Raw genomic sequence first — 133,420 nt, 5'->3', positions numbered from 1 at the left:
GGTCCCGCCGCCCGGCCGGCCCGCAGGGAGCGGCCGCGCCCCCCCGCCAGCGCCCCGCCCCGCCTCGCGCGCTTCCGGTTTCCTCGCGTCTCCACTGGCGACCGCGAGACTTCCGCCCCGCTCCGCTCCGGCGGGGGTCACAGGTCCACAGAACCTTAGGGGAAATCTTAGGGGTTGGAAGGGACCTCTGTGGGTCATCTAGTCCAACCCCCCTGCCGAAGCAGGGTCACCTACAGCAGGCTGCACAGGGCCTTGTCCAGGCGGGTCTTGAATATCTCCAGAGAAGGAGACTCCACAGCCTCCCTGGGCAGCCTGTTCCAGTGCTCCGTCACCCTCAGAGGGAAGAAGTTCTTCCTCATGTTCAGACAGAACTCCCTATGCTTCAGTTTGTGCCCGTTGCCCCTTGTCCTGTCAGTGGGCACCACTAAAAAGAGTCTGGCCCCATCCTCCTGACACCCACCCTTCAGATATTTATAGGCATTTCTAAGATTCCCTCTCAGCCTTCTCTTCTTCAGGCTGAACAAGCCCAGCTCCCTCAGATTCTCATCATAGGACAGATGCTCCAGTCCCCTCATCAGCTTGGTAGCCCTCCAGTCCTAGAAGCGCTGCTCCAGCGTGGGGTCTCCGCAGGCCGCAAGTTCCTGCAGAAGACCCCCACCTGCTCCGCTGCAAGGTCTTCCATGGGCTGCAGGGTGGGTGTCTGCTCCACTGTGGTCCTCTCCACGGGCCGCAGGGAAACCCTTGCTCCAGCACCCGCAGCACCTCCGTCCCCTCTGTCTTCTCCAGCCTTAGTGTTCACACTGCTGCTTCTCTCCTTTCCCCATTGCTCCTCTCTCTCGCGCTGCTACACAGTGGGTTTGCCCTTCCTTAACCCCGTTTTTGCAGATGTGCCACTGGTGTGGCAGAGGGGCTTGGCCATGCTCTGCGGTGGGTCTGCTGGAGCTGCCCAGCGTGGCCAGAGCCCCTGGCCTCTCCTCGCAGAGGCTGTCCCTGCAGCCCCGCTGCCAGCACCCAGCCACCTACACCCAGTGTGTACCCGCTCACAGAACCTTAGAGGCATTTTGGGTAGAACAAAGGATGGCGTTCAAGGAGGAAGCAGAGAGGAGAAGCCCCGGGATGGCAGCAGAGAGGTGCTCTGCCAGCGGCACAGGCTGAAGGGCTGGCCCGGCTCAGGGCCCCGGGGACAGCAGGAAGGAGGAACCAGTTGGCCAGAAATGGTTGCTAAGGAAGGGGGTGACTGACACCCTTTTTTTGGCATCAGCTGTGCTGCGAAACCTTACGCCTTGGCAAGCGTGAAGCCTGCTCTGAACTTATGATGCTACAGTTCAGCTCAACAGCTCTGCCAGCGCTACCAACGACAACACCAAGTACGGCTTTACACCTCAGCTACAACGTGGAGTTACTCTACGAGCCGCTCTGCTGGGTCTCTTGGGCACTGGCTGGCTGGATCCCAGTCTTTGGCCAAGTCCCCTGTGCAGCAGCCACTTCTGCGGTGCATCCAGCTAGGCCAGCGGCAGGCAGTTTGCGACTGCAGGAAGTCCAATAAACCCTCGCCTCTTCCAGCTCGCTCTCCTGCAGTCTAACTGTCCTCCCAGACCACTGTGTGAGTTACACAGATCTGCGAAGTTCTACTGTCTTTTGGCAACCAGGCTCCTCCTTCTGTACATCCATTAAAAAAAAATTCACTTTTGATAGAAGGAATAAAAATAACATTTGATACGTTTTTGTTAAAAGCTAAAACACCATTTAATTAATCTGTGCAAAACCTAAAACTACCTTACCAAAACGTTGTTATCTCACATTAATGGATTATCTGTCCTAACAGAGGACTTCATAGTCCCTGCATGTGAAGAGACTTCTTCCCCTACTGAGATGCAGCCGGCTCTGCAGTGGAAACACCTCATCACGGATGTCAGTGATGCTTCGCAAAGGTACTTAAACGCAAGAGAAGAAAGTAAATTTTACGTTTCTAATGAGCAGCTGAAAGGCAAATGCAAGTTTCTGAGCTGGGATTTTTCCATGCTGCCACAACCAATATCAATGTCTTGCAAATTTATCAGTCCCATAAAAACACAAGATTTTTATATGGCTACAGCTGATCAGGACAGGCTGTAGGTTTTATCTCTCTCTCACAACACAGCCTCTCAACCTCTCAAGCTCTGGGGCGTTTCCCAACACCAAAGCACCAGAATATTTATTCCAGACCAAATGAATATGACTTGTGATTTACGAGCACATGACTTCTTAAGAAACTGCAAATGCCTAGTTCAGTTCTACATTCTCTAGTCATACGCCAGCCAGACCCAGCCCTCTTGGCTTCTGAGATTTGATACAATCATAGCCCGAAGTGTAGTAATACATGATTGCAATAATATCATAGTCAGTACCAACCATTATTATACTTACTTTAATTTCAACAAACTGCTGTAATTAGTGATTTCCCTCCTGGGGATGTTGTGAAATGTATCTAATTACAGTCTAATACAGAGCTTTGTGATCCCCAGACAGTAGTTCCTAGGTAACTGAAAAATAAAACAATTTCATTGTAAAAGTTGTATTCTGAAGGATTTGGTGAAAGACGCTGGCCATATCCACACCTTCTGGGCACACGCCGCTGACAAGGAGCCTCTCAGACTTTTGCTGCCCTTCCCGGGAGGGCGATGATTCTGTTTCGGGAAGAGAGGAGCCCCACTCGGCACGTGCCTGGGCTGTGTCTCTGCATGGGCCGGCTTTTGTCCCCGCATGGCTTTGTAGTGTCTGCTCGCCCGCAGGCGAGAAGACCCCAGCTCCCTGTCCTCCTGCTCTTGTTCGACAGTCCTGCACGTCACCCCAAAGGTGCAGGGAGGGAGAGCTTCTCCGTAAGCATCGGGACCTGGGAGGCTACTGCAGGTAGCGTGAGGAGGTGAGAGCTCGCCCTGTGCCCATCTGCGCTTCTCCCAACGCCAGGCAGAGTCAGGTTCGCTCGGTGCTGTTGGGAGCTTGCCAAAATGCACAAAGCCAAGCTTTCACAATCCTGTTTTCAATGAGATTCATTGTATTCTGCCTGTGCGTCTGTTAAAGCTCTTGAAATCCTATCTTTGTGACAAAGTCTGAAGGGTGTCTTTTTTAAAGCAGGTTTTTAATCCTGTTGGTTATGTAGAAAACCTTGAAGATATCAACTGTAAGACAAGAAAACTGAGAAGAGAAAACAAAGAACTTAAATACTCCTACTTCATAAAAGCTCATTTCACGTTTTCTATGAGGAAAGGTTATAAATCTTGTACTTGAGATCCTGGCAGCTTACCTAGAATTGGTATAAACCTTTGAAAAGGATTACGAGTTAAGATTAGATTCACCTATACCCATAAGAAATTGTGAATTACAGATAAGACATATTGTGCCTGACAGTGGCAATTCCTTATGCAGTATTCAAAGGAAGGGAAAGACACTTTACTGTCGGGTTCAATCTCTGAGGCTTTGTTCTGATACACGTTTAGGACAGGACAGTTACAGAAAGCCCCTTGCCTCCAGCTGCCTGCTTAAATCCCCAAACACCTATGCAGTGGGACAGCACAAATGTTTGTACAGAAGCATGATAAACTGCGTTGAGGAACAGATGAATGTGAAAACCAACCCTTTCAATTAGGCATCTATGCATTTGAGTCTCATACAGACACTTTTTATACAGAAGCAGAGGACAGATACACTGGAAAGTATTATCACACAGCAGTCATCACATACTCTGAGATCACGTTGGCCTCTTTTTGGTCTCTCTAGCAGATTTCCTGCTGCTGGAGACTCTTTCCAACGTGAACACCTTCAGAGCTAGTCTGGAACTTGAGACCAGGTGGAGAAAATGATAAGGCTAATTTTGTGATAAAATGTACGAGAAGCTATTTTGCATTGCTGTTGTTGGTTTTGGACTCGTGCCCTCCTGCTTTTCAAGCAGTATATGGCTCTCCGGCATCTCCTTGCATGCAGAACTTAGCCCGGGTCACCAGTAACTCTGCCAAACCGCACTACTGCTGGTCAACAAGGGAATGCGTCTTTTAGTAGCTGTCCCCAGCACAGAGTCTGTTAACAGCGATCTACAGCTTTAATGCCAGGGTTGTTGAAGTGGGAGCAATGGACAGGCGTGCCCGTGTCCCAGGTTGCTGTGAACTGACGTGCTATGACAAGGAAAGGCACAAACAGCAAAACTGAATGGTTCACTTCTGCCAACTCATTTGTTCACAAATGACCTTCCACATACTCACAACATAAATTACCTTCCCTGTGAGAAATTACATCGTGTCCCTACATCTTTCTCTGTCGCTGCTGTTTGGGACAAAGATGAGCAGAGCTCTATGCAGTACATGAGACACAGAGAGCATGCTATTTAAAATCTTTCTTAAAAGGCACTATACAGAACTACAAGTCATTTACGAAGTTTTTTACTGCAGATCTAAATAGTCAATAATTTAAAAAAGGCATAAATTAAGTATTGTTGACCAACTGAATGAAAGAATAATTTGAAAGTAGACCATAATATATTTTTTCCTAGACAGTTGAAGTATATATCCTAATATTAGCATAATAGACAGCATAATATATGATACAAACCCCACATTAATTCTGAACTTTGCCCCCAGCCACCTCTGTGGTAGAAATTCTGTAGCTGAGAGGGTCATAATCTGCTTAAGGGCTGCTGATGTAGTGAGTGCACTTACTCAAACAGAGCACAATTAAGTTTTCGGCTATAAAGCATATTCTTGTTTAGCGCTTACAGGTCCATAGATCTTACACAAGAGTCTAGATCCCAGATTCTTTTTCGTGATATGAAGAGAGCTGCCATAACAGGGGTGTTGCCTAGCATTCAGTTTGCCGAAAGAGCTTGTGTTCCACCTGAGCCTCCAGCTGAGGCAGACAGACTCTTCAGTTTAATGTTAAATGAAAATGCATTGTAATGACAATAAAGTTTATGGAGTGTATATTTTGCAGTTTGTGTTTAATAGGGCAGCAATTCAGATAACAAGCTACAGTGCTGATTCAGCAAGGCACGTCTACACACGTGCTAAACCCTGCAGATTTCAGAGGGATTTAAGCAAGAGCAAAGAGTTAGGCAGATAGTTAAAATCAAGATGAGCCCTAATGGCTTGCTGCGTCACAGCCCAGCAGCCCTTACTTTCTTCCCTAAGCTTACAGGACTTTTTTTTGTTCTAAAGAGGCACTCCAGTTCCCTTTGTATCCCAGTTAAAGTGGACGAGATCATCTGCCAACACCTGCCTCCAGTTACTTCTCTTTGTCCTTTATCCAGGTCTCTAGCACCTAACGTTGGTGTGCGCAGCAGAGCACCGTTCCAAAGGTGAGCTCTTCCAAAGTTTCACTGTGTCACAGTCCTAGTGTGGAAAAGGAAAGCCAAGAAGGCACTGAGTAAAGGTTGATTGCTCTTATCACTTAATATCTTGCCATTTTTAGAGCCTAGATAACTTTTCAACTGTAGAAGGATAAAGGTTCTCTTTGGTTTTTTTCTTGCTTAGTGTCTGACATAGTACCAGCCCTCTCTCACTGTTGGTTTGAGCTGCTGCTGTGGCACAGGAGAAGGACCACTGAGGCCTGGGGTAGACACTGTCCTCCTAATTCTCGTGCAGCAGACCATCGAAGATGGGTAGTTGGAGGTGGTAACATGTTAATTTGCTATTGCATAATTAATCAGAATTTGTCTATCTGAAGTCTTATTTTACATGGTTGCACAGTGCATTGATAGTGCCCCAGTTTCAAGCTCTTCATGTTAATTTTGTGGGGTGGTTTTATCTATGGTGCCAACCTGCCACGCACTTTGTGCTTGTGGGTGAGAACAGTGGCTGCCTGATGCTCCCAGGGAGACCGGCAAAAAGTGACAAAAGTGGGATCTCTGACAAAAAAATCCACTTATCTGGACTTTGGTGGAATCCTGGTAAAATACACTCCAGGGCTGCAGCAGTGCTGGACTCTGTTTGCATTAACTTTTGGGAATTACAGAGGAATCTGTAACCCTGAACAATCCTCACACAGGTCAAGAATTTTATCAAAATTCATCAGCATCCTAATGAGCCAGTGAACCAGATCTAAGCTACACATTGAAATATTCTGTTAACTGTAAAAAAGTCCTGCCGTTAAAGCAAACAAACACAGGATTCCATTTGCTTTGCCTTTTCTTCCCTTTCTGTCTTTCAGCAGAATGTGCAATAAACATTCTAGACACTGTTTTTGGAAATACTGCTATGTCACTGTAAGACTCTGGGGAATAAATTAGTTAAACTGTTGATAACACAAAATAGCAAGGGATGCTGCGGAGACAGCAGATGGAAAGAAAGATGAAAATAATGATTACTGAAGTAATCATTATTTGGAAGAGTTTAAATTCTAAAGCTTGCTTGCATGTTAGGAAGACTCATTGCACCAAGACTGGCTTTCAAATAATGTAATTTGCACTGAAGGAGCAAAAATGTTCAGTACAGAAACCAATAAATTAAATTGGTTAGATGGAGAGGAACTGGGGTGGAATGAAAGATCTGTTCTCTTGCAAAATAGACCCATTTACCAGAGGGAGCTACAAATTAGACGAATCTGACACGTGGAAAGATCTGTCCAGACAGATAGAAATACAGATTTTAATACTGTAAGGCGAAATCCCAAATGAATTCTGCGATCATATACAGGGGTAACCTATATGCAGTTTAGGCAAATTGATCTTGACTGCAAGGTCAAAAGAAGGGAAGCACAGCTGTGTCATGAGAGTCTGGTGCAGAGCTGGCTGATGAGCAATGGGAAACTGGGAAAAGTCTTTGGGTTAAGGCAAATGAAGTCGCTTCTCATTCAACCCTGTGCTGTTTTGATGAATTTCTTCATCTCTTTCCAGGAGCTCAGGAGTTATTCAAATTGCAGTAACCTCTCTAAATATTTTTCAGCGAGAGAGCCATCAGGACAAGGCCAAATGAAAAAAAGAAGAACCAAAGTCCAATAACAGTGGCTCATTTTGGGACTCATACTTTACTCTCTTTAAGACCTATTCAGCAGAATCTACGTCCCCAGCAAAATGGTCCATGAATTTTCTGTGGTTTTAATCAGGTAAGGAAAAATCTGTCAGATAAAGAAAAATCTGTCTCTCCCCTACTTCTGTAAGTGACTGTGCATCTTCACTACAGGTGAACTATAAAAAGTGCATTTTTTGAGTTCGCAGTGCTCACAGGGATCCACTGCTGCCAAACAGATTTGTGGGTAGGTTTCCTTAGCCCTAGCACAGGAGGTCTATTAGTTAAAGGTGTAACTCTGAGCTTGTCACCCAGAGCAATCTCTTTGTAGGCAGTGGGAAAAACTTTGGGATGGCAATTCATCTCAGATAAGAACTTTTGGAAGGTAGCTTACCCGACCTATCTCAACTGTCCATTTTTCTTTGTTAAATATATAGTCGACGAAGGGTGACAAACACAGACTTAGACATCAAAACTTCAGCTGTCTAAAGGCGACCTTCCAAAGCTGTTTTGGGTAAATCACACTTTTTATGTGTAACTGTTGAACATCGATTATTTCCAGCAGTTCTCTTTAAGTTATAGGTGCTAAACATAAACGAAACCACAGTACATGCCAGACAGCGCTTACAGCTGGAAAGCAGCTAAGCCAAATCGGCTCACACACACATTAAAGAGGTGCCTGCCATAACAACTCAGCTTCAAACAAAAGGCAAAATTATACTTACTTCTTAATTATGACAGTTATGTATCTGTTTCAATAAATATACTGAGTAAATAACCCTGGATCATACCCTGAAACAAATCCATTAAAAATCTTCTTGAGGCATACGAAAAGAGGTTCTGATTTAAATACTTTTGCAAGATAAGGCAAACACAATGTTAATTTTCTGGATTAAACTGGTTTGTGATCAATTTTTTACACTGCCTATTTAAAATGATTTCCTTTTAAAATAATTTGCTTTGAAGTTCCTCTCTCTATTTCGCAGCTATTTACACACCAAAGGACTACAGAGCAAATAATAGAAAACAACAGACCCAAATAATTAGAAAACATCAAAAATACGGCCAGGTGCCATGAATGTAAAAGAAGTACACTAGAGAAAGGCCAGAATGTGAGTGACATCGAACTTATGTGCAAATAAAACAAAACAAGTCTTCCGTAACAAGCAATTGCACTTTGTCAAAATGCCTATGCGTCTTTCTCAGTTGTGGCAGAGCGCTGAAATATTTTCCACTGGTGGGCTGTTGGGGGCTGACTCATTGCACACTCAGCCTGCCTCAGAGGCTGCAGAATACGATGGATGAGAAGGGACACCGTGGGAACAAGCCCCGTAACTCTAAAGAACGTAACTTCTCTGTCTCAGGGTGTCCTGCAACCTGCTGGCTGTCCGGCCGAGCAGCTGCGCCAGCAGCTCGCTGTGAGAATGCTGGTCTCCTCCTGCCAGTCCTGTGGGAAAGCCTGGTTTCCCAGTCACACAGTCACCTGCAGTGTTTTCTGTTCCCACGTTTGTTGCCATTTCCACTTTGTCTCTGTGCCAGTAGCTTCTTTCTGGCACCCCCGATCCCACCTCTTCCTGCTGCCAAAGTCAGTATCCCAGGCAGAGGGTCATTCCCAGCCTCCTTCTCTTGCTATGCCGACCCCAGACCCTCTAAGGGGATGTTGGCGATGACGGCTTCACCTCTTCAAGGGAACAGGACCCACAAAACCGGGGAAACAGAACATTATTCTTCTGCTGATGTTGAAAGAAAATGTTACCCCTCTTCTAGTTTCTGAGTCACTGCAGAGAAGACATCACCGAATTTACCTCCCGGTTCTCACTGCCATTCCTTCTTGCGCTGGTGTTGCTGGCTTCCTTATTTCTCTACATGAAGACAGCAGCAGGAAAGATTAATGGCCGTGTGTGGTTAGTTGACAATGGAAGCATTGCTACAAGATACTTGTTCTGCTGAGTGTTTGGAATTTCTGCTGAATTAAAAACTTTTCTCAATCTTATCCTGGCAGTGGGACAAAATTTGGGCGGGCAAAAAGCTAGCAGTAAGGTGGGGTACAGCAGCGTAGAACTAGCATGTATGTGATAGTTCCTCTGTAATCTTGGCTTCCCCCAACCATATCAGACTGCTATGAACGACTTTGACAGTGCCTTGGGCTTAATACCACTAGAGGTCACGCAATGTACTTATTATCTAAGCTGCTCTTGAAAAATGTTCTGATACTCCACACGTAGCAGATGTATTTGTACTGACTGTATTTGCAGACACTGCTTTGGGCTCTAGATGTCCCTGCTCTGTACACGCGTAATAACCACGCCACAATAAATCACCCCATCTATTCTATTGCCCAAACTTGGAATTTATGCCGAATAGCACACAACTGGGGAAGGATGAGGAACTGGGAATATGCAAACAATCTTAGCATGAAAAGCCTTCTTTATAGAATTAAATATCCTATCCACTAAAATAAGGAATAAACAGGAAAAGACAGTGCAATATAACATCAAATCCTTGATTACAACATTACAAGTGGTGGCTTGCGTCTTACCTGACTACTGTGATGCTGATTCCACTGATGTGTCTGCCTTGGACCTTTCCTATCTTGGGGGCACAGCTTGAGATAATACTGATAGATTCTTGAAGCAGCTGACAGCTGCTCTCTGTCTTTTGATTTCCAACCTTTTGGTATCTTTCTCCTCTTTGCCTTTGGTCAGCAGCCTAGTAGGCAACCAAGTAACAAACACCCCTATCCATATCATCCAAGTCCAGCTCCACCTCGAACAGGCATGCTTTTAGGGAGCTGTCAGACTTCACATTCTGTCACAATGTGGCCCAGGTTTACTACCGTAATTTTTCCCATAGATGCAGATCCATTGTGAGAGAGCTCAGCTGTTGGAGCCAGCATGTTTTCCCTTAGAGCTTGCCATTGGTATTAGCCAGGGTCCATCAGGTGCTAAAAGTTGCCCAATGGCACTGTCCTCGCCAGCCCGAGTTTGCTTATTCTTGGAAAATCACAACCAGCTCCCAGTACTGGCATTGCCTGATCTTGTTCTGCACTTACGTCTGACCCTCAGCTTTCAGCTGGCCAGCCCTTCTGCCTCGCTGACTCAGGCTTCTCCCAGGCTGTGGGGAACTGGCTGCCTGTGTAGCCGTTTGAAAGACATGGCTCCAAATTTCCTACACGATTTGGCAGACCCGGTAAAATGAGATCAGCAATAGTCAATCAGTTGTTTAGTTTCCACAGTAATAAAAATGTGCAGTTAAGTTGTTCTCATCCTTTTAAAGCACCATTCTCTTAGAATTTTCCAGTCTGGAAAACTCTGGAAATTAGTATTGTTACTAAACTATTACATTCATAATCTCGTAATTAATAATCTAATCTCGTTTTATCATATGTTGATAATCTCATCAATGTATATAAATACCTGAAGGGAGGGTCTAAAGAGGATGGAGCCAGGCTCTTTTTAGTGGTGCTCAGTGACAGGACCAGAGGCAAAGGGCACGAACTGAAACACAGGAGCTTCCCTCTGTGTATCAGAAAACACATTTTCACTGTGAGGGTGACCGAGCACTGGCACAGGTTGCCCAGAGTGGCTGTGGAGTCTCCATCCTTGGAGATGTTTAAAAGCCATGCAGACACTGTCCTGGGCAACTAGCTGTAGGTGGCCCTGATTGAGCAGGGAGGGTTGGACCAGGTAACCTCCAGAGGCGCCTTCCACCCTCAGCCATCCTGTGGTTATTGGCCAATTAACTGACATTCGGTCATTCTCTTACCAAGTTATTTATTATCTGTGTAGGAGATGGTTTAGATTATACAAATCAACTGTATCAGTATATTGTTAATAATTCAGCCCTTGCAGCAGGAAAGGAGCCCATGGAAATAAGGCAGGCAAGTTACACCGTCTCACCAACCCCCTAGGCTTCTTTCAAAACCGCAGAGCACAGTGTCCAGTGTGATGGGAGCCATTTATCACCCAAGCCCGCTTCTCAGTGGATGTTTTAGGATCTAATATTTGTAGCAGAGCTTGTTTTCCTGTAGAAGAAACTAGAAGTTCCCTGATTTTTCTCCAGAACAAGAGCAAAAATAAGTACGTTCAGACATAGCTTCTCAAGATAGATCTAACCTTTATCTTTCATACATCTAGCCATGCCTCTGGGCTGCCTGATTCAGATGAAGCCAAGATACTTAGCGTAAGCTTACTTACAAAGATTCACTTTCTAGCCCATGCAATGCCTACGGGCATATCATATTGAGTGTAATGAAGATTTAATCAAATGTAAGTTTGACTTAGTGTTTCTCTATCAAGAACAGAACAGTGGGCTTTTCCAGGAGAGCTTTGTCGAAAAATTTGGTACAGTTGTTCAAATATAGACTGGAAATATTTCGTAACGAATTTGAATGCCACAACACTGTACCCACATTTTTCCCAGTCTTTCCTCCTTTGCACTTTAGAACTGCATTCAAGGAAACCTTCTGTGGGCACTGTTTCTGGTAGTGGCCAACTGACAGCCAACAGTAACAGAGCATCCATGTGCATGCTTGCAGTCTCAAATGATGTTCACATAACGCCTCATAGGGCTAGACAAGACTAATTTTGTGCAGGAGGTCAAATCATAATTCATGTGCCTCCACCGAGGTTCACTTGCACTTGTCCAGAACTTTTTCAGATTCTTCTGGCACAAGTTGAGCCACGGCAATAGGGTATTCATTTGTTTAAATATTTATGGGGAATGTGGTGGGGAGTGATGAGAACAGTGATCACTTAGCTGCTTCTTCAAGCAATTATAACATTGAAAGTCATAACTATGATTTGCTCGTGCAAAGGGTAATGAGCTGCCTTCTTCTGAAGAATAAGAGAAAACCTGCTTTGTCCCTGGTAAAATGACACTTGCTGAGTTCAGGCACATCTAGAAGAGGAGACCAGTCTGCTCGGGTGTGAGGGAGATGGCAGAGCACCCTTCCATAGATAAAATTGCTAGTCACATCCCTCTCAGACACTGAAAATTTACCATGACGTGAAAGCTGTGAGATGTGCCTGCACAGGGCGTGACTTTTGCGCCTTGCAAATAGCAGAGAACAGCTTTTACTCTAGCTAGACTTATGTCTACTGGGAAGCCTAATGTTGATTTCTGCATTTGCACTGATGGAAGATGGCAGTCCTGACTTTTTCTCGGATATATGACACCTCTACAGAACTGGTACTAGCAGAGAAATGTGTCACAGTTGTTAGCACTTCCAACAAACTGGAGATCTGAACAAACTTGTTTTTCAGTAAAAACATGGCAGGTTCATCAGAATTTAATTGCAGAACACTTAGTTGTCTTTATACTCACATCTGCGATGGGGCATGTTTTATGGGGTCCCGGGGTGCGGGGATGCGGACACAGGAGGGTAGCCCTCAAGATGATCCTGCTATCGCCAGAAGGGAGGTTTTGGCTTAAAGGGGAAGCAAAGAGAAAGAAAGGGAAGCAGTAAGAAGAGTGGCTGACATGCTACCTGCTCTGCAGGGTTGACCTGCTGCTGCATTCTGGATTAATGTGCTAGAATATTTGATTAATGTGCTAGAAAATTTGAGCGTGCAAAGGAAGTTGCGTAAACACACCAGATATTAAGATAAAGATTTGTTTGATCTTCCATTTTGTTATAAGCATAAGCAACTCTGAGGCTTTTCTGTACCAGAACCAGTCCTACAACAGCTTGTTGTATAGTGGAAATCTCAAAACTGCTGCTTTCATCAGCACAAAGGGCCAGCCTCAACAGGCTTGCATAATACAGAAAAGGTCTCGACAGAGTGCGAGCCCTTCAGCGCTATGGACAAGGAGCAAAGAGTGTTACCGCCAATAGCTTGGAGAGAGAGCAGGGCTTGAAAGTAGGACCTCGTGTTTGCCTCACATGACATTGTTCAACTCTGGGAATAAGAATAAACCTGAAGTGTATATCAGTTCATGTGATAACAGTGACTTTCCTAACAAAGGAAATTATAAAAATGCTGAATGGACTATTTCATGGTGCTTCTGGCAGGATGAACTTTTTAGTAAGAGAAGACTGGCAGGCAAAAGGAACGGGCTGGACCAATCCATATCTATCTCTATGATGTTTTGGTCAGACTTGTGAATCAACCCCGTGAATCAACTCTGAACTGCCTGCAAATGCACGTACTTACTGGCATTTAAGACCAAAATCCTACTGCATCCCTCCAGGTATGGCTGAACTCTGCTGGTTAGATTTGGTCCTTTGCTCTATTTCAATGCCATCATATAGCTTTAGTTTTAAGCCTTTGATAGGTCTGTTGTGATCCCACTTGGTCATTGCCTTCCATCTCCCTAAGCACACATCATTAATGGCCTCAAGTTGCATCAGGGGAGGTTTAGGTTGGATATTGGGAAAAATTTCTTTACTGAAAGAGTGGTCAGGCATTGGAACAGGCTGCCCAGGGAGGTGGTGGAGTCACCATTCCTGGAGGTGTTCAAAAAATGTGTAGATGTGGCACTTTGGGATATGGTTTAGCAGGCATGGTGGTGTTGGGTGGATGGTTGGACTTGATGATCTTAGAGCTCTTTTCCAACCTATGATTCTATGATTCTGTGATTGTTTCTGCCTCAAGTGTGGCCTCTCAAACAGCAAGCAGATCAAAGACCTGTGCCTGGGACCAGATGAAAAATTACAAATGGGAAGACAGCAGGAACAGAAAAAAATGACAGTTTTGCTAAGCAGGCAGGCTGACTTCTGCAACATACATGGTGGCCGCTCGACAGAGGTACCATGCAGGTCCCACCTGTGGAGAACACGCAGTAGGTTTAGTGCAGAACAACTTGGGAAGGCAGGTGGAGGCCTGCCAGTAAAAGGCTGGAGCGTGAACTGTAACCGCAGGCTTATTACAGTGACAGAGCTGCCCCTTAGTGTAAAATTACTGATGTTCCTGATGGCCTGAGAACAGCACAGTGATCTGCTAGCTACACCGCTGTAAGAAGTTGAGCTGTGTGAGCACAGCTCTCTTACAAGCATGCAGCCTGGTTTACGGTGATGTACAGACAAGCTTGACTTGATATCTTTTTTCTTATTTGATATCGTACGCTCCAGATGATCCTGTTTAAATCAGTTAAATTATTCATGCACTGTGATACCAATCCATGAGTGCAAAGAGACAGCAAGCTTTGGCCTCTACGAACCAAATATACTGTGCATATCAAATTCCCTGGCAACAATATAGACAGAACACTGAGATGTGGAGAACTTAGTTACATCACTATTAAACTTTGATGCCCGAAAAGGACAGAAACAATCATAGCCCCAACAACATTTTGCGTATGGGATTTGATTACATCCACCTAGTCCAGAGTAAGGATGATTAGTGCCCAATTTTGTGCACAACAGCGGCGAATATAATTTTTTTTAATTCAATAAAAATATTTCAGGACAGTACCTACTGACGTATCGATTTCAGTGGAGGCGTTCCTAGGATAAGGTGATACCTGTGCAGGGGCTACAGGAGCAAGGCAGCAGCGAAAACATCCATAAATGTGAATGTGGAGGTTTAAAGCTTGTGCTGGTGGCAGCACAGACACGACAAACTATGGACGACTGCTTTCCTCCACAAGCAACATAGTTCAGGCTGGGGAAAAAAGAAAAAGTAAAACTGGGCCATTACGCTTAACTATTAAAAGAATTGCCTGGAGATTTCTCATTGGTGCCTGGACAGCAGGAGGCATAGCGCATAGTGAACTGCACGAATGTTGAACGATCAAACACAGGTTACTGGTTACTGGTGGAAGACTTTGCAGAAAGCAGCTGAAGACCCTGACTGCAGCTCAGCTGAGAGGTACAAGAAATTAGAAAATACATGGAAATTGTCTGCTTAAAAAGAGCCACCGTAAAGTTAGAGACAGACTTTACCCAGTGCTATGCAGCACACACAAAAAAAACACCAGCAGAAGAGAGCCTGTTACTGCCATTCAGCTTTTTATTTTACAACTGTATCAGCATTACACATACTTAGAGCTGTGTTGCATACCTGTAGTCTGCTGTGAGGCCTACAGGTTGTTATATCCTAAAGCTATACATTCTGTTGTACGTAGGTGGTATATCCTAAAGATATACAATAAAGATTTAGGGGTATAATGCACTCACTATACCAGAAATGTTAGCTTTGAATGTGAGATTTAATTTAAGGCAGTGTTGAGGCAGTAATTTTTAATGGTTCACGTAGGTTTGAGAGCTAGGTCTTCAGGGCAAATTACTGCTTTTCATCTCTAAGAGGTTTACAAATGACGGCACTATCCATGTAAACTTTCAACCCTGCACAATCAAAGAGTTAAACCTAATGGCACATAATTATACCAGATTTTGAAGGTTGTTGAGAAGTTTGCATAAATACCATATTTAAAGGGATTACATATAAATAATAATGTGGATTTACATAGCTGTCATCTTGAAATGTTCCTAATAAGGCACCTCCTAAACAAAAGCTTAGGTGACAAAGAGACAATTCCAGATCCACTAGCAGGAGGAGAGCAAGTTTGGAAGCGAGACGCTTGTGACTAGAGTACGTCAATAAAAACCCTCAGAAACGGCCAGGCAGCAACGGTAAGAAAGAGACAGCACTGAAGCTGACAGGATCTGCCGTATAGCGAATTAAACCCGTGGCCAAAGGTATTCTGCTTTCTTTTTGTCCAAAATAACGGCTAAAATACATTGTAGGCATTGTGATTGAAAGTAAAAGTTCTGGGAGAAATGTCACAGGAGCAGAAATGTCAGCACTGCTCAAACCGCCGCTGGAAACTGGGAAACAGAGAATTCCGCTGGCAGCCAAAGGCAAAGCACGCTCCTGCTGAAGCTGATCAAAACCCCCCAAATATCCACCCCAAGAACGGGAGTTTTGCAGTGTTTCGTATTTCTTTAAAACCAAATGGTTTTCATTACTCAGAATTCCCTGTTTTTAGGGAAAGAAAATTAAAGGGAAATAAAGGGGAACTGAAAGGGAACGAAAAAGGGATATGAATAAGGATTAAAGGGAAATAAAAAGCAAAGGAAGTAAAGGGGGGAAGTAAAGGGGGGAAGTAAAGGGGGGAAGTAAAGGGGGGAAGTAAAGGGGGGAAGTAAAGGGGGGAAGTAAAGGGGGGAAGTAAAGGGGGGAAGTAAAGGGGGGAAGGGGGGAAGTATGTGGAGATGAAAGGCATGACTCTGGCGGGGTGCTAGCCAAAGACCTTTATTGTTTACAAAGTCGCCCTTATATACTACTTGCTATTGTTCACGCGCTATCAGAAGCATTCCAACGGGGTACTGCCTTAGTTGCATGCGGCTTTGTTCATAACTTGATTGGTGAATTCCGCTGTTCACATGTACTGCACGAGCCAGATACCTTCATTTTTTGGGTCGATGGATGTCCCCTTAGTTGTTACTTTCTCAATCAGGGGAACAGGGCCAGATCATCAAGGTCGAACTCACTGAGGCCCTGCTCCACAGAAATAAAGGGAAATAGAGGGAAGTGAAAGGGAAGTGAAAGGGAAGTGAAAGGGAAGTGAAAGGGAAGTGAAAGGGGAAATAAAAAAAGGACCCCCCCCGACGTGGGACACTCACTCCGGTGAGTATATTCTCACTCTTCGGGAGCACTTTTGCGAATTCACGGAGGCCCGGCGCGGCCACCACCTGGGTTCGTTCTCTTCCAAGGCTCCCGGCGACCACCGGCTCCCGGCGCCGCGCGGGGAGAGCGGGACCGGGACCGCGGCGCTGCCCGAGGCGGCACCTGGGGTCCCCGAAGCGAGCGGCCCCGCCGCGGGCTCTCACGCCCCCCACCCCCCCTCGGCGGGCCGGGCGCGGGGCAGGGAGGACGCTGCCTCCTCACGGCGGACGAGCCCGCCAGCGGCGGGGCTGCGCCTTTAAGGGGCCGGGGGAGGCGGCGGCGGCGGCGGGCGGGCTCCTGCGCGGCGGGGCCTCTCCCTCCCTCCCTCCCTCCCCCGGCGGGCGGGCGGTGGGCAGCGCCCGCGGGGGCGGGACGGGGAGCCGCGGGAGCCCGCAGCCATGGCTCTGCGCCGCCGGCTGCCGGCGCTCCCGCTGCTTCTCCTGCTGGCAGCCGGCGGGCTGCGGGCGGCGGAGCAGAGCGGCGGCAGCAGCAGCAGCAGCGCCATGGAGGAGCTGGCCACGGAGAAGGAGGCGGAGGAGAGCCACCGGCAGGACAGCGTCAGCCTGCTCACCTTCATCCTGCTGCTCACCCTCACCATCCTCACCATCTGGCTCTTCAAGCACCGCCGCGTCCGCTTCCTCCACGAGACCGGCCTGGCCATGATCTACGGTGAGTCCCGCCGGGGCCCCGGCTCCTCCCCGGGCAGGCGGCTCTCCGAGGGCCGGCGTCGCCCCCGGCAGGTGCCGGGAGGGGCGGCCCGGAGGCGGCGGGCCCCGGCGCTCGGCCGCGCCCCGCCGTGCCGCTGCCCGAGGCGAGGCGAGGTGCGGGCGTACGGCGGGCGGCCGCGCAGGGGTAGGCCGCGCCCCGCGGGGAGGGGGACCCCCGGCCGCGCCGGTGCCCCCGGGTCCCTGCCCGCCTCCACGCCGCTACTCGGGCCGGGGGTGCGCGGAGCGGCCGGGCACAGCCCTCCGGCCGCCCTCCCGCGCCTGCGGGCATCCCCAGGGGGACCGCAGGTGGGAAACTCGGCCCTCGAGGGAGGGGGGGAAGCGAACCGCTTCCTCCCCGCGGGGTGCTGCTGCTCCCGGGCGCTGCGCGGCGGCTCGCCGAGCAGTGGAATTTTCCTCTCCTGATGCTTCTCTTAAACCACCCCGATCTGCTCTTAGTCACTGGTCTCTTCGCTGCGTTGCTGTGTATTTCACATAGGCTTGTTACTTACATGCCCGACTGTTAATTTGTCAGTTTTCAGCGAGTTCCACACTAGCATGGTGATGCTTGGCGGCGGAGCAGCGCTCGGGAGATGGTAGATTAACTGTGTGCGTGCTGACTGGAAGGGACAGCGTAAGGTTGTACTGAAGACGTTGAGGTATTACCCTGGCGATGTCACCTTCAGAAAGTTCATTTGTGTTTTACGACCGTTTCGGTGATTTAGATAGTTTAGTTGATGGGGGAAATCTTGTAGACGTGGGAGTGCTAACATATGCAATACAAGTACCAGGGCACCAAGGGCATTTGGGTATGCATTTTGATGAGCTGTGTGGGAACTACAAAATTGTTCAACTGGAGAACTTCTGCCTCTCATTAAACTCAGATTAGTTTATTCTGACATCCAGTTCCTGACCTGTGAAACAGATGCTAGATTCCCGATTTGATGAAAGAGTGCTGAAATTGTGTATTAGGAAAGGCACTGCAGTACAGCCCTCTCAGCCCCACAGGCAGCACTGCCTCAAGAATGATTGCCTCAAACCGTTGCATGTTCTTGGTGTGCCCTCGCTTAAAGCATTTTGTTTGCATAGATCATTCCTCGATACGCTCACCTTCTTAATGAACCCTTTTGATATATATACTACAATACATGCTCTCCTCCCTCCTAAACAAACTGACTTGCCATGTCGTGGCAAACATCCGAGGAAACATGTTTATCGAGTTCAGTTCCTTCGTGCCAGTAAAGCTCTTCTGAGGCCTGGCTTCACTTAAGCATTTTGCAGACTTCCTTTAGAGCAAAGAAAACAAGACAGCAAGTGTCACAGTAACTGTCTGTTGTACTTCTGATAACCAGGCCTTATTCTTCAAATATGAGTTTTCCGCTTCCTTCTTTGTCACTTAAAGGATAGCGGCTAAACTGAGAGATGGGTTTCTGTTTTGCTGATAACTTGGTATCTGAGAAGTGCACGTTTTTTCCAAGCTATGTATGTATTTAAAATGCATATGTTTGATCAGTCTGACTTAAACACAAAATCGTAAGGCAGTATTTCAACCAAAGAGTCCTGAAAATACAAGTGTCCAGCATGACACAGGTCTGGGTTTCTAGGTGCTCTCATCAGAATGTATTTCATAGCATGGTGTTAGCGCAGGCTCCAAAGTCTGCACACTGGGTAACCTTCACACCGTTTGATCATTGAGTCTACAGTACTTGTACCATTTGTGTCCAAGCTTTCTAAAAGAAAAAATCAACGTGTTTCTATCACAGCAGTTTTCAGTGCTACCTGAGTAAGTGGCTTTCATTTACGGGAGAATTAATCTAGCACCGCAGTACTGATTAATTTTTATCACGAAGACAACGACCTGGGGAAAAACCAGCTTGTTTCACCTAAACCCCTTCCAAAACTGTTGGTTTCAAAGTGATGAATCTTCAGGGGATTGTACTGGATCAAATACGCATTTGACCTGAGCTAGTTAGGACCACAGGTCATGATGGTTGCTTGCTTTTTTTGCTCTTTAAGAAGAGGTGAAGGAGCTGAACTTCTATTTTTCTTGTCTAGTCATGTTACTTCACAGTGGTGTGCCACCGAGACCTCTTTCCTTGAGCGCAGTAGGCATCAGGTGGCATGATGCTAGCGTGATACGGTGAGCAGAGAAGCTGCCTCCAGCCAGAGCTGTAACCAGCACTTCTCAGTTATCTTTTCTGAGAATCCAGATACGAGCACATCCTGTTCCACTTTCATGATGTTCCTGCTGTTGATTTGATCATGTTTCTGTTCAAGACAGCCTGTGTTTTACCCAGCTAGAAAGACCCGTGGCCCAAATACTGCTGGTGCTGCCAAAGTTTACGTTTCTTCCAGACTTTGAGTAGCGTGTTCTCTGCTCCGCATTGCACGGGAGGCATCTGTTATGCCAGACAGTTTCAGTGTGGTGGTCTTATTACCCAGTCCTCAACAGAACAAAGGCTACTGCCGCGTCCAGATTTGCTGTGTTTTATATTACTTCATCACGCTACCTGCTTTGATTGAAGATTAAAAAGTCCGTAAAATCATTACGTAGTCTTTCTGTGTTTCTTATTTCCTGTGTTGTCACTGTCTCTTCAACAGGCAGTTGCTGCCTGTCTGTCTGTATTATTCTGATGTGTTAAATATCTTTCTCTGGAAATGTCTGTTAAGATGTGAAATAACATGGAGTTTACACAAGTGTTTAATGACTTGTAGTGCTGCTTTTTTTTGGTGGTGTGGAACCGAGACTCTTGTTTTTGATGAAGCAATATGAAGGTCACAGACCTCAGCTGCACTGTGTACGTAAAAGTGGAAGGGTACTAACTTTTTTGAATGTTGTAAAATACCTTATTTTTCAGGTGCAATGCTGATTTGAATTGGTTGTGCACCATGCCATTGCGCTGTGATTATCCACAGGTCATTTTACAAGGTGCATTTGGCTTAGAAAATGCTAAATACAACTAAATTAAAATCATAGAATAGTTTCGATTGGAAGTGACCATACAGATCATCTAGTCCCAACCCCCCTGCCATGGGCAGGGACACCTTCCACTGGACCAGGTTGCTCAAAGCCCCACCCAATGTGGCCTGGAATTCTGGTCTTCAAACTGTAACAAGGGTGCTGCTATGTGAAAGTTAAATGCTTGCAAATGTTCTGCAGCTGCTCCAGCAACAGTATTACTAATGCAAATTATTATGGAGCAATTAAAAAAAAAAAAACAAACCCAAACAAACAACAACCCACAACAGAGCAATTAAGCAATTGAGACTTTGCTGATACATGTATTCCAACTTGTGATCGTGATCATGATGCTCACTTTTCTTTGTGCTGGTCTGAGTCTCAAGGCTAAGGGGTTCTGAGCTGTGTTTTTCCTGAAGAGGTTCAACTGTGTACAGCAACTCTGTGTTTGGCAGGTTTCTTCGCTCTCTGCTGGGGAGCATTCGCATGTGGCGGGGAGCCACAGGACATGGACCGTGCACCTTGAGACCTCAGGGAAGAGCTGAAGGGTGGGAAGTGACAGTGGCTTCTCAGCCCTCTGCTCTTTAGGAAGTTGCTATCTGGATAGGTAGATGTGTCCCAATGGGTCCAGTGGCATCACTCCCATCAGGCAATTGGTTTGCCTGTTTTTGTAAGTCATAATTTGGGTAACTGGCCACCCACACATCAGCACAGGTGTCAGTCCTGTCAGGTACCTTCTCGACTGTGGGCATGTTCTGGAACTGCCTGGGGCCCACATGTGCTAGTGCTGCAGGTAAAAGTAAAAGCAAAACTGGACTTGGGTACAGAGAAAGAAAAACTGTAATATATAAAGAGGCATATAAAAATTCTATTACCTGTGGTGGATCAGAAGTGAGAGGTAAGAGGTGTATGTTCAGGATAAAAACATCAGACTTGTTCTGAAATACTCTGTATCAGACTAGGTTTCTGTATCCACAGAGTAGATACAGAAAAGGCCTATTTTTAGCTCATCTGGCTGCAGTGCTCTCTGTTAAAATTCTAGTCTCTACACGTGCTAGAGATGACCCAGCGCATCTCCATGGCCATCAAAATGACAGTGTTGGCGTTTATCAAGCCACTTTCACATAAGCCTTCTAATACTGGATATAGGAGCATAGCTCTGAGCACCCAGTTTTGAGAACCTTATCCTTTCTCTGGTAACCTGCTTGTTCTTCCTGGATATTCTTTTAAATCACTTAGTTACAGGCTTTCAAAGTGAGTCTTGCTCAATTTGTTGGCTGCTCAGGACATTTTAATTGCATTGCAAATTTTGTCTGTAAGCTTGCTCTGTGGTCTGTGACGGGATGGAACTTACCATTTTATCATGTGAGAGATTTTGGAAGAAATACTGTGTCTCTGTTATTAACCTGCCTGTACTTCAGATTTGCTCTTCAGGTGAGGTAGGTGGATAGATTATAAATTGCTAATGCTTCTGAAATGTCTTTAGAGTGCAATTCAGCTGTAGTCTTCAGAGCAGTGATTTTGCATGGGGTTTTTCTGTGTTGTTTTTTTTTTGTGGTTGGTTGGGGTTTTTTGAGGGAGGGCAGTGGTTTTAGTAGCAATTAAGATAAATTAGTTCTTTTTTATGTTTGTTAACTTCAGCTTCATGAGCTGTTCTATCAAATCAGCACAGAATACCTTTCTGATCACTGGCATGAACCAAAGAAGAGAGAAATGGCAACCCTGGATTTCCTGTATGTGAAGAAGGCGTGGTGACTACACAACACCACACGGTTGTAGGAACCAGCCGGAGACTGAAGGGGAAGGTGTTCCTTTGCATATACTTCGATTCTCATCTGAATTAGAAAGTTATCACAAGCAGATGCAATATTGCAGAGCTCACGCACGTGCCTGCCTTCTGCCTTGTACATGTGTGCTCAGTGACTGGTTGTGTTGGTTGGAGCGTGCTGAACTGACAGTAGGTGACCTGATGTCCGGTGCACAAGCTTGCTGTCAGACAGCGAGGTGTTTCTGCAGCACGTTACAAGTCAGCATTGCTCTTGTCTAGGCCCTGTAGGAGCCTGAGGTTTTCCTTAATCCCCTTCAGAAGTTTGTTTTTTTTTTTTTTGCAATCATTTCCAATTTTTCTCTGCTACCTTACAACAGAAATACAACTCTAAACAGGTCCTCCTATGAATCTTCCTAAAAAAACACAAGGACTGAGCTCCTCTGTAGATGCAGAGTTTCTGCAGCTATTCCAGTAGCTTCTGCTCTCGGTGCAGGTGAGAAAACTGGAAAGGGGATGGTCCAGTTTTCTGGAATTAATGGGAACAGGCGTAAGCCTTGCCTCTGACTTGGTGGGCCCCAAACTCTCCCTCCTCGGGGAACTGGCCTTGCCTCCGAGCTGGGGTAGTTTCCTGCAACACACACACAGACAGCTCTGGAAGCAGTGATGGGAAGGCTCGATTCCCTGTGACAGAAAAGTGCCATGGTGCAGCTAGTTATGATCCTCTTGTGTCCTCTGTCCCCACAAACCTTTCTTTGTGGGTGCATAGTGGCCTTTTTTCCACATCCTTCCTTCTGAAAGTTGGCCTCTCCTTACCACCCAGAGTAGTTCCAGACAACATCTTAAAGACTTGGGTGAAACCTTTCTGTCGCTTCTGTCGTCCCGGTAGGGACGGATTTCTACCCCCATCCACTGCTATCAGAACAACCATTCTCTCCATTAGGTAGAGCTGGCAGTATCCAACCCCCTACTGATCTAGAAACCAGAAAGCTGCAACAGGAACCATAGTTCAGTCCTCACTTTAAAAAAAAAACAAAAAACAACGCAAGCCTCAGAGCTATGGTGTGTTACAGGACACCTCCTGCAGCCCAGAACCTTTCAGGTGCTGCGCAGCATGGATGCTCTTTCCTTGCTCGCCTGCCGACTGCTGTGAGCGTGGCGCTGAGCTGCTGAACGGTCCCTGTGTGTTCAGGAGACAGCCTCGATGTTTAATGCCAGGCTGTTGTTTCCACTCTGACAGCCAGAAATACCAGCTTATAGATTTATTTTTTTTAACAGGGTCCCTATTTGTGACTCAGAATTAATGCTTTATCCCCATTTAATACTGAATATAGCCTTTCTTCCCCTGCTTTACACTAAACGTGTCTATATTGAAAGGATGTGATACAAGCAATTATTTTTTTAGAAGAGCGTTTATCTTGAAGGGGTTTTTACTAGCATTGTAAAAAATACACATTTGATCTCAGCAGATCAGCTCTTTTCTGTGTCTACCAGAGATGGGTAATTTAGCTCAAACACGCTGCTTTATTTTCCCCCGCTATTAAAAAGCACTTCAGCCTGCAATTAACTGAGTGTGAAGGGAGAAAAGAGAAATGGTATAAAACTGCTTTTTTCTTTTTTTCCAATGCCCTGAAATCAGACAATCCACTTGACTTCAGAAGTTCCTAAAGGACCTTGAAAGCTATGGTGGAAGAAACTGGGGTTTTTTTTATCAGGGAGAAATAGTTGAAAGCTCCCCCTCAATTAGAGTACGGGAGCTGGACTGTGCTCTCAGCCCGGGGAGCAGTGTGCTTTCTGTGCTTTCTTCCTGGCTGCGGTATTTCATGTTCATTTTCAAAGGCTGGGTTTAAGCTCTGCATTTCTCTTGCTACAGCTGTGCGTGTGAGCGGTATGTGGACAAAGATCCCACCCCTGGCTGGTAGGTCTGTCCTGGCAAAGCTCTTGCCGGTGCGAGAGCCCCGGTGGCCCAGCTGCCGCCGGAGGGTCCTGCCCCAAAAGCCACGCTGGTGGGGCTTGCAGCTCTGCTGAGGTCCGGGCTGCTTCTCCATAGCTGTCATTTGCTCTGCTTGTAGGTGTTCTCAAAATGCCTCTGCTTCGTTGAAATAAGTCTGTAGCAAATGGTGTTAAAGGCAGCTGGAGGCCACGGAAATACCTGGTGCAAATTTTAAGAGCACGTAATGAGTGTAGTACTAGTTCCTCCTCAGTTACCTTGTAAGCTTCTTGGAGGGGGCAGTTTGAACAGCAGAGCTGTGGGTCTGATGGGCCCCTGGGCTTGCTGGCTTTGTGGAAATGTTTAAATAAAGTGGTACACTTATTCTGAATGCCATGCTTCTCCATGGTTGCCTTCACTTCTCACTTATGCTTAAAAAAAAAATTAGTACTGAGGAGTTTTTTTTTTTTAAGCAGGTGCTCTTTGTCTTGTTCTCCTGCTCTTTTGCTAGGAAGTTGGGGGAATATTCTTAACAAAAAACGGGTGGAATCAAAGGAGCACAGTGTAAATGTATTCTGAAATGCAATTAAATTGTCGTGTGCATAACATGACAATCTTGAACGTGCTGGCTGTGTGTGGATGTGCGGTGTATGCACCAGTAACTCTTACCATCAGTAGCCAGCTGAAGAGCAAGCTGCTTGCATGGCTTGGTGTCCCCGGAGTGCAGGATGCTTCCCTGTGTCGGCTCTGCAGCAGGGCACGCTGCGGCCATGCTCAGTGCCAGCACACTGGGAGTGTAGTCGTTGCTTCTGAGGCTTGGATGCTAGCCCATTAATTCAAGAATTGGATTAAATATGAAAACTGCTGTTAACCTTTGCCATTGCTTTGAATATGAGATACTAATAGAAAGATGTTACAAGTGATGATAGTTTAAAAATATCAAGTGTCCCATAAGGATACGACTAGCTTTTGATTTGTATTCTTGGAATCCATTAGAATAGATACTATCTGTTTCCACACTAATTCTGAGAAATTATTATTTTTTTCCCCCACTTCTTAGCACTTGGTATCAAGTCCTTCAGTCACAAAAGGAGACATGCATTTAGAGAGTCATATACCTCCCTGCTGTTGTTTTACTGCTGTGGCACAGCATGAAAGGTACTGTTTTGTCATGCCTACCTGCAGTACTAGTGTCTTGCAGGGACCATATTCCCACCAGACACTGTTTACACCGAATCATTCTAGGAAGGAGGTGAATGTTTTGAAGACGTAATGATGTGAGTGGAGTAGCCTTAATGCTGGAATAGACTTTGGTATGGGCAGCTGAGTGCCAGCACAAGATTTCAGCCTAACCATTATTGCTTTTCATCTCTGCCCAGCGGTATCTCACTTGGCAAAGATTTTATGAAGTTGATTTTTATCTCTAGAAACTTTTAACCTGTTTTCAACCACATTCACATGTGTTAGAGCAGTGTGTTTACCTGCTCAGCCCCAGATGCATTCTTCAGACTTCAGGAGCTTGAAGGGAAAGATTGTGTTTCTGTACCAGGTTTCATTTTTCTCTGAAATTCTGACTTACCAAGTTCTCAGGGAGCTTGCTACTTCCAAATCTCTGTGTTGGAGAGAAGGAACCTCCTTAGAACGCACACAGACTTCTTGGGCTTCCAAAAAATCCAGCAGGTGACCATGCTCCTAATGATCTTTTACAGGCATTCAGGGACATAATATTTTCCTCAGCACTGCATGACTAAAGAACTAGTGAGTGATTTCCTAATGGTGACCTGCTTGTTAAGCTGCAGTAACTAACTATAATTGCAGCGTACTCAGTTTTTACATGTGCCTGCATGAAACAAAGAAATGTCAACATAGATGTCTTGGTGATACCTGGTAGTTGATTATGTCCCCTTCCTCATTTGTTAGCCTCAGGGATCTATAGAAAAAAATTATTGCTCTTACTGGGAAATGTTTGAGTGTATTTATTTCAACATATTCAGTTTTCGACCCTAATAGTTTTGGGATCTCTTCCAAAATGTAAAACAGAGGACAGTTGCATTTCTTGAAGTTCTCTGTACTTCAGATGCAGATACCTAATCTCATTATCATAGAATGGTAAGGGTTGGAAGGGACCTTAAAGATCATCTGGTTCCAGCCCCCCTGCCATGAGCAGGGACATCTTCCGCTACACCAGGTTGCTCAGAGCTCCATCCAAGCTGGCCTTCAAGACTTCCAGGGAGGGGGCATCCACAACTTCTCGGGCAACCTGTTCCAGTGCCTCACCACCCTCATGGTGAAGAATTTATGCCTAATATCTGATCTAAATCTGCCCTCTTTTAGTTTAGGGCCATTCCCCCTTGTCCTATCACTACGCACCCTTGCACATCAGGTGCTTGTGATGTCAGATACAAAAGTGTTTTGTCAACCCCAGCTAGGGATAGGGGAAACTTGCATTACATGCTGTGTGTACGTATGACAGAGTCTGTCTCCTAAAGACTGGAAGGTTGAGGCAGGAGGTGTAAGCACAATCTGCTTCATGTTTCTGAACAATTTCTGCTTAGCCTATTGAAACTAAGGCCTCCCCATCAGGGCCTTAATCTGTTAGGTACTGCTTAAACTTGTAGTTATGTTCTTAAAAAAAAAAACAAAACAGACAAAACAAAAAACCACCTCTGAAGCATTTGGTTTACTCTGCTTGCTGGCCAAAGTCGTAGCTTGTCTTGTCTTCTCCGTTACAAGACCACAAGCTGGTTTTTTTGCTTTAGGTGCTAGCTCTACCACAGCTCTAAGAGAAACTAGAGAAGCTAGAGACTGGCGAAAACTTGGAGAATGACGTCTGTATGGATTTGGGTAGCCTCCTTTCCCTCTTCTTTCTTCGTACACAAGGTGCTGAAACAGATACAGATAAATCTTGCCCTTCAATGGTTCCTGTAGGTTTGACTATTCTTTTCTGGTCTTGCCTTTTAGCTCTCCTGAAAGAAGTCTGTCCACTTTTTTTTTTGGGAATCACCTAAAACTCTTTCCTTGTCACTTCCCCACTTCTCCCAAAGGTGCACCCAATAGCTTATCTTAATGCTGACAGCCTGCATTCCTCTCCATGGATCAGACCTACTTGTTTTTTTCCAGACTAAACTAAAAATCTTTACACACTTCTCTGCTTCTTGGGAACATGTGGGAATTGGCTCGAGCTCATAACAGCTGAAATAGCTTGTCATTTTCATCTTCCTTCTACTACCAGTGTCTTCTCCATTGCTCAGGCCAGTTCCCTGAGCACTGCTGAAACAATCTGTACCTTGTCTTCACTTGCGGGCTGTCCAAGCTGTGCAGGTTCTTTCTAAGTAACCTGTAAGTAAGATGTGAATTTGTATCTCTCTCTCTCTATACACAGCCGCAGTCCAGGCTTTCATTGCAACACTGACTCCTTCGACATTCTGCTCCTCAAGGCATGGGAGAAGAATTGTGTTCAGATTAAACTTTTGCTCTTGGTGTTACAAGTAACTTTCTCCCCCCAACGTTCTATTGCTTTGTTGCTGTGTTCTCAGCTGTCCTCCTGGTTCTGTAGCTACTGGTTTAGATTTTTTAATTAATGTTCTATGAATCAGTGTTTTGGCAAAGTGAAAGGTAAAGATACCACTGTCTCTAGGAATAGCTAATTATAACAAGAATTAAACTGATGCTGTTTAACTTGCTAATAGGCTGCGTCTAAAGCAAGACCTGCTTTTCAGTATATGGACTTCGAAAGAAGTCTTAAAGTTTGAGTTGTGGGCAAAGTACAGATTGCTCAGCTATAAGAAGAAAACTTGGAGCATTGATGACTGTTTACTACCAGGGTTATGTTATAGAATTTTCTTGGAATGGCGAGTGAGGGAATTAACTCAATTTGTAACACTAGATTATAATAAATTTGTAAAAAAAAAATAGGGTTTTAGTGAATCTAATCTTCTGAGATTTCAGAAACCTTAATTGCAGAAAAGGGCACTGCTTAAGAACAAAAGTTGGCAGCTTTTGCAATGATGGCAAAGTGTCAGAATCCAAATGATGCAATATCTGCATGGTGTTTTCTGGACACTGAGATCCTTGAACTGGTCACATTTCTGACCCACGTGTGTGCACCCACATACAACACGTGTGCCTCAGAGTTGAATTGCTCACTTTCCGGAATAGCCTGTTCTTGTGTAATACTCTCTATCTGAACATGGAGACACTTTTCCAGTGCTCCATTTGATTGGAAACAGCGTTTCTTTGCATTTGATTTAGTATAGAAAATATACAGGTTTATGTATGGAGATGGTATTTTTTCTAATGACTCCAGAAAAACTTGTCAACTGAAGGAACTTAGGTGCCCTCTTCCTATTGTCCTAAAACATGAACTGAGTGTATATTGTATGGAGAACATAAAAGGTCCAGGAATCATGTACTGAAATAAATATGTGATCAATGGCAATCTGATGCACCTTAAGTAATCACTACGTATACTCCTAAATTCGACAATTCTTACTATAGGTGATGTACCTGTTATACTGTATTTGCCTCACAGGTTGAGGAACTTGAAACAGCAGCCTGTTGTTGAATACAGATTTATTTTTCCTGAGCAGGCGGGGTTTTACATGGTTCGGAAGTAGTCAGCTGCTGTGACCAGAAGGATGTTCTGGGGCTGTTAAAAAGTATTGGGAAGACCTTACTGACTCCTGTTAGCAGCTGTTTGCCAGAGGTCCATTACATAACACTGGGCTTCAAAGTTTAGGAAAATTAAATTGAAAGTAATATCCTATTTTTAAAATGTCTGGAAAAAAGCTCACTTTGGTACTGTAACTTGGACTGACCAAGTTCCATGGACTCAGGATTACTGCTGTGATGTCAGGACACATTCCGCTAGACAAGGGGCTGTGCTGACCAGGAAAATTTATCTGACTCAGGGTTTGATGTGCTTGAGGATCGAGCAGTTTTGTTGTAAGCTCCAGTGAGCCAGTACTGAAGAAGTTGCCTACTGTGTCAGAAAGAAGTTTCAGAAGAAATTGCTGGGGCAGCAGGTACTTCAACAAGAAATACTTGGCTGAACTTTGTCTGCAGAGGGAGACTTAGCCAAGGAGAAGGTGTTGGATTCAGTTAGGCTTACTGAAATGGGCTGAGAGACTGACTACGAAATAGAAATACAGAAATATTCAAAGAGGTTATGAATTTTTTTTAGGGGTGACAAATAAATGGCTGGAAAAAGTAGAAGCTTTTCTGCAAGGTAGAAAAATATCCTGATTTCTGGTCTAGGCTTATCATTGCTATGTTCCTGTGCTATTGTCAGGCCTTTCTAGGTAGTCTGTGGGTCACAGTCCAGTAACCTTAAGTCTCTGAGGTGATGCGTAGGATATGCTGAAAAAGAACACTTTTCCTCAGGAACTTAACTGGGGAGGGAGCTTCTGGCTGTGGCAGAGGTTAGGCTGTTGAGCTATGTGGGATGCACTCTCAGAAGTCAATGTCTGTTGCACCATCTCTGAATCACCATAACTATATTTCTTAGCCCATAAAAATGTTTTTGGTCACCTGTTTATGCTGCTGCTTTTTTCTTCATACTCCTGCTTGCTTGGCACACTTAGCACACCTGAAGGGATAGTATGATAGAAGGGAGCAGGGAAATGGTTGGGCCACTGCTGCTCATCAGCCTATAGTTAGGACCCAGTTCTTCTCACTACCTGTTTATGTGAGATGGAAAAAAAAAGTGTGTGTATGTATTTACAGCTCCATGAATACCATACTAGCATCCAAGCATTGTAAAGCCTTAATAATTTTTGCCTCTTAAAGATGGAAAATAGTACTGGATCTGAAGTACGCAACAGAAGTTTGCTCAAGGCTGCTCGGGAAACTCGCTGCTGAATTGGGATCACGAGCTGTGGTTCTGTCCTTACTCAGTGATTTCCACCAGTGTCATCTCTTCTGTTCAGGGAAAAGCAGAACCCTCCACTCTGATGCAGTTGGTGCTGTGCATGTGCTTTGCTGCTGTAATGATCATACAGGGCCCCAGTTAAGCACGGTCTGACTTTGCTGCATACCTTAACTGTGCCTGTAACATGTCCGTGATCTTTGCTTGCTAGCATCCGTGCAAAGCGGGCAGGCTGCCGGGTCCCTTACAGGAGAAGTGGGGGGACTGGAGTGCCCCTTCCCCATTGCTGAGTCTTAACCTGGCACGGAGGCATGTGAGTGACTTCTGGTGCCTTTTTTCTAGCCAACAGTTATAAGGAGAGATGATTTTTTTTTTTTTTTCCTTCTTGATGGGTGTCTGAGTATTGGTAAAATAGTTAATAGGGGGTTTCTGGGCTTTTTGTGGGGTTCTTGGTCTTTGCTATGAGTGTCTTGGTATGGGGCATTGTGTGCATTACTCATCTGGTAAGATCTGCTCAGTCCTTTACTTCTGTTTGATTCACTGCAAGATTTTTAGGTAGTTTTGTGACAGGAAAATTGAGGCACACCTTGTTAACTTTCTGTTGAATTTAATGACACATCTTCCACTTAGACTGCTGGAAAATATGATCTTTTTGCTCAGAGAGTAACCAGAGCTGAACCCAGTGCTCAAACCAAATCTTTTAGCAATGCCCATTCATTATGCTAGTGCCTGAATATGTAGATTTTATACATTTAATGATGAATTCTGCCAGGTTTTTTTATTGTTACATTTGTGGTCTGAAACTTGGCTGACTGCAGTCTGAGTGCTTCCCCGATGACCTGGCAGTTCAGCCTGTCAGCATGTAGCGTGAGTAACCGGGCACACCTTTTGTCTCTGTTTTGCTATTGTAACAATGCAGAAGGCAACACTTTCTTCTCCACCCATCCGGATCTGGTAACCTGAAATGTTATGATAACAATGATAATGCTGTACTTCTCCTCAAAATTCTGCTGTCCCTTCTGAAATATTACAGTTATTTATACCAGAAGAAAATGATAGGCTACATACACTGCTTGCTTCCTTATGATAATTAGCTCAGATCCCAAAACTAATCCTGTAGACCTGTGGGTGTAATAGCTGGGTAACACTTTACTGTAAAGACCAGCTATCCAATCTGACTTTCCATTTATTGGTGCTTAACCTGCTCATGTTTCATAACAAGTCCTCTTGCTTAAATTAATACAGCTTGTTGAAAGATTTGCAAAAAAAAAAAAACACGAATGTGTATTTACTGGGTGGCATTATCTATTGTGTAGTCTATTTTTAGAATTTGGGAGGCAATTTTTTATTCACTTTGGGTTATAGCAAAAGCACTGTGCAGCTGGTTTGCCTGCTACTGAGGAAAGGCTCGTTGAAGCAATAATTCTCTTGAAGTCCTTGGCATGAATAGGCATCGCAGCAGTAATTTTTCTTTTCTCAAGAACAACTTTAATTGCTACAGCTTCAGAATGTATCATTGTCAAGAGCTGACGTGAACATACTTTTTGTTCTGAAGCAGTGGAATGCTCCACAGTGCCCGTAACAGCGTTTCAGCATATCCGTAACCTCGTTTTATTCTTGTCATTTCTTCTTTGTGTGAGTTATTGATCCCTAGACACAAAGGAGTGGGGAAAGGTAGTATTTCTGTGTATTTGGAAGGGAGGGTGCTGCAAAATAACTTTGTTTACACAGAAACACTTTGCAGCTTTTGAAATGCAGCATCTGAGTGATGCAGTGCTTCATAAACCCTTTTTGATTCAATTTCCACCATTTTCCTGTTTTGTTTTGGAGACTGTGTACGTTTTCTAGCTGACCGTTGTGCAGATCTGCAAATCTTCCGTGTCTGCTCTGAAAGCCTGGGTTTTCTTTGGATGAATTTTCATTATGGCCCTATTGCCGTTCTTTACAATCTAAAGAAAGCCTGCATTCACAAGGATTGCTGCATCTGCAAAGGATGAAGAATAAGTAGGAATGATGAACTCCAGTAGTCGTGAATGGACGGATTGTCCTGGGCATCTGTTCAGTTGTCAGTATATTGTGAAGTATCTGGGCTGGCAAAAAATGTTAGCTTTGGGTAACATACTCGTTTTATTACAAGCACAGCAGAGTACTCGGAGAGAGGGTGTTCCAAGACAGCATGTGGTGTACTAGTGTATCTCTCTTCTTAAGTGTGATTGATTTGTTTATTTCTCACTAAAACCTCGTAACTTTAGATTTTAATTCTACTTTCCATCATTAGCTGCGCTTGTCTTATCTGATAAGTCTTATCAAAAAACTACTCGCGCTTTGCCAAGTGGGGATGGTACATTGTGTTATGGCAGGAGCACTGAAGAAAGAAGACCTTGCTGTACTGGCTGAAGATCAGAGTAGATTCTGGAGCCTGAAATGTTCCCTGTGTTTGCAAATACAAATAGTACTGTGACCAAGAGTTGTGTGCCTTCAGATTCCTCTTTGCCCCTGGTACGGTGGGTGGTAGTAAATGGAATTTTTTTCAGCGGTATTCTGATAAAACACTGTAGCAGTTCAGTCCTCAGTGAGGCTAGTCTCCTCTAAATACAGCGTTAATCGGGGGTAAACGGTCACTGGGCAGCTGCTGTACTCTTGCATAGCATGCAGCACTTTGCAATGCTCCAGTACCAGAGCAACTAAATAACATCTCATTTTACCAGTTTGCATTTGATAGAACAATCTGGTTCAACTATGACCAATGCTCTGAATAGATGAAACATTAGAAAGCTAGTACAATGTCATTCAAAATAAAGAATTAGAAAGAAATTGTTTTGGTGAAGTGTTTTGCAGGGTATGGGTCCCTAGTGTGCCTGGCACTGACTGTGCAGATCGGAACAGGCCACTTGTGACTGGCTGGGGCTTCTGATTCCCTTGGTACTAACTGGTTTAGCAACTGCACAACCCAAATATAACACCTGTGAGTATTGTATAAAAACATAACACTCACGTGAGTGTTATTTATTGCACACAGTATTAATATTCTAATCTGAAGAAGGTTTTCTTACCTTGGAGTTTTCGGAATCTGTCTTGGTTGAGTCAATAAGTAAACCTGGGGACTTTCATACAGCTGCAGAAGTGGCAAATGTTAGTGGTGCTTTTTAAAGACATGTATAGTTAAAGAGTTAACCTTTCCTGAACAGTATTTTGCTAGTGACAGTTCGTTACTAATGACAAGTCTTGCATAAAGAGCCTTTGAATAGCAAACTAAGAGCTTGAAAATAGTAGCTATTTGAGATAAATGTATTTAGAGGGAGGTAAGCAAGGTGGAAGAGATTTCCCCTTGAGAAGACATAGCGCTATATAAGCCACCTAGGCGCATATTTTGAATATTATTTTCTTCATATTTTCAATGAAATTATTTTGTATGCAGTTGCCATCTTTAGGATCTTTGCTAGTAGTAGACTTGAGTAACAAAGCAACATGCTTTTTTGTAAGTCTTTGCTAATGTATGTGTTCCATGGTTTAATGGGAATTGGTGTGACTGTATGTCCCCCACAGATCAGGACATCTGTGATTATTGATGATAGAAGTTGTTAATTGAATATTTGCACTCCCGTAGGCATCAGCTGCCCAGCTGTTATCTGTTAGGCTGGATTTGCATTGCTATAGTCATGTCACAGACCTTTTTCTTTCTTTTCATGTTCCTACTTGATAATTATTATAGGTTGCACTGAAGGAATTGGCCTGTATAGTACGTTTGTATGAGCCAGCTTCCATGCTACTTTGGGCACAGAAGATCAAACGTCCAGTATTACGATATCCCATGGTCACGTGGACTCCTAGGATATTTCACCTGCTCTTTTGACAACTGCGAAAGCAATGACTGTCACACTTTGTAAGTGCACTAGACCAACTCATGCTCTGTTTGTGTCCACTCTGAGAAAGTGCATCATCATCTTTGTGTCAGCGTACCTCACCCAGGCTTCAGCTGTGCTAGCTCAGCTTGTGCTTTGCCTTGGGCTCGAGGATACTGTGTTTCTAGCAGTGATGGAGAGGTCAATTCCTAGGTATCATTGGAGACAGAGGGTGTCCAAAACAGCAAATGACCGTGTACAGTTGACTTGAAAGGTCCACTTTACTTAGTGTTGTCTCTCCTTAGCTTCTAGAAGAGAGCTTGTATGTGGTATCTGGAGTAGTTATCATGTAACAGGTCTATGCAAAGTGTTTCTTCCTTCCTTCTCCTGCTCGTTGGGAATATGATAGCTACTCTGTGGGGCTTCACACAACCATTAAATCCTGTGATGTGTTTGCAGAGGAGTGCTATTACTCCATCTTTCAGGTAAGGAAAGGTGTGGCAAGGATCAAGATCAAAAGCATTCACTGAATCTCTTTTAGTTGTCCATTTTTGATTCCTGCAATTGGGATTTTTCTTCTCTTTATGCTCCCAGATATGCTCTTGTGTATCAGTGAAGCTTGGAATGCCCACTACTCTTGCAAACCAGACCTCTAAATACTTACTTGTTCAAGAATGCCAAGTCATGCCCCCTTGTGAAAAGTGGCTTGTGGTTGTTTGCATCACCCAGAAGCTCTTATGGACACAAGCCTGGCATCCAGCTCTGCAGACAGCATGGCTTCACTTTAAGGCTTTGAGACTCTTGGAAGAGACCCACCTTGCTGATCTCCTTTCCAAATTTTAACAAACCAGACATGGTCCTAGTGCACAGCAGCCTCCTGTGCATTGTAACCAGTCCAATCTTAGATGAAATCCAAGACGTGTGTTGGAATGAGGCTGGATTTCGTGTTTGAGCTGTCTAACCCAGTGCAATGTTCTCACGTTCTGCCCGCTGATTTCTGGAAGCGGACAGCAATTTTCTAAAGCAAACTGAGATTAATTTTGTTGTGCTGCATGTGCAGAGTGGGGCACTTCAGTTTGCTTTAGAAAATTGTGTTCTGCACAAAAACATACTGTTGGAGTTAAGATAAAGTAATGATAGCAGTAACGGAGGGAAGACACAATTCAGGGGATGCAGCTCCATGCAGTGTTGGCTACAGCCTCTTTGCACTTTGCTCTTGGTGAGCATTTTAGTCTTGGCCTCTACAGCCTGTTGGCACCCAGCCTTCTTCCTCCCTTCGAGCTATGTCAGGGTGCCCTCCCTGCTCCAGCATCTGTGGGTTTTCTGGTGTCCTATGCATTTGTGCTGTAGTACTGATCAAGGTAAATGTGGAAGCCATGGTAGATACTCAGAATTGTTTCTAACCTTTCGTATCCAATGGCAAAACTGTGATGGAAGCCTCTTTGGGGATACTCATAAGCTGATCTGGATTTCTCTTTCTGGTGCATCAAGTGATTGTCTTAGCAGCTACAATACAGAGTCTTTTCTCACTATTGTGACATTTTATACATAAGTCTTGACTTCTGAATAGAATCCTCTTTTAAAAAAACTTATGGAGGTCTTCAGTTAACCTTGTACAGCAAATTTATTTTAAAGCATAGGCATTAATAACGATAGGACTTCAGCCTAGCAAAATAACTCATACAAATTTTATTTGACAGAACTTGCCTTGCTTTTATGAGACGTTTCCTCAGAAACTGGAATTGTGAAATGTCATTGTTCTGACAGAAATACTTTCTGCTTCTTGTCTGCAAAAGATCAAGTTGCTTTCATGCAAGCAAACCTTTTGCAAAGTCTGCAGCAACATTAGGTGAGGATACCACAGAGATCGCTCAGTCTGTCAGTGTTGGATTGCAAAGTCTTGAGTCTTGTTGACATCTCTGCAATTTGTCTGGCCTTAATATTTAATAAGCCTGATACTCTGCAATCTCCGGAGTGAGAGCAGTTCTTTTAAAAACCGCCTTGTGCCTTTGCTGGAGTTCTCGCCAGGCTCTTTAAATTCAGAGGTGTGCTTGCAACACCGTGTCTGGAGGGTAAAGCAATAATCATAAATTTTATGGCTCCATACTTTTGCTGTATTAAACTTCTAAGCAGTTTCCAGAAAGAATGCTTCATGTAGCACAGCAGGACCTCAGTTTTGCTCCTGAGCAGTGGGAACTACTGCAAGTCTCAAGTTGCCTTTTTGGGATAGTGAGTATTGGGAGGTAAGCGACTGGGCAGAGGCTGCTTGTCTGGGCATGGCTGCAGCATGTGTGTTCTGGCTGTCCGCTTGGTGCCAAGTGGCTCGCTGGGACCTAGACGTTTCCACCGGGAGCTGGTTGCTGAACGCACAGGAGATGGGCGAGAGGTGCAACCCACGTCCATCAGTGAAATGACAACAGCCTAAGCTGTGGAAAAAGGACTGCTGATGTGCCAGAAAAGAGCAGATGGGGCTGCTCTGTGAAGACAAATTTCTTTTTTCTCCTGCCAAAAGCCATGGGGAATCTCAGGGAAACACAGTCTGAGTAAACTGTATTAAGCAGTGTCCATGAATGTAAGGGCTCTTTCATGTGCCTAAGGGCTCTTTCATTTCCAAACTTCTGACGTGAGCTCTGGTTTTGTCTTTGGATGCACAGGAGTCAATTTTCAAAATTGCTAGTTGTCTACAGGTTTCCACCAGTTGGACTTCTTCGTGGTAGTGGAAAGTGTTCCATCCTCTGCACCTTGTATCCCAAACTTGCTAGCTCGAATTGGAGACTGCTCTTGAAACGGCTGCCTTTTCTGGCTTTTGGGCAGCCTAAGCAAAGATTCTGACTTCCTTCTTTCTTCAAACCCTTAGCCAGTAGAAAGTCACACAGAAATTACTGAAAGTATTTGTCATTACATTGGCATATTTCACCACGAAAATCCATGCTCAATGTGATAATACTTTGAATTATTTTTGTGTAAGAAGCTGCGTAGCTGAAACTGAAATGCACTGCTCTAAGTTATGTGGTTTGGGAGTTTTCTAGAACTCTTCCAAAATTTTTTTTCAGTTTTTAAACCCACAGCAGTGGCTATTTTTAGCCAAAGTGGTTTTAGCAAGTACCTTTGAGCTGACATCTAAAGGGGGGAAAAAAGAGTAATTTTTCTTTTTTCTTTTTTTTTCTTTTTCCCCTGGAGGCTTGAGTCAAATTTTGATAGCTTATTTTTCTCTTTAGTTACATGTGGAATTTGCAAATGTTTTGTAAGAACATCTCATTTTTCTTCTATTATGTCTTTAGATTTTTTGACTTGAGCTTGAGCTTAAGCATTAGGTTGGTTTGTCAGATTTAAGTCACTGCTTATACCTCAACACTGTAATTTGTTTTGTTTGCAATTGATTATTTTTCTTTTTTCCCCACCTATCTTGATGAACAACCTGAAAGATAAATCTGTGGGGGCTCTTGCAAACTGCTAATGGCTTTTAAAAGGCAAAACTCCCTTCAAGTGCACCCGGGACTTCAGTGTCTGCAGAAAACGAACTTCATTTATAGCACTTCTGTGGCTTTTTTTAACATGAATTGCACAAAGGAGATCCAGTATCTGCCTCTGGGGTGTAAATGAACTCAACTTTAATACTTTGGGACATATTAAAACATAGCTTCTGGGATTAGGAAGTATCACATTGGGCTGAAAATCCTCACTTGAGCTGGAAGCCTCAAGCAGTGAGATGAAAGGACAAGTTATTTATCTTCTGACTTGGAGCAGTAATGGGAGGAACAGGCAAGCCTAGGCTCTGGCTGGTTTCTCTTAGCTTGTGAGCCCGGCTGCTTGGAAGGGGACGAGATGGCAGCTGTGTTTACTGCTGGCTCTGGACAGGAGACATTCACTTGTGCTAGTTGCTTCCCTAAATGTCAAGGTATACGGAGTGGTGGTACCAAAACTAAGCCTGATGGAGGCAAAATAGAAGTTTGCAATGAGTTGCCCTAGATAACTTACTCCCACTGAAGTTAATCTGCAGTCTTCATGTATTAGCTACCAATCCAGCTTGTGTGCTGTGAGGGTATGAAGAAGTGCATGCACACTGTCATTTAACCTGCAAATTCCTGTGATAACAAATGTTACATGTGAGTACTTTTAAAAATACAGTTTCAAAAGGTGTTTTTCAAAATGTTCAGATAATCATCCATCTCTTACATTGTCTAAAAGCAATAGTTCTTGTGTGTGATTTTTAAAAATAAAAAGCTTTTTGCAAAAAGGAGTTGCATGTACTCTGAGGGTAACTCTCTCTTGATGAGCAATGTTGACAGCTGTAGATTATTATAACACTTGGGTGCAAGGTGGTGTAACCTGTTATCTACACAAACCAATGTTTTGGGTTTTTTTGTGTTAGTTTAAACTATTTATCAGAGTCCTAACAGCCACATCACGATTAAATGAGGTACTTTTTTGAGGTTTGGGATGGCAGCTGTAAGCTAGACAAAATGCACTATATCGTATTGCATGTTGTTGTCACTGGCACCTGTATTATTCTGTCAAGCATTTTCTCAGCCTAAGAAAAGAGTATCTTTGGAGAAGTGAAAGTGAAGTGAAGCCAGCATCAGCTGATGCTGTATTTCACTTGAAAAATCTAAATGGAAAAGTAAAAAGAAAAGGCTGTGAAGGTTACATCGGAGGAGTAATGTGGCTGATTACTTAAGCTGGTGTATGGAAAAATGGTAAAGGACAGGCGTGGTGAGCAGCAGTGCTTGGTTTCATGGCCTGCTTACTCTCTGTGCTACCTTGTGTGCGTGGGTGTGAGTCCGTCCCCTGCCCTCTAGTTTCAAGGGAAGTGGGAGTTCATGCTTCTGATGGCAAATGTGCAGGTTCCCAGGTGTTTATACATACCAGGTGCAGCTAATTCTTTTAAAAACAAGTTGACTTAAGCAATTTTTTAACGGAATTAGTTACACATAGTTAACCCCTTGTCCTGATAAAAAATTGTGTCATGAGAAACAGCTTCAGGAAGTTTGGAGGGTACGTTCGTTGGTGGCGCTTATCTGAAGCAGCCCTGAAGGTGCAGTGGTGTGAAGCACACGACATAAAGATCCTTCTTTTGACTTGGTATTTTCCTGAAAGAAGATACCATCTACGTTCGTATGCAAGAATTGTTTTATAGTGATTATTTTGTGTATGTCCAAACTCAAAAATTTAGTGTGGGACTGGGATTTGTTGTGTTGAAGTAGTTTGCCTGGGAAAACCTGCTGATTCAATCTGGGGCTCTGTTATGTTTGCTCTTGAAGCTGCATTTGCTTGAGAGTATAGAGGGGAGAGGAATGCATAGCCAAAAGACAGCGTAAATAAATAGCTTTATGCACTTAACATGGTTAGGATAAGAGCAAGCTCATGGGGTGTGCAGTGGTTCGGCTCATGTAAGCGAGATCAGCCTTTGGAAGGATGTTTTACTTTTTTCTGTCCTGCCAAGATGTGCTGCATCAAGGCCCTGTGGTGTCAGGGGGTCAGATTTTTCCATGTAGTGGAGAGTGGCTGCTCTTTACCACTAATAAATCTGATCTTAGTAGCGCTCATCTGGCGCCTTTGGACTAGGAGAGGACATGAAGTCCTAGGTTCCCAGCCACATCTGTGCCACTAGTGAGACGTGCTGGGGTTAGAGACAAGGTGGGGTGCAGAGGAGAGCCAGAGTGAATCCGATTGCTCAGGTACCATGCTGGCACCACTGATGCTAAAAAAGGCTGGAAAGGATGGCAAAAAAAGTCAGGCCAGAGCAGCACCTGAGCTCTGTCAGGAACAGGTAAGGAGGCATCAGGCTGTAGTGGGAGCAGAGCAAGAAGTTAGTAACTGGGAGGCGTGGGATGAGTTTGGCTGGAGTAAGGTAAAGCTTGTACCAGTTTAGGAGGAAAGGAGGAGGGTGGCAACAGGCTGTGTGGGAGATCATCCAGAGGTCCCACAGCTGCAATCCACACTGTGCTGCTTGTGAGCAGGCTGAGCTTTTGGCTGTCTTTCTTGTTCCAGCCCAAAGTGCGATCTTTTTTTCTTCCTCTATAGCTCATGGAAATCAGTCAGGAAGACAGAAATGTCATAAAACTGCTCATGCACTGCAGGCTGTGGCAGCATGGCTTCTGCAGTTAGTACTGAAAAAACTGCTTAAATTTTACACTATATATGAAAGCAGAAAATGCAGTATTGAGCAAAAAATAGTCAATTTCTTTGATCCTCTGTTCATCAGTTCATAAGGTCCTAGAAGAGCGTTTTCTGGCTTTTTTTGGTTCCTAGCATGCAAAGTGGGATGGATGTCAGAGTAGCTGGGTCAGCGGATTAAACAACTGCAGAGTGGGATTGTGAATTGTGGTGTGTTTGTGGGAAGGCCATGGCCACCAAAGTGCCTGTGCTCAGCGCAGTCACCCAGAATGGAGAAACAGCAGGAGCCTGTGGCTTCTCAGCTCTGCTTTGGGACAGCTCTGTAAGTCTCTAAGTAGCAGGTTGCCCCTATGAGATGGAACAGCTCTTCTCTCAAGACTGTGTGTGTTTAGATGTTGCGATAAGAGGACTGCTATGGTCAGCCATAATGATCACAGAAAGCCGGAGTTGTCATTTTGACGCTATTTCTGTCTTTTGGGTGGGTGCATTTCCCTGTAAGCCACAAACCGTCTTGTTTACAAGTGCTGGTTTGTCTTCTGCCTGCAGCTTCAGAGCGTAGGTCTTGCCTCAGCAATAAAGATTTGCTTGAAAACTCAGTCAACTCGAAACCGTTGTCTGTTCTACAGGTAGGAGATTGTGTTGTCAGTAAATGGATGGGACTTAGGGCAGCAAGGCCTTTGGGAAGAGAGAAGTACTGAGAAGCTCTCCCTGAGACAACTGAAAACCTTTATGATGCAGATTTTCGTTAATTCACCTTGCTCAAAGTTCTTGCTGTTCTTTTTTTCCTAAGACTTTGCTAGCCCCTCTGTCCTAATTAGAAACTCCCAGAAATATTTTTTAGGGTAAAGGCCTCCAAACATATCCATCACTTTAAATATCTTTCAAATGAGCAAAGGCCCGAGGCTGGGATGCAGAATTGCTCATAGTAAGAAAACAGGCTTATCTGTAGTCAACAGCTGTCCCTATAGCTGTTGTGGGGTCTTTGAATCCAAAGCAGTGCTGAGTTGGATCTATTTCCTGCCCCTTCCCCCTTCATCGTCTTCTTATGTCAAACCTTCAGAATTAAATGACAGTGTCAGCAAAGAGATTGGTGCTGCTTAATGAGTTTCAATTGGGTTGCAGATTGAAGCCTGAATCCTTGCAATGACAGATTAATCACTCCTTCTGAAGCTTTACAGGATGTTTTAGGGGGGGAATAATAATTTAGGGGGTATTTTTTTCTTTTAAACTGGGAAGCTTCATTTCTTGCTAGTGCCTGAACCAGGTGATATTACTGTAAAGCTTTTTATAACAAGAGGCTTGACGTTATTCTTTTTTGAACTCTGAGTAACTTGTGGCCTCCTGTCTGAGATATGCTGAGTGTTTCTAGCATGCATATGCGAATAGGGAGAAAAGCAGCAATGAAACACAATGATTAAATAAGGAAGTTTTCTGTGATATACCACAAAGCTGCTGCTGCTCCTGCTGTTGTTTGTTCTTGGGTGCCTGCTAGTGCGGTCACCAATGTGCCTGGGGGAAAGAATCGCAGTGCTTGGGGCTTTTCCTCGACTGGCTTAGAAGTCCATGTTAAAAGAAACACGTAGGCTCTGCTCCTGCTGCAAAGGACTGGGACCAGTTGGAGCTGGTGCCCCATTAGGGAGTCAGTTCTGCATGGGGCAAGGCGAGGGAGCCACAGGGCAGCAGAGGTTGGTGTCTTTGTGGTTGCCCATTGCTGCTCACGCCTCTGGGAATGTGTGTGGTATTAGTAGGTGTTTGGCTTTCACTGCTTTGGGTGTTATAGCTAAGGAGGAATACTTGTATTTTGGAAGTATAAAGAATCTTTTTAAATGCTATTTATAAAATTTTTAACAGCAAACGCTTTGTTAAATCTGTTGCATGAAGCAATGTTTATGTGGTAAATGAACTTGAAAACGTGAACAAGGACAGCTGAGAGGAGTTGCAGACTCTGAGCTTCTTTGTAATCTCTGATAAAACCTTTTATAACTGTGCTATCTTGTTTCTAAATTGAGAGTGTCTCTTTAAATTGTCTACTGTGACTGGTCTGAGCTTTTCTACTGAGTCACTGCTAAAGTTGAGAGTTGGGTCAGGAGCCTTGACTCACCGTCCTGTGCTTGGACCACGGACCACATGTCCTTATCACAGGACAGCAGTTTCTTCCAGGGCTGAGCCTTCAGTTTTTAGGCAGTTCAATAAATGATGTGGGGTGGTGGTTTGTTGGGGGTTTTTATTTTTTTAACTCTTTTCTGGAATTTTAGATTCTAGGGGAGAATACAGGGAGCAATTTTTCTTACTTACATGTTTTTATGGTCATGTTTGCCATCTTATTTTGAACAAACTAATTTTTCTGAAGTTATAAACTATCCTGTGCAAATGTGAAGCTACATGTGAAACTTAATTATTCTTCAGAAATTAACTACTGAAATTCCAAAGCAGTCTTCTGTTTAAATCTCTCGATAGTTGTATTTTTAAATTACTTTTTTCTGCCTTAAACCTGTTCTTTAACCCCATCATCAATAAGAATGCACATTACAGAATAACAAATATCTGTCTGCTTCTTTAGTTCATAACATTTTCTGAACTGTTTCATTATACCTATGAGTACATAAGTCATAATAAAATGATGCAACCTGAAAAAGAATTAGTTCCCCTAGGAAAAAACAAAGCAACAGTTATTGAAAGGCATTTTTTACCATTGCAGAGACTCTTGTGTGTTTTTTGGAACCCAAGGCTTGCGAGAAGGCGAGGGTGCACACAGTGCACACATGTCAGGCAGTGCAATGCCAGTGAGTTAATTAGACATTTGGTTCTGCATAGTGTCCCAGTAACTTCTTTTTCTGAGTAACCTGTTTATTTAAATCCAAAACTATGCTTAGCTTGGCTTATTTAAAAAGTGAATAAAATGCTTATTACAAAGATGCCCATGACAGCAGTATGCTGTGTGTGACTACAAGGAAGAATTACCAGCTTGTTTACTGTCTTTTAACTTCCTTATCTAAAATACCCTAAGGAAATGACAAAACGTGACCTTGAATCTGTTATTCACCATTTCAGGTTTTGGATATCCCCAAAATTTCCTACCTGTCTCTATTCCCTATTGAAAAATGCTTTTTGTGTGTGTGCGTGGATTTTTTGGGTACTTTTTTGTTTTCAAACTGAAATGCAGTGAGAACTTGTCTTGTGTGTACACTGCTGAACATAAACCGCCAAAGACAAGGATGAATTTCTAAACAGGCTTCTCATTTTTCGAGTCTCGCATCTTCTGCAGTGATGTGACAAGCTGATGAATGCCATGCTGGCAGCGTTGCACCGTTACAAAAGGAGCTAATAGATCAGCAGTGCTGAGTGCGAGACACGAGACACAAACGGAGATCTGGAGCTCTGCAGTCACTTGCTTAACCCTTCTTCAAGGGGTCTTATAGCAGTGTTCCTCTGCGCTTCTGTACGGGGCAGCACAATGAATGGCAAACAAGTCACATAGAGAGTGGGGTTGCTGGTGCTTCTGGAGGTGATATGTAATGTTTGATGTTTGATCTGATTTCTTTTTTTTTTTAATGTGCAACATTACTGGCTCAGTTCTGGACCAGAAACGATGCTTGAATTACTTTGTAAGAAGTGCTGAAACTTGCTTATAAATCACTGTTAAATTTGAAGGTATGAACTCTGAGGTCCAAAGGTTGACCCTATATTAGGAAAAATGCTTTCTCTGTTGGTGTGTTAGGCTATTTGAAGTAAAGCTTTCCAACTGTGGTGTCTTGTTGTACATAAACATCCTATAGTAAAACAAGCTGTGTGATAAATACTCTGTATTATTACTATTATTAGTCTTTTGCCTTGAAAATACTTACAAGGCTTGCTTTCATCCTTCTTGCCAAGTTTTTCTTCATCTTTGTTTCTTTGGCTTCAAGCTGGTAAAAAGTGTAGTTTGGGAGTATGGAGGGAGGAAATCTAGACTTTCAAATGTAAGAAATGCTTTTTGCGTGTTCTTTATGTGTTTTTTAAAAAGCAAACAGGTATTATACTCGTCATCACCCTGCACCAGGAGGAATCTCGTGTGTGAGTACCCAGAATGTGCTACCCTGCTTCCCTGTGTGGGCTGCGCTGAGGGGAGACGGGGTTTCACTGCTGCCAGCGCTGTCCAGCTCGACAAGCGAGGCAATGGTCTGCTGTAGCATTGCTTTTGAAATTTACTGATTTCACCCTAAAAAAAAAAAAAAAAAAAGACTACTAGGAAGTGCTTTCTCTGCTGATCACAGTGTCTGCTTTTCTGTATCTATGTGGCATTAACAGTGGGTGAAGGTAAGGCTATGGATGTCATCCACCTGGACTTCAGTAAGGCTTTGACACTGTTCCCCACAGTATCCTCCTGCAGAAACCAGCTGCCCATGGTTTGGATGGGTGTACTCTTTGCTGGATAAAGAACTGGCTGAATGGTCAAGCGCAGAGGGTGGTGGTGAATGGAGTTAAATCCAGCTGGCGGCCGGTCACACGTGGTGTTCCCCAGGGCTCAGTTTTGAGTCCGGTCTTATTTAACATCTTTATCAATGATCTGGATGAGGGGATTGAGTGCTCCCTCAGTAAGTCTGCAGATGACACCAAATTGGGTAGGAGTGTCGATCTGCTTGAGGGTAGGAAGGCTCTGCAGAGGGATCTGGACAGATCGATGGGCTGAGGTCAACTGTATGAGGTTCAACAAGGCCAAGTGCCGGGTCCTGCACTTGGGTCACAACAACCCCATGCAATGCTGCAGGCCTGGGGAGGAGTGGCTGGAAAGCTGCCTGGTGGAAAAGGACCTTGGGGTGTTGGTCGACAGCCAGCTGACCATAAGCCAGCAGTGTGCCCAGGTGGCCAAGAAGGCCAATGGCATCCTGGCTTGTGTCAGGAGTAGTGTGGCCAGCAGCAGCAGGGAAGTGATCGTGCTCCTGTACTTGGCACTGGTGAGGCCGCACCTGGAGTGCTGTGTTCAGTTTTGGGCCCCTGACTACAAGAAGGACATTGAGGTGCCGGAGCGTGTCCAGAGAAGGGCAATGAGGCTGGTGAGGGGTCTGGAGAACAAGTCTTATGAGGATTGGCTGAGGGATCTGGGGCTGTTTAGTGTGGAGAAGAGGAGGCTGAGAGGGGGACCTTATTGCTCTCTCCAGCTACCTGAAAGGAGGTTGTAGTGAGGCAGGTGTTGGTCTCTCCTCCCAGGTAACCAGCGATAGGACGAGAGGCAGTGGCCTCAAGTTGTGCCAGGGGAGGTTTAGATTGGATATTAGGAGAAATTTCTTTACTGAAAGAGTGGTCAGACATTGGAACAGGCTGCCCAGGGAGGCGGTTGAGTCCCCATCCCTGGAGGTGTTTAAAAAACATGTAGATGTGGCACTTCTGGACATGGTTTAGTAGGCATGGTGGTGTTGGGTGGATGGTTGGACCTGATGATCTTAGAGGTCTTTTCCAACCTATGATTCTATCAGCAGTAGTTAAACCTCTTCTGGTCAGCCCCCCCCTCCCCCCGCGCCTGTTTTCCAGAGGCTGAGTTGTGGGGCGGGGGGCAAGTCAGGGTGGACTGAGGAGGTAAAAGCATCCTGTTCCCTGTTTGCTGGATCGCGTTGACTTTTACGATCACACTCATACTGCCGACTTAATTTTCCTCCGACTTAATTTTTGAGTCAGCAGTGCAGTCTGTCACTTGAACAAAAGAAACACCAACTCCAAAGCAACAGAAATCCCCAAGACTGACCCAGGCAGCAACAAAGTTGCTTTTAAAGACATCTTTGCAACATAAAGTACCTGTCTGCCAGGTTCGAATGTTGGTGGGAAAGAGTATGAATGGCAGAATAACCTGGGCTGAGCAGGACCTCTGGAGGGACTCTCGTCCAGCCCTCTGCTTACAGCAGCCCTCCACAGCTTGCGTCGCTCCGGGCCAGACATGAGTTTTGGCTATGTGCAAGGGTGGACATTATACAGCCTTTGTAGACAGCCTGTTCTGGTGCTTAGCCGCTTCTTTGCTTAAAAAACAAAACCCCAAACCTTACCTGATGTTTTTCCCCTGCGTTGCAACAAGTTTGTTGTTTTTAGTCTTAATCACCGTGTACTTTTCAGTAGAGTCTGTCCTTGTCTTCCTTGTCTCCCCAGCCGGTAACTGCAAACAGCACTAAGATCTCCACGGAGTCTCCTTCAGGCTGGAAGGTGGTTAATACAAACTGCCCTGTGTAGGGAAAGAGCCTCAACGTTTGGTGCCTGGCTCTTTACCAGGAGCGTGTGAAAGAAACCGTATCTAAGCAGGTTTGAGTTCACAGATTGATCCAGCCCAGTGACACACAGTTTGAATTCAGGGGTTGAACTCTGTATCGTAGAGTGCAAACGCCTCTGGTTCCTGCAGCCTGCTGAAGCTCCCTGCAGCCTCAGGGCTGGTTCTCCAGCAGAGAGCTGGGCTGGAAACCACGCAGAGGACGGCTCTGGCCAGGAACAGGCACTCACAATTGCTTGTGCCTACCTGAATTCATATTCTCACTTCAGTGATTTCTGTGCTCAAACAAAACCAAAAGTAAATATGCCATTTAAAATGGTGTATTGTGAGATTAGACTTCAGACATAGCCAACGTCAATGTTTTTTTAATATCTGCAGTGATTTGTTTTAAAAAGGAAAAAATATTCCCAGCTTTTTAACACTTCATTTCCAGTAAGATGTTCTTTGTGTACCAGCTGTGTGATCAGCATTGGACAGGTAAGATACCGGTATAAATGCTTGCTCTGTTAAAAGTGAGAATGCAAGTCATGCACGCAGGGCATTAAGTATTAATTTTTGAGATTATACTTCCTGAGTCTTGCAAGGGCAAATCTACATCACTGCTCAAACAGTTACCACAAACCAAAACTTTGAAAGTAAGGCTCTTCTCAAATTTTGAAGCATTTGTAGCCCATTTCTAGCTTTTTTTCTTTTGTGACAGTCTTGCGGTAAAAGACAGTGCTGGATTAGTGGCCCTAGAGGCTTCTCGTTTTAAGAGTTATAATGTTCTTAAGCGGTCAGATAAATATTGCTCTGTTGATCCAGGTTCTACATAAGCTCTTCAGTGAGACCCTGTGGTGCAGGAGTAACATGAAGTTTGTGTACTGATTCTTCGGTATCCGTTCCTAGCCTCCAGCATCCATCCCTCCCCTTGCTTCCAAATAAGCATCAGAGCTATACTGAATTTATGCTTGTGTTAACAGCCTAGAAGTAAGTCTCATGTATCCCACTAGGTTTGTCCATTGAGCAATTCCAGGTCTCTTCTGTTTTTGTTCTGCAGCTGCACCTCTGACGTTTTGGAAATGGTTGAAATCAAGTATCCAGAGAGAACTTACAGAGACTGCCCTGGCCTTCCGTGTAACGCCTAATGGCAGGCAGCTTAGAGGGGCACCCTTTCTGAAGCTGTAAATCAGGCTGTCTGGTCTGCCTAAAAAGCGCTTGGGTTTTTTGGGACCTCGAGGGCTGACTAAATATATAAACTTTGTTAAAGTTTCTTTATCAGGTGAGATGGGATGTAGAAATCATCTAACAAGTTCAGTAACTTTTTAGTGTGTGAAAGACTTGATGTTCATTGGGAAACTGAAAATACTTGCATACGGTTTTCCATAAAGACTTTAAATTTTTTTTTGGAAAAGCATTAAGTCAGGATTTCTGCAGCTCATGTCTGTCAAATGTGTCCAGCTGACGCACTGCACTTCAATGTTCAAACCCTATTATTTTGGCACTGTATGACAAATATAGCAGTATGCCTGCACTTCTGTGAGGTCGGGGAACTTTCTTCTAACTCACCTTTTGAACTACCAGAAGCCTAGTATTTTTTGCTCGTGAAGCTGGCGATGGAATTTATGTGGCCTCCTTGGGCCACTTCTGTTTTCTTACCTATTTCTTTTAATGACTGAGCCATGGTAGCTTTAGCTGCTTGACTGCTTCTGTTGGCTTCTTGTCTTGACACTGGCCACCCTGGTCAGGTCATCTAATTCCAGCCTGGCAGAAAGGATTAGATGTTCCTAAACCGTGTGGTACTCAGTGCAAAGGGCGTCCAGTTTTGGATTTTATCAGCAGAAGGTGTATGAAAGCAGGGTGTTTCCCTGTAGCTGTGTTAGTTGGGCCGTGGGACACTGAGGGTTAAAGGATGCTTTGCCTCAAGCACTATGTACCGGTTATGGATATAATTGGCATATCCTCAAAGCTTGTTTTAAAATAACGGGTTATTTCATTACAGGGGGAAAATGTGTGAGTGGATTATATCCAGCTGTATAACGCAATCTCATCCTGCTCTCCAGTGCCTCTTGCTAACGCAATAGCAATGGGGGTTTCCATCTGCTTTTGCGACGCATTCGCCAAGGGCAGTCCCTGAGCCTAAGAAGCTATTACGTCTGTCGTGTCCCCCTCTCTGTTCTCAGCTTAGTAGCAGTGTAGATCTGGCGTTGTGCCACTGCTATGTATAAGCTCATCTGTTCAGTTTTAGTCTGGTTTCTGGTTTACTACAGGGTTTCTGGCTGATGCTGGTTAGATCAGGTTTTTTAACACTGACAGTCTTCCTGATCTGTTCTGTGAGCCTTGCTATTCCTAGGTGTGAGGGGGGTGAGGGCAGCAGAAAGCTTTGGCTGCTTGCCTGGCTGGGTTGGGGAAGATGTCTCTAACCATAGCTGGTGGTGCAAGTGGCTTGGAGGTGACTGGCCCTAATCAGTCACTTTGTGCAGAGCTGCATTTCTGCTGCATCTGGCACACGTAGCTGTAAAATGCTCCGGGGCCGTTAGGAGCATGCTTGTATAAACCTCTGCATTTAAATTGTCAGCATTTGAAATTTCACTAAGGAGATTTATCTTGCTGAGGGGTTTTGTTCCCCTCTGTTCTCCTCAAGTATGTAGTTCTCTTTCCTAAATAAAATACATCTTCCAGTTACTTTTTAATTATCTTGTTGCTCCTATGTTCTCTGTAGAGAAACAGGGCTGAAGATGAGCTGCCCAGCAGTGTCACAGCTACTACCTGCTGTACCTTCTCTTGCATTAAAACTATTTTTCCACTCTGAACTTGGAGAAAGAGATGTGTTCTTTTGGTTGGCTTTTTTCGGGTACAGTTCGGTTAGTCTTTGCACTATGCCATAAAGAGAAGTCTGTTTTGTTTGTTTGGGTTTTTGTTTTTTGGGGTTTTTTTGTGGTGTGTGATAGGATTTTTTTTCTTTGTTGTACCTCATTTATTCTCTGGTTATGACCTGTCAACTTCATTTACCGTCTGGGGAAACGGATCTGTGGATGCAGAGTGAGGGTCACAGGGAGCAAAACCAGCATTGACTACTGACTTGTCAACAAAGGGTCAAACATCCATCTTCATCTTGCAGTTGTCTGGAACGAGGATTAAATCGCAGATCATCCTAAGGCGACAGGGGAGCCTTCAGTAAGTGGGGCATCAATTTGTTTACTTACCAGACTGAAACCACTGTGACTGTTCTTACACGTTCTCTCCACAGAACTGAAGCCTTGTTCTTTTCTTAGTGCATTGTAGAAGGAACGGTGCTCAGTTGTGCTGCTCCAGTCTCCTGACATGGCCCTTCCATTAGGTTACAAATTATTTTTTGTCACTGTGTTTGATGCATCCCTTTTAGCGTTTTCTGGTTGGATTTTATCTGGACTGGCTGAGTAATTCTTCTTGTATTCCTGAATCTCAGGTCTCTTACGATTGTACATTTTTACCTTTGCTTTTGGTTTTGTGAAATGTGAAAATGCTTGCAAAAGGCATGTAGCTGCCTTCTTTGTTCATGTCATACGAATTTTAGTTGCGAAGTTTGCAGAGTACGAAGGAGATTGTGCAACAAGCACTGTTTGCTTGCTTAGAATTGCCAGGCAGAGGAGCTGCATCCTTGCTCTAGCCCTAAAATATTAAAGGAAACACCACTCTTTCAGCTCAGTTATGGTCACAGGTTTGCAGCCATAGTTATTTGCTGACAATGGTGTGTCTACTCACTTCTGTCCTTACGCAGGTGAAATGTATTTTATGTGTCATAGTGTTTAGCCTCTAGTGCAACTCAGGGTTTGCGCCTTGGATGTGTGAATGAGGGTGAGGAAGAAAAGACACAAACCAGAGTATTTTGTTTGTCACTTCAGGCAGACACCAGACTTTACAGGTATACTGGGAGTTTTAATGTGCTCGGGGCCTCGCTTCCTTTGCAGGAAACCGGTAGCAAAATGTGGAAGATGCACGTACACTGGTGAGGTTCATGTGTTATGCCTTAAACTAGAAAGTTGGGTACGGGAGTAGCAAATCAGCCTCAGGGATTTTTCTCTCTTGCAGGACTCATAGTCGGGGTGATCTTGAGATACGGGACCCCCTCCACCAGCGGCCATGACAAGCCGTTCAGCTGCTCGCAGGAGGACAGGCCGTTCACAACCCTGCTGGTCAACGTCAGCGGGAAGTTCTTTGAATATACGCTCAAAGGGGAAATCAGCCCTGGGAAGATCCACAACGTGGAGCAAAACGACATGTTGCGGAAGGTGAGGGCAGACCATTGCCTGTGCCTGGCTGAGTGCTTCGCCTTTATCTCTGCTTCCCCTCCTCCTCCCCTCTCCGTTCCATTTAATGTTTGGTAGCATCAAGTGTCTGTGTTCGTGATAGCAACAGCACGTTAATGCTTAATTCAAAAGCACCTTCTGTATTGTATTGCTGCCAGCGAAACTGTGCTCTGTTGCATGTGTGTAGTTCTTTCCCAAAGCCCTTGATTGCTGCTTTAAGACTTAATGTACATTTCTAATATCTTTAGAATTCACAAAGACCAGCTGAACAAAAAAAGCCTGATGCTGGCTTGTGTAATACAATATAAGGAAAAATGATCATTTCTTGGTGAAAAGTGATTGTTTCTTACCGTTTGGGTTTTGTTTTGTTTTTCCCCCTAGGGTTTCTTAATCTATTTGTTGTCAGGAAATACTTACTGTTTACATTCCTATAATCCACCAAATGACAGTCTGGTATTGGAAGTGAAATTCATCTATCGACTGGTGCTCAGATCTGCTGTTTGGATTCTTATTCAGTGGCAGGAATTTACCACCTTTTGTGTGTATCAAAGCTGGACTTTGAAGTATAGGATTGAGACTTTAGGCTTGTAACCTAAAAATGCTTCTTTCTGCTGACTATGAGGAGAGCTTAGGTGGCTGTTTGTATCTACCTGTCTGCTGTAGACATCTGAAGTTAGCTGAAATGAAAACTATTCTGGGAGGGCACGCTTCGTCCTCTGACCTGTGCTTAGACAGGAGGTGAAGAGAATCTAGTTGGTCTCCCATGTGTGCAGGTCTTCTGCTTGGGTTTTAAATGTCAGGTTTTGTTCCTTATGCTAGTGTAGTCTTTCATGGATATCCGGAGCTTCCACTGAAATATGTGGAAGTGATGGATGATCCCATTTCCCAAAAACCAGTCTTGTCTCTGTCTTGATTGATTTATAACAGCTGTGCAGGGGCTTGACTTGCAAAAAACCATAAGCTTAAATAGCATTTCATCTGCAAATACATTAATACCCTGTACCACAAGAAGAGTTATATTCTCCAATGTAATTTCTGTTAGAATTTTTTTGAATTTCAATAGGAGGACTGCATTTAGGACTGTTGCAAGACTATCTTTGAAGTAACGTCTGTTTTTCTAGATGCTGTTTACCATGAAGAGCTGCAGCTTTTTGCTGCTGTATGTGTGTAGAGCTGGCCAGTATTTTGGAGGGTCTGCTTAGCCAGCTGTTTGCTATTTCAACAAGAAAAAATAGTACTTGTCAGAAAAGGAAAGAGGAGAAAGACCTAACAAATTGTGTATGTCTGTTTCTAATTGAATTTTCCTATTTTATTTTTTAGGTAACATTTGACCCAGAAGTTTTTTTCAACATTCTGTTGCCTCCTATTATTTTTCATGCTGGTTATAGCCTGAAGAAAGTAAGTGTAATAATTTTCTGAGGAAAAAAACCTTTCCACCCCCCTCCCCCCCCCCAGTGTGGCACTGCTAATTTGTTCAAGTGTACAGTCTCCATTTCAAACTTTTTTTTTTTATGGCAGTAGGGAAAAAAAATAATCTGATTTCCTCCAGTTAGGATGGTTAGGTCATATTGTTTTAAGAGAAAATACTTGTATGTTTTACTATAAACACATTAATCTCTATTTAATCTTGCTGATTTGTTTTCCTTTGAATGTTGCCAGAGGTTAATGCCAATTCCATTTAAAGTAAAAGATGCCCTGCTATGAATTGTTTTGGTCCTTCTCACATATTCAAAATGCAGTAAATTATGCTGAGAAGTAGACCCAAACCTGAATCCCACGGGGGATTTGCCAGACGCCAAATGGCAGAAGGGCCCGGATTCTGCTCTTGCTTGAAGATGCCATGAATTGATGCTGGATTTTAGTTTTGCAGCTAACTCTTGCATCCCTAATGAATACATCTGTCTGGAAAGCTTACTGTCAGTAAGCTCCATGAAGGATTTAATACATGGTTCAGATTTGGTTTATTCAATTTATTGAGGTTAGGCAGAATTTACATTGCAGTAATTGAAGCCTTTCTCTGGAATGGAGGGGTGTTTCTGTGTGTTAATGCAAGTGTAGTAGTGCACTGTATGTTTCTGAACAGGTGCTATAACTTACTTTAAACAAGTCTATAAACCTCTTTCTTCTATGCAGAGACACTTTTTCAGAAATTTGGGGTCCATTTTGGCTTACGCCTTTTTAGGAACAGCAGTTTCTTGTTTTATTATTGGGTAAGTGAACTCTGTGGTATCAGTTCCTTTCTATACTAAAGTTTAAGCTGATAAAGTGTATGATGAGCCTTCTAGGTTGCCTTAATTTTGTTAGGTTTGTCTGAGGATTTTATTTGTGTATCCTCCAGGAAAAATGCAAATGTAACTTTTGCTGAGATTTATTCCACTTCTAAACAAAACTGTCCCTTGAAATGATATTGTCAAGTTTGTGTCACTTGGCAAGTCCATAGTACTAAAGAGTGGCGTTGAGTTTTTGATGTAATAATGATCCAGTCCAAAACAAAGCCTTGTTAGGCTTTTACTGGAATTGAGTTTAACTTGAATTGTGGACACTACTTGTAATAGAATTTTAGCTGTCAAGCTTTTAGATATGTCCCTTTCCGTGCCCGCATGCGTGCACACAGTCTCTCTTTCTGTGTATGTGTATATATATAATTTTATGTGTGTATGTACACACACATTTAGTTCAAGATAACTAATCAAGTTGGTTACCTTCCAAACAATCTCTCGTGCTGTGAATGTTCCTGTGTATGGATATTCTGAAACACAGAAATCCTGAATTGTGTAGGTGACCTTGTTAAGTCTCTCAAAGAATTTCACTACAGAGAAATACTTGGAGGCTATTCTTAGTTCAGTGCTTTTGGTCTATGTACTGTGTTGTGAGAAGCAATACTGAGGGGAATTTTGAGCAGGAAAATGCTTCCTTTTTCTACCAAAGGAAACCTGTGGATTCTGCATACTAGTTGTGTGGACAGATTTCATGCTCCACTTGTTTTAAATGATATGTTCTGGATCATATATCACTTCACCCAGTTCATAGAGAAAAGAGGAAAATGAATTTGAGAGCTTAGTGCTAAAATGTGGCGGTGTCCCACAGAGCTGTAGCATAACCAAGCCTGCCTGAAATATTGTTGCTTGTGCTTTTCCTTTGCCTGCCTGAAATGCTCCAGCTTGTTTGACTTGGGCTGTTTTATCCTCTTTCTCTTCAGGAATCTCATGTACGGGGTTGTGAAACTAATGAAGTTGGTGGGTCAGCTCTCTGATAAATTCTATTATACAGACTGCATCCTCTTTGGAGCGATAATATCTGCCACTGATCCAGGTAGCTTGCTGAAAATTTTTTAATAACCTTCCAAAGTAATCCTACTGCTAGGATTGTTGGCTGCGTAGCACAAAGATATTAACAGCACTTTTATTTTCAGTTATGTTATGCTAGTATCTCTGATCCACTTCTCTGAAATGCATGCACCTTCTGGGTGTTGTGAAAGCTGTTCTCTGCCAGTTTGGTGCGGGACTGATATGGCGTAATACTATGTTTGGGGAAAACTGTAACTTTCCTGTTCAGATACTTTAAAGATTTTTTTTTTTTTCCCAGTAGGTTTTTGTTTAGTGTGCATCAAGCTTATATGTGGAAATAGATGAAATTGTTACATTGTCTGGGTAGCAGGACTTCTTCTTTAGCTACATTGCTTGGATCATTGGATAATTTTAGAGCAATATTTGAGGCTTTTAGGATCTTTAGGTGTGGGGAACTTTTTTCTTCTCCTTCAAATTAACTTCATGCTTTACCAGTTCAAGCAGAAGAATAGTCTTCTGGCAAAGTAATTCGAGCTTTTGCTAAAATAATCTAGTTATCCTTCAAAGTCCAGCAGGCTCATACACATGTTTGTGCTTGACAGGTCAGTCTGGAGAACTGGTGTGTGTCAGGGCCTGGGGGCAGGAGTGGTGAAGTATGAAGCTTGACATTTAAAACAGCTTATTTGAGGCCCTGGGTGGTGATTTGCGTGAAAATGGGAAGTAGCTCCTGTGATTGAGTTGAGCTCTGAACAGCTGGTGGTTGCACAATTTATGCAAAAAATCACCATGTGATTTTTGAAGCTCATACATGGAAACATCTTCAAGATCATGGTCTTTCATTTCAGACTGAAGTTTCTTGAAAGGATGGTTGTAAATTTTTAGCAGCCTTGCCCTTTTCAAGTTCTGTGCAAACGCATGCATAATGAACACTTAGGATTATTAGCATTATTTTACAGTGGCTGGAATAATAAAGATATGCCAACAATCAACAGCCTTTAAAAGTAGCAAGATCTGTACAAAGTTTTGTTGATTTTCTTACATGGAACACGTTCTGCAGAAAATATCCGGGCTTTGGTAGGAGTGCTTTGTCTGCCCCATGCCCTTTGATCATGGGGGCTTTCCTATAAACACTGTGCAGAAGAGAGAACAACAGAGCCACCTCCTGATGGAGCTACCTCAAACTGATGGTGGAATTGCTTGCCTGTAGATAAACATCACTACCCTGTTTTCCAGTTTCATTTTGATCCTGTACTTCAATTCCTGGGTTTTATTGCTTTAGGGTGACTGGAACATCAGCCAGCGTGGTTTTCTCTTTTCTTTCTGTAGTTACCGTGCTAGCAATATTTAATGAGCTGCACGCTGATGTTGATCTCTATGCCCTTCTGTTTGGGGAAAGCGTGTTGAATGATGCTGTTGCCATTGTATTATCTTCGTAAGTAACTACCCAAATTTCTTCTCTGAAATTACTTAATTGTTTTTGGTATTTGTCTAAAATAAATGCTTTTTCAGAGAAATGTTATTTTGAATTTAAGGGGACTGTCTTGAACTGAATTAATAAACATTGCAAACATTTGCCAAGATCCCTCTGCATGCATACATTAGAAGGGCAAATTTGCCTTCAGTATGGGATTGTCTCTTCTGCTGTTCAGGTGTTGCTGTTATGGAATAATACTTTTCTGATGCCACTTCTAACTTCTCATTGTGTTACTCTCTTTCTAGATCTATAGTTGCCTACCAGCCAACAGGTGAAAACACCCATGCTTTTGATGCAGCAGCATTTTTCAAGTCGGTTGGTGTTTTTCTGGGAATATTCAGTGGTTCTTTCATGATGGGAGCAGTGACAGGGGTTGTGACAGCTCTGATATCCTTTCTCACGTTTAGCTCTTCCAGGCTAGGTGCCACATTCAGGTATTAACAGGGCTCTCCTGTTTCCAACTATAGCAAAATTGACTCTAGCTTGTTTTAATGAGTGTGAAGGTGCGATCAGTATTCATGTAACCTTTGCCTATAGAAAGGCATATAGGTACCCACAGAAATCACCTTTTTCCGATATAACTGTAGCCACACTAGAAGTTTTAGTGACATTGCTGCATGCTGCAAATCAAGGCGAGGCCCTAAGTGGGCGCGTCCTAGTGTTCAGTTTCTTTTTCGTAAATCAAAAAAACAGGTGTTTGTTTTTTTTTTTTTTATTAGGCTTGACAGACATCCCTTATGATAACCGATGTTTGATTCTATCGTCAGCAAAATCATTAGTAGCTATTTCTGACCCCATGGAGTTCTTTCTGAGAGTCCTGCATTTAACCTTTCTGCTGGAAATCTGATGTCGTCTGTCTTGGATAAGACTGTACCTGTACCACGTTTAACATCATAACATGATGTACTTTGCATGGCCTGTCCTGCTTTCCTGAAGCTTATTGTTGCGTTTTGGTTAGAGCTCTGAGGCGCTCACCAGGTGATCTGTGTGGGTTTTGGTTTAGGCTTAGGCAGTAGAACTTGAGCCTGACATGCTCCAGAAATTGTGGTGCTTCTTCAGGAAAAAATTCAAATTCTTTGCTTTTAGACAGACTGGTATAATCATATTCGTACACATTTCAGATTGCTTTGATCTGCCTGGACTTTTGAAAACTGACCTAAAAGGGGTAAAATGTGATATTTCATTCAATAATTATGAACCTGTGACTCTTCGTCTTAAATAAGAATGTCTCTGCTGTGTCTTGTTATATATACACTGTGCAGATTTGTCTGATATCTGTGTGCCTCATGAAAACGCTCCATGTATAAGGGGGAAGATGTGCTGTTGATGATTTAACATTCAGTCTTCCAGTTCCATGGTTCTACAGTCCATGTGGCTCAGGACCATGATTCTTCATCTGGCTTTTAGGCTGCCAGCCATCCTTAGCTCTAGCTGATCAAATGCTGTTGCTGTGGGTTTTTTTGGCTTGCTGGTTGGCCACTAATTACAGCTGAAATACCTTCAGATCCATTTTGTGAAATCATGCTTCTGAAACGGCAATTGGTTCTCTCTGTTTCTAATGTTTGTGCTCAGGAGGGTGCTACAAGGCTGGGAGGGGGGAGATTGTTCAGAAGGCAGCCTCCGAATTTGTTTTTTTTTTGTTGTGGGTTTTTTTTTTTTTTTTAAGAAAACAACAAAACAAAAAAATCCTGAAATTGTTGCTCAATTATACAATTTTAACTATTTTCTTTTGGGAAAATACTTAACATTATGCAATAGTGTAGAAGCAAAGTGTAAGCTTGCGTTTTACTCTTCATAGCTGACAAGACCACATAACTTAAGTAATTAATTAAGTTAATAGACTCTTATTCCTGTGGCTGTGAAGTACCTCTAACCGTACCCCTGTATGAATGAGTGGTTTCATGCAGTCATGCATTGTCCTTTGAAAATAGACAGAATACTTAGTTTCCAGATATGATGCAGGTAATATACAAGGACTTGTTCTGGCTTTCAGCAAGCTGTCTTGACCTCACTATCTGTGGTTATTTTTATAATGGTTAAGGTATTGTACCACTTTGTATTTTCTTTCTAAATTGCAGAATCTGCCTGGTTGAAATGAAGCAAAGCAGGAGGTCGTGTTTAAGGAATAAAGAGAGAAAGTGAAGAAAACAGAAATAATAACTTAATTCGAATTAACACTTCAATTTTGTCTATTGTATGAAATAATAAAACTTTTTTTCCTTACCTTTCTCTCACCTTCATCTTCCTCCAAAATGATGAGCACAGGTTTTCATTTCAGATTTAAAAAAATGTTTTGATATGATTACTTATAATAAGAGCAAGAAGAACAAATAATTTGATTCACAGAGCTGCCAGAAAAGGCTGTAAATGAGGAATTATTTCTGACAAGGGTCCCTGCCTAACTTCAGGAGAACAAGGTTCAACCTCTCCCTCTCCCATGGAGTGACTGTGGCTGTCCGGTTTCCTAAGCGTCCATGAATGCCTTCAGAGCCAGGCACTGGGATAAACTTGTGGTGGGATTCTCCGAGCTCTCTGTGGGAAGAGGGGTTCTAATTGTTCCCACGGTGGATGTTGCTGCTTCAGAAGCAAGTTCTTCGAAAATAGGTCTGGTTGGGGGCGGGGAGGCAGAATTAGCTGTGTGTAACAGTACATCCTCAAAAGTTCTAGAGGGATGATTTATGTGGAGAAGTGACTGTGTGGAGAATTAACCTTTTAAAAAAAAATGCTGGGTTTTGTATTTGGAGTAATGCCATCTGTCATGGAGAATAATTTTTTTTTTTATGATAGTTTGGGTTTTTGTTTGGAGGGCAACCTTCTGACAAAGCAAGGTTGCAGCTGAAGTGTGTGTTTCGGAGCCCTTGCCCTCCTCCAAGCTGGCAGAGAATGCCAGCAAGAAGTAGGTGTGGGTGGGGAGTGGGTGGCCGGCCTCAGGATTGCTTCATCCTAACCAGGCTCCCATTGACAGGCTGCCAGCTGTTTGCCTCTGGTGTTAATCACTTGCGGCTTGTTGTCAATGCCGTATTCTGCGATAATACCCACAGGAGTCTGTTCCCACAGAGTCTTCTGGGCTACGTGACTGCTGCTTGCAGGAGGCAGTCAGGAGCGCTGTGAGCCCCGGACCTTCCAGGTCCTTGTGAAAAGCAGTGCTGCTCATTGCTTTTAACATCTTTATCCTGTATTGAGCCAGGGCTTCTCAAGCAGCAGTGCTGCCATTAGCTTTAGAAAGTGCAGTGCTGCAGAGAGCCCAGGATGGAGCTGTGTTACGCATGGGGAGCAGTGGTGGATGATGGTGCAGCCTTGATGTGTCCATTGAGGTACCGATCGCCTTTGTGTGAGCGAGGGAGAGTGCTACCATCTTACTGTTCCAAGTCTCCTTGCTGTGCTCTTGCTGACCTTCCACTTGGATTTCAGAGACGACTGTGCTTGTTGTCAGCTTTCAGAAAGACCAGGGATCTCCCTACCACCCCTGTTAGCACGTGGTTTTTTTCTGTGTCTGCTTGCAGAGTTGCGCATAGCTGTCTGCACCTCAGGTACAGTGCACTGTTCAGTGTTTACATGATGCCAGAGTAGTGATGAGGAAAAAAAATGCCAAAAAATTCTATGAATATGTGAACAACTCTTTTGTAGTACATGAAGAGCTATATTTAACGCTACTGAAATCTGTTCCACTACTTCAGTAGCTGCATGAACTGTTAATTCAGTGTTCGTTTGATGTTCCTCAAGTTTTGCTCTCCTGGAAGATGAACTTGCTTTTTATTCCCAGTGAAAGACTAAGCAACTCTGAGTTGACTTATACTCTAAAGCACATCAACACAAGGAGGGGAAATATATTTTGTTGTAGGCATGATTTCTGTTTTGGCCCAAAAATATGGAAGTAGCCACGCTTGCTGAAAAAGATGTGTCAACAAATCTGAGCAGAAAATTTCTGATAAATCTACTTCATCTTAGGGTTGCTGCAGTCCAGAACAGCCCTGTGAATTAAATGCTTCTGAACGTACTTTATGCTTTATTTAAAGACTGGGGGGGATCTTTATTTGGGAGGGGGATGTGGACAACACACCAAACACAAAGCAAACACAACCCTCCCCCCCCCAAGACACAATCTAAAAGGATTTAGATTTCTAAAATCTAAAAGGAACGCCAGGTATAGGTCCCTTCCCTGCCAGCACTTTGCAGGGAAACGTGGCATGGAGTAAGATATTATCTCAAACAGGTGCAGCCACAGTCATGCCACGGATATGCAGCAAAAATATCCAAAACTGACTACTGCAAGGGGTGCCTTGATTCTGAAGTTTGTCTTGATGTGATGGAATCGACGTTTTTCAGCACTAAAAGTGTTTTGTTTTCCAACTAGCATTACTTGTTGGCGCATAAAAGTGTTTTTTGTAAATACTAGTTATAGGGAAGCCAAAGTGTTTATTTTTTTGATCCCTTAACAAATGACTTAACGTGACGAAGTTTACCAAGTTGCACTGCTTCCCCCTGCTGGAAACGGCTCTCTTCTTCCTGATGTCCTGGAGCACTTTCTTGCTTGCAGAAGCTTGTGGATTTACTGGTGAGTTGCTGGGATTCAAACGCACGGAGACACAAGTCCTGTCCGGCTTAGCAGCCATTTTTTTCCACTTTCGTATTGAAACCTTCCTATGAAAAACATGATGTTGGTATTTAAAGCTTTTTTTTATATTCTTTACAATGTCATTGAAGGCGCAGCTCACTGTGTAACAAAGGCTTTTAGAGCAATGTTTTGCTTCAAACACTGCTTCCCCAACCTGGAATATAACTCACTTGAAAATAAGGTTCATAAAAATCTCAAGTTTAGGGATGATGTAGAGATTAAACAGAACTTGGGAAGGAAAAATGTGTTGTGCTCACACAGTAACCAGGCTGATTTTTACATGTGATTCTCTTCACAGGTGTGGTGGCTGTCCTCTTCTGTGGAATCACCCAGGCACATTACACATACAATAACTTGTCGGTTGAATCAAGAAGTCGCACTAAGCAGGCAAGACTGTCTTTCACCTTTTATACGGTGTATTGCTGTAGTAGTCCATCTACTATTGTTTTTGAACAGCATCTTTATTGCTTGGCCTTTAACACATGACTGGTTGTTTCCCCCTAGCTCTTTGAGGTATTGCACTTCCTGGCTGAGAACTTCATATTTTCTTATATGGGTTTGGCACTGTTTACTTTCCAGAAACACATATTCAGCCCAGTCTTCATCATTGGAGCTTTTGTATCCTTTTTTGCTTTGTGTGAGGTTTATCTGTTATCTCATGTGCCTGAAAACTTGTGGTGTGTGTTGGCTTTACCAAACAGAGGATGATGGCTGACTTCAGTTTCCCTGGTGTCTTGCAGGCACAATAATTTTGAGAACAATCTTTGGTTACCCATTACATCAAAGCCTTAAGGCATCTATGCCACACGGTTGTTGGCTTTGTACCTGAGCAACTGCTAGAAGTTATATAATTACAGAAGATAGATAAATGAATGTGCTTTACTGTGTGACTTGGCTATTGATACCCAGCAGTGCTCATGTTGCTCTGGTATTTGAACTTTGGAGGCCTAGAGAAGGATTAATTTTTCTCTTCACTTCCAATGGTTCCTTGAAGAAAGCAAACAAACTTCAAGTAAATAAAAAGGACTGCAGGTGAACAGATTATTTTTGAGCAATGCCTGGAAGGTAGAGGTCAGGATCTTGGATGATGGAGGAGGAAGGAACTGAGCTGTGGTGCAGACCCTGGCATGAAGGCTACACACTGCTGAAAGGTGCTGCTGTCAGAGGTGGGTGTGCAGTTCCCTTTGTCCCTGGCAGATTTGGTACCTGGCTTTTGAATTCCCCAAAACTTAGTGCTTTTGTAGTAGTCACACTCATGTAAACTGGGAATCACTAGATTCCTCTCTGCACCCCACCCTGGTTCAAATGGTTTGTGTAACTATTTCTTCACTATATTTCTGGCTGCTTGAAAATTCAGAGCAATTAAAAGTGTGCGGTAAGCAATGGGAACTGGTATTCCAGTCCTGATTTCTCTCTGCCTGCTGCAGGAGTAAGGCTGTCGGCAGTGGAGGTAAAACCCAGGGCCTAATCCAGAACATACTTCTTTCATTTCCTCTTTTCTACTGTTTTCTCTCACTTCTGTACTCCTTCTAGGGATTATCACATTTGTCTTTATTTTCCTTTGGCCATTTACTTTTTTCTGAAACAGTAATAGATTTTTCTCCTGTGTCGCCTCGTGTCTGTTCTTCTGACCTAAAAAATGCTCCAGAGCCCTGCAGCCATTGGATAAAGTCATGAACAGAATAGTTGCATCTGGTATACTAAGCATTGCAGTTTTTCATCTTTGCTGTGGCCTTCTGTCCTCTCTCGGGTTATGCTGTCTCTCTTGGGTTTGTTTTCAGTACTGATTTTGTTCCTTTCTTTTCCTACCCACCTACTTTTTTGTTACATTTTCCACATTTTTTCTACCACTGCACTTACCCTCTGTTGCCTCTTGAGAATTTTTCTACTTTTGTGTGGAGGGCAGCTGGTAGTAGCACCCACACTTTGCCTCAACAACTACTGTTCCCATGGAATTAACACCTTGCAGAGGTGAAACAGCATCATCAGCTGTTGAAAGAGAAAGGTTGGACTGCAAAGGCAGAGCTAAAGCCTCAGTGTCACTGACATCCTAGCCATTATTGCTACATATGTCTGTCATGATGGCTTCTGATTTCTGCAGAAATCCTCAAAAGGACTGCTATAAAAATTGTTTGGAACAACTACATGAAGCTTTTTGTACAAAATAATAATCAAAATCTTATTTTCCTAGAGACATAATTTCCTGCAGAGAGTATTGCTCTACTTTAGCTATGGCAACAACCCAGTGGTGTCTAGACCTCTTGCATAGTTTTATTTCTTTTCCACAAGAGCTGTTTCATTCTTCTAATGTTGTTATCCCAGCAGCAAATGGTCAGTGTTTGGTGGGCTTCTAGCTGTGTTGGCGTTTCATAGGATTTCAGCACATGACTCTAGTTTCTCCCAAAGTGTTCCTTAGACAATGGAGCGTGCATTCAGCTTTCTGCATCTTCACTGGGACTGCTGGCTGTCTTACAACACAGTAAGGGAGGGAAGAAGCTTACCATCTACTGTCATGAATTTCTGCAATACTCTTTTACTACTCACATTGAACTTCATTCTGGTGCTGACAAGTAGTTTTCGGATTTATCATCTTAGTAACTCTATGCTCTTAAGTGCTTGCCAGCCAGTAGGAGATTTTTGCCTCTGCAGGAGCTGTAATGGAGTGGCCAATTGCTAGTCTGATGTTGGTTTTCCTTCTGTACATAGGACTGCATTTCAGTTGGTTTGAAACACATAATCGAATGGTGGTGGTGATAGTTGTTTCAAGTGTGAATTTTTAAAGTAAGATCTTCATTTGTACAACTGTTAATTTTAATATTAGGTATAATTTCACTGTGCATTAAAAAACTGGTTATATTAGTTAAAATTTGCATTCCGTGCAATGAGTTCTGTATGCACATAGTTGGTGAAAGTCTGTTTTATATAGACAGAATAACAAGAACACTTGATATCATGACATAAACCTCTGACTAAAACAGAAGCTTCGTGTTAGAGATGGCTACCCAGGAGTGCATACCTCAGAAAAGTGAAATCCTTAACCCACAGCTCTGAACAGATTGCAATCTTTCTGGGCAGAGCTGCACACATCTACCCTCTCTCCTTCTTGTTGAATCTGGGCAGAAGGCATAAGATCAGCTGGAACTTTCAGCACATGATGATGTTTTCAGGTAAAAGCAAAAATGTTCAGTAAGGGAAAAAAATCTTATTTTTAACTTGTAAGAAATTTGTAGTACTACCTTCTGCTTTTAAAATCCACATCCATGCATTCTAAATATATGACTTAATGGTTGTTGCAGTGTGCCGTCATGTATCTTTCAACCTTTACAGAAAGTCTGTCATGTCTCGGAAGAGTGACATCTTGAAATGCCAGCTGCTGGCAGCAAGCAGATACCTCTTGGTGGGAATAGAGTACTTTCATTTGAAGTGCTTCTGAAGGGGATGGGGGAATTGGGATGTATCTCTTTCAGCAGATTATTTCTAGCTGAGATGATGTACACATTGTGCAGAAACAGATACCTGCTGAGAAAATCGAGGTGTGCTGATGGCTGCCTTCTCCCACTTAGCTGGAGAAAGCAAGGTATTTGACTTAAACTGCTTCACGATTTCTGTCACACAGATAACTGTTTAAGTTTGTAATTTAAAGCAAATCATGGAGTCTGCGTGCATAAACATGTGCATCCTCAAGATGTGCCAGGGATGCCTCTCTACACAAGGAAGTGTGAAGAAGAGGGAGCCAGGCTGATTTTGTGGTGCCCAGTGACAGGACCAGAGGCAATGGGCACAAACTGAAACACGGGAGCTTCCCTCTGAGTATCAGAAAACACTTTTTTATTGTGTCCAAGCAGTGGCACAGGCTGCCCAAAGAGGTGGTTGTGTCTCCATCCTTGGCAATATTCAAAACCTGTCTGGGTGTGGCCATGCTTGAGCAGGGGAGTTGGACCAGGTGACCTCCAGAGGTCTCTTCCAACCTTAACCATCCTATGATTCCCCTACTAAAGTAGTCTGCAGATGCTACAGCTTGCCCTTGCTAGTGGAGTTTCATAATTTGGGGCAGGGGATGGTGGGGGTTGATATATTCTGCCTCTGAGCATATTATTAACTAAAATATTTTTCCAGCTGATAAAAATTTCATATCAAGAATTTATGCTACAGTTATGGAATCAACTAGAGAAGCATGTTGATTTGGATTCAGGCAGCTGCTTGTTCTCCTTAATGTATTTTGCTGTTGTCCACGATTTGTTTGTTTCTGCATTTCTTTCCAGTTAGTTTCTGGAAATATTTACACCTTTTCTTGGCACTAGTGGATTTTCTAAGTTACAGAAAACTATGAGAGCAAACTATATTCTAAATCATCCCAAGGCATAATTTATCAGGGAAACTGCAGGAATGAAAACTCGCTGGAGCCCAGTGCTTTCTTCCTGTCACTTTGTGCCTGCGTGGCAGGGAGGGAGCAAAGAAAGATGCTGTCATGAATAAGCACGGGTGCACTTCTGAAGCCCTGCTATTTCATTCTTTCGCATAGGTCTCAGGGGAGCCATGGCATTTGCTCTGGCTATACGAGATACTGCTACCTACTCACATCAAATGATGTTCTCAACAACTCTCCTCATCGTCTTTTTCACCGTGTGGATTGTCGGTGGAGGTACAACTCCCATGCTGTCATGGCTGAACATCAGGTCAGTAGGCAACTGTATGCTGGGGAAATGCCACTTTTCAAATGACAACTGTATCAATCGGGAATCGCCGTGCAGAACTTATTTGAAGCTTGCTAGAGGTGTTCTAGGCATTTAGAACTCTATGTATTACAGAGGAAGGTGCTACTGGAGGCTGGTAAATAAAATGTACTGATGCTGCTTGGATTCAGCCTAAAGCTCGCTGACATTCTGCAGGTAGATAGCTAGGTCCTTGTGAGCTCAGTAGGATATGGAATAGTGTTTCCTGATACAGCAGGCCATATATTGAAAAGAAATAATTAGCCTGTTTGGACCCGTATCAACTTGTCTTCCTGTTATGCTAAGGCATTTCCGTGTCATCTTCCTCTTGGTAATGGCCCTGTTTTGTTTTTAAGTGAAATGGAGTCTTTAGTGGGTGGTGCTAAACTGAATGCACTTTAAACATTTATCCAAACAAGCCTGACTTTAAACAATCAGGATAAATGGGATCCTGCTGGTCTTCTGGGTATGTTTCCTCCTGTTTTGAGAAGACCTATGAAAATGGGTAAGCAGCATGATTATAGCTGTTTGTCTGGAAATGCTGGCCAGTACTTGGTATTGTAGGGCTGCAAGTACCTTTGTGTTTGAGGATAATTAACAACAGAAGTGCTAGGGGATAGGGAATCAATCATTGTTAAAGACCACATATGTTATCATTCTGTGAAAGTGTTGGCAGCTGGGGGGACACACAAAGTTAAATAGAATGGAATTAAAACAATACACATTGTACAAACCCTTCAGTGCATTTTCGTGTGTAAATTATCCATGCTCTTTCGTACTTGAAAGCTTACTTTGTCTTGCTTTCAAATTGCGCTAACCAGAATTTGTCTCCTGTTGTCTTGTGATAGGACAGAAAAAAAAAATCTTGGTTAAAACCAGTTTCAGTCTTTAGAAGGACTGACTGTTCTTAGGGATGGTTGCTGCTTTTCGAAACTTTGATGAACAACTTGTGGCAATAGGTAGCAGGTGCTTTGTAGGTTAGAAAAAAAAGATGGATAGGAGTGAAGGTAGCACACTTCCAGCCTGAGACAAGTGATACAGCAGTAATTTACAGTATCTGAGCTCTGTCTAACAGCACACATTGGGAAATCACGGTTTCCTTTCTCTGGTGCCAAACAAACCCACTTCTGTCCTTCAAAACTGTCTTCACATGCAAGTTCCAGAGGTTTGGCTAGCACACCAGAAAAAGGCATCACTTCCAGGCAGTCAGGCTCTCTGAAGGGCATGTCGCTGACAACAGGTAATGCAACACCTGCTGTGAAATCATCAACAAAAAACAATTGCAGTGCGGCTGAGTCATTAATGATCTTGAGATACCACGTCATAATGCTATTTCTAAGCCCAGCCTGACTGGCCTCTGGTTTTATGTGAAGGCCGTATAATGCCTTTAACGAGATACCTGGAATAGGTACCATGTGCAGCTTTCCATTAGGCACCTCTGGCAACAGAAGCAGATTTCTGTCTGATGGTGGTATATTAGGAACAACCGTACTAATACACTTTGGTAAGCAGGGCAGGCCTGGTGTCTACAGAAGTGGCAGTGTGCATCGACTGTCCGAGGTTTGGGTACCAGGGAGCAGGAGGTGGGTTCTGCCAGCAGCGTGGAGGTGAGAACGCTTCTTCCAGTCTGCTTGCAACGGCTGAGGGAAGCCTGCCAAGATCTGCCTGCAGCCTCTGAGATGGCCAACATGAGGATATCCCTTGTCTGCCCTCCAAAGCATCTTCTGAAGCGTGGCTGCAGCCAGATCAACAAAACTGCCTGTAATGGCTCTCGCTGCAGGTGCTGGCATCCTGAGCCCCTGCCCTGCTGCCTGTGCCTCTCTTGTTGAGGGAGCGTAGCTGGGTATTTCCTTCAGACTCTGTCATCCAGCAAGGGATGGAATGCGCTGCTGAACAACTAGGTGAAGAGGAATTGTGTTCAATCTGCCTGTATCAGAAGGCAGCTTCTGAGTGCAGTCAGCCGTTACCTCTGCCACAGGGCTCCCTCGGTCAGCAGCAGCAGGGCAGGACTGAATTCTAGCATGTGGCCCAGCTCCTGGCCAAATGGAAACTAGTTAGTTCTGAGGTAGCGCCTTTTTTTTTTCCTCTTTCTCTCTTCATCAAGCCTGTGCAGCAGTTTCTGGAAGCATCCAAGAATACGCACTTACTCCTTTAGCAGGGCAAATCTGGTTCAGTAATGAGACTTTAAGAGCCTGGCTGATCCGTTGTTCCTGAAGGGAGAAAGCGTTAACACTGTATCCATCCCAGGCTTGCCCTTTGGGTACACTCTGCTGGCAAAAATCATTAGTGTGGCCAACGAGACAGAACAAGTGGAAAGGCTATGATACCATTCCCAGAGGAGTAGCTGCCAAAAGACAGTTGGCTGAACCACAGTTTTGAGTGTTTAGTTTTTTTGGGAGGTTTACCCACCCTTGCTAGTAAGCATTAATTTTAACTGTCATTTGTTTGGCATGGTTGACAGAAAAGAAATGTTTAACTTTCTTACTAAGGGAAGGATATCATGTAAACAAGGGAACTCTACGTAGGGAAGTATTTTGGAGAACTGCATGGGTCTGCCTACAGCTGCCTTGATGGGCACTGCTCTGTTGATGATGGAGCCTGCACTTTGTGAGACCACATGAAATCAGATTTGTGCCAGGAGGTGGCAGCCTTGTGCAGCTGATCGAGGATTAGAAAGTTGGTGCTGGTAAAATACCCTCTGCAACAGAGCCCTTTCTGCTGGAAGGCAAGAAGTCCCGTCTGACCTTACAGAGTTAGGAAAGCAACAAATTAGTTGTCAGCTGAATTTTGGAAATATCATGCTTTTCTCTTTTCCATCCCTTTCTACCCAGTGGAATAAACAGGAGGAGATGAAGATGAGACGCTGTTCCAGTACCTTGCTCAGCAGCACGCTATAAAGTGCTGATGCAGTCCTGCAGCTGTGCAGTAGGCAATTTGTCCCTGGAGTGGCTTTGGATGCTTTCTGAGCCTTGGCACTTACCCAGCAGATGAGATTGCAAGAGACTGGAAATAAGTAGTGGTCCCATACAGGATTATATAGCAGATAAGAGGTTAAAAAATAAAAGGTCGTTTGCTTCCTAGATTAAATGAATGAAAGGAAATGGAAAACTAATGCCACTTGTGTGTTGGACTTAAATGTCAGCATTTGTGTGGACTCTTAAAAGTCCAGATCTCGTATGAAGTTCACAGAAGTTGTGTCCTGGTTGACTTCAGCCTTTGTGGGAGGAACGATGGAAAGCCAGTCAGGCATTGCAAAGTCCTCATGAAGTAGCTGGCCTTGCTGCTGTGTGGTGCTGAGAAGAAAAGGGCCTGCTTTAACAAAGGGTTGCCCGGGCTGACTGACTCTCTGGGCTGGTTCAGTTTGCCTGGATGTTGTGTGGCAGAGTGCCATGACTGTAATGCTGCCCAACAGTGGGGTTCCTGGGTGGCCCCTTCAGTGGGTCCTGTGGGCTGCAATGGGCTGAGCTGAGGGACTGCTGGTGCAGGGCTGTTGTATGGGGCAGGTCAGAAGAGCTAAGACAGACGTCAGCATCCAGGGGTCTGACTTAAGGTTGTGGCTGCACAATTGAAGTAGAATAGTGCCGGAGAGCTGACTTCACCCAAGACTTTCAGCCTGGCTTCATGGAAGGCAGTGGTGGGCATACATGGGGCAACCCCTGCACAAGGATCCAGAATTGCTTTGCTGTGGCTCAGAGCCTCTGCTGCACCATTCGTTGCGTGGCCATTGGGGTGCATGCATTGTTCTTTACTTCTAGTGGTCCCTTCGCTCCCATGATGTGAAATACATAAGAAGTAGGTAAGGAGGGAGAGACTAACATGAAAATTAATTTTTGGTAAAGTAAAAAGCAGTATAAGGAGGAAAATGCTCCCTGCCTCACGTTGCTCTGTTCTGAATGTCTCAAGTAATCGGAAGAGCAGCTATATTTCCAGACAGGGTATGTCACCAGTGTACCAGGGTCCAGTGATCAGGCTCAAATGTACAGCTAAGCAGAGGACCTATGGTTTGCAGCACAGACTTAACTTCAGTTTACTGCTTAACTGGTTGGGAAAGTGAGGTCATGACAACAAAATTTGAGTAAAACATAATGGGATCTTTAAATGCTTCTGGTTTGTGCCACTTGATGCTGAGCAAGTCAAAAATTAACACAAGAAACTGGAGTTAAAGCCATGATATCAAGTGTTTGAATTTCTTGGCTGTCAAACAGGCAGACACATTCAAGCATGTGAGTGGTAAACAGTTATGCTTTTCTAGCAGCAGATTTTTTTTTTTTTCTTAGAAACTAAAGCATGACTTGGATATTAAAAACCTAGTCTCGTCCTTTGAGACTGAAACAAAGAAACAATTTCCTGTCTGAAGTTTTAACGATTTCAGCAAACTCGAGAGCCCTATAAATCAAAACCACTGGCAAAGTTCCTCTTTTCAGAAAAGTAGCTGACTTATCATTTCATTTATCTGTTACAGGAAAAAAGGGAACTCCTAGCATTTCTGTTGCAAAATAATGATTTTTCCGTTTTTCATTAGAGGTTGTAGACCTGGTTCTTTTCATGTTGAATGAAGCAACATGTAGATTAATGCCTTCCTCTCCTTCATAAACTGCTTCATATGAGGAATTTCATGTTTGTTTTAATGAAGTAATTTCAGTTGTACTTGGGAACCTTTTTCCAAATCTTAAATGTGAGCATTATATTTTTCAATTTAAAATGTTTCAGATGTCTTTCTACCAGAAAAGTTAAAGGTTGAATGGTCAACTTAGATATTTACTGCCTTATGTCTGACTTTGCCAATATAATATTTTTAACAGCTTTTTATCTAGTGATTTTTTTTCCCCGCTCTTTAAATGAGCAAACTGAAAAAGAAATCTGGAAATGCTAAGTCTCACATAGGTAGGTAGTTTACGTAGCAGCGATCTGGGATGGTGGTAAAACTGACAGCTTGGTGGCAGTCTCCGTTTATGCCCTAGTATCTTACCCAGGGTGGTTCAATGATAAAAAGTGCATTTCTTAAATAACATGCCTCAGCGTGCTGCGATGGCAGGAGGCGAGTGCTGATGCTGGGACCCAGCCTTGTCTTATGTTCCAGACTGGAGTGGGGAGTGTCCGGTAGGAGGTTGCATCCTTCTGCTCTGCAGCCTGTTTCCATTATTCTGCAACTTAGATCCTTCACTTCACTGCCTTCGTGCTGCTTGCTGCTGCCTTGGAAGGGCAGATGCACAGACACGGGCGCTGTCCTTTGCCCTCTGTTGTGGGCTTTTTCCTTTCACCATATCTTTTTCCACACTATTTTCTCTAGTTGTCTTTCCCTTTCTAGTTTCTCCCATCTTCCTCCTTCTTTCCCAGTCTCTGCTTTCTCATCCTTAAGCTTGAATCTGTCTTAATGGAGTTGCAGTGCAGCCTCCAAACCTCCAGCCTCACCCCTCTGGGTTTTTCCCTTGGTAAGGAAAGAGATTGCCTCCTCTTTTGGATGTCTGGAAGTAAGCATGGGAGATGCTTGCTTATCTATGTTCTTGTGCTCTGAAACATAGCAATTCACACTAAAGAGAAAAAGAGTGGGGAAGGCCCAGACCCCATAGGAGCTGGTTGAGATATATCTAGAGCACATGGGTGATATGGATTTAACTGCCAAGCTCTGGCAAGCCTCAGCAGGCAGTTTCAGGAGTCATTACCTTGGTTAGGTCAAGTAAAGGAATACCCGAAGCCACCCTAAAACAAACCAGAAACAACTTTGCCTAATTCCAGGGTTTTTTTAGTGATTGGTTTGTGTGGGGGTATTTTAAACATGGTGGTGGGAATTAACTTCTTCCTCAGCCATCTTCTGAGAAACAGTTGAACTCTTCCAAAATAGCTAAAATGTTCTAAAAATGTTGCACTCATTATAGACATCTGGGAAAACTTCAGTGTTCTAACTTGGCACATATACAGCAAAGAGAAAGAAGTTGTAGAAGGGAAGTTTTTGAGCAGTTTTTAATTTTAGTTTTTGCTGCGTGTGCAGAGCCGTCTCAGTGTCGGCCTTTTGGACCCGAGTGCTCTGACCTGGAGTGTGTGTCCATATGGGAGAAGAGCTATTGAACCAGGAATCCAAAACAAATCTATCCAAAGTCTGGTATTTTCCTGGGCCTTCAAGGATTAGATGAGTGCATGCTCTTCATAGCACAAGCTACGGTCTTAAATATTTGGTTCGTTGAGATGTGAGGCTGCAGTCAGGATGTGTACACCTGCTCCTTGTAAAGGGAGGCCTCTGTGGATTTCTGACGATCTGTGCCTTTATTTCACACAAGCAATATATAGTTCATGTAGCATACCTTCATGGAAAAATGGGGAAAATACCCCACAAGCTGCTAAGGAATTTACATAGTTCTAGAAACCAAACATGCCTTCACTTGTGTTTTTCTGTTGTTTTTTTTTCTTTTTTTCTTTTTTTTTCTTTTTTTTTTCTTTTTTTTTTTCTTTTTTTTTTTTAAGTACAATTGAAAAAGGCAAAGCAAGGAGTAAAAGCACACTCTCCTATGACTGGAGATTGGTTATGTTAAAGATTGTTAGTCAATTGTTAGTTAAACCAACTGAGTGGTTTAGTATGTATTGCCAGTTGTGTTGGACTGCTCTGAAACTGGGCAGTATTGATGGCCTCTGTCATGACTTTCTCTAATGACTTTTTCTCTTTTAGACCATGTGCAGGTCCGAAGTGGTAGGACTTGCCTTAGGTTGGCTCTGTCTCTGTGTAGCAGCTCTCTTGAGAGCTACTGAATCTAATTTTCTGGGGGAGGTAGCCTGTCCTGAATACAGGTGTTTTGCCAGCCTGAACCTGAAGGAATGAAGAACATCACTGGACATCTCAATCATAAAGTGCTGCTGTTGTTAATTTATACAATTTTTGTCACTTTGCAATCGTTCTGCCATTCTTGTATGCTTTGTCTTTTCTGATTGGGTAGGGGTTTTGTTGGTTTATTTTGTTTTGCCAGCTCTGTAAAGCTACCATCTCATGAGCATTTTGTTACTCACATTGCATTCTTGTACTGTACCAGAGTTGGTGACCATGTTCCATCGGTGGAAGAGATGAATGAAAGCCGCTGGCTATATTTCAGGTGACACTGTGCTTTCCTTTATACCAAATTAACCTGGTGCTTGGCTTTCTCCATCTTTATAACACAAAGGGTGTGCTCTTTTTCTATACTACGGCATGCTGCTGTTGCTTTTCCTTTTCTGCAGAGTGCTGTAGATGTTCCTCAATTCTGAGTCTGTTCTCTTCTGAGCTGGGAGAGTGTGGATCACACGTCATGTCTTCCGCTTAAAAAAAAACCCACAAAACATCACATCCTTTGACTCTTGTGTATGGGTAATTAATGAAGCGAAATTAGTGTTTCTGGCCTGGGAAGACTTGAAAGCTGATATATCATGGATGCGATCCTATGATCCTTAATCACACAGGTATTCTTAAGTATTCCTTCAGAATCCTGGTCGTCTGCAGTTGATGGTTTCTAGAACTGATACATGGATAGAGAAAGAAGGAAAAAAAAAAATCTGTAACTGGCAGCTACAGGAGAGTGTGTGTATGCACATATACGTTTGCATATACAAATATATACAGAATATTTGTATAAAAAGAAGTCTTTGGGGTGGGGCAATGGTAAGTTTTTCACGTATCCTGTGACACTTGAAGGTTCCCAGCCAACTACTAAATTTGCCAGAGATGCAGTATGTTAGCTTGTACAGAGAATTTGAGAACTATTATCTACTACAGTCAGTCTTGGCTGTTGCCACACTAAATACAGATGCTAGAATGTAATAAAGCCTGGTATTTTGGTAATTTGTCGTCTATGTGTTTCAGGGCCTTGGAAAGGTTTTTGAAGTATCAGAAGAAATGGTTCCACCCACTTTAAAATGACATAGTGGAGAACTTGAAGTAGTTCTGTTTTTCGTACCATTCCTTCCCATACACTTGGTTTCCACTTTGCGTTCCACATTTTGTTTGTCAACCGTTTTCTGCCACACTGCTTAAATTACTGAATTATACATAGGCTTAGCCTTTGAGGGATCAAAACTGAGTAACTGCTCTCCTACGTGTGATGCTGGAGTTCTAGCTGTAGAATAAGGACCAAGAAGGTCAGGAGTCAGTTAAGAGCAGAAAAGGGGTGCTTTGGTATCGAGCGTTAGGAGCTCAGCAATAGTCCCTTTGCTATTTTGGAATTCTGAAAGCATGAAAAACCTTTTATGCCTCAAAATCAACAAAAAAAAAATTTAATTAGGGAAGAGTGAAGAAATATGCTTTAATTGGATGTTTACTGTAGCATACTCTTGTCTACAGATTCCAGTAAACTTCCCAAGGCAGAAATAAAGATGGGTGAACTGTATGTACCAGTAACTGTCTGTACTGAAGTATTAGGGTATCTATCAAATATTGAATTGATGCCAGTGGGGGAAGTAGATGGATTTTTCACCAGTTTTGGGATATATGTGCATTACAGCTGGAAGACTGCTCATATTCTTCATCTGACATCTGCTTTTTAAGAGTTACTTATTTGAATTCCTACTGTACACCCTCGGGGAATCCACACACAACTGCTGCAATGGGCTTTCGGAAAGGGTGGAGGGGAAAACAAAGATGCTTGCTGGCATCTGCCCTGCCCTGGCCTTGGCTGTCCCACAGCCGACGTGCCCCCCAATCCTCAGCGCGCAATCTGCGCTTCTCCAGCAAAACACTGTTTTCACCCAGAGCTTGCTTCCTCACCTGCCTGTCTGCTAGGGTTTGAGCAAAAGACCCCAGTCGTTAGCAAGGCTACCCTCTCTGTGTCCCTGATCTCTGAGAGGGGATATGCGTAAATCAACCCCGTAACAATTTTTCTTAACGTAAAAACTGATTAAATAAATGAGAACTGATATTGGCCTTTACAGCACATCTAAATTACAGGAAGCTTTTTAAACATACTTAAGGATGTGAGATGGATTTTTTTTTTTTTTTTTCTTTGAACAGGAAAAAAAATTATGTTGAAGACATACATGCATCAGCTTTACTTTTTCTTTAAATTACAGAAGTAGTAAAGGACGGATGACATAACTAAATGTTTTCTGCGCTTCTCTTCACTGCAAAGGAGTTTGGGAGAGATTTGACTGGGTTTTGCTGTTGTTTTGTTTCAGGTGATAAACATGAGACTTTCTTAGAAATATGGGGGCAGGGCCTGCAAAAGCATGATGCTTGTCATGAGACCAGGGTGTATATAGCTTGAAACTTAAACAGACTGACTTGCTACATAAAAATAAAACTTCCTATACAATTCTGCTAAAGTAGGGGTTAAGAGATCTAGTATGCTCATTAAAAGATACAAAAAGTAGCCATGGGAATTCAGAATAGCAATGTATTTTGTGTTACTCTGTGAACTGAGGAACACCGTTTGGAACAGGAACTGGAGAAAAAATAAGTGATTTATAGTAAACAATTAGAAATACTCAAAGTAGAAATTCACATGAAGAATAACTTTGAAAAAAATTTAAAAAGGGTAAGTCTGTGTTGATGTACTATTTCAATATTAAAAGAAACATCTGTAGTAAGAGTTTTTTTCTAGAAGTTGAACCATTTTAATATAGAAAAGCTCTATTTTCCTCTTCAGCACAACAATGAACCCAAACACCTGGCCTGTGATGTACCATGACTTTTCACTGAACACTATGGCCATCCTGCTTTGGTCCTCCACTAAGCTCCCTTCCCTTGCGTAAGGGCAGTTAAAATCCCCCAAACAAATGCACAGCCTTGTAAGTTCAGTAAAAGCTGAGACACTCAGAATTGTCTGGGTTTTCGTATGTACTGTGAAGTGGATGGGTAGCCCAGGAATTTAAAACTATTTAGGGAATGCAAGCTATGTTCATCTTCTGGAATGAGCTTCTCAAACTCCCTGTTGATATTGCCAGTTGTATGGCTAACTCGAGGGTGGTTGCTGTGTGTAGTGCATTGAATCTCCCCAACGTGCAGCTGGAGTTTGGGAAGCCAGAAATCTTTTTCTTTTCTTTTTATGTGTATTAGTAAAGGAATGCGCAATCTTATGTATGTTGGCATCCTGGGTCGGTTTCCTGACGTTGCTTGTCAGCTTTCCGCATGAGGCTTCATTAGGTAACTAGTTTGCCTGCTGAAAACCCTTCTTATCATGTCTTCGCTGCTTAGTGATAGTCCAGGCAGTGACATCTAAGCCCTTGTAACCTTTCCGAGTTCTTGTGTGTGACACTTTATTTTAGCATATGTTACAATCCAGTACTCAATCCGTCTGTCCAATGTTCCCTTAAACTGGTGAAGCTTTTTAGTATGGAGGCTGGTCAGTGCCAATGAATTCCAAGGCCAAATACGCCTAAGGGTTAAGATGACGCTGTATGTGGAAAGAGGAAGTGATGAGGAAAGAAAAGAGACTCAAGAAAAAAGTCCAAGCAGAGGACTGGATCAGCACTAGCTATATGTGGCTGCTGCAGGCTATCTTAGAGTGGCCTTCTGGGTTTTCCCTGAAGTACGTTGTCATTTGAGGCCTTGGATTGGCTGTGAGTCCACAAGGATGACTTAAAACTTTAGTTCAACGCATACTTTTCTTCTTCTATTGTTCTATTAGAAAGTGCTGCCCTGGAAGTTATTTGAAGATATTCCCTTTTAGTTTAGTAATCTGTGCTGTTCCTGAAGGTAAATGATGTCTGGATCACTGCTTGCCTTATGTGAGCGTCTGTCCCTGGGACAAACAAATTATATGGTCTCAGCAGCAAGGTTCCGTTGGTTTCTGGTGATCCTCAGGGTTGTTGCATAAATGCTGTGGCTAGAAAGAGTTGGCACAAAGTCTAGGTAACAAAGAAATTACACTAAACCAGCTCAGTCACTTCCAAGACAGGGGAAAGAAAGAAGTTGGCCATTTCAGACAATATGTTTTTGTTATTGCGTGCATTTTCCTGCGCTTATTACGCAACATGGTAGGACTGAAACACAACACATTTGAGACTGACAATCTTACCTAACGTTTGAGGTTGGAGGTCTAGGCTCTGAAAGAGAGAACAGAGATTGAGGCATGAACAAGACTTAAAACTAGACAAGTCTAATCTTAACAAATAGCAACTCCCAAACCAGACCAGAAAAACCTGAACATAATTACAAGGATTAAATACCCATCTTGGATAGGAGCACTATGTGAAAAGATGGTTCAGTAATAAGATGCTTGCTAACTATGCAAAAGTGAGTAGTAGACAGTTTCTTATTAACACATTATTCTGTAATCATCCACCATCTCATTATGCAGACCCTCCCTCACTCCGGTGGGAGACCTGACTAAGCAGGCCTCTTGTTAATCCACTGTGGCTGTGTTGTGTTAGGTGAATGAAACTTGAAGCAAATTAATATTATGAGTCTTTATAAAGTATTTTTGTTGCTTCACACAGTGCATTAAAACTTGGTGTGTGTGGCTTCTTTTAATTGTATATTTGAGCCATTCTGAGGCCTATTTGGCAGCTAAGGTATTTTCTGTGTCAAATATTTAGGCTAGTCTTATCCTTAGTCTCTGGTTTCGTGCTCATGGACATAAGGTATGTTCTCCACTGAAGATGATGTCACCTGTTCTCACCTGAAGAAGAGTTCACCTTTTAAGGCAAAAATAGTATTTGTCAGTGTCCTAATAAAACTGGCAACAAAGGTAAGCAGTTGATGCTGAGATGGAGTTAAAGCTGTTATCTATAGGTAGTTGCTGTTTGAGTGAAAAAATACCTTGTTTATAGCTATATAACTGCAAGGGTATAATGGACAGCTCTTCCTCAAACTATTCTTATAACCTCTCTGAATGCAGCTTTGCTGGGTGCTTAAAGTGCTTTTAAAATGCATTCTGCCAAACTTACAGCATTTGCAACCCTCAGTAACACCACTTGCTTTGTTTTCCTAATGTCTCTGTAGGGTTGGGGTTGACCCAGATCAGGATCCTCCACCTACTAACGACAGCTTTCAAGTCTTACAAGGAGTAAGTAATGACATAACTTCTCTATTAGGTGATCTCATTTTGTAACTAAGATGATAAAGAACTGCAGAAGCTACCTGTATGGATAAAACCTTTCTCTCTTTGCTGGCAAGTCAGTGATGCATATTACTTGTAATATTCAAGTAATGCCTACCAAAAAACATTCTGTGGTATTGGGTATAATGCTGCAGTGTTTGAATTCTTGTGTATGCTCTATTTACAGGGCATCAAAAGCCTTCCCAAATCTACTAATACACTCTATTTAACAATGTGCTTTCCTCTTCCCCCACCTGCCCAACATGCTTGCTTTCGACATGCTACAGCATAAACTGCCCTCCCCAAGACTATCCCAGAGATAATCCTCTTGGCTTCTGTTCAATAATTGATACCCAATTTTGGCCCTTGGACTTGCTTAGAATCCAAGATTGAGTTCTCAGATCTGATTTCTGCTCCTGTATACTGTGTCTCAAGCCAGCTGGATCTTACCCGTAATACCTACCACCTGCATGAGGCAAAAGGAGCACTAGAAATTTGTCATTTATATTTAGGAAACTGTTGCTGTGAACCTCTATTGCAGCTTTCTATGTAGCGTTAACAACCCAGGAGTTGACTTTTTTCCTTGCAATATGCTATCGACAAACAAGACTGTCAGAAGACTGTGGTTTGTAGCAGAAATTTCAGTTTTCCTTGTCTATAAACCGAGCGAATTCACAGGAGGAGCGAAAAGTTGGGGGGTGGGGAACACAAAACATCACAACATTTCCTGAGGCTTCACTGGGAACTTCCTCTGTCCAGACTTTAGTTTATACTCTCCCAGACTACTGCTTGACACTAATTGTTCAGTAGCACAACTGGTTGCTTATGTAGGAATCTGCTAGAGGAAGCTGAGTGGCAGGAAAGACAGACGGTGTTGGACCCAGAGGATGCACAGGGTGCAAGTGTATGAACCCTGCTTTGTAAACCTCGGGTGGTATGGTGCTAGTGTTCGGGCTGGTCGGATACATCCATGGGATACTTGCTGTATTTGGGATCAGCTTTCTTATTAGTGGTTTCTCCTGCCTCGCCTTGTTTTTGTCACAGGTTGTACAGGTGAGATACTTGCTCAGGAAGCATCTCTTCCATTGCAGAAGCTGCATTAGGCTTCTCTGTGTTCGTTGTAGAAGCCTGTGTCCAGCACACAAAATAGATTCTGAAATGGTGGGTTTTGGTACCAAAAAAGGTGAACTTGGTTTTGTAGCTATCTGGAAGCTACCAGAAGGCCAGGCCTCAAAACACCTTCTACAATGAAGGCCACAGTTATTGCATAAAACCAAGGTTAGGAAGTGGTATCGTGGTAAGATGGCTTTGGCCAGTTCAGCCTGAGCTTGTCAGTATTTGAGGAATTGCTTTAACAGAGCATGGGTATTCTGTTCTCATTCAGTGTCTGTGTGGAAATAACTTGTTTGCCTTTTTCCCATGTAAACATAAAGCACTTACCCATTTGTTTCCCTCTTTAGCTGTGCATTGCATTCCTTATGGATGCTGTTAGTCAGTTCCCTTTGGATTCCTTTTTCTTTCAGCACACCAAGATTAGCAGCATGTCACAGTTATGTACTAAGCTTTAACTCTTGGTGCATCATAGATTTTTTTCAAATCAGAAGTAGACAGGGCAATCCCATCCTGTTCTTTTTCTAGTAGTTTGGAAGATGATTCATACAAGGCGTTCTCACTTCATCTGTTTTCCTGTGTTTAACTTTGGCCTCTGGCCAAAAAAGCCCCAGAACAGTGACAAAAGTACAAACAAATGCAGCTGCAGACCAGCTGGTGCGATGACTTGCAGCACAGCTAGTAAAGGGATTCTGTTTAACCCTGTTACCACTTCAGAGGTTGATCTAGCACTTAAGAAATTTGCATGACCTTCCTCAGTTGTGATTTTATACAGATTCCCTGTTAAGCATGTTTCTTTTTAGTGTGATGCATTTCACCAGGTTTGTGAGAGCTTATCAGGTATGGTAAATTCCCTTGTACCTTGGAAGCAAGGCAGCAACAACCTCAGGGCAAGGACATCAAATAGACCTAGATAAGGAAGCCAACCAAGCAATGAACAGGAATCAGTCTGGATTATTCCAGTTCGCTTATTTGTGGAGGGCGAGGGGGGCAGGACATCAGTGAGGCTTATTTATCAGTTTTGGACTTATTTCTATCTCCATTACCGCATTAACTGTGCGATAAGCTTTTAGAGTCAAGGGAACTGGATGGCAGAGGGCTCAATAAGGTAACTTGAGGATAGTGAAGAGCGCATACTTCTCTGCACAGTTATTTCTGGTCTTTCTAGGGAAAGTAACCTTCTCAGTATAAGCATATCTCTAAATAGCTTTCTTCTGCAGTCTAAGTACAATATTGAAGTAATTTGGCTTTTTTGGACAGGATGTTATAGTGCGAATGATTGGAATGTATGATTTGAGGTTTTTTCTGCATGAAAAAATGCAGTGTGTTTTTATCTTATTTTCAGGACGGCCCGGATTCTGAAAGAAGGAACAGGACGAAACAGGAAAGTGCATGGCTCTTCAGGCTATGGTATAGCTTTGACCATAAGTATCCTTTTGAAAACACAGCTTTGCTTCAAGACATGAGCTGTTCAGGTTTTTTCCTTTCCACGTGCCCATATGTAGCCTTAAGCACTTGAGGAGTCAAACATGAGAAAGATCAAGTATTTGACAGGTTCAAGGCACTAAACGGAAGCTTGGACTTGCTGACTCAGAAGTCAGACCTTTCATTTCTCTGATTAACAGGGGATGAAAACCAGTCAGATCTAGCAGCTGAAGTTCTTCCGAAACAAGACAGCCAATTAACTATTTCAGACCCTCTGATTTGTTCCATTAAGCTGTTCTCATCTTCACTGACGCTCAGAGCACAAACTAGTTTTCCAGTTCATTGTACATGCCTGACCCCCAGCTTATTGTCCTGAAGAGCCATCTGCTTTTGCAGATGCAGATAAGTCCTCTCTGAAGCCCATCACTGATTCAGGAAGTTCTGGAACTAAAAATCGGTGTGATCCAGTTTATTCCCTTCAGTATATCCAGAACCTCCTATGGGTGTTGAAGCAGAGAGTGTCCTTGAGTGTAAACAGTATTGTACAACCTTTCTGAAGCTGTTATTACAGTATTTAGATAGCCTTGTTTAAGCTTCTGAGCAATTTTTGTGTAGCTGTCCTGTCTTTCATGCTTGTGTTTCTTTAATCTACTTAGTATATTCTGAATCAGTATATCATACAGGTTCCCCTGCTTAGCAGCTCACACTCAGTGGAAAGTGGAAAGCTAATCTTGTGGCCATGGCAAGTCACTTATACCCGGAAATTCAAAGACTTTTCAGTTTTTGATTCATAGTAATATCTGGGGCAGTTAAATGTATGTCAATATCTCTGACAGGGCCTTAATCTTGTTGCAGCTTGCATCTGAGAAATGAGGCTTCTCACTGGCGTCTTGTCCGTTGGCGATTGAGATATCGATGGCCTGGTTGGAGAACAGTAGTTTCCTTCCATGCTTGTGCATCAAGATTTCTCACCCAGGGAAACGCAGGCATTGTATTGAAAGCATTCAGATCCTAACAGCAGTTGCCTGTTCAGGAGAAAATCTGTTTGTGACTGACGCTTTCAGATGCGGCAGTAGTGGGCCAAAGCTTAGAAGGGTGTGCATGTGCTAGGTTAAATATTCATAGATGGTAGTAATTTTTAGTTACCTTTATTACCCTTTGCATAGTGGCTAGTGTCAGTGTATTGAGGTCAATTTTTGTTATTAAAAAAAAAGGACTGGTAAAAGCACGGAAGGGTCTGGCTGTGGCTTGCTACTATTTTTATTTTTATTTTTTAAGGAGGAAGCAGAGCCATCCTCTTCCTCTGCCTTTACAAAAGGGATGTGTGCTGTGAAAAAAGGAGTAGTTGGCAATGCTGACTTCCCCTCAGCTGATGCTAGCACAAGTGTGGTCTCCAGCAGCTGCAGCAAGGCCTGGGGGAGTGCTAGGTGAAACTTACAGCTTGATTAGCTGTTTGACAGAAACTTCAAGGATGCTAGTAATGCACTTGCTTTTTCAGTGGTCACTAGCAATCTTCAGGGAAGGTTTCTGTGAACTTTGTGCCAAGGGAACTGACAGCCAGAGGCAGAACTGTCTTACTGTATCTTGGAGAGGTAAAATTCTGCTGCTTCTGTTGCAAGGAGGCATTCAGACAAACGTTGGCTGGGTGGGCTTAAATAGCGCGAAAGGGATGATCTTTAGAATTGCCACCTCTGTAGTCATGGCTGAAGGTCAAAAGATTTTTTGCTGATGCATTCACTTGGTTTGTGAGTAGAAAGGCAGGCTGTCTCAAAATACGCTCTCTGTAAGGGAACTTAACTTGAGAAAGATGTGAGTAAGCTGCATTTGGCAGCGTGCTCCGACGCTGGCTATTGCCTGCAGAGTTCTGTGTGGATGGATAACCAGGAACTTCATTCCTCTGGAATGCAGAGTTCATTGAATGTCATAGGCTGTTCCCTGGGTTCACCCACAATTGTTTAACATGAAGAAAACTGCAACTTTGACGTACCACGTGTCTTTTACAGGGTTTGTTTTTTTATGACCGAGTCACTGTGTGCCCGTCTGCCACAGGGCAGTGTGGAGGCTGGTAGGTTAGTGGGAGGGGGAAGGGTTTATTTCTTGCCAGGGCTGGGTGTAGCCGCACTGTTACTGGAGCAGGGAAGGAGGAAACATAACTCTGCAGTGGCATAATCATGCTGTTCTATGCTCAAGTAAACATGCTATGCCAGGCTCTGCTAAAGCGGAGGGATGCGTCTCTGCTAAAACAGCTCCCCCTTTTAATCCCCTCTTTCCACTAAGCACCTTGATCTGTTGAGAGGATCAGCGAAACTGGTATATTCACAAATGGGCTTGATTCCCTCTGTGCTTAGAGGCCTAGGAAAGTAACTAGAATACATTTAAAATAATCAGACTGACTTAAAAAAAAACCTTGACAACCCAAAACCCTGTGGTCCTGATTTTCAGACAATGTTTGGATGTCTTGGCACTCTCATCCTGAGCTCTGTTCTTGTCCAGTCAAGATCATCATGCTGCTCTGTGGCAGGGACACTTTTTTGACTCCTGAGGCATATCATCAGTCTGGAGTGTTAGTGTGAACAAATATGGATTCACCTGGGGGCACACCTATGAAAACAGGTGTAAAGACACCTTCCTTTTCCACTCCGATGCCCTCTCAGTGTAATCTAGGCAGCACTGCTTTCCTTCTATGCTGTTACATAGTCCTTGCCTTACGGTTTCCCCTTTGCCTTCCTGAGGCTCTGTGTGGTATGTATAGGTGCACTGCAGAGATGTATTTGAGCCTTACCAGAGTAAGAGCTCTGGTTGCATCTCTGGACCAGCTAGCAATTCAAGTGGCTGCGTTGCTTGGAGGATGTTGGATGGACAGTATTTCTGTGTTTCCCTGTGTTGAGCCATGTAAGTATGTGATCTTGTTACCTCTAGCTTGCAACCTCAACACCATGCTCCCAAATCCAGAGCAGAAATACCCTTGGACCTAGTAACACCAAAGCATTTGTACCTCTGCTTGCTCCTTTTGGCCCCAGAGAGTCCAAAAGCTGGAAACGTTGCAACTGTTCAAAACATTTAAGAATAGAGTTAGCTAGTTGCCCTTGCAGAAAATGCGCGAGTGAAGAAGCCGCCCTTGAAAGGAGCAAGGGGAACATCGGGGGGGGGGGGGGAGATGTTTTTCATTTATTTGTTTACAAATGCAGATTTTTTCCAATCGCTGTTTTATGTAAAATTATTGCATAGTACATAGATCAAAGGCAGAATCACATTTATGTACAATGTCTTTATTTTCAATAGTGGTTTTCGAGCACTAATGTGTTTTCCTTAAGCAGGTAAGTTACTTAAAGCCAATTCTCACTCACAGTGGCCCTCCGTTAACCACGACTCTACCCAGCTGGTGTGGCCTGGTAGCTCGCTGTCTGACAAGTCCCCAGGTTTATGATGTAAGTACAATGACTCAATACTTCTGTGCTTTTTTATTTACTTAAAGCAGTGTTTTGTTTTGGTTTTTTTATCTTTTTAGGCAAAAGGTTGGTGTGATACACGTATTGCAAGAAAGTGCTGGATTGTCCTAGGCAGGAAAGATTTATGGTACTCTCCCTTAAGGCAACAGCTTCTGTTATGAGAAATCAGATAAGATCTTATTGTTCAAATACTACGTTAAAACAATAACATTTAAGGATATTGGAAAATTACAGGCTTAATAAATAGACTAACTCTAAGTGAATCACTTCAAAATATTCTGTCCTTTCTTAATGCTTTTGGACAAGATTCTCTTCCTGTTACTGCTAAGGCGGTGTCGAGGTCTCCTTCAGAGAAGACAATGACGCATTTACCCATGGCGGAAAGAAATCTGGTAGATCTTCGCTTCAGGGTTTCGACTGTGAAATTTGAGATCACATTTCAGAAACCGTTACTCAGTTATTTATCTCAGCCTAGCAGATCCCTATACTGTCTTTACAGCAATGTCTTGCAATAATTAATGCTTCATTCTCCAATTACTCCTGCAGGATTCTGATATGTGTCATTCCTATCTGTACAGTGCTTCTGAAATCTACATCTTTTTATGAGCTGCTTGTAAATAAAACCATAGTACTAGGGGAGATCACTCAAACTTGCAGGTTCTCTGGAATCGTAACATCTCTGCTGTGTTCAAGTAGTCTTGGACCAGATTAATAGGAGTCTTTTGCTAGAAAGCTACGAATTCCACTTGCAACTTTGAAATACTTCCCTGCATTTCTTTCTGGTATCATTAGCAACTTTTACCTCATAGTAAAATTAAAAAAAAATAAAAAATTGTAATGACTGCTGCCTGTTTGGAGCTGTTAGTGATGTAAGAAATTGGCCTTGTTCCCATCTTCACAACGCCACTGAAGATCTTAGAACAGATCTAGGCTGGAAGGCATCCATCAGACCAATTAGCCTACTTGTGTGTTGCCCAAGTGTCGGTCTATCTATGATCTTGTAAGATTAGTTACCCAGTAACTGAAGATCTAACTGGAATGAACATGCAAGCTTTGGCTTTCATTTTCTCTAGTAGTTGGGCTCGATTTTTCTCTTTACTCCTCATTCTTGGCTACTACTGCATGGGAAAACTTATTCTTTAATTGGACTGGTTCTGTGACACACACCCCCCCTCCTTGGATGTTTACGTAATCATTAGAACAGCTTATAAGGCTGCATACTTTTTTTAAGGCATATAGTGTGGAACTTTCATGTTTATACATATGTATATATGTATATATGTTCCTATTTTGGCGCATTGCTGCATTACTCTCAGGACAGAATCTAATTTTGAAATTTGATTTCTAGTTTCTTTTAAAGATTTCTGAACTCTGCAGTTGCTTTATTGCTTTTCATTTCTTTGCATGGCTGGCTTTTCTGCAGCACTTGACTATACCATTTTATTACTGGCTAAAAAGCCGTGGAATCTTTTTGCCTTCCTGTTAAGTGCAGGTGAAACAACTGAGAGCACCATGTCTTTGGGGGCACAGAAAATGCTTGGAATAGTTGTGCTTTTGTGAGGTATTTCCAAGAAAATTGAATGGTGTATCTGAGAGAATTGAAGACTGAAGACTTAAAACAAGTAAAAAAGTCTGTAAATACTCAACAGAATGTTACATAGCTGGAAAATGTGTTTCAACAAGAAGTAGTAAATCCTAGATCTCATTCGGGTGCATATCTGAGCAGTGGTGACATCTACATAGAGAAGAAAGAGAAGAAAGCATACAAGTATGTGACTGTACTGACTGTGTATTTGTGTATTGTTTTCAGCTTTTGTTGTTTGGTTTTGGTTTTTTATTTTTTTCCCCTCTGGCTTTATTACAACCTTATTTAGAATTCATTTTCACTTCTATGTGTGGGAGTACATCTTTTTAATTAGATGCCAAAGGAGGGTTTTAAAGTCTGAAAGTTAGATAATCTCATTACATAGTCCACCTACAACCTATTTCTGAGATCGTGTCCTCTAAGCTGGAATTTGCATGGCATACATGTAACGTTCTGAGTCAGCAAGGTGAGGTACGGTGGATTTTTTCCAGAGCTGTTGTTACTGTTCCTTGCTGATGTTCTCCCACTGCTTTAAGACTGTGCCACTAGGCTCATTACGTGTTTGCTACCCAAATAGAAGCCAAGTTGGAATTTGAAAGCATGTGGCAGCTTGGCAGCTGTGGGTACAGTGTTTAACATGATAATTTTCAAAAATTCACTCCTATTTTTCTCTCCTGGTGTTATCTTCGGTGCATGACCACTTGGCAGGGCTTTCCAATTTATCCCAAACTGATGTTGGTCATTTTTTTTCTTCTCTTTTGACTATCCTCTGAAACTTTTAGTAATGCTCTATTTCATCAACCGTTTGTCCCATTTGGAAGAAGCATCTGTGTTATCACCCACTCTTTCTGATGAAGCACTCCTGGGGAACTTTTTTTTTTGCTTGTTTGTTTATGGGTCTGTTTTGTGTCCACGCTCCCACCCATTTTTTCTGTTTTGAAAGTTTAGTTCTGGCACCATACACAACGTGACAACTTGGTATGAAAGCTGAGGGAATTGAACTATTTTTCTAAATATGCAAACCCAGCAAAGAAGATTCATTTGCAGTCCTTATAACTCTTGGAGGCAATAACTCTCACAATTGGTATGAAAACTATTCAGTCATGCCTCCCTGCTCCCCTTTCTTAGTGCTTCTAGCTTCATAGCAAAAATTGTTTAGTTTGCTTGATGAATTTGAACTCAGCTGAGAAATGGAGAACCTCTAAGCAGAGCGTCAGGTTTAAGTTGTAATGTATTTTACATGCATGCCACTTGATGCTTTTATTTTGGAGCCACAAGATAAGTAACTTCTGATGCAAGTTTTGTCACCCGTGATGCCCGTGTTGTATTCGGCACCAGCAGCGTACGTGGGGACTACCAGCGCTTTGTATGGGCAGCGTACTGCGCGTGTGCTGCTGTCTGCGCTGTCTGAGGAGGCAATAAAGACTGGCTTTGTAAGCAGGAACTCTAAATAAGCTTTAGCTGTTTTAATGTCTCCAGCATGCATTTTTAAGAGCATGAGCAGATTTTACCACAAATGGCACAGAATGCTGTGAGGCCCCTCAGGGTTATGGTCAGCACGTCAAAGCAAAATTCAGTCTTTCAGGACTGGATTTAGGTACTTAGCCCTCTAGTTTGTCAGCTTAAGTAGCGAAGTTCAGACCTATGTTTCTTGAGTGAATCGAAGCTATTCCCACAGAACTGTAGGGGATTGCAGAGGCCAGTTTAGGGTTATTCTTGGAAGAATTTCAAGTCTCTAGGGATCTACTTGGATACATTTCCTGTCTTTCTTGAAAGAACTGTTCATGCTGCATGAAGCACATTCACCCATCGTCTTTGCTTGCAAACACAGCAAATCCATCTACTGCGTGGGATTGTTGGTGGATGTTCTCTCAGGAAATACATGAAATAAATTGCCTGCTGCTTGCAGTGTTATTGAGAAGTGAAATAAATAAGGGCAACTTGGCTTGTACAAGGCAATGTTTACTCACTGTGTTGAGAGAAAGCTCAGTGTTTTCTCTGGAACTGATTGTGTTTACGTACATGTAAGTGTAGCCTGGGACAAACCAACGAAGACTGAGGTAGGACTTGCCAGCCTGCGGCCCTCTCCTTTCAGTACCGTGCTTCCAAGAGCTATTCAGCCTGTTGGAGAAGCTCGCGTGTAGCGTGTGTTCTTACCAATTTCTCATCTGATCGGTGGCTGCAAGGTTTTGCTGTTGAATAGCATTGTGGAGACAGGAGATCCTTTGGGACCTCGCTGCAGCCGCTCCACACGTGGCCCTGGCACCGTAGTACCTCCTGGTGCACTGGCAGCCCTGCCTTCCCCTCCTTGGTGCTTCTCCAGGGGCAGACACCATGAAAGGCAACTTGTGATAGAGCTTCTCAGCTTCTTCAACTTCTTAAAACATAACGAGTCAACAGTCACCAACTGCCTGCTTCTTACTTGTTTTTCTGATCTTCATCTTTATTTGAATGTCTCTTCTTTAAAAACAGAATATATAGGAATATCAGAATTTTTTAAACAGCCGATTATTTTCTGTACCTTTTTTAATCATCTTGGTCTTGTCCCTCAGACTTTCACTTCTTTGCAATGGAAAACTTGTGAAGGCTTTTTCTGCCAGCTATAGCTGAAGCCTTTAATTTCTGCCTTTTTTCTTTTTAAGATAGTGACAGTAGTTCAGTCTTTTCTTTGCAATCAAAGAAAGCAAGTGTCCTAAACTGTATTTGCTCTTTGAGAACAGTGCTCTGTATCACAGTAATCCAGTCTCTAATAAGCAATGATAAATTTGGATGCCACAAAGGTTCTGAGAAATTAGCATTCATCCTAAGTAGGGCCTGTCTTGTACCCGACACTGAACTGTACCATTTCTTTTACTGGTTTTGGTAAACTCCTGACACCTCTTCCAGTCCTCGTTAGGTAAATATTCTGTATCGTCTAGAGACTTCTGCTGCTTTATTTTGGCTGATTATCATTTTGAAAGAATGACAAGAAGCTTTCCCAGGAAGTTTTACTTAGCCAGGCACTGCATTTTTCATCGTGAACAGGTTAATTAGCATTTTTCAGTCTCAAGTGCCCTGAACTCCTGTCCTGCAATACAGGTAGGGCTTTCTGGTCAGGCATCCTATCTCCCATAGCCTGTGCCCTCCTTTCCTTTGCCATAGAGGAAGAAAATGATGTATTTTGAGAGTGTAGCCTGATTGGTGTCCAGCCTATGGAGGAGAACAGCAATACACATGCTTACATTTCAACTCTTGCTAAGCAGCGTGGAGCTATTCACATGGGGAAATAACTGCCTTCAATTGCAAGAAAGAAAGCTTACTGTACTGACAGAATTTTCTTAAAATGGAAGCCATTTTCTGACCAGTTGAGCTGTTTTGCCTGTTACCAAGACCATGTTTAACAGGAGTGAAACATGGTACAATTGCTTGCTCTTGTATTATGCTGTGTAGAGAAATTAAGTGTTTTGTTACACTTCAACAATTTCTAATCTCTGACGATAATATTCAGCCCATCTCTGCCAAAATAAACTCACAGGGTTTTGTGAGCCAATTTCTTAAATGATTTTGAAAAGAAAACACATCGGAGCTAGTTACAAAAGTGTGAAGCAAGCACTTTCTTGTATCAGTCTCTTGTACTTTAATGGCTCGGGAGCATTCCTAAGAACTAGGCCAAGTAATTCCCTATTTAGTAGCAGTTAAGAGTAAGCAGGTAGTTAAAAGAGTGTGGTTAGCTTTCAATGTATAACAAAGATCTGTTGAGGAAACTTTGAATATAACGAGTTTGGGCTTAATGAGTTCTTACCAGTTTGCATGTGTCTTTTACTAACAAACTTGACTAATTAGCGACAGATGCAACTGACTTTGTATCTGGAGTGGCTTAATTGTGCTTGATCTTCAGTCTTTTTCCTGGACTGCCTTCTAAATGGTCACACAAAAACCAGTGTATACTGCTCATCTCTCCTGTACTTCTGGTAAACTTCCAGTGCTATTAAATCCCTAGTTACCTGTTTCATAACCTAGTTCTTGGATTCAGCTCCCCCTCATCCCTCCACAATAGTGGTAGTTATACAGGGAGCAGTAAGCTGATTTGCAAACACTGGGTTCAAGGTCATTTTTCACATTTCTTAAGGTGGAACTTTACCACTTACCTATTCTGTATTGACATGTAGGTAAACTCTTCTGTTCAGTTAACTTCTTGGAAAAGACTATGTTATGTGCTGTACAAAGATTTTGTTTTTCTTCCAGAATCAAGAACAGCTTAGAGAAGAGGATTCTGATTTTATTCTGAATGATGGTGACCTTACTGTGACATATGGTGACACAACAATAACTGCAAATGGTTCTTCTGGCCCCCATACAGCTACCACTAGCCTTGATGGCAGGAGAACAAAAAGTAGTTCAGAGGAAGCACTGGAACGTGATTTGGGAGCAGCAGATCATGAAGTCACAAGCAGGGGTACCCGGCTAGTGTTTCCTCTGGAAGACAATGCATGATTACTGACTCAGTAAAAATGACTCTTGCTCTGTGGATGGATCAAGGAAGACTGCAGGCCACTGTCACTTGAGGTGGGGGTGTTTATTTAAACAAGTTAGCATACATAAGTGGTTTTGATAGGGTCTGAAGATGTCACCTATTTTTTACTCAAGATGCTGACAGTGGGGTTTTCTAAAGGTCTGAAAGTAGACGAATGAGAAAACTGGTCATTCTCCTCTTTTCAACCGCATATTGAATCCGAGTACAACTAGCACGCTGCAATTGTCTTGTTCAGCTGCAGCAGCTCTCTACGAAGAGAGGTACATGAAAACGTTGTCATAAAACTGAGCTTGGCTTAGCTTGGGAATGTGGAAGAAGAAATATAAACATGATAATTTTTATGGGACAAAAAAGGATGTGTGTGTATCTGAATGTGGAGAGATCCACTGTTACTTTCTCTTGTGAGGCTGAGGAAACTAGAAAGTAAGATGGGACAGTGTACATTGGGACTACAGGTGTAGGAATGCAAGACTGTGGGGAATCTGTTACTGCGAGCTGTACTTCATGTATTTCAGGGAAAAAAGGGAAAAGAAGATTTCTTGACTGCCCATGTGTTTAAATAGGAAGGCAATGAGAGCTACTTGTCCCTTTAGCTTTGGGCAACCTGACTATTACTATTAGCCTAACTTCTAGTGCCTCAAAAGAAAAACATCCAGCTTCCTGTGGTCTGAGATGTACCTGACCTGATACAAGCCTGGAGCCAGGCTCTCTGGGGTAGAAGTCATGAGGTAAAACTTTCTCTCCCTTAAGGTTTTTAATCGGATGAAGATAGTTGGAAATGTATCTTGGGCTGGGGAAAACAGCAGAAAGAGGAGGAGGTGGAAAGAAGGAGAGAGAGAGAGAGGCAGTATTGAACTTGCATGGAACCATGAGGTTTCGTATTGCTCAGAAGAATCCATGGACTCTGCTTACAGTTCTTGTGTGTGATAGACAGCAAACATCTAATTAAACAGACAGACAAATACTACTGGCTTTCACCATTTGTGACCATCCTAAAAGAAAGGTGTTTACTCTTGTTCTCTTTTGCAAAGTAGATGTGAAACTTCCAGGGGGCATTGCACAACACATAAGCTACAGAAGTGATGAACTGCAGTATCATCTTAAATGTGAAAAGAGAAATATCTTTGCCTAGTATTTAGCCCACTTACACGTAGGCTAGCTTTAACTTATTGCTAAATGCTTTTTAATTTCTAGATGGGGAGATATCATTGTCTTTGCCAATAGCTGAAAACTTACACTTCGAAGAGCAGTTCAGCTGTTTAAAGCATGCGAAAACGTGATTTCACTCTCATGTCTCAAAAGGTTTATTTTTTTGAAGAGTTCTGTGGCCCACTAATGTGATGTAATATCAGTTTGTCTAAAGTGTGTTTTTCTTGCTGCCATATCAATTGTTCCTCTCATAAAATGGTGTGTGACTAAATACCCACTGTTTTTCCTTACCTATTAAACTTAACGGGCTAACTTTGGTACGAGAACTTACTGCTGCAGAGAAACATTGCAATCATATTGTCTAGTCTGCTTTCTTTCAGCTGTGTTCTCTGAGTGATCTACCTCTTGTCTGTCCCTCCAAGATAAACTTGTACAGGGCATTGATCTGTAGAGACTGACTGACATAATTAAGAAAAGAGACATGAGGAAACTAGAAGCTTTTTTGTTGAAAAGCTGGAAGAGCAATACCGTCTGAGCTCTGTTCTTAAACGATGAAGAGTGACAAACCCTGAGGAAGGTCTCTGAGCAGAACCACTCCTTTTCAGTTCTCCTCTGCCTTCAAGGAAGACAAAGCCGATAGCAATGATCCATGCTATTTATACTGTTTACATGGCTTGTTTTTTCTTTTTTTTTTCTACTACCAGAGCACTTTAAAAAAAGTAGTTTCCTCCTAAAATACAAAAACAATTGCATTCATGTTGGACAAGTCTTTGGGACCCATGCTGTCAATGCCGAGTGAGGACTTGAGACTTCTACAACAATTAAAGTTATGAGCTGAGTCACATGAACCAAATTTTGGGTTGAGACAGTGAAACTTACCCAGAATAACTGGACTTAATGCAGTGAGGCAAATCTTTCCGTGCAGCTTGAAGCTGAAGCTTACGAAACTACTTTGGCTGAAAAACAGAGCCTTATGCAGAGACAGATCTGTTCTTTGGAAGAAAGATCAGGTAAAAATTCTGGAATTAGAAATTCTGTTTCATTAGCTTCCTCAGGAAGACTGAATCTCTTGAAAGCATCAATAAACCATCCCAGTGCAGTTGCTTCTCTGTCTGTGTTTTTAATTCCCATAGCAAAAATATGCAATTGAATCAAGTTCACGAGTAAGCCCAAAACATGGTTGTGAAAGAACAGCCAAAATAGATGGATCACTGGTGAGAGGTGAGGAATATAATACTCTAACTTCACATTCAAAAGTTACTTAAAATGCTTATCCAATATGGTGAGGAGAGGCCCATATACACAAGCTTAATTTTTATTCATATATTACTACAATTAATTTTATTCCGTTATTTTTATCTATTTTTTAACTTTTGTTCCAAAACTGCACTTCACTGCCAACAAAAGGTAAGCTAAAACATCTAGTCTCTTCTTACTACTGACACCAATCCTTGTACCAAATTCCCAAGAGACTCCTTTACTGAAAAAGTGGGGAAAAAACAAAAAAAAGTTCTTGTCCTGAAACACTGCATATTTCACCAGCTCTCTAATAGTTCCTGTTTTCTTATGTATACCCTTTTGAAAGAATAGTTTAATACTTTCAATTCCTTCCACTAAGATTCCTGTCAAGAACTTAGCTGAACCGTAAGAGCAGATATGTATTTTCATATAAAGCTGGTGTGAGGTTTTGAATAGAAAACATAGCTTAAGATTGTAATGAACAGCAACTGACTTATATAAGTATCCTCTTCAAAATGAAAAAGAAAACCTGTAAGATGATGGGCTTCGCTGACAGAAGTATTGCTATACGAGCACAGGATGTTGCAGCTGATGTGGCCGCCTTTGCCCTTGGGACCGAGTGATTTCTCCTTGCAGTTTTTTGCTTGCGGCTTTGTCAACTTACTGCTGAAAATCTTCACTTGAAGTTGCCAAGGAATCTGCTAACTTCAGTCCCTGGAGAAGGGCAAAACAAAGTCCCTAATCTTATTTCTGTGCTGCTTAGAAACTAATACTGACAGAAAGGGAAGACCCTTCCGCAGTTGCTTGAATTCCCATGCAAACAAATCTCTCTGAATTACATTTGTTAAAGGCCACAGCAGTCCACAAGCCGTACACAAACATGGTATTTAAACAGCCTAAAACGTTATCTCAACCCTTCTGTGTATTCATCTATAATGTTGGGGGGAAGGGGGAATTGGAAAGATTTTCATTTACAGACTTGGAAGAAAACAAAAAATAGCTAGAAAACTGACAGTTTTGTGCTTTGCTTGCTAGTTAATTCAGTCTGTGTGAAAAATTACAGTGTTTCGAGTCACCTTTACAACACTGCGCGTCTTTTGTGCAAAAAAGAAAATTCTCTTAACTTCCATGGGCCGACAGGCAGTTTGTCGGCTGCAGTCGAGTAGCTGCGAGCAGGTCCTGTGCCTGCGAGGAGCGGCACCGCAGCAGCCTCGCCGCAAACGCGGGCGCAGCGCTGGATTGTTCATTGGCTTCAGCAGCAGCTCTCCTGTTCTCACCTCGAGTTATCAGAAGGGAGGAATGCTATGACAAGTGTGTTTGTGCTGTGCGTTCCGTGTCTGCTGTGCAGAGGAAGGGAATAGTGTCAGCTTCCTCTTCCGCTAAAGACGGAACAAGGATAAAGTATCAAATACTTGGTGCTTGACAAAAGTCTCGCCCTGTTCCGAGGATGCAAGTTTTTTCGCTTATGAAAGGACTAAAAATTATTTTTTTTTTACACCAAACTAACTGCCTTTGGGGAAATGACTGCAGAAATACTAAGTGGATGAAAAAAAAATCTAAACTTTTTTGGCTGAACTTCCAAAGAGCTGATCTGAAGCAAGTACATAGCAAAGGTTAAAATGATGTCTACTACTAAATGATAGCTACTACGTTTTGCCCCTGGGGGGAGGGAAAGACCTCACAGCAGGAAGTCTAGCAACCCTAATGGATAGCCTGAGCAGCTTACAAGGACTAGGAGGCCAGATCCTGTGATTTTAACCTTTATAATCGGTGAGACAATTTGTAGACTGGCATGGAAAGCATGGTCCTTCTTGTATTATTTCTGTTTAACTAGAATTGCAATCTGTCTTCAGACAGCACTGGTCAGAGGAGCTTCTCTGAGTCTAATTCTGAACTGTAAGACCCTAGAAATGCATATGCTTTGCATGCCTTTGGAAGCAAGGTTCAGTGTTTCTTTTAACTCTGTTTGAAGGAGCTGACAGGAATAACATGCTTGACCTCAGCCTTGGCAGACATGGTCTCTGCTTCTGCACAAGTGTGGGAATGGAATTTGAGTACTCAGGAGCCACGGCTTCGTGTGCTTTTCTTTAAGATGTGAGGGGAGGACCTTTTTTGGGGGAGAAACCAGAGAACTTACAGATGCGTCAGCAGGGAGTATTCCTCTCCAAAATACCGAACTCATGACCTGCTGAAACTTAGCAGCAAGGGAAGTTAAACCATGGCCAGGAGGCACAGACCATCCAGCAGGAAAGCAGGCAGAAAATACCCCAAACTGGTCTCGGTCATAATCAGTCACTCAAAGTAGGACAAAGCTGCTGAGTAGCTTGAACACATGCCTATGAGAAAAACATGTAAAATAACAATATTTCAAACGTCCCTATATTGAAAAATCCTCTTTGTAAGAAGTAGCCCATGCAACCCTTATTTGCAGTGCAGGAGGAGGGTCTCGCTTTCCGGGTTTGGGAAGGAGAGTTTAGCAGTGCGCAGTGAGAAACCACAGATACTTCTTGTGCCTGGGATTTTTGGGAGTGCCCTTCTGAAAAATAACTTCCAGTAGAAATAAGCCTGCAAAGTGAAAGAGAAGGAAAGTGTGGAGGAAATAGTGAATTACAAAGCCCGGAAATGGCTTAAACAGGCAGCTTTACTGTGGGAACAGCATTCTAAACAATTGCTACTCCTAATCTTGCAGTCCTAAATGCTGAGAAGTTTTTTAGGCTTCTGCATACCTTGTCCTAAAACAAGGGCAATGGGATAATGCAAAAGTGATTAAACTGCCCCATCCTAGTTCATTGCAAAATCAAAGGCTTTCACAGGGAAGCACTGGCTTGCTTCTACTCCGGGGCAAGGAAAGCAACTTTGAACAAATTTTTTTAAAAGCAATCTCGCATCACTACTATGTTTTCTTGAACCTAAAAGGCCTTTAGCAATTTTGAAAGCAGTTCTAGGTAACCTTAGTCTGTAACTGCGGAGGTGCCTTACAAAATGCGCATAGGTACAAACGGTCTAAATGCTTGGTCAATCATATCTGAATCTGTGTTGCAGGCAAATGGAATTTCGTATCTTCATTTGATACTTGCAATTTATACAAGCTTTTGCTATGGAATTTAAACAGTTATGACAAAGTGATTAAATACTAGGATCAGCTCAGATTTTCAGGTAATAAAAAGATCTATCTGGTTTGGACGCTTTATCCACTATGCCGTTATCCAATGCTACTTTCTTGATCATAATCTATTTTGCACCACCCCATGTGGACTTGCAGACCTCCAAAATGCCTTTGGGTTCAAAGCTTTATCTAGGGACTGAAACTTAACCGGGAGAGACAGCTCATAGTAATTTATACTGGAATAAAGGACTTCATCGGTTGCACTGTCTACATCGGGGAACTTTGTGATGTAAAAAGGTGTCTGCAGGGAGAGAAAGAAGCCCTGGCTTTTTGATACCTGGTTGTGCTGGTGTTGCTAAAGCCAGTGCCCCTCTGGGTTCATGTACAGTAGTAGAGAGCCAGGAAGGATTTGTATTGGTGCATGCAAAGAAGCAGCAATCTTTGTCCTAGGGAAGTTAAAAACATTTGAGTTAGCTCTAGCTTTGGTTAACATAGTGTTTTTTCATTTAATTTTCTGATGCCCCTAGTTTCCTGCAGTGTTTTAAACTTTTGGAGCTTGAAAGCATCCCACATAAACACATTGGATATATATTTTTAAAAGGAGGGGAGGGGAAAGGGCAGAATAGTTGGGCTTCACTTTTGTGCCTGAGCACGATGTCAAAGCCATGTTACATTGCTAGCTTATGCAAATTTGGTTGAGTAGATGGTAATAATACTGCAATTAAAGGTCAGTTTCCTACTTTCATTTGGAAAAAAACAGATTTGCATTCCCTCAGAGAAAGTGAATGCTCAGCTTGAAAGGGTTTTGCTGCAAAGTTAAAATACTTAACTTTAGGCTATGAGAAATAGATTGAATTTATTTAGCTGGTAAAATCTCTGAAGTTGTTATTACGGAGGCAGGGAGAAGTAGGTCATGCAGTTCCATATCATAACATATTTATGAATTTTATTTCCAGACTTTAGTTTAATCAGTGAGGTTATCATCCACCGTCTGATTCTGAATTTCAGTCCTAAATTGCTTGGCTGAATGTCTTGATGTTGACACAGATTAATACCAGAAAGCAGAATACCAGAAGATATTCTTCTGGATCACATCAGCCAATTAGTAACAGTCAATGTGAAATAACAGCTTCCAGCACATGGGGTCACTTGAGGTAAGTTTGTCTGATTTTTAGTTTGGGATATCGGAAGTAAAGAAAGGGAGATGACCCATAGCTGGATTTGGTGGAGCAGGGAGAATGTAAACCATCTAAGAATGTCCCAAATTCGCTTTTTTCCTCTAAGGGAGACGGGCTGCTGTGCATCGCCTTTGCAGGTACAGGACGCGTGCTGCAGGTTTTCTGTGTATTAGTTCTGATCTGTTCATAAAGCACAAGATCAGAAGCAGTGTTTAACCTGATTTCCGTCAGTCTATCATTCTCAGAACTCTGACCCTCTTGTCATTTAAGATACGAACACGTCAGTGAGGTTGCAGGAGGTGTCTTAAGGTTACTTCAAACGTAAAAACGTGCCAGATATCCAAAGCATATCATGCTGTCCTGACTAAGACTGCTACAGCATATGTTCCTTCCAAAACTTTAGGTAACTGCTGTTCCCTTGTTATCAAAGCACCTGAAGCCTATGGGCTGTGGTAGGTTCAAGCTGGGGGTGGACACAATCTGTATTAAGTTCTGTCCTTCCTAGAGACAGCGTTCGTGTCGTGTGTGCAAGAAGCTGAGTGCTGCTGCACCACGGGTCTTTAACAGTGCTGAAGTGATTACTGTGAGCAGAGGTTCAGTAGAACTGGAATACACTGTTGTATCTCCTGGTACACCCTCTTCAGAGTGTAGATAGCTACAGCACCAACAATCCTTCCCATATCTGCAGTTTAAGCTGTGAGGATTTAAGCAGGACAAGGACTCTGCAGTTTCAGGGCATGGTTTTTCGGTCTTAAGCAGTAAGCGTGCCGATGATGTGCAGGTGCTCTGAGCCCTCGTTTGCGAGCTCAGTATCCTCATGAGTTTAAATGGCAAAGGGTTATAACTTAATAACAACAACAGGGCCTGGGGAAGAGAGAAAAAGCAAAATATTGTGAAAGCTCTCTGTGTTGCAGGGATAGTGGAGGAGGAGGAGGAATCGAAACACCTGCTGGGCTTTCCGCCACTGTCAGATTTGTGTACATACTTAGCTAAACATTCGATTGTGTGGACAAGATACCACAGTAATTTCAGCTTTGTTTGAGCGTGCTGATTAAAGCCTCATCCACACATTCTGTTCTCAAGAGAAGAAACCCTAGCGCTGCTTGGAGCTCCTGCTCTGCTAACGAGTCTCAGGTTGGGTGGGGACGTGAAGGTACTTTTCCAGGTCAGCAAAGTACTTCATCTTTCCATTTTCTTTTAGTCCTCCCTTACTTCCCTTGGAACAGGAGGCACACGGTGTTGTTACCTCTCGTGGAGTTCAGCGTTTTACGTGGAGTTATACTGTTAGCTGTACTGCAACAAATGATCATATTTGTCCTCTGTAGCCACATCAGAAATATGTCACCTCTTATTTGGTAACAATAGTGTAAAAGTTACTGCGGCTTGGCACATTCATATGAACTCCGTATTTCAGCTCAGAAGTGAAAAGGGCTGATGCTGGCAGGTCTTCCCTCAAGGCAAGGCTAGCAACTCTGCCCTCTTCTCACAGTGCAGAATTGATTTGCAGTTCTCTTCCTTAAAACACAATTAATGATTTCCACCTGGGAGCAGCCAACAGTTGCTCCAATATCCTTTTTATTTGAGGAAGGGCTGCAAGCTACAATTAAAACTAAACATTATTATGTTGAAATAAATATATAGCAAGAAATATAGCAAGAAAACGTAGATTTATGTCCATAAGGCTGTGATAGAGAGGCGTTACATCTTCGAAGTCTGTTCTTAGAAAGAGTGAACGATCATGCAGACTAGTATGGTACACTTCAGTTATAAGATGTGTAGAAAGTCCATTAACAAGAAGTCTAAGCTCATACTGTCTTAGATTTTCTTTCTACAGCAACTATCAGGATGACTATGTGACCATTTATTCTTGTTTCTGTTTCTTATCCTTTCACCACTTCTCGTAATGGAGAGAAGTTGCTAGCAATGTCACCCAGAGGTTTGTGCCACTGGATCTGGAGAAGGGAGTGAGTAGGAAAGTGAAGAACATGTGGGATTTTCAAGTACCCAGGATTATGGAATCCAAGGTTGACTGTAAGATGTGGGGAGGCGCTTAGGGAAAAGCACCTCCAGCCGTACAAGTGCAATGGCCTATAGAATAGCGGTTTCCTCGTAAGTGAGCTGGGAGTCATTCTGCTTAGCATTCAGAAGACAGCAGGGAGAATTTAAAAGGCAAACAATGTTGGGATCTGAAGCCAAAATCAAAAACCTGTTGGTCTATAAATGCCCCATGTGTCCCTGTTATCAGCATCCCATGTAGCTTCGGTTATGTTTGAAAGGACATAAAAACCCCTGAAAAGGCACAGAGCAGGGCAAAAAGGTAACCAGAAGTAGAATGGAAATTTCCTGTGATGAATGAACACTTAGGCTCTTTCAGTTGAGTAGCAGAGATGGCAAAGGAAGATCTGGTATCTAAAATTAAAAAAGGTGTGGCAAAGGAGAACAGGGATTGGCGATTCAGCCGTTACTAACGCAAACGCGAGGGTACCTGCTGACACGAAGCAGCAAACCAAACCCTAAGGCAACGCTATTACCCTAAGCAACCAGCGAAACTCGCTGTCACAGGCTGCGCGTTCGGAAGCGAATCGACAGGTCCAAACGCCAGCATTTCTGACCAGACCAGTTGCACCGACAGCCCGTTCATCACCACCCGGGCCTGGGCTCCGCCTGCCTCCGGCACCCCCCGAACAGCTGCGGAGCTGGGCGAGGCGTGAGGGTGTATTCCGGCGTGCTGCTCACCCCAACCGTGCCTGCCAGCCTGCTGCTGAGGCTTGTCCCCTCATACACGCAGAGGCAGATACTCCGGGTTTTTCAATTTGTACGTGACCACTTCGCACTGGGATTGTTGTTCAGCATCATGAAAACAGGTACTTATACCTCAGGATAAGTATTTCCGTCGCACCTTGCATTTTTTTCATAAGAACACCAAAGAAATGGGCACTCCTTGGTAGCTGATGAAATCACAGCAAGGCTTCTGCTCATAGCGTGACCTTCTTTTGAGGGGGGATGATCTTCCTCTTTGCAGTGATCCAATCTGAGGGCTCTGCTGGGCTTTGCATGCAGTGAGTCACTCTGTGGATCATACTGCCACCAGAAAAGAGAGTCAGCAAATCTGAGCCCGAAGTATTGTAGTTCCAGTCAGAGGAGGTGAAACCCATCTTATGCTATTCTTGTCTCGTCTCCTTACGAACAGGTGGAAGCAGTGTCTCCAGTCACTAAGGGCTGCTGGATTTTAACTGTGCTTGTCCATTCCAGCCAACAATGAGGTTTTAAAGGGACTGGAACTCTTAGGAAGAAGTGGTTCTTGATCCTTTCCAGACGGAAAGTTTGCCTGAAGTGCACGGGTGCGCCACATTCGGGAGCGTGACTTTACCAGTTGGCTCTCATGCTGTGTGTGCAAAGCGTGTGCTCGCTGGCCGGGCAGTGCCGGTACCTCCATCTGCTGTCAGGGGCAGCGAGCCGGCCCCTGCTCGGAAGCTCGTGCTGCGGTCAGGAAGGGAAGCTCTGCAGTCGGTCTGCAAGCGAGAGGCATGTCAGGTTTTACAGAAAGAAGTAGGTTTCAGCATCTGTGGGAAGGCATGAATGCTTGTAAGCAGGTAAGGTATGAAGTTCAGAACTGTTATTTAGTGAGAAAGGGACTCTTCTCAACACCACCAAGTGTTATCTTGGAAAACTGAGATCTAAGAAAATTACAGCTATTTCCTGCCTACAAATACAGAGCCCCTTTGTTCAAGAGGCCCAAGAATTGATGCTTTCAACACTACTTGGTTTCATCTTTTTTATTCCCAATCCAAATAAACCATTCTTCTTTTGCTTTTGCAGTATGGTTTCCTCAAATATGTGGGAATTTCCTTCTAAAAATAAGCTTTTTAAGGGTACTCAGTGAATTTTCAGTATGCTAACATCAGCTGAACTTTTAAACCGGATCGAACAATGGAGGAGTAGAAATAATGATAGGAGACGGTGATCAGAATTAAACTGTGCTTGAAGAGCTACAGACGTTCTGCACACTGTCTTTCTTCCCCCTAGCCATTCTGTGTATTCTTAAATATTATAAAGAGTGTTTAGGCGTTTATCTAACATGGCTTCTGTTCCAAGAGTAACAAACTTATGCTATGACTGAGTTCAGTATTCTCAAAGAAACTGAATTTTGTTGATGCTATTTCCCCGAACCAAGAGTGGGTTCACAAAGTAAAAACCATTCCTGCTAAACTAATCAATAGAAACATAGGTTGGAAAAGACCTCTAAGATCTTCCAGTCCCACCATCGACCCAACACCACCATGCCTACTAAACCATATCCCAAAGTGCCACGTCTACACACTTTTTGAACACCTCAGGGTTGGGGACTCCACCACGTCCCTGTGCAGCCTGTTCCAATGCCTGACAACTCTTTCAGTAAAGAAGTTTTTCCTAATATCCAATCTAAACCTCCCCTGATGCAACTTGAGGCCTTTGCCTCTCGTCCTATTGCTAGTTACTTGGGAGAAGAGACCAACACCCCCCTCACTACAACCTCCTTTCAGGCAGTTGTAGAGAGCAATAAGGTCCCCCCTCAGCCTCCTCTTCTCCAGACTAAACAACCCCAGATCCCTCAGCCGCTCCTCATAAGACTTGTTCTCCAGACCCCTCACCAGCTTCATTGCCCTTCTCTGGACACGCTCCAGCCCCTCAATGTCCTTCTTGTAGTCAGGGGCCCAAAACTGAACACAGCACTCAAGGTGCGGCCTCACCAGTGCCAAGTACAGGGGCACGATCCCCTCCCTGCTCCTGCTGGCCACACTGTTCCTGACACAAGCCAGGATGCCATTGGCCTTCTTGGCCACCTGGGCACACTGCTGGCTCATGGTCAGCCGGCTGTTGACCAACACCCCAAGGTCCTTTTCCGCCGGGCAGCCTTCCAGCCACTCCTCCCCAAGCCTGTAGCGTTGCATGGGGTTGTTGAGACCCAAGTGCAGGACCCGGCATTTGGCCTTGTTGAACCTCATACAGTTGGCCTCAGCCCATCGATCCAGCCTGTCCAGATCCCTCTGCAGAGCCTTCCTACCCTCAAGCAGATCAACACTCCCGCCCAATTTGGTGTCATCTGCAGACTTACTGAGGGAGCACTCAATCCCCTCATCCAGATCATTGATAAAGATGTTAAACAAGACTGGAGCCAAAACTGAGCCCTGGGGGACACCACTTGTGACCGGCCGCCAGCTGGATTTAACTCCATTCACCACCACTCTCTGCACTCGGCCATTCAGCCAGTTCTTTATCCAGCAAAGAGTACACCCATCCAGACCATGGGCAGCCAGTTTCTCCAGGAGGATGCTGTGGGGAACAGTGTCGAAGGCCTTACTAAAGTCCAGGTGGACAACATCCACAGCCTTTCCCTCGACCACTAGGCTGGTCACCTGGTCACATAGAAGGAGATCAGGTTAGTCAAGCAGGACCTGCCTTTCATGAACCCGTGCTAGCTGGGCGTGATCCCCTGATTTTCCTTCACATGCCCGGTGAGCGCGCTCAGGATGAATCACTCCATAACCTTCCCCGGCACCGAGGTCAGGCTGACAGGCCTGTAGTTCCCAGGATCCTCCTTCCAGCCCTTCTTGTAGATGCTCTAAGACAAAGTGATTTCTGCAAAGTTATTGAAGTAATGTAAGGCATGTGTAGTTTTGAAGAAGAAGAAGAAAAAAAAGTGACAGCTTACATTCAGTTTTGTGTAGTGTAATGCCTGAAAATGTGACTTTTTTCTAAATACGCTATGTATTGTAAGCTATCTGACCAATGAAATAAAATTATCAAATCCATCTCTATTAAAAATCTTAAACAAAACCACATCTGCTCTCCTGCTATGGGACAAGAAATAGCATTTAAATGCTAAATGATTACATACAATCCGAAAAAGGGAAGTGTAACTTGAGGCAAGAATACAGCTATCTTGAAAACCCGCTTTTAGTCCAGGAAGGATGAGTAATGAAGCCATGCCCCAGCTATAGACAGAAACTTGGTTTATGGCGTGAAATTTTCAATACCAACTGCGGTACCGGAAGGCACCCGTCTTTCTCCAGACACTCCAGCCTCATCTTTCCAGTCTTCATGCTACAATGAGGCAAGAGAGCTCTTCTCCATGTTTTGTCACATCTCCCCTCTCGCTGTACGCTAGTCATCCTGCCCAGAAAACTCGCTCTGTCCCATTACACGGGGGAGTTTGTCTTGTGTGGCAATGGTGAGCTTTGAAAGGGGGAGCTGGAGCCGTGCTCGCTGGGCAGCAGAGCTTTCTCAGCCGCCCGCGCCCCTCGACACCTCGGCCCTGAGAAACCGAGTGCCAGCTGGGTCACCCATAGAGAGGGATTTAAACTGTACGCGTCCGTGGGCCGGGCTTTTTGGCCAGCGGCAGGAATTTGGGTTTAGAGCCCAGGGAAGCAGCCGTGTTGAGCGGTTTACAGCAGGGAAAGGGAGGGGAGGTGCGGTTTTATCTCGCGGCCCGTGGCAGAAAGTCTGCTCAGGCACAAGTAACGCCCGCGTTGGTAAAACCCGACTGCAGACATAAACAGGACAAAACAGGACTTACCCTCGCTACTGGTATTTAGAAAGCGAGGAGAAGGGAAATGCCATCAACCTTCTCCTGCAGTCCTCCCTTTGCTGAGAAGGAATTAACTGTTACAAAGTTATGGGCGAATGTAAACAAACCTACTCTCAGGTTACTAAGGCTATCAATAGCCGAATGCTTTAACAAAGAAGCTGTAGCTGTGTGGGACAGAGATCGCAGTAAGGAAAAAAAAAAATAGCTTCTAAAAAGGAAGGTGGTCCATCCTGGGCCTTTAGCCAAGAACATTTGCAAAGATGGATGTGCGTTTTTTTTCCTGTAGTAGTTCAGACTTTATCTGGAGAGTGCTACTATGCATGTACAAAAGCACCTGGTTACAACAGTCAACCTAATTTTACCTTCTGGCAGTTATTCCAAAACCTGGCTGTCCAAAGGATGTGATGTTGCTCTGTATTAATTGCACTTATGCTCTTGCAGGTATTCAAATCACTGCTCACAGTTAAATGCTCCTAGTACTTCAGCTGGTTTAGTTTAAGGAGTGACTATGCACTTCCATAGACAGCTTTGACCTTTGCTGGTTTAAAACCACTCAATTTTGGAATGAACATTTCCCGGGCAAAGCAGTGACGAGGCCCTGCAGACATTCATAACTAAGTCCCGGGAACTGCTCTGCGGGGCCCTATACTGCTTCTGCATTCCCCAGATCGAAGCATCGTTAGAAGATTAAGAAGTTGTATTAATTAAATGTCTACCTCAAAATTATTCTAGCTGTTCTGTAACAGGTCTCAAGAGACTTATCCTTGGACCTTCTGCTTCCATGCAACAGTAAAGCTTTTTAACACAGACTTCATTAAAGGCACAGCCTAACTCTTCAGCAGGGTGGGATTTTTGCCACGAGGCCGGGGCATCAGCCACCCGCTCTGCAGCCGGGGCTGCGCTCGCTGCCTCCACCCGCAGAGGAGTGCTCCAGGGGCAGCCCTGGGGAGCTCAGCATCTCTGAGCCGGAATTCCTTCCGGCAGGAATCTGTGGAGCTGTAGGTAAGGGAACAACCGGCCGCGCTTCGACAGCTCCAAGTAACCTGAAAGTCAGTTTAGAAATAAACCGTGTTTATTCAGTCTTAAAACTGCTGGCTAGCTGTTTCCTTCAGGGTGAGTGTTGCTGGCTTGCAAGCACCACGTCAACCCGCAGCGGCGAGCGAGCAGCAGCAGGATGGCCGTTTGCCGACGCAGAAGTATCAAGGCAGCCACACGTAACCTGTGTCACCTGTCAGGAGTTTCACTCCTTTCCCATTAAGGAACAAAGGTTAAGAAATATCGGCTAGTTACCTCCAACCTGAATGTAGCTGCTTTAATTGTAAGTTTTATATATATATATTTTATATATATATATATATAAATGCTTATCTGGTGATCTGATCTGGTGGCATTAAGGCAGAACTGGGAATATTTCCGGGGCTTGAGTCAGGTGGAGTGTGGAAGTTGCTCAATATGCAAGGCTGAATGAACTGAAGTGCTTTATCAAAACAAGAATTGTAAAATTGAGATGTGAATTGGAAACTAATAGGCTTGAAAGCTGAGGGGAGTGTTTTTTATGTGGTGGTGTTGTTTAAAAAAGAATCATATAATTACATGCTTGTGGGAAGACCAAGTTAGCACAGAGAAATGGCAGCAGGCTGTTTTCTGCATCCAGTAAGCGAAGTAAGAGGCTTAAACGGACTCAATGTCTCAAATAGCTGGTAGAGAGCACTTTTAACAGTGGCCCTACTGACACAACGGAGTAAATGACCACTGGAGGACAAAGTCTCCATCCTTAATGATTTGAAGAACAGCTTGGGACATGTGACAAATGTCCCATCCTCTCTTCTGTAAATCCATTTGAGATAAAGCTAGGCATCACTGATTGTTCTTAAACTGGTTTTAGGTAAAAAAAGGGAGGGGGACACGACAATTCCCCCAAGTCATCTCTTCTCAAGCAGCAGCTGAAATGGCCGTGAAAAGCCAAGGAAGGATTTCCAAACCTCCCGTCAGAGAGGCCTCTGCTGTCCTGAGGGTGATCTCCCACAGCCTCTTCTCATGATTTTAGCAAATGCACTCACCTCTTTGCTGCACTTTAAATGCTGTCCAGAGCACACCCGAAACCAGTACTGTTTTATGGGTGTGCATAAATAAGCAAGGTGGTAAGAATTTCACAGGTCTATGGCGAACCATTGCAGGCAGCTGACCCACAGCTAGGGCAGCGCTGGGGCTGCACAGACCCACGCCCTCCCCTTCCCTGCACAGCTGGGGTTTCCACCCACTGCAAGCGAACAGCCGCACAGCTTTTGCTTGCACCAACACACACCGCCTTTCCTTCCCCCTCAGCTCCTGTCTCCTCTGAAAAAAACAGGGCAAAAATGGCTGAGTTCATGGTGTGGGGTTTGTTCTCGACTTCTTGCGCAGCTCTAATATATTTTATTCATATCCTGGCAAAGACAAAATTACCAGATTTCCTCCTAGGAAATGTTATGAGACATTAACTTAGCGCAGAGTACTCCAGAACAAACTACTTTACAACATTTCCATGAAGGTCAGCGTTGCCTCCTTTTCACAGAGCACAGACAAACTGTACAAAGCATCTGGGGGCTCGAGTCTTTCTCTACATTCGAGCTGATTTTTCACTCTGTACACACCTTTCCGCAGATCACAGGGCTCCTGGACCACACAGCTGCTTATGTCGCCATAGCACAGTTGGCTACCATATCAGTTCCTTTCTATTTCAGAATTAATGGAGTTGTCTTTTAAAATGAGTTGTCTTTTTTCCCCTCCCTTCCTGCTCCAGAGCCACACTGCTCTCATGGTGAACAAAAAAAAAAACAAACCTTCCTCCAACTTCCAGGCTGAAGTGATTCATCGCTCGTTGTACAAAAATCTGTTCCTGTGCCAGTATTGTCCACGGCTTGATCACCTCTCTCCCGCACTGCTGCGCACCGCTGTCCTCTCTCAGCCTTGACTTTGAGGCTAAAGAAACCACACAGCTTAGTCCTCTCCAAGACAGAGGGGCTCTTACTTCACTTGGCATTTCTCTGTATCTATTAAAAACCTGAGTTCATCCCCTTGGGACCTGGGTGGCTAGGACAGAGAACATGGGAATGCCACCGTGCATTGGCCCTTCTCACAACTGGCTCGCTTGGGGTTCAGAGCCCCCCCCCGTGAGCCACCGGTGCTCCCCGACCAGGCACACCTGCCCGCTGACTGCTGCGGCAGCGGTTCTGCAAAGCCCGCTCCAGCAGACCAAATGTGTCACAGCTTCTGGCAGCCTGACGCGGACTTGGCCTCTTCAGAAAAGCTAACTTACTTGTCTCACATCTCACAGATAGTCTGACGCCGGGGACGGAGTCCAGTTCCTCTGAGAGCTTTTGAATACCTGGCGCATGAGACACTGCCCCCATCCTTTCTCCTCCATCAGTCTCCACGCGGATTCCTGCGCGCTTTCTAACTTCTGCCGCCATGCTCCCGGCGCCAGGCGCATTGCGCGACCCATTCCTGCCCCACATGGGTCTCATCTTGGGTGCTGACCAAGCGCTGCAGAGGAGAAAGCCCCACCGCCTGCGACAGACGACCATCAAGGAGCATGGAAGGGGAGGCAGCAGGTGTCCTTCAGTGCTGGACTCTCCAGCACAGGCGTGGAAGGGCTCTGTAAACCAGCGCGCGCACGCCAGAGGTTTCCTGGCGTTTTTCAGAAAGCTTGTACTGAAAACAATCGCTGTCAGTGGCACGCAGGTGAGTCACTGCTAGAACTGGGACTTTCAGTCCAACGTGCAAACATCTGTCGCTTGAGCCAAGGACACAGCCACGGACCTCCTCCAGACCCCTCTCTCCTGGCTGCTGGTGGTGATGCCCACTGCCAGGGGCCGCAAAGGCACTCCCAGACGCGCCTCGGGGAGCGGCGTCGGGATGTGACAGCTCTCACATCACCCCTTGCACTCACAGGGCGAGCCTGGCAGCACCGGCAGGCGGGAGAAGACTCCGCGTTTTCAAGCGTAAGGTTGACAACTTCAGTTTTGCAGGAGAGCCCTCCTTCCCACGCCTCCCACCCTGATGCTGCCAGGGGAGCTGCGGGGCGGTTAATGAACTCCTTACGCAGAGGGGAAGAGAGGAGCCTGGTTCATGGGGGACATGCGTCTGTGTGGGCCGAGAAAGCGATGGTGGGAAGCAAGGTGCTGCTGCTGCACGGACCAGCGCCGCGCCGGAGGGGCTGCACCCCCTCTGAGCCCGCACAGCCCCTCCGGCAGAGCAGCGGGAAGGCCCCACATTGAGGAGACGCCAGTTCTCCCCGTACGGCTCCCGCTGAGCTCTGCCCCCCGCCGAACAGCGCTCTCGGGGCAATTCCCAGCGCCCCGCTGCAGCCCAGCTTCGGGCCCTCCTTCTCCTCCCGCCTTTCTGTCTCCACGTCCCTTCCCGCCCTCCCACACGCTCCCAGCTGCCTTTTCCAATTAAACCAGTCACAGCTCCCAGCTGCCCCTCCCCATCAAATCCCAGCCCCTCATCCCTCTCACCCCTGAGCCTTTTGCCCAACAAATCCCGCTCTCTACAACCCAAAGGCAATTCCTCCCCCCTGCCCCGTCACTTTTACTCCCCCCCCCCCCGCCATCAGCGCCTTCTCCCTCTCACCTCCAGTCCTTCCCATTGCTCAGCACTGGGGAGCTGAACGCTGGAACTGGGAGCCTTCCTGGGGACTGCCAGCGAGAGGGAGCGAGGGGCGAGGGGGGGCCTCAGCGGGGGCACAGAAATGGCGGACCCCTCCCTGCTCAGCCCCAGGCACCGCAGCCCCAGCCGTGGTTACGCAGCTTCGGTTCCCAGCGCCGTGCGTCTCGTACCACACCGAGCTTTTCTGCGGGAAAGGAAGAGGTTTGAGCACGCTCATGGAAAACAAGCGCAGATTTTATTCGGTATGAAATCAAGCTATACACACACCAAAACCACTGTTACTGAGCACACGCTATCTGTTTTTCTACAAACATTAATGTATTTGGCTGAGTCAGACTAGATGGCAGAGGTGAAAACAAAGCACGGGGGGCATCCTCTACAGAGAGGTCACTTCCCCTCCCTGAACTGGAGTTCCTGTCCCAAAGCACTGAAGTGACGAGTTATTTCAAAGAAACATCTTCGAGAGTATTTGAACGCAGGCAAAAGACCACCACAGCCGAACCCCGGGTTCAAACGGACACGCGCTGGGTAGACCGGAGTTCCCCACAGAGACTTGAACCTCAGGCCCAAGATGAAGTTTCAGCCTATGTTGAAGTTTGGCAGAGTCGGACAATTAGAAACAGGGCAACAAATTCGGAGGTGCCGGGGAAAGACCCGGTGCCCATTCACCAACACCAAGACACGGCGCTGCCGGTGCCATCGGTCAGCAGCAGAGCTTCACACCTCTGCGCCAGGAGCAAGCATTGCCCGGGACTCAACGCCCAGACGGGCCATACAGACTGAAACTTTCATCAGCTTCCCGGCACCGAGACTGCCAGAGGTATGCCCCAGCAGCACGTCCCACAGCTGCTGAACCCCACCACCTCGGTGAGTCTGGTGTAACGTTCATCTCCTCAAACCACGGCCAAGAGAAGGGCAACCAGGAGCCCGGCTGTGACAATCCCACTGTTCCCACATCCTTCTCCACAGTGGTAGGCGTCATCTCAAGTTAAATAGGCATGGCAGTGTCACATCGAAGGTAGTCCCAGTGCCACACAGTGATTCTGAGACGACGTGCACCGTTCCTGCCCTGCCCATGCTCCAGACACCACCAGAGAGTCCCAGCAGCAACTCTTCCTGTCCAAGCAGGGAACACAACGCGCTGTCAGGCTTGCTGGTGCTCACAGTCTTTCAGGAGCTCAGCTCTCCACTGAAGCATTGTTTAATTGCGTTACCATAATAAATACGGAAATTCTGCACTGCTTTTTTATTATCAGGCTTAATGAAAGTGGTGATCTTGGGAACTTTATGTAGAAACTCAGAACTCTTCTTGATGCAGAGACTGATGGGGTGGGGTAGGGGGGAACTAAGATGATCCGTCAACACTGGAGTTGTTAAATGAGTAACTTCATGACCCTTTAACACTTCTCGGAGAACGCTGCAACGGGGAGAGCTACTGAACTGTTTCTGTCGCATCGGAGGTATGCGAGGACATACTGTGGGTATCTGCAAGGACTCCATCTGGAATGTTCTGGGGCGCGTGAGCAGAGCAGGGGGTAAGTATTTCTTGACCCTGGACTTTTAAATGTTTCTCGCAAGTATGTCACCACAGTCGTCTCGCCAAAAGCAACAATTTAAATACCGATATAAGGTTGTAAGAGAGCAATTAACAATTCCAGCGTGGAAACACCACAGCCTTTTACGTACAATTACAGTACTCAAGTTTCTACCTCCCTTAAGGCAAACACACCATGATCAAAAGTTAAGTAAAAACAGATGACAGAAGTAAGTCTTGTGAGCAGCTGTCAGTTTTGTTCCCGTTTCCCACCACAACTTTTTAGCAAAGTTGTTAATTCACTACACGTAACATAGCACAAGCAGGTATCTGTCCCAAATCTCAGTCTGAACTACTAAAACGCTGCGGCTCAGTCCTGCTCTCCGATTCTAAACCCGCCAAGTTCAGCTTGGCTATAAAATGTGCTTATTGTTCCCTTGCTTATCATGCCATCCGCTGCCCTAACAGACGCGGTTACGGCTTGGCTTTCCGCATCGTTTAGTAGAACTGGGACTTTTCCTTCGAAATCTCAGCTGAGCCCAGTAGCAGTAAAAAAGCTGGTGACCAAGCCATAACCGTCCAGCTGCTCCCAAAACGCAGTTTAACCTTGGGCGTCTCACTTCCGTCGGGCTCTGCCCGCTTCCAAAGATGCCTGTCAGCGGCACTCCGCGCCGCTCGCCCTAACCAGACCTGTTTCTGTCCTTTCAGGTAAGTACCAGCACTGCCAGGTGACAGCGCTTCTTCCTTTTCTTCCCTCCAAGGCACGGGTTACGAGGCAACAAGGATACGCCGCAAGCATCCCGAACGACGCTTTCGGACACCATCGGAACGCCTCGAAGAGAAGAACGGGGTGTGTTTGTTGGTGAGCCTTAGCGGTCCTCCTCAGGTGGGGCGACTTTAGAACGCCTTCTGGTGACCGAAGCGCACACGCCGCAACGTCAGTCATCACGCAGTCGTCATCCAGCCGGAGATGCTCTCGCACACCCTGCTCCAAGATCCCACTCTGGGCTACTTACTCCCCTTTTCAGCTTGGGATATTCCCTGTGGATTGTTTTGAAGAGCCTTTTAACGAACTCAGGTGCCCTGAATGCAAAACAGGAACTGCACTTGCTATATTTTGTACACTTTGACAAACAGAGCCCTTTTCACAGTGTGCAAAAAAAAAACCACTATAAGAGCAGCTTGGGGCGAGAAAAAAATCGAATTAATCACTAATAAAGAGAAATTGTGTTAGTGAACAGCTTCCGCTGAGAAAAGTAAGTCTTGATACAGTAAATGCATCCACGTCAAACACGGAAACTGCTTCAGAAAACACTGAATAATTTGCAATTAGTGGATTTCTTCCCAGCTACCAGCACCAAGTTAAGCTAGACGGCAACATTTCTTTCTTCATCGTCACGAACCAGTGTAAGTGAAACTATGCACGGATTTCTAAAAACTTCTTACAAACAATGTTCACTGCCTGGAACAGCAAGACAAGATTCCCTGTCATGGTGAAGCAAACGCTTAACAGTTGCACCACACAAATCTGTGATCTCCCATCTGGAGTAAGAAAATAAGTACCATATCGTCTTTCGGCATGCAAGTAAATCTTATTTTCTTCCCAAACCTGCCAGTACAAGCCAGGCTGGGTGTGTTCCCAGAAAAGCTTTCCAAATCAGGTTACTCAACGCAGGTTATCCAGGCATTAGTACAGACATTGTCCATCTACACAAACACCATTATCAAACACCACTAGGCCACCCAGGGACAGATTTTGCTCTCACGGTGCCTGTGAGCGAATACGGAAACAGCCCTCCGACAACCCGAGAGGTTGTTCCAGCACAGCACGAGCCCCTGTAGTGTGGACTTCATGCAGAAACCAGAGGATGCAGAGTTGTATGAAGCATGCTACCGCGAAACTGACAGTTTCACTCCAAAACCTTTTTATGGCTACATTTTCCTGTCGGATAATGACAGAAACCTGCCTCTTGTGCCAACGTACGCTCGGGTGGGAGGGTCAAGGAAGGAAAAGAGCGAAATAAATGAAGGTCCATCCTAACTGACTGACGTGTTTGACAGCGCAATATTCAGAGCACGAAAACCTACAACGCAATCCAAACTTCTCCTCCAAGACAACATCACGTCTCTGAACTGCTTTTATCTCCAGCACTTTGTGTAAAGGTAGCTTTCTTCCTGATCCTGGATTACCCTAAATTTGAGGTTCACGTTCCCAGTCCGTGTTTGGGTCTGCACGTGCACACCCCTACAACCCCATGCGCTCTTGCAGGGCCATTTGAACGCTGCGGGACCGCCGTGGGCTCAGCAGCGGTCTCCGAGCCGTCACAGTACCGTGCCCCTGAACGGCAACTGAACCTTCCAGCCCCAAATCAAGAAACAAAGGAAAAAAGGCACTCACGCATACGTGCGCACACCCTTCTTGTACAGCTTCTTCGTCGGGTGTCCGCAGGAAAACGCCATTTTAAAATCCACAATGAGACTTAAGTTTTTCTCTTTTTTTTTTTTTTTTAATACAAGCTTTTATTTGGGAACTTTGAGATTAATTTGCTTCAGCCTCGTTAGGAAGCGTTTGCTGTTGTCCACCTGAGGGGAGGCTGTCGTTCGGCAGGGATGCGACCAGGAGGACCCTGGGCAGGGCACAGCGCGCCCGCCCGGACGCCGGGGAAGGAGAGGGGCTCGCTCGCCCGGCCTGGAAAACAGAATGGCAGCGCCGAACCTTCCAGCTGCAGCTGCCCACGCGTGTCCCACGAATCGCGCCCATCACCTGCACCTCGCGTGAGGATCGCCGCCCGACTATAGCAATGTATTAAAAAAAACCCCAAACTTCCTACTTTACAAAGAATTACACGTTTCTTTAGAAAAGCAAAGGTTGCTGCCACAAACACCTCCGACGTGTGCGCGCAGGGCCCTGCCCGGCCCGGGGCTCTGACCGACCCGCGGGCGGACCGAGCTGCCCGCGGATCCCCCGGCCTCGGCCTGCACGGACGCCCCGTCCGCGGGCCCCAGCGGCGGCCGGGCCGGGCCGGGCCGGGAGAGGCTGCGGCGCTCGGACCGCGACGCCGCTCCCGCCCGCGGCTGCGGGTCCCTGGGCTCCGGCGAGGCCTCCGGCGCGCTGCTGCCCGGGGCCGCCCCCCGCGGGAGCGCCCGGCCCGTCAGGCGGCCGCCGCCACGCCAGCCCCCGGCCGCCCGGCCGCCCGCCCTCGGGGGCCCTCCGCGGCGCGGCTCCCGGCCCGGCCCTCAGCCGGCGGCGGGGCGGGGGGCTACCGGGCGTCGGCGGCGCTGAGGGGGTAGGCGAGGAGGCTCATGGCCTCGCCGCAGGCGGCCTCCACCTGCCGCACCTGCTGGCGGCTGAGGCGCTCCCGCCAGGCGCGGACGGCCTCCCGCGCGTCCCGGGCGGAGATGAGGAAGGGCCGGTCGGAGGAGTAGGCGGCGCCGCGGGTCATGTTGAGGACGAAGGCCTCCAGGGCGGGCGGCACCGGCAGCCCGGCGAAGCGCAGCAGGCGGCGGAGCTGGGCGCGGGGCTCCCGCACCAGGTCCTCGTAGCGCAGCTGCGTGTAGCGGCGGCGGAGCCAGGCCGGGGCGCGGCGGGCCAGCAGCAGGTCGCGGAGCCAGGCCTGGCAGATCACCTCCAGCGCGCCGCCCAGGAAGAACTCGGCGCGGTGCTGGGGCTGCGGCGCCCGCCCGGCGCCCAGCGGGCCCGGCGGCGGCAGGAGCTGCGGCTGCGGGCGGCGGGGCGGCCCCCGCGGGTCGGCGCGGCGGCGGCTGCGGAGCACCTGGACGCTCTCCCGCAGCAGCGCCTGCCGCGCCTTCAGGCGGGAGTTGTGGACGGCGCGGGGGTCGCGGAAGAGCTGCACCACCCGCAGGTCGAGGCCCGGCTCCCGCAGCAGCGGCAGCAGCGCGCCCAGCTCCAGCAGCCGCACGTCCTTGATGACCACCACCGGGTACTTGCGGCACTCGGCCTCCAGCTCCCGCAGCGCCCGCGGCGGGCACGTCTCCTCGCAGGCGGCTCCGTCGACCAGGCCGATCTCCCCCCGCGCCCGCGGGGCGGCCGGGCAGAGCGGCGGCGAGCAGATCACCTTGTTGGTCCGCCAGCCGAAGATGCCGGCCGTGGTCAGGTTCGGGGCGGCGGGCGGCGCGGCGGCCAGCGGGTCGCGGGGGGCCGGCGGGGCGGCGTAGAGGCGCAGGACGGAGAAGTCGCATCGGAAGAGGGAGCGGAGCATGTCGCGGAGGGCGCCCTGCAGGCTCAGCGCGTCGCCCGGGTACAGGGCCTGCCACAGGTGCCACATCGGCTCGTACAGGTAGAAGACGTCGGGGTGCTGGTTGAAGAGCTCCCCCAGGAAGGAGGACCCCGTCCGCCAGGTAGCGTGCAGGTAGATGTGCCGCTTCCCCCCCGCCGCCGCCGCCGCGCTGCCGTTACCCGCCGCCGCCTCCTCCTCCTCCTCCTCCTCCTCGCCCAGCGGCGGCTGCCGCTGCTCCCAGCCCCACTCGCTCAGCGCCTCCTCCAGGCCGGGGCAGCGCCGCAGCAGCGGCTCCTCGTCCGCCCGCCCCCGCCGGGCCCCGTGGTCCAGCGCGTAGGGCGCCAGCAGGAGCAGCAGCACCGTGTACAGCACCAGCGCCGCGGCGAAGCGCCGGTGCTCCCCCCGCCACCGCCACCGCCGGCGGCCCTTCATCGCGGGCGGGCGGCGGGGGGCTGCGGGCCGCCGGGGCTCCGCCGGACCCGCTGGCTGCCGGAGGGCGGCTCGGCGCCGGGAGGCGAACTTAGCGGCGAAAGGGGGGGGTGTGGGCGGCGGGCGGCCCTCCCCGCCGGGGAGCACGCCTACGGGCACGCCGGGCAGGCTCCGGGCCGCCCGACCGCCCTCGCAGCCTCCTCCTCCTCCCTCCTTCTTCCTCCTCCTCCTCGCCGCCCGAGGAGCCGCCGCCGCTCCCGCTGCCGGCGCTGCTCGGCGGGGCTCCGGGCCGCCCCTCCCCCGGCCTCCCTCGCTGCCTCCCTCCCCCGGGGCAGGCCCGGAGGGGCGGGCTCGGCACCCCGGGGGTCGCGGCAGGGGAGGCGCGTTAGCCGGGACGGGGACCGGCCCGGGCGGGAGCGCTGGTCCCGCCGTCTGTCGGCTCTCCGGAGGAGGAACGCGCCGCGCCCACGGGAATCACGGAATCACAGAATCACAGAATGGTAGGGGTTGGCAGGGACCTCTGTGGGTCATCTAGTCGAACCCTCCCGCTGAAGCAGGGTCGCCTACGGCAGGGAAGAGGTGCCAGCGCGTTTTTGGGGTGGGTGGCGGCTGTCGGCATCGGCGGCGGGTCTCGGAAGCGCTACGGTTCGGAGAGCCGCGGGGTTTCTCGGGCATCTAAGACTAGCTTAAATAAATCTCTTTGTGGGATGGAGAGTCGACGAGAGGTTGGCTTCAGGTGTTTAAATTTGAATGTCTCTAAATCTCCAGCCCGACCCCTGCCTGACCTTGGGAGATGCTCACGGAAGGAGACGGACCACGATCCTGTGTTCCCGGGTGAGGCACCCGCCTGGCAGCAAAGCGACGTCCCCGTCCTGCTGACTGCGTAGCGGGGTCTGCTGACTGTCCTGACCTCTAGGCGATGGACAGCATCCTCTGTAAAAAACGCTGCTAATACTTCAGCGTGGTGTGCAGGGTGAGATTCAGCAAGGATAACGCAGTTCTCGCCCTCGGTGTGTGATGCTTCGACCCCCAGAGCGGTCACTGCGGTGTGCGTGCGCCTGTGGTGAGGCGCATGACACAGCCTTCGTGCAACGGGGCGCAGGAGCGACCCGCTAGTTCCGTGGCTCCTAAAAATGCTCCTTCTGTAGTATAGGTACATAGGTGTGGAGTCTGCAGCTGCTGCACATAGTCTGAATGTCTAGCTGTTAAAGAATATCTTATTTCAAATCTACCGGGTAAAATACGAGGGGCACAAAACAATGCGAGAGAAAGATCAGGCTTCTCTTCTGTCCAGGTAGGGAGGCAGCAGTCTGCCTGCTAACACTTTGCTTGACCTCTGTTAAGTAGGTGTTAAAGACAGGGCTTCCTGCAGTTTATGGCGTGCTGAGTGAGGAGATGGTGCCAAACAAGACTTGCAGGCTCCTGAGCAGAAGAGTGTGGAAATGATGACATTGGGAAGGAAATTCTGTCCCAACATACGTTTCTCCGCTTATATTTATCGTGGCTTCAGGCTTTTGAAACAGCAAAATGCACCGGTGTGAGTTTCAGCTCTGGCTCTGTAAAGGCCAGGATTTCATCCAGACCCTCAAGCAACTGAAGGAGGACAACAGAGTAAAAACACGCCTGCCAAAGCCAGGTCACGGTCTTGCCAGAAGCCTTCCCCTATCCAAAGAACAGGTGTATGTGGTATTTTGAGAGGTATCTCCAGTGTAGCTGACCTCTGCAGCATCATGCAAAATAGCGATTTTGGAACATTTACCAAGGCGGGATCCTGAGAAGTGCAGATGAGAATGGATAGCTCTGAGCTGCGGGGCTTTCCCCTTTGTAGGACAAAATACCGAGCTGGCAGTACCATCGGCACCATCACTGACAAAGGAGCCACAGTGCAATATATGTTAAAATAAACTAATTTTGTATTGGTTTCCATGGCACGTACTTGTCTAAAAACTAAAATCAAGGTCTTAAAACTGCCTAACTAAAGTAAAGCTGTCTTGAAAAGAATGAAACATCGCACAGAGTAAGATGGCCTGCCAGACAAAGGAGAAACCATAGAAAGAAGACTACGTATGTGTTAAGCTGATTTCTTTTCAGACAATGGAGCTACAAAGTTCTGCCACAACTGTTCTGGAAAAAGTGAAAGACGCCGTCACTTCACCACAGGCTACATCTTTACTAAGATAAAAACGTAGTCAGTCGTTAAAAGATTATCAAACCATAAAAGAATTGCAGTAAATGTTTTGTTCTGCACCTTCACACCGGTTCCTCGACTGAGAGAGGATTAGCCCGTAAGTGTTTACTTCAGTTGTTTTGGGTTAGGGCTTTCTTGGCGTGGGGAGCGAAGCCGGTCTTCATCCTGCCACCCACCCAGCGGGTGCCTGAACTGGCCTTGAAATCGCCGAGCCCCAGCCTGCCCGAGGGGTCGGGAGAAGTACCCAGTCTGAGCGCTGGGGAGCGCAGTGCTGGTCCCAGCAGAGCTGGGAGGAGATGGGCTTTCGCTTTTCTCACTTTTCAGTTCTGTATCAGTTTGTCCTCTCTTCAGCCCAGGTAAGGGGGGTGATTTTTCCCCATTTAGGCTTTTTCTGTGAACTGTAAAGACACCGCTTACATACACAGATGATCTTCTGCATCTCCTTCCAAGAGCAGGACAGTTCAGTACCCGAGAGAGGCAGCCAGCGTCTTCTTCATGGATCTGCGAAGCAGCCTGCCCATTTGGCATCTAGCTCCTGGCTTTTCTTGGTGACAATTCTGTGCCTTATGTTATTTTATAGAGCAGAAAAAACAAAAAAGAATATAGGCATAACATGTTCCGCCTAATTTAGTATAGCAGTATTTCCTTTCTAGTTTCCAAGCTTGTCACTGAGAGCACTGGCTGTTTTTAATCTAACGTAACATTGGCTTCCTGTGTATTATCTCTCTAACTTGATTTTTGCTCTTCCGTCTCCCACAGCACTTCTGCTGACAAGAGAAGACAGTAAATGCTGGAACACCGTGTTTCAGCCTCAGAATAATTTTTCTTTTCTCAGCAGAGGTTTCAAAATAGAAATAGCTGCCTCTATATCCAGCCATCTTTCGGCTCTGGCGTGCTCTTGTCATTTTCAGAGAGTGCTTTGTGATTAAAAATAGGTTGATTAGCTGATAAAATTAAATATGCGTTACACAGGGAGCACCGCCCTCAGACATCCTGGCTGTTAATGAGCGCGCTACTTGCACATACTGTCACTCACAGGCTTCAGCCAAAAGGAAGTCTGTGGTTAATGGCAGCTTAAAAAGCTTCAAGAAGCCAACAAACTAGGACAGTATTTTTGTTTTTGAAGTTGCTTTGTTCATCAGATGTTTCAGCGTTCAATACCACATGTTTCACATGTGAGAGCAGTCTCAGTAGCTGACATTTCAGAAAGGACCTGTTGAGAATAGCGGGATGGAGAAGCTGGTCCAGGCAAGGCGGCCAGCGCAGAAGGGATTTTTCACAGTGGAGTTTCCCCCAAGGCGGAACAGAGGTTGAGGGCTTGCAAAAGGTCAAAAATAACACAGAAGTTTTGAGAGACTCAGTGGAAATTTAGAGGCTCTGAAGAAAGTGGAAAGTCGGACAAAAGAAGAGGAGAGTTCTGACCCAGGGCCTGGGGAGCAGCCAGGTGGAAGGGGCTTCAGATGCAAAGCCACATGCAGAAGGCGGTAATTCCGTACTCTGCAACATACCTCTGATGTCACTCTTCAGTACCTGCGAGAGATGAGGAAACGAGGCAGGGAAGCTGGTGTTCACGACTGTCCTGGTCTGTGTACTCCTTCTGCTAGGTAAACTGGAACAAGTTCAGACCTCTGAGCCCGTGGGCTGGTTCGAGAGGAGGCAGGTGTACAGCTTCAGGCTTCAGCTAATAGAATCAAGTAGTCGCCGCGCGAATCACACCGCCCAACGGCTCTCTGCAAAAGGGCAGGGGCAGCGGGAAGGTACGAGACCCCTCGGATGTGTACAGTGAGGGTGGTGAAACACCAGCACGGGTTGCCCAGAGAGGTGCTGGATGCCCCACCCCTGGAAACATTCAAGGCCAGGTTGGACGGCGCTCTGAGCAACTTGATCGAGCAGAAGATGTCCCTGCTCACTGCAGGGGGGTTGGGCTAAATGACCTTTAAAGGTCCCTTCCAACCCAAAGCATTCTGTCATTCTGTGACTGCCCCTGCAGACTGAGGGGAGCTGGCGGCTGAGATTGGGGACCGTGTGGAGTTGGAAGGGAGGAGGCACGTTCCTCACTCCTCTCCCCCAAATTTCTCCAGTTACTCCTAAGCGAGAACTGGTAAAATTAATTGTAAAGTGAGGCGTGCTGCTGCTCTCCACTGCCTGGCATAAGAGTCAGGCAGGGAGCGTGAAGCTGGGGAAGTCTTCAGATGAAGCCAGAGCCAGCACTGCAGCCTGCTTTTGGGCTAAGGATGCTTGGTAGCACAGTCCAGCGTCGCTGAACCAGCTGCAGCAGCCTGACAGGTACCCAGCTAGGGGAGCTCTCCTGCGGCCGAGAGACGAGATGCCTTTCATTTCCACTTCTGATTTTTAAAAATCAACCTATTACTAGTATACTGCACTGCAAGTGTCAGAGTGGGGATTGTCTGTGGTCTTAGCTGGCTCCTCTGGTTTTGCACGATGGGGCTTTTCCAAGAATGTGAGATGTGGGTATTGGATGGGAAAAAAAAAATTGGAAGGAGGGCTTTTTATTAATTTAAATCCTGGTCCCTTTTATGTCATCAGTGATCTTGTGATGGTCCTTTTATGTCATCACTCATCTTGTGAGCACCTCTAACTCCCTCTGAGAAAAGAAGATGATGCCCTCGTTGAAGGTGACGATAGAAAATGCTATCAGGAAATGCAACAAGAAAATGCAGGAGGTGGAAGGCAGAGCAAAGCGAGCCTATGAATTTGGTGAGGCTCAAGAGGAAGTTCACAGGGAAAATCTGTTGTTATTTATAACAGTGGAGATTCAGATAAATCAATAACAATGAAAGAAGAAAACATCTATTCTGCGATCCAGCTCAATGCTAATGTAACTTCATTATTTCCGAGTTATGCCAAGGATGGCTCTAATGTGAAGCCTTCAAGCCTTTCCCCTGCAGAGTGTGCTCTGCTGTCCCATTAGCAGTGAGGCAGCCATCTCACAGCCCAGAAATGAGGCTACATGAAGAGCCAGCACCTCTGTCGAGCCTCCCGCTGCCTGGCAATTTCTGGTAGCTGCCAAAGAAAAATTATTCTGGCAGTAATGTGTTCGGCCTCTCACAGCTTGGAGTGCAAGAAGTGCATCAACACTAAAATGCGTGGGAAATAATTATTTTTCATGGAAGAAACAGTGAATCTTTTTCTGTTTTCTCTTGTTGTCATAGACTTACTGCTGCTGAATTGGAGATGCTGATTAGGAATAACAGCAGGCTTTTGCAAATCAACAAGTTAAGCCATTGTGTTGGTGTAATTAGGGAACTAAACCTTTTACAGTTCAGTCAAGCGAAGAAATGAACTAGAAAATCTGAGACCTGTTTTTAACCGGGCATTATTTTTTTCCCCAAAAAACCCCTCTGACAACCGTTGTAACAAAACACAGCTTTCCTGTGCCTTCATAAGGCAACACTTTCATGCGCAGAATATAGTTTTTGGACCGAGAATCTATCTGCCTTTTCATTCATTTCAGTCTTACATGCAAATCTGTACCGGCATGTGCAAACGAAAATGCTGAGGGCTCAATCACTGCACCTACTTTATAAATTTCTCCCATCAAGTTTTCTAGAGATCCTTTTGTAAATTCAGAATTTCGGATGTAAAATGTTTCTGGGAGACGTTACTGTGCCTCTATGGGAGAAAGACAAATGCCAGAATATATAATTCACTTGAAATTTATGCTTGTACATGTTTGTGCCAGATGATCTGACATTTATGAGGAAAATGTTAGCGGGCAAAAAGGTAGCGATTCTGGGAAACTCCTGGGTTCCTGGAACCTCTGGGAACCAGTGTAGCTCCCTGGCTGTCATTACTGGTTATGAATGAGGAAGTCTTCCCTGGGTTTGTAACGCTGTTAACTGAGCTTTCCCAACTTGGATGGTAGTCAGCAGGCCACAGTTTGTTTTTTTCCAGCTGTCTAATGAGTGCAACAGATTTGAAAGCGGGTGGTAGTCTCTTGCTTCGGGCCTTCACTACAGGCTTGACAAAACGTGGCGAAAGGGATCATTGCACAGCTGCGCGGCTGCAGCACACCGTTTATTTTGTGGCGCATCGATATGCTCAAAACATTGTATGAAAACCATTTTGGTTTGACTATAAGCTTTATCAAGAAAGAGCTCGCACACTGGCTAACCGCACTTCCTGAGGCTCTGCAGGACAACCCTGCTTAGGCTTCCAGTGCCACCGTTTCATCTGGAGGCTCCTAAACAGAGGTCTTTGTGAGTTCAGGCATGTCCACCTAAAGCCGAGCCCAGCTGAGCTGATCATAAGCTGCGGGATATCAATACTTTTAAAAGGAAATCTTCATGGTTAAGGTTTAAAATAAACTTTGACTACATATAGTCTACTATACTGAAAACTGGAAGCAATAAGCTGTGTTATTTGTCTGTGGGGACAACAGAGCTCTTCCTGCTGGGACACCCCCCCCCCCACGCCCACCCGCATGCAGACTCACGCGTGGCTGAGAATCCCTGTAACAAACAGAGCCAACGGCATCGACGTCCACATCAGCCATCGCGGGTGTTTTACTCCTACTCACTCTGTCAAGTTTGTGGTTGTCAGAGGTAAAAGCGATTTGCTTCTCAGGGCTGCAGGACAAGGACAGGGTGCTGCTGTCTCGCAGCCCCAGGACAGGAATCTGCTACCCGCACTTCTCACTGTCAGGACCGAGCGTAGGTGGGAGAAGTGAAGGATGCGTCAGGTATCGGCGCCCTGGCAGGAAAAAAAGCAATTAGGACACAAAGCTTAACACAAGTTTTCTGTGAAGGAGGGAAGTTTAAATTTACTCAGGGCAGTTTTTGGTATGCAAAAGTTAATTGTTAGGCTCTTTGCTGTTCTAGCTTTGCAGACAATTTAATGCAATTTTAGGTTTTATGTGACTGTGAAAATTGTCTCACAAAATTTACTAAAGCTTTAGTACAGAAACCGTCCACTCTTCTGCTCTCACAGTAGCTTCGCTCTTCACCTATTAGAAAAATGAAGAGAAAACCCACAAACCCAAGTAATTAATGCAGTGGATGAACAGCAGAAAACCACACAGTAAAAGGTCATTACAGGATATAGCGGCTGATTTACAAATGAGAGATAACTAATGCTCTAGCTGAACAACAACAACAAAAAGTCCCATGTAATTCAAGAGCTGCTGTGCAAATTAATTTTGACCACGCAGTACAAACAGACAGTATTTAAATGCGGCCTGAAAACTTAAAGCTAATCTCAGCAGAGTATCTGCAGTAGTCCTCGTGTTCTTCTCCCGGAAGAAATTCCTGCTCATTCTGCCTGTCGCCTTCGGGCCGACTATAGAAATGTTCTGGGAAAACCTGGTCTCTGCACCTCCTGGAATTATCCTCTGTCCAGGCAGGCGTCCCACATCATCTATTAGCTGCTGGACTTGGTTACATGGAGAAGAGCATGTAGGCATTACTGGGGACAGGACTGAATGGGTCCAATCAGGCTGCTCCAGCTTGCTGCCCGTGAGGTCATCAGCCAAGGTTGGAGTATGTATTTGAACTCCCTGTACCTCTGCTCTGCTCACAGGAAACCTTATTGTAGTTTCCTTTGCTGTTTTCTGGGGGACTTTTGGTTGGTTGGTTTTTCTTTGTCCTCCCTTCACTGTCCTCAGCCCTCTCACCTACGGGATTTTTACATTTGTCCTCTTGCTGGATGGTCCGGCCACCCAACCTGCATTGACCCACCTGAGGCTGAAGCAGCTGCCCAGGCAGGGGATACGGAGAACTGTTCACATTTGTTTCAATACTGGGATGAAATAGAAGGAAGGCCCTTTTTTTGCATCTTGTTGTGACAAATTGCCATATTTTGTGGTTTTACTGTTCGGGGATTTTTTTTTTTGTGTGATTTCCCCTTCAACCTGCTGTTGGGAAACACCCCCTGAAAACACTGCAAGACTACTGGTAAAAGAGGCAGAAAATTCTACTAAATTTTCTAATATTTGAAGTATTTGAAAGTGTTGCCACCGCTGCCTCCATCAGAGTTCTGATGAAGGTAAGTTGCCTCAAGCAAGGTAACTTTGATCTGGACCTTTCCTGAGTGATGGTCCCGAGCTGGGCTGACGGGGGGTCCTGGTCAGCAGACTTTCACCTGATGAGCACTGAGGACCTCCTTTGAAGCTCTGGTCTGAGCCACCTCCTGAGTGATACCTCCTGAATATACAGACCAGATTAGGAGTACATGGCCCTCTTCCAGCTGTCCTGAGCCCTGACATCCTGACTTACTGACAGTCATCAGCGATATCGGTCAATCCAGCCATGCCTGGTACTTTGGGAAACTCTTAATCTCAGTTCCCTCATTCTTGATCCATTTTATTTGCTGCTCTTCTTACAAAACTATTTTTTTTTTTTTCTAATTTACAGCATAAATTCTCTCCTTCCAAGAGTACCTTGGGCTTTGATGTGCCACACTTTACGGTACCAACAAAACCATGTTGCAGGGAAATCTAAATCACCACTTTTCACAGTAGCTTGGCTGGCTTTAGTCCAGATGACACCGAGGGATTGCTCCGGAATTACTCAGTGCAATCCTTCTTCCTCTGGGAAGCCTGGCAGTGTTTCTGCAGGGAAGTCAAAGAGATCTGTTTGCTTAAATGTTTTGCCTGGGATCTAAGATGCCCTGTGTCTGTTTACTTGGTTGATTTATCTTTATCCTGTGGGAGTCCTAAAAAAAAATAATTTCTCTTTAAAGGGCTCCTGTAAAAACAATTAAAGCAATTAAAATTATCTGTGTTTATGTTAGGAGACCTGTTTTCCTTCCCTTCATGGTCCAAATAAGAGCTCCCTGTGATCGGAGTTCCAGCCCTACATGTGGCAGGATGGAGTTTTACTGCCTCGACCACAGTTCCTTCTGCCGAGTAACGCACTCAAATAGAAAGCATTTAACATCTTTTCTGATTTAATTAGCCATGCCTCCGATTGACTCATCATGAAAGTAAAACTGGCATCAACACCAAATTGTGTGGCTTTGCTGAATGCTGTCTTTTTCAGTTTCTGCTGCCATTGAATGAGAAGACAATCAAGAAAACTAAAACAATTTGATAGTTTTAATAGATTATAGTGATGTGTCTCAAGTTTTCAAATGATGGACATTCCTCAGTCATCAGTACCCTCATCAGCAATCAGTAGGTAAGGAGATGGCTCCTCAGTTGAAAAAATACACAGGTTTCCACCATAATCCAAAACATCTTAAACAGTATTTGCAGGAAATTTAAAGCGTGAAAGGATTTTAAAAGTAAAAATTAATTTTCTCAGTCTTTTTTTGAATAACATAGCTTTTGCAACAGATTAAAACAAATTGCTTATAACCAGAAAGGGTATTTTCCGTCTGCGCCTTGCAGTTCTCCTGCTCGCATTAACTCTGTCTGCTCTTCGCATGATCCCTTTCTGCGTCAGCCTGCGTCAGTCCAGGAGCACCATCCTTGGAAGGCGACTCTGGATGGGGCAACAAGAATTGTAAGCTTGTCAGCGTGAAACAGCTATAGGCTCAGTTTGGTAGAGTGGTGTACTCGTGTTACCCGTGTCACCTAATGAGAGAAATGTGATTCGTTATGTATTTCTGATGCAGAAAACTGTATTTAGAGGTTGAAATACAATAAAATTACATCAAGAAAAGATGTCACCAAAGCTATGCTACGTAATATAATACGAAGTTGCAATAAAACCAGTTAAAGCATAAATCAAATGAAAGTCAGATCTTGATTTTTTTTTTTTACTGTGCTATGCTCAGTAGAGTAATTTCAAAATAAAAATCATTCTGTTAGTACCAAGATTACCTTTCCTTATATAAACTCTAAAAAATGACTTTGAGTTTGATCAAGAAGTCCAGAATATGGCTGGAGAATTTAACTGAAGAAACAGAAAATGTAGCTGAACAGAAAAGCAGAACTATTCTTTTTTGCACAAACTCAGAACCAGTTACAGAGCTCCCTTTGATTTTTGTTATGATGACAGGATTATTCCTGTTATTCTCACATTACTGCCCTTATAATACAAACATTAGCAAAATAATGTCAGTAGGACTCTTAACAACCCTTAATTAAACGAGAGCCCATGACAGTCTCAGACCTCTACGTTATTCTAGGTGAACAGAATAGTTCAGAGACTCTCTTTATGAAAATATTTAGGATCATGTTAAATCTGGGCAAAATTTTCTCACCTACACTCTCCTATCACTGGCCTTTCTGACAGCTTTTATTCCTCCTCCCCCAGCCCTGTAGCATTCAACTCTAAACATCACTTTGTGCAGTTCGGGACCTCGCCACAGCTCTGGCTGGAGCACTGCTGATGTACCCTGAGCTTCCGCACTCTTTGAACCTCTGGTGGCCCACCAGAATGGCATCCTGGACAACCTTAAAATGGTTAGTTGGACTAACGCTTGCTGGACGTACGCAGACCCGACTGCAGGAGCCAAGCTGATCTGCACATTTGCACCAAATTTGACACCTAGAAGATGCTGAGACTTTGTGGCCTGACCACTTGTCTCTTTGGCTGTGTCTCTTTGGCTGCTGGCTTTAGAGGGGCTGTGTAGAGACACGTACCCCTTACACGTGGTATGTGCAAAGATGTCACTTCCCTTGTCACAACATTAAACAAACAAACAAAAAAGAACATAGGGGTGGATGTCCTTTTGGCAATAATAATAAATGAGTGAAAATAAAAGGTGGGAAAAAGCCAGGGGCTCACCTCCTCTGTTTCCCCAGCCCCTGGGGCTCTGGAAGGGCAGAGTCAGGCACTGCAGGCGAGGAGCTTATCACATAAAATGATGTTTTCAAAGAATCAGAGAATGGCTTGTGTTGGAAGCAACCTTTAAAGTTCATCTAGTCCAACCCCCTGCAGTGAGCAGGGACATCTTCAGCTCGATCAGGTTGCTCAGAGCCCTGTCCAGCCTGGCCTTGAATGAAGCTGTTTGCTGGCACAGCGCTTCTCAATGATTTGAGAGGAACTGGGAGGCGTCTGGGAGGCTTAGCCGTTGGCATTGGGATGTTTTCTCTTCCCATGGTTATCTGTTTTGGAAAGTCTGGAAAGTCAGCCTTTCCTCAAATATCCAACATCTCAGACTCGATTCTTTTTTTAGGAATTTTATGCACTCCAAGATTTACAGATCATTCGGGTATGAGACTCGTGGCCACTTGAACTTGAAGCAGGTCACTAAAAATGCAGTTATTTTTAAGCAAGCAACTTAAAAAGTACTCACCGTTCTCCACACCGCACACTCTGTTGTTCTGATGTCTTTCTCCAGAAAAATAGTATGCCACATACAAACAGGTTTTTAAATTCCCAACACAGCCGTATCACACTGAATGGTCTTAAAAACATGTTGCCATTGCTTTAGTAGAAGTCACTACAGAAATTCCTGTTAGGAAAAAAAACCTCCAACACAATAAAGCCAGCTGCTCAAACATAAATTCACTGGAAAATTACAACTAAGAACAAATGATTACTTTAATCATCTCTGCTTTTCCTTAGTATTACCTAAAAGCAGATGACTATCATTGCTCTTGCTAACATCGCAGGTGGGGTAACTTTCCTTTTAAAACTGGGTCATGGCTCCCCTGACTCATTTCTGATATCTTGACAGCGGAAAATTTCATGAAAGCTTACTGAAAGGCCACAATTTGACACATGAACCTATTCCTAGGCCAGCTTTTCTCTGCTCACGTAAGCAGCTGCAGGTGAGGTACCACCACCCCACTCTGGTGCTCAGTAGCCCACATGGCTTTTACAGCTGGCACAGGCTCACTGTCGTTGGGATTTTGTACCTGAGGCAAGTCTGACTCGGCCGCGTAGCTCGTAAGCCCATGTAGGGGTTTGAGGGTGTTACGTTGGTCATTTGAAAGAATTACTAAATTTGAGTCCCACTGCTCAATTTGAAAAGTCCCCTGTGCCAGCAGCTTTCCAATTTGTTCAGGCACTTTGGCAGAAAACATCTGATGGGAGTAGCTGGCGTAACTGAGGGAGGCTGCAGAACATCACCTGGTACAGCAGGGGGATATTTTTTGCCTGTTAAAAAATATACGAATATGCCAGTGTGTCTCATTGTTATTCTGATATGCCCTGATATTTACGTGAGTTGCAGTTATGAAATGCAAATGATGCTCGTGATGTTCTGGTTATTTAGGTGCCAGAGGCTGTGCAGTGATAGTCCAGGAATCTGAGTGCGGTCTCAATGTGTGCCTGATATTCTTTGTCACCAGTGCTATACACAGCATATGTAATATTTCAAGTATATAATGGCTTCATGCTGCAAAATGCTGAGCACTCTCACCTCTCTGTTTCTGCTGAAAGTGAAACATGCTCTTGCTGCACTGGAAAAACTCAGCTCACATCCTATTGGATTGAGCCTTATATTAACCTACTATAGTTTTATAGGTTTTTTAACCTACTTTTATTTGAAGTGCAGTGGTGGAGTCATACTGCTATGCAGCCTTATCAAAATAAAACCGGGCTCTGTTTAAGAAAAAAAAGGTTGGGAACACCAGCTTTGTTATTTAACCGAAGTTCCCAGTGAGGAACATTTAGAATTTAAACGTCCTAGTATAAAATGCTAATTCAAAGGATAAGCGAGAGCCACATAGCAGAGGTTGTGTTGTTACGGATGAGGCATTAGAGTAGGATTCAGGCTATTTGGATGCCATCGCTTTTCTTTTATACTGGATTACTGCGTGGCCTGGGACCAATCATTTCCTATGTCTGAACCTCTCAGCATTTGTTTCTCTGTGTTGATCTTGACTGGGAACACTACTGTAATAAATAAAATAAGGACACATACGCAGCTCTTTGTAAGAATGGAAAAAAGCGTTATCGTTACAAGGACATGATGTAAATATCCAGGTTTCAGGATAAATTGGAAATTCAGTGCTCCTCTAGCCACACCATCTGCTGAGACCGAAGGGCAGATCTTGACTGGCGTAGTATTTGGAGATAAAACAATTTGCAGCACAGGGGAATAAAAGTATCTCTGCAGCAGACAGATTAAGCTGCTTTTTTTTGCATTCTAATCTGTTAATCATGCAGAGGGCTTAAGTATAGCTCAAGGCAGACCAGACATTGAATGATTTATTTTTGTGCTATTTATCGAACTGGATTTAATTTGAAGATATGCTGTTATCTGCTGCTCAGCGGTTCTTCAAAAAAATGAATGTCTGTAATGAGATTTCTACGGTGGATCAGTGACTGTGTGTTTAAAATGGGTCACGGGGCTGGCCTTCCCAGGCTCCTGCAACTGCAGCTGCCTTTACGACAGTCATGCGGGCTAACCTTCGCAGAATTCACTGGTGGGTCAAATTTAGGGGCACTGCATTTAAAGTATTTATCATTCCTTTTTTTGTTTGTTTGTTCAAAAATAAGTGTTGGGGGTCAGTAGCTTAAAGCAACTCCAGGCAGCACAGAAAGCGGAGAATAAAGATTAAAAGAGGGAGTCGTGTTTGGAGATGAGGGGATGGAGTGGTAAATCTGAGCTCAGCCAAGAAACTGGAAGCCGGTGGCCCTGCCAGCCCAGAGGAGAATCTGCAGCGATTCCTGGGGAGAAGGGGACAGGCCCCAATTTCAGAAGCTGAAGAGGGCCAGGATGCTGCAGATGTGCAAATGTTATCTGGCACCTGTAACGCGTGTAATCGCTGACAGCATCACAGCAAATCCCAGAGGGAGAGAAATGACCAAACATGGAAATGAGCTTTAGGACAAGATGGAAAACCAGCTAAATAATAGAGACTACTAAACTATGCTGAAAAGATGTTTATATTAATTTCAAAAAATCTTGCTTTTGTAGTTTCTGGAAGGCTGTGAGCCTTCCACATTTTCTATGTGCCTGGGTATGATTTTAGGTCTGTGGCTTTAGAGATGAGTGCATCAAACACCAGAAGATTGACTGGCCAGGCCTGGAGATGCTGTGCTCGTTCAGGGCAGGGTCAGATATTCTGGAGGCATTGCAAGATACAGGACAGTATATTTTAAAGTCATCAATGTCTGCACAGCGTTCTTACTGCTGCTGTGCACAGGAGTGCACATTTCTGAGACTTACTCCTGGTTCACGCTGGTCCTGCTGTGACATCTGCTGCTGTTCCTTAACTCATCTCACACATGTGACTTCGAAGTGTTGACCAGCAGCAAAGCCTCTGTGCTCCTTCAGGGCAGGGATTGTTTGCTGTAGTGAACGTTTCTTTTGGCTAGGAACATGAGAAAATACTTTTGTGAGGAGCTAAGAAATTAAACGAGAGTAACCTAAAAAATTCAAGTAAATAGATCTGTTAGATTATCTACTCCCTTGCCACATAAGCTGGCTTACTTCATTTAGCACAGTGAAAGACAGGGGCGTTACGTTCCATGATTTCCTGATTTAAAACAAAATGGAGAAGCAGATCCCTCATGAACCGAATATATCAGGAAAGCAATAAAGAATCATAGAAACATAGGTTGGAAAGGACCTCTAAGATCATCGAGTCCAACCATCCACCCAACACCACTGTGCCTACTAAACCATATCCCAAAGTGCCACATCTACACGTTTTTTAAACACCTCCAGGGATGGGGAATCAACCACCTCCCTGGGCAGCCTGTTCCAATGTCTGACCACTCTTTCAGTAAAGAAATGTTTCCTAATACCAAATCTAAACCTCCCCTGATGCAGCTTGAGGCCATTGTCTCTCGTCCTATCACTAGTTACTTGGGAGAAGAGACCAACACCTGCTACACTACAGCCTCCTTTCAGGCAGTTGTAGAGAGCAATAAGGTCTCCTCTCAGCCTCCTCTTCTCCAGACCAAACAGCCCCAGCTCCCTCAGCTGCTCCTCATAAGACTTGTTCTCCAGACCTTTCACCAGCCTCATTGCCCTTCTCTGGACACGCTTCAACAACTGAATGTATTTAATATAGTTTATTATAAAATTGCCAATGCCAAGCTAACATATCCATCTTTATCTCTCTACCTGTTTTGGAGTAAGACCAGGAGCACTTTCAATAGCCACCAAGAATTTTGAGGTTTTTGTTTTTCCTTCTTCTCATTCTCTCCTCATTTTCCTCTTAGCCACATTCCTGGCTCGGTTACAAAATTTGTTTGGACAGTCACTGGACATTTTTGAGATACGAATTGGAAAGGAATGGTAACCACCAGAGGGAAAACTGTGTTATGGAGATGAATGTGTATTTCACCTTGCAGCCCAGAGGGGGCTATAGCTCTTGAGTATGGTAGGTGGGCTTGGTGGGGTGAGGGAATTAGGGAAACAAATTCTTTATTCGTTGTCAGTGTACTCCTAGATATTTTCCTTGGGTTTACTGATAAAAGCCCAAGGGCTGAAGGTGCTGAAAAGGGAAAAGGCATATATATAATATAATAATATTATAAATATAAAATATAAACTCTTTCCTTCTTCTGAGCAGCTGCTAGTCCAAGACAGCTGCCATGGATGTCCATCTGTCCAAGCTACTTGCTGGTACTTAGCAGTGTTTTGGACAGATGAGAAAGGTTACTTCTGATTTTTTTTTTTTCCAAGGTCATGAAAAGTATGGAGGAATTTTAAGGGTTTTTTCCTGGGTGGCAGTTATGGAAATCATAGGTCAAGGTGGTCCTGCAGAGCCTAGCCAACTGCATTAAAACACAAACTACAGAATACTGAAAAGTGAATCCTCTGATGATTACAAAGGGTATTACATTCCCTCTGCAATGCAGTCAACCCAGGGGCAGTTAGATGCTGTATCTGACAGCAGTCGCAGAGGAGCAATTTCTTTTCCTCACACCTCCGTACTTCTTCACACCCTATCAGCCCACTTTAATCTCTGACTCATAAGTAGCTTGGAGATGACTACACTTACTCCTCTGAGTTAATCTTTTTCCAGAAATTAGTGGCAGAATGAGGCTTTCAGGCAAATAAGATGACCTTTTCCAAGTCAGTTGCTTCTTTGGCCATCAGAAACATGTCATTTTAGTTGCAGGCCTCCATCTTTACCTTTTCCTATGGCAGCTGCACACTTGTTCCCTCCAGCCCAAGATGCTTTATGTTCGTCAGCAGCGTAGACATCAGTTCAATATCTGTTGGTCTGGTCACAGAGGGATAAAGAAATTACTACTTAGTAATTGGCTAACTCTCATAACGTAAAAGTCCCATAACATCCTCCTAGGGAAGCTCAGGAAGTGTGGGCTGGATGAGTTGTCAGTGAAGTGGATTGAGAACTGGCTGAATGGCCAAACTCAGAGGGTTGTCATCAGCGGCGCTGAGTCTAGTTGGAGGCCGGTAACGAGTGGTGTTCCCCAGGGGTCAGTACTGGGCACAGTCTTGTTCAACTTCTTCATCAATGACCTGGATGAAGGGACAGAGTGCACCCTCAGCAAGTTTGCTGACGACACAAAACTGGGAGGAGGGGTGGATACACCGGAAGGCTGTGCTGCCATTCAGCGAGACCTGGACAGGCTGGAGAGTTGGGCAGAGAGGAACCTGATGAGGTTCAACAAGGGCAAGTGCAGGGTCCTGCACCTGGGCAGGAACAACCCCATGCACCAGTACAGGCTTGGGGCTCACCTGCTGGAAAGCAGCTCTGCAGAGAGGGATGTGGGAGTGCTGGTGGACAACAGGTTGACCATGAGCCAGCAGTGTGCCCTGGTTGCCAAGAAGGCCAATGGTATCCTGGGGTGCATTAAGAAGAGTGTGGCCAGCAGGTCGAGGGAGGTTCTCCTTTCCCTCTGCTCTGCCCTAGGGATGCCCCATCTGCAGTACTGTGTCCAGTTCTGGGCTCCCCACTTCAAGAAAGATGAGGAGAGAGTCCAGTGGAGGGCTACAAAGAGGATGATGAGGGAACTGGAGCACCCGTCCTATGAGGAAAGGCTGAGGGAGCTGGACTTGTTCAGCCTGAAGAAGAGAAGGCTGAGAGGGGACCTTATAAATGCCTATAAATATCTTAAGGGTGGGTGTCAGGAGTCTGGGGCCAGACTTGTTTCAGTGGTGCCCAGCGACAGGACAAGGGGCAATGGGCACAAACTGAAGCACAGGAAGTTCCATCTGAACATGAGGAAGAACTTCTTCACTCTGAGGGTGACGGAGCACTGGAACAGGCTGCCCAGGGAGGTTGTGGAGTCTCCTTCTCTGGAGATATTCAAGACCCGCCTGGACAAGGTCCTGTGCAGCTTGCTGTAGGTGACCCTGCTTCGGCAGGAGGGTTGGACTAGATGACCCACAGAGGTCCCTTCCAACGCCTAACATTCTATGATTCTATGTTTCTGTGATTCCCAAGTGCCACAGTTTCATGCATATCTGTTCTTGACAATGACCAATGGCACACAGATCAATATCTTAACAAAATTAGGGTTGTCTGTAATAGGACCGACCCTTCAGTAAGTTTTCCTTTACTTACTGGCAATATCATAATGAGCTTCTGTATGGACTATCTTGTCAAAGCTTGTGGTTTTTTATCCAGATGAGTAAATGGAGTAATAACAGTACTGACCTCTCTTGACACCCTGTTATCGTTTCAAATGCTGCAAAAGACTGGACTTACAGCTAGTTTGGGTACATGCCTTAAGAGGCTGTTGCCTTTGGCTGCTCCAGTTTTACATGTCGGCCCTTTGTATGGGCTTAACAGAATCACAGGATGGTTCAGGCTGGAAGGGACATCTGGAGGTCATCTGGTCCAATGCCCACTTCTTCTTCTGACTTGGTTTTATGCCTGTATGTTGGAAGCATTTACAGCCAAGCCAATCATCCTGTCTACCCTTTACAGTCAATGGAGAGAAAGTGGCAAATTCAAGGTGCAGATTGTTTGATCTAGTACAAATATCAGTTCTGAAATGGGATGAGTCTTGCCCAGAAACATCTGTTGCTCTCTATTGAGTACAAAGAGAGCCCAATGCCAAAGCAGACGTCTGTACCGGGAATGTCAAATCTGAGCAGATTTAGCCTCCCCTCTCATCTTTGCATTTGCCTTTTAAAGTCTGCTGACAGAGCTCTGTACACTCTTTGTGGTCTTCTTCTTCTCCCATGAGGACTGGGTTGAATCTGCATTGTCCTGTCTGAATTAGTTCACATCTTATAAGTGTATTGAAATTCCAACTAAGTGATGAAGGCAGACTTTTCCCATGCATCTTCAGACCCAGTGTTTGCTAATTAGGAGTCCTTAAAGAAATCCAAATGGCCTCTGTATATTGACCACACAGGTCAAGCAGGACAAGTACAGCACAGTCCAAGAAATCTCTTGTGGGGCAAAGCGGAAATAGGATGCTATCCTACCTTAGGCATGTCCTTTCCTACTTACGCTCAGGCATACCTTCAGTAATTCACTTGCCTCTTCTAGCTAAGTTACTTTTTTCTGACTGATGAAGAACAGAGTCCAGTGCTTCTCCCTTTTTCACCACTCTTTAAATAAGAGCAATCTGTTTCTACTTGTATTTGCTTGAAAGAAATTAATTTGCTAAGTACACTGAGCAATATCCCCATCCCAGACACAGATTGTGCACTTAACCCGGTAATTGCCTGCTGGCAGCCTCCTCTAAGAACCTGCTCTCTCTTTCCCAGGCATCTTTCTGCATATGTCCTGTGCATGTGAGGAAGTTTCCAGTATTTTTGACTATAAATGTCCCTCTGGGTTGACACCATTAGACTGGAAGATACAAGATCCTCTTCATGCCCCCAGGGCAGGCAGAGAGCAGAGGCGATGCAAGAGACAGATGTCTCAGTCTGTGCAGCACCCAGCTGGGCTACTGCTGATTTACTCCGGAGACCCACCTTCAGTAAAGCAAACCACTCCTCAGCCTCTGCTTGCTTTTTAAATTTTCCTTTTGTTATTATAGTATTAACTTCACTGTGTTTTGGACACAGAAATACAATTTGAGCATTTGGTTAAAATCTAAGTTGACCTCTTTTCATAAGAACTTCTTCAAGTTTCTAGTAACCTGAAAAAAGTTACATCTGCCCCCAGATGTCAGATCATACCATTTCTCAGTGTTGAGCTTCCTTATCTTAGTTCCATGACTCTTGGAAGCTGCCCCAATTTATTGCTGTCTTCTTCTTGGTCAACAACTTCATTGCATCACTGATTGATTTTCTTGCTCTTTCTTGCAGTTTCTCACTTTCCACCTCTTTTTTTTTGATGTTTCATGTTTTATTTAGCCAGTATGAGGCTGGCTTCTCTCCTAGTTTGACTTGCTTAGAAAGCAACTCTTCCTCTTCTTTCACAGCTTCTCCTTGCACTACTTTCTTCTAGAAGGTAGCAGGACAGGTTCTGATTTAAGCATGCGTGGCTTAATACCATAGGTGCCATTTAGTGGAAGTTTGTTCTGTTGCTCTCCCCTGCAGACAGGCCACCTGAGCTATTGCCAGCTCACACTGAAAGTGTTTTCCAAACCAGGTGACATTTGCCAGATGACCAGATGAAAAGTAAAATAAATTGAGAAACTAGCAAGTAGATTCAGAAAGAAACAAAAAGCAACAGAGCAACCACAAACTTTATTGGCTATCTGTGTTTGGAGTGATTCCCAAAGTCCTCTCCGTGTTTTGCTCAGCTGGGAGCTGTCGGGACACGTCCGCGGCTGGCTGGAGCCAGGAGAAAATTCCCTTGACAAGCTGTATGCCCTGGCACTATCTCCCCTGCTACAGCCCACTGTTTACAGCAAAGCTCCAGCAACGAATTTCTCGGCATGCTGGCGATCCAGCTGAATATAACTACCCTTCCGGTGAAATCCCATACCGCACAGTCATGACGCTTCAGTTTTAAACAGGGTACTGGTTTACGACTCCCCAGTTTGTGAAACATGTCTCAGACAGCAGTAGCTTGTGATCTGCCACTGCGCTTTGGAGAGCCCAGGCTGGCCACCTGGCCTGCCCTCTGTTAGTCCCGACTCATCAATAGACGGTTCACTCACCCAGTGCAAACGCATCCCTTTTGACAAAGATGTTAATTAAGAGCTGAATTTATGAGAATCCAAGCATATAAATTTTCTATATTGCAAGCCTCAACAGCTACTTATTTTATGACCGTTTCAGTGCTAACAAGAAATATAGCTTATTACTAGCTTTAGACAAAAAGTAATTATAATAACTTGGGGATTGCCTTGATTACAGCTTGCAGGATCCCATTTTTGCTGACAGAAAGATGACCAGTTTGAAGGGGCTTGTAAGAATTTGAGGGGATAGAGTGAGGTGTTCTTCCTTACAAGGATTGGAGTCTCATCTTAGTGTTACAAGCAGAACTGAGTCCAAGGAAAATACACAGGTGTTCCGGCCTCGGAAAGAAATTCATGCATATGCGACCAGGCAAGGCAGGAATGACTTGTCTTCAGACAAATTGAGTACCTGTATGGCTTGTGGGACCTATAGGAACACAAATTACTACGTCTACCTGATCATAAAAAGAACCTGTAATATACTCTGGAACTGACAACCCTTCTACAGTTTTTCTGCTGTTCATGCCTGTGAAAAAGGCATTTCAAAATTGTTAGGATCCGTCGTGATAAATGATGGCAAAGTCAGCCAGCTTAACTCCTTTCCCCGAAAGCTTGCGGAACTAAACATTTGCTCCCCTGAAGCTCTTAACTCTCAGAACTTCTCCATCCATAAGTATGCTAAGAATGTGTATGAGCAAGAGAAATTCTATTATATAAAAATAATCACAGTCAGGAACTACCACAAAAAATAGCAGGAAAAAATAGACATCAACTTTGACAGAAGCTCATCCACATCCAACTCCCTTTCTGTGATTTCCAGATGGCATCCATATTATCACTTGT

The 133,420-nt window shown here is 44.7% G+C and overlaps 3 protein-coding genes and 1 long non-coding RNA gene across 5 annotated transcripts in view; 1 reads left to right on the top strand and 3 right to left on the bottom strand.

Moving 5' to 3' along the window:
* The window catches only part of RP2 (RP2 activator of ARL3 GTPase), a 21,038-nt gene extending 21,025 nt beyond the window's left edge, over positions 1 to 13 (bottom strand). The window contains exon 1 of the mRNA XM_075427446.1: positions 1 to 13. This exon is cut by the window's left edge and continues 153 nt beyond it. The gene's annotated coding sequence lies outside the window, so the exon portion shown is untranslated.
* A 16,131-nt stretch (positions 14 to 16,144) lies between these two features.
* LOC142363600 (uncharacterized) lies at positions 16,145 to 16,825 on the bottom strand. The gene is made up of 2 exons (XR_012765858.1): positions 16,540 to 16,825; positions 16,145 to 16,414 (listed from the first exon to the last, which is right to left on the bottom strand). It is a non-coding gene; the product is annotated as an uncharacterized LOC142363600 (long non-coding RNA).
* Positions 16,826 to 16,950: 125 nt separating this feature from the next.
* On the top strand, positions 16,951 to 89,389 carry SLC9A7 (solute carrier family 9 member A7). Of its 2 annotated transcripts, XM_075427420.1 has the most exons (17): positions 16,951 to 17,251; positions 50,045 to 50,244; positions 51,583 to 51,660; positions 52,396 to 52,472; positions 53,462 to 53,574; positions 54,876 to 54,981; positions 55,269 to 55,410; positions 59,473 to 59,578; positions 59,937 to 60,025; positions 60,143 to 60,256; positions 62,694 to 62,805; positions 64,161 to 64,314; positions 71,370 to 71,429; positions 76,247 to 76,310; positions 78,799 to 78,881; positions 82,201 to 82,306; positions 88,137 to 89,389. In XM_075427420.1, the coding sequence occupies exons 1-17, from the start codon at positions 16,981 to 16,983 to the stop codon at positions 88,383 to 88,385; spliced, it is 2,124 nt and encodes a 707-aa protein (XP_075283535.1). In that variant the 5' UTR covers positions 16,951 to 16,980; the 3' UTR covers positions 88,386 to 89,389. The 2 variants fall into 2 exon arrangements, with proteins under 2 accessions (XP_075283535.1, XP_075283546.1); XM_075427431.1 differs by lacking the exon at positions 71,370 to 71,429.
* A 21,689-nt stretch (positions 89,390 to 111,078) lies between these two features.
* Positions 111,079 to 112,590, bottom strand: CHST7 (carbohydrate sulfotransferase 7). The gene has a single exon (XM_075427412.1). The coding sequence runs from the start codon at positions 112,517 to 112,519 to the stop codon at positions 111,110 to 111,112; it is 1,410 nt and encodes a 469-aa protein (XP_075283527.1). The 5' UTR covers positions 112,520 to 112,590; the 3' UTR covers positions 111,079 to 111,109.
* Between the last annotated feature and the right edge of the window lie 20,830 nt (positions 112,591 to 133,420).

Source organism: Opisthocomus hoazin, chromosome 1, assembly GCF_030867145.1.
Source record: "Opisthocomus hoazin isolate bOpiHoa1 chromosome 1, bOpiHoa1.hap1, whole genome shotgun sequence".
NCBI classification, from domain to species: Eukaryota; Metazoa; Chordata; class Aves; order Opisthocomiformes; family Opisthocomidae; genus Opisthocomus; species Opisthocomus hoazin.
Note: the sequence above shows the minus strand (reverse complement) of the source record. Positions and strands in the feature narration are given on the sequence as shown.

Excerpts from the sequence above, each read along its gene's own strand:
- CHST7 (XM_075427412.1), bottom strand. The coding sequence starts at position 112,519 with ATGAAGGGCCGCCGGCGGTGGCGGTGGCGGGGGGAGCACCGGCGCTTC.
- SLC9A7 (XM_075427420.1), top strand. The coding sequence starts at position 16,981 with ATGGCTCTGCGCCGCCGGCTGCCGGCGCTCCCGCTGCTTCTCCTGCTG. Across the intron at positions 50,245-51,582 it reads AAAACGACATGTTGCGGAAG|GTAACATTTGACCCAGAAGT; the intron begins GTGAGGGCAGAC and ends TTTATTTTTTAG. Across the intron at positions 54,982-55,268 it reads GTTGCCATTGTATTATCTTC|ATCTATAGTTGCCTACCAGC; the intron begins GTAAGTAACTAC and ends CTCTCTTTCTAG.